The 134,538-nt window shown below is 42.8% G+C and overlaps 2 protein-coding genes and 1 long non-coding RNA gene across 9 annotated transcripts; 1 reads left to right on the forward strand and 2 right to left on the reverse strand.

The window, feature by feature from the left end:
• Positions 1 to 252: 252 nt before the first annotated feature.
• On the reverse strand, positions 253 to 32,998 carry CHAF1B (chromatin assembly factor 1 subunit B). Of its 3 annotated transcripts, none has more exons than XM_077818674.1 (15): positions 32,889 to 32,998; positions 32,303 to 32,391; positions 30,164 to 30,294; positions 29,653 to 29,785; positions 28,781 to 28,898; positions 26,965 to 27,068; positions 22,130 to 22,226; positions 19,878 to 19,956; positions 16,833 to 16,926; positions 15,848 to 15,917; positions 15,642 to 15,733; positions 13,927 to 14,089; positions 12,339 to 12,767; positions 2,102 to 2,196; positions 253 to 1,566 (listed from the first exon to the last, which is right to left on the reverse strand). In XM_077818674.1, the coding sequence occupies exons 3-15, from the start codon at positions 30,287 to 30,289 to the stop codon at positions 1,445 to 1,447; spliced, it is 1,722 nt and encodes a 573-aa protein (XP_077674800.1). In that variant the 5' UTR covers positions 30,290 to 30,294; positions 32,303 to 32,391; positions 32,889 to 32,998; the 3' UTR covers positions 253 to 1,444. The 3 variants fall into 3 exon arrangements, with proteins under 3 accessions (XP_077674800.1, XP_077674809.1, XP_077674819.1); XM_077818683.1 differs by having other exon boundaries at positions 32,303 to 32,353; positions 32,889 to 32,938; XM_077818693.1 differs by lacking the exons at positions 22,130 to 22,226; positions 26,965 to 27,068; positions 32,889 to 32,998 and having other exon boundaries at positions 32,303 to 32,668.
• A 493-nt stretch (positions 32,999 to 33,491) lies between these two features.
• Positions 33,492 to 37,251, forward strand: LOC144265776 (uncharacterized). Its single transcript, XR_013346357.1, has 4 exons — positions 33,492 to 33,608; positions 36,061 to 36,151; positions 36,640 to 36,744; positions 36,854 to 37,251. It is a non-coding gene; the product is annotated as an uncharacterized LOC144265776 (long non-coding RNA).
• A 48-nt stretch (positions 37,252 to 37,299) lies between these two features.
• On the reverse strand, positions 37,300 to 100,096 carry MORC3 (MORC family CW-type zinc finger 3). Of its 5 annotated transcripts, none has more exons than XM_077818722.1 (18): positions 99,976 to 100,003; positions 96,802 to 96,862; positions 84,302 to 84,374; positions 77,703 to 77,835; positions 76,454 to 76,668; positions 76,031 to 76,178; positions 72,979 to 73,129; positions 70,475 to 70,606; positions 70,128 to 70,247; positions 64,241 to 64,338; positions 59,163 to 59,267; positions 58,887 to 59,009; positions 58,718 to 58,792; positions 57,800 to 57,842; positions 49,799 to 49,986; positions 47,972 to 48,800; positions 42,892 to 43,055; positions 37,300 to 39,491 (listed from the first exon to the last, which is right to left on the reverse strand). In XM_077818722.1, the coding sequence occupies exons 4-18, from the start codon at positions 77,732 to 77,734 to the stop codon at positions 39,338 to 39,340; spliced, it is 2,577 nt and encodes an 858-aa protein (XP_077674848.1). In that variant the 5' UTR covers positions 77,735 to 77,835; positions 84,302 to 84,374; positions 96,802 to 96,862; positions 99,976 to 100,003; the 3' UTR covers positions 37,300 to 39,337. The 5 variants fall into 5 exon arrangements, with proteins under 5 accessions (XP_077674848.1, XP_077674832.1, XP_077674840.1 ...); XM_077818706.1 differs by lacking the exon at positions 96,802 to 96,862 and adding an exon at positions 93,109 to 93,219 and having other exon boundaries at positions 99,976 to 99,999; XM_077818714.1 differs by lacking the exon at positions 96,802 to 96,862 and having other exon boundaries at positions 99,976 to 100,096.
• Between the last annotated feature and the right edge of the window lie 34,442 nt (positions 100,097 to 134,538).

A 134,538-nucleotide genomic window follows, 5' to 3' on the forward strand; every position in this document is an offset into this window, starting at 1 on the left:
AAGTACTTTAGCATCTGCTTAACACTGTCTCACTGACAAGAATTTATTAAGTAACATTTCTTCCATATGAACACTATTTTATTCAACCCATTTCTGAAGAACTTTCACTTTAATTTGCCTCTTTTTGAATTAGTTGTTTCTCATGCAGTCATGAAATAAGCAATAAGTAAATTACATATTTTAAAAACAATTTTATAGTGAAACAACCAAAACCAGGGAACAGTATAGGTAGAAAAAAGCTTTAATATGAATTTGGAACTTTTTTTTTTCCCAACTATGTACATTAACACTTCAAATGTTTGAAGCAGAGGCTTAACCAGAAGAGATTACCTGAAAAAGGGTTTTAAGTGGCAGTTTAAGTCAATTAAACTTAAACTTCACTTATTTAACCATTATCTTACATTTTCTTTTAAACAGGGAAGGCGTGTTACAAAGTACTCCCTTGCTCCTTCTCCAACCTTCACCACCAGGGCTGAACATTCTGAAGTGTAGTAGGTTTCACAATAGTTCCATTTTGATTTCACTGTTTCCAAACCTAAGGTCTCATGTTACGTACACAAAGAGCACTAAGTGCAAAAACAAACAAATTAAAACCTTAACATACATTGGTTTTATGTATTTATTTTTTGCTAAGGGAGCAGGTTTTGGATTATGGAAAAACAGGGAAAACCAGTAATTTCAACATATATATCGCAATCCTTTGCTGTCCCCAGAAAACCTCATGCCTGCAATTTTTTAATACAGAGAATGAACAGACGAATCTGTTTCTATTGTTGAATGCCCATAACATTTAAACAAAAATATTTTCACTTCCTTGCAGTTATGAGTTTGACTTTTATTTCAATTATACCACTGATATTGCACTGCATTTTCAAGTGTGGAGCACATAAACATTAAACATCCAAATGGAATGAAAGTCAGAGTGCATAATTATCTTGTGAACTGATAAACTTAACTGTGCAATGTAGAAGTCAATTGCCTCAGTTAAACAGTTGTTAGCCACATTAAAACACTATGAAGACAGACAAATCCTTAAAAATCCCACTCTTTTGCAAGACATAGACTTGCTGGAAGACTTAATACTTTAAAAATATCAATGAGATGATTATGAAGGAGACTCTTAGGTTGTCAAGACATTTCTATACCAATATTGCCTACAAACACTATGCCTTATCATGGAGTTGACACTACTTGGTTTAGAAAGCAGTGTTCAAGGGCCGATACAAGCAGAGTTAAGTTCCAACTATTTTCACTTCCCCAGAACAGGATTTTTGCAGAAAATCAGTCTTTTCTGCTGCAGATACCCTCCTTCACAACACCTTATGTTAAACCCCCTTAATACTCTATTTAGCTGTTGAGGCTCTCTATCACTTGCAGAAAGGGAATTTACTTTCTGGTCTAGTTGCATTGCCCCCAGACAGTGAGTTTATTGAAATTTTGGTCTTCAGTTGTTTGAATTACAGCTGGTTTGGTCTTCAGGAGATACAGAGACAGGAGTTTCATCAATTCTGGGACGTTTAGATGCTGGGGGATTGTGCACAGGATCGTCAGAGGGAGAAGGTATCTCTGAAATATTAGGAAATAATGAAATTCACTTAGTTTGATTTCTTGTTCATTATTTTTCATTTAAAAAAAATTAAAAGTTAATTTAGCATGCATGAAAGATACTGAGTTGACAGCCCTGTATACCAAAGTCCTTTATCCACTGTACAGGCATCGTGCAGGAGCAGAATGAAAACTGGCTCGTAAAACCCACCAGTCTGAAGTGGAGGTGAATAACTCAATGCCTGAGTGTTGAGACTGACAGCCAAGATTCTAACTAACATCAACTGTGTTGCTGATGACTAATGTGGACATCTGTCCACTAGCAACTGGACTGAGAACAATAACTCACTTTATATCGTCCAAAATACTGTTAAGCCGCAGCTTCCAAAACCAAGTTGGAGACACAAGTTTCTGAATTTGTCATTAATCCCTCTGTATTCATGTTTGAACTAAAATTTTCATATTTACCAAACTAGTCAAAGATCCATAATAATGTAATTTGGAATGAAATGGCTGAGCAGCGAATCTTATATATTATGATCAGAAAGTGGCTTACCATGTTGAATTGCTTCTGAGGAGGAAGGTGTGGACACTAGATTTGTGTGTGTTGAGTTTGACGTGTCTGTCTTCAGAGGAATCAAGTTTATTCTCCTTAAAAATAAAACAGAGATACAATTCAACTGCTTTTAATACCTCACTTCCACAAATTCTTCTTTGAAAGGTACTTTATAGTATAATTATTTATAAATATATTCCACATGAGGATGGACTACAAGCTGTCAAGATCAGTATCCCTGATCAAGCCACGGTACACCTGGTGGATGAGCTTCGTGGTTTTGTCCTCACCCACAACCATTTCAGATTTGGGGACAACTTTTACCTTCAAGTCAGCGGCACTGCTATGGGTACCCGCATGGCCCCACAGTATGCCAACATTTTTATGGCTGACTTAGAACAATTCTTCCTCAGCTCTCGTCCCCTAGCGCCCCTCCTCTACTTGAGCTACACTGATGACATCTTCATTATATGGACCCATGGGAAGGAGACTCTTGAGGCATTCCACCTGGATTTCAACAATTTCCACCCCACCATCAACCTCAGCCTGGACTAGTCCACACAAGAGACTTCCTGGACACTACCGTTCAAATAAGTGGTGGTCACATAAACACCACCCTATACTGGAAACCTACTGACCGCTACACTTACCTACATGCCTCCAGCTTCCATCCAGGACACATCACATGATCCATGGTCTACAGCCAATCCCTAAGACACAACTGAATTTGCTCCAATCCCTCAGAGACAAACACCTTCAAGATCTTTATAAGCATTCTTAAAACTACAATACCCACCTGGGAAAGTGAGGAAACAGATTGACAGAGCGAGATGGGTACCCAGGACAGGCCCAATAAGGAAAATAACTGAACACACTGGCCATCACATACAGCCCCCAGCTATAACCTCTCTATCACATCATCAACAATCTACAACCTATCCTGGAAAATGATCCCCCAATCTCACAGACTTTGGGAGGCAGGCCAGTCTTCACTTACAGACAGCCCCTCAACCTGAAACAAATACTCACCAGCCACTATACACCACACCACAGAAACACTAACCCAGGAACCAATCCCTGTAACAAACCTCGTTGCCTACTCTCTCCCCATATCTACTCTAGCGACACCATCAGAGGACCCACCCACATCAGCCACACCATCAGGGACTCATTCACCTGCACATCTACTAATGTGATATATGCCATCATGTGCCAGCCATGCCCTCTGCCATGTACATTGGCCAAACCAGACAGTCTCTTCGTAAAAGAATAAATGGACACAAATCGGACATCAGGAAAGGTAACATACAAAAGCCAGTAGGAGAACACTTCAATCTTCCTGGACATTCTATAACAGATTTAAAAGTAGCCATACTTCAACAAAAAAACCTCAGAAACAGACTTCAAAGAGAAACTGCAGAACTAAAATTCATTTGGGCTTGAATAGGGACTGACTGGCTCACTACAAAAGCAACTTTCCCTCTCCTGGAATTGACACCTCCTCATCAATTATTGGGAGTGGACTACATCCACCCTGATGAATTGGCCCTGTCAACACTGGTTCTCCACTTGTGAGGTAACTCCCTTTTCTTCATGTGTCAGTATAATAATGCCTGCATCTGTAATTTTCACTCCATGCATCTGAAGAAGTGGGTTTTTTACCCACAAAAGTTTATGCCCAAATAAATCTGTTAGTCTTTAAGGTGCCACTGGACTTCTTGTTATACTTATTTAATTACTGCTTCAATTAACTACAGTGGTATAGATGTGTTTTACACACACACACACTTTCCCTGGCTACCTTTGGTATGGGATATTCTGAACAGAAAATTTAACTCTTAAAGACAGAAATGTTTTAATTTTTAGATACACTTTCCTTGAATGAATATGTGGATATAGAGCAACACAGTACTTGATTCTTGACTTCAAAACATGTTATATATATGAAAGACATTTTTAAAATTAAAATTGGCTGCTAAGACCAGGTTTCTACTCTGCCTCTTAAGAAAGTCCTTCCACTGTACGGGCAAGTCCTTTAACTGTAGTTGAATCTCTTATCTATACCTCCACTGGACAGTTCTGACTTTGCATCTTCTGGGGGAAATGCCAATTTTCTGCAGGATTACCCTTTCTTCTGCAGATGTTTGTTGACAAGCACTGTTTAAAAAAATCACACTTTCCCAGCAACTTATTGCTTGTGCTTTTCTTCTGTTAAATCTACCAGACATGCCATTTAAAAATTAAGTATAAAAAATGGGGCAGAGTGTGACAAACAAGGTAACTAAACACTTCAATGTTTTCTTTTTATTTTTGCAGATAGTTGTTTCTATGTTATGGCACAAAGTCACAGAAATGTAAGGTTGGAAAGGATCTCGAGAGGTCATCAAGTCCAGCCCCCTGCACTGAGGCAGCACATATACCTAGACCATCCTTAACAGGTGTTTGTCCATGCTGTTCTTAAAAACCTTCTGTGATGGGGATTCCACAACCTCCCTTGGAAACCTGTTCCAGAACTCAACTATCCTAATAGCTAACCTAAATCTCCCTTGCTGCAAATTAAGCCCCTTACAACTTGTCCAACCTTCAGTGGATATGAAGAACAATTAATCACGAGCCAGTTTAACAGCCCTTCCATACTTGAAGACTTACCAGGTTCTCTCCTAGTCTTTTCTCAAGACTAAACATGACCAGTTTTTTTAAACATTTTCTCATAGGTCATGTTTTGTGAACCTCTTATTTGTGTTGCGTCTCCTCTGGATTCTTTCTTATTTGTCCACGTCTTTCCTAAAGTGTGGCATCCAGTATTGCACACAGTACATCAGCTGAGCCCTCACCAGTACAAGCAGAGTGGGACAATTACCTCCTGTGTCTTACACATGACACTCCTAAAAAGAAAAGGAGTACTTGTGGCACCCTAGAGACTAACCAATTTATTTGAGCATGAGCTTTCGTGAGCTACAGCTCACTTCATCAGATGCATACCGTGGAAACTGCAGCAGACTTTATATATACACAGAGAATATGAAACAATACCTCCTCCCACCCTACTGTCCTGCTGGTAATAGCTTATCTAAAGTAATCACCAGGTTAAGCCATTTCCAGCACAAATCCAGGTTTTCTCACCCTCCACCCCCCCACACAAATTCACTCTCCTGCTGGTGATAGCCCATCCAAAGTGACAACTCTTTACACATTGTGCATGATAATCAAGTTAGGCTATTTCCTGCACAAATCCAGGTTCTCTCACTCCCTCACCCCCCTCCAAAAACCCACCCCCATACACACACAGACTCACTCTCCTGCTGGTAATAGCTCATCCAAACTGACCACTCTCCAAGTTTAAATCCAAGTTAAACCAGAACATCTGGGGGGGGGGAGAGGGGGGAAAAACAAGAGGAAATAGGCTACCTTGCATAATGACTTAGCCACTCCCAGTCTCTATTTAAGCCTAAATTAATAGTATCCAATTTGCAAATGAATTCCAATTCAGCAGTTTCTCGCTGGAGTCTGGATTTGAAGTTTTTTTGTTTTAAGATAGCGACCTTCATGTCTGTGATTGCGTGACCAGAGAGATTGAAGTGTTCTCCGACTGGTTTATGAATGTTATAATTTTTGACGTCCGATTTGTGTCCATTTATTCTTTTACGTAGAGACTGTATGGTTTGACCAATGTACATGGCAGAAGGCATTGCTGGCACATGATGGCATAAATCACATTGGTGGATGTGCAGGTGAACGAGCCTCTGATAGTGTGGCTGATGTTATTAGGCCCTGTGATGGTGTCCCCTGAATAGATATGTGGGCACAGTTGGCAACGGGCTTTGTTGCAAGGATAAGTTCCTGGGTTAGTGGTTCTGTTGTGTGGTATGTGGTTGTTGGTGAGTATTTGCTTCAGGTTGCGGGGCTGTCTGTAGGCAAGGACTGGCCTGTCTCCCAAGATTTGTGAGAGTGTTGGGTCATCCTTTAGGATAGGTTGTAGATCCTTAATAATGCGTTGGAGGGGTTTTAGTTGGGGGCTGAAGGTGATGGCTAGTGGCGTTCTGTTATTTTCTTTGTTAGGCCTGTCCTGTAGTAGGTAACTTCTGGGAACTCTTCTGGCTCTATCAATCTGTTTCTTTACTTCCACAGGTGGGTATTGTAGTTGTAAGAAAGCTTGACAGAGATCTTGTAGGTGTTTGTCTCTGTCTGAGGGGTTGGAGCAAATGCGGTTGTATCGCAGAGCTTGGCTGTAGACAAGCCATTACCCTATGATCCCACTGAGAGTTACCAAAAGCAACTACAGCATTTGCTCAAGAAACTTCCTGAAAAAGCACAAGATCAAATCCGCACAGACACACCCCTGGAACCCCGACCTGGGATATTCTATCTACTACCCAAGATCCATAAACCTGGAACTCCTGGGTGCCCCATCATTTCAGGCATTGGCACCCTGACATCTGATGCATCTGATGAAGTGAGCTGTAGCTCACGAAAGTTCATGCTCAAATAAATTGGTTAGTCTCTAAGGTGCCACAAGTACTCCTTTTCTTTTTGCGAATACAGACTAACACGGCTGTTACTCTGAAATATGACACTCCTGTTAGTATACCCAAGAATACTATTAGCCACTTTCTCAATTGCATCACATTGTTGACTCTCATGCAATTTATGATCCACTGTAACCCCCCCAGATCCTTTTCAGCAGTACTGTTGCCTAGCAAGTCATTTCCCATTTTTAGTTATGCATTTGATTTTTCCTTCCTAAGTGCAGTACTTTGAACTTATCTTTACTGAATTTTATCTTGTTGAATTCAGACCAATTCTCCAGTTTGTCAAGGTCGTTTTGAGTTCTAATTCCATCCTCCAAAGTGCTTGCAACCCCTCTCAGCTTGGTGTCATCTGCAAATTTTTAAAGCATACTCTCCACTCCATTATCCAAGTCATTAATGAAAATATTGAATGTACTGGACCAAGGACTGACTCCTGAAGGATCCCTCCCAGTTTTAAATGGTATTTATGGGATAATTATTTGAAATTACTTGAGCTCCGTTTATCGATTAACCCAGTATATAAAGTTTTATGGGGAGATTTTTAAAGACAGAAGTTGGAGGAAAGTGCCCAACTGGAGCTGGGGGTTTGTGCCTTTGAAAATCTCCCTTTTATGGCAAATATGCTTTTAGTTTTTGTATATCTTCAATTTGGAGAATAATCCCAAGTAAAGCCTAAAATGTTAAGCCATCAAATTCTTTAAACTACGATTCATACAATTTCTCCTTAAGCTTGACTGAGCATGTTTACATTCTTGTGTGTACATGCAGGAAGAGCAGAACATAAAACAAGCTTGCCTGGTCTTGGACACAGTTATCAGAGTAATTTATTGGACTAACTACACCTCAAAGCCCACCTGGTTTTTTTGGAATGCATTCCTTCTCAGGTCTCAGGCCTCTCACCATCACCTCTTTAGGGGTGGAATCACACAATTCTCCCACTCTCAGACAGGGCCTTACGCTGTAGTCCCCAGGTGCCAAGTGTGATTACCTCAGCAGGCCTGATTTACGTTCAGTTTCGTTAGTTCTGTTACCTTCAGGAACAGTGGCCAGTGGTTAAAACAGTGACCACACAACTTTCTTAAACCAAAGTATTTATTTAAAACAAAAGTATTTCAGAATAAAAGTCTTAAAACTATAAACTGAGTAACTATATTCATATCTAACTTACCAGGAGTCTATCCATCTTCCCCATGGTGATCCTGGTAAGTCTAAGATTCCTGTAGACACCTCCAAGACCACTAAACCCTGGGTGGCATATCTGTTTCCTTAATAACACAGTTCACACCCCTCTTCTTCAGGGATTGTCCTTTAAAAGCTGCTCAGTCTTTTTGATCACCCCCTTTCCAGAGACTAAGTCACTTGTTAACTATGTACAACCCTTTGACCTGTTAGCTCACAGGACTAGCAAAACAGCTGTGTATCTTTGAGCTGGAGCCTGGAAGTAGGCTATTGTCCTCTAATTACCCCCCATGTGTTTGCTGGGAGGCTGCTTATCTAGAGCCACTGTATTGCTTTCCTGATTGTTTTTCCAGCAGCCCTCTATTAAGTTAGATCAATATATTCACAACTGTAAGTCCAAAAATCCTACATAATATACATTAACTTTGCCCACTGCCTCACTGAGATCACATGCAGCATTCATAAAGCTATTACATATCTGTATTCTTAGGTTATTACATAAAAGCTCAACATCCACCACAGTCTACATTACTGTCACTACATTCTACATTATTGTCACAAAAAAGGACAGTGGATATTTTCATTTTAATGTTCTAATAACATTTCCAACATAATTTTAGAAAATCTCACCAACAACAGCACATCAAAGTGGCGCATGTAAATAAACCAAAAGAATGTGAAGCCCCTGACTGCAAACTCATGCAGTTATTCTGTGACTACATTTCCGCTTGCCTGCTATTTGATAACTTGAAATAAGACACTCACTGAAGTACCTGTGTATACCACTGAAGATTCTGTCTTTGATTGTGGGAATTGGGTCAGAGATAGAACCAGCTGCATCCATAAGCACCAAGAACAACACGCAAGTTCAGTGTTTGGATAAAAATATATTAAATGGCAAAAAAAATAAATTAACGCAGAGTTAAGGTTGCCCAGTAATAGCTTGTGTCCTTCCAAAATGTTGAGTTCAGCAAAACTCAAACTTCAGAAAACCAAGAAATACAGAGTTAACATAAACGCCCATGTAACTTTGACTCAGCCCCGCTGGAGCTAGAATAGCCACTGGAAATAATCAACATGCACTGCAGCTGCATTCAGCGTGCGAGATGTAGCTGTATTGAATGGTGGAGGCAGTAGGTGGTGCAGGTTGGTAGAGGTGTTTGTGTGCTGAGGAGATGGGGATTAGTTTGAAGAGTGTCACAGAGAGCTGTGCTTGTGATATGAAGAAATCAAGGTTTGCACCCACCACATATGTACAAGTAAAAGAAAGGGGAGCATGTGTACCCTGCGGAGCTAGTCTGCATCATTTTATTGCAAAACTGCATAGGTTTTCTCAGTAGCAAGGCACTGGGGGGTGGGAGGGCAGCGAGCAGGTCTTGCCATTAGACTTGTCAGTAGTGAAGTGAGATATGAGAGCAGACCATGGGTTTGCTGCTGGGTAAGGGAAAACATAAGTGCAGATGCTGTCCTTTGAGTAAGTGTGCAGTGGTTGTTAAATTTCACAAATGTGGTGGTGTTAGGAGAGTAGGCTAAAGTGTTTGAGTGCAGGGCAGGTAGCTTCTTTCCTGTGCAGTGAAAAGTCAGAGTGCTACTATGTGTGTTATGGATGTCTGAGGGCAACAGTGTACCGTAATTCTGTATTTCCTGGTTTTCTGCAGTTTGAGTTTTTCTGAACTCGAAGCTCTGGAAGGACATGAGCTGGCACTGAGAAACCTTAACTCTTCATTAACCAAGGTTTTTTTGCTATTTAATTTCCTAGGTTATTTTTTTAAACAGAAAGTTGCAGTTGTAGATAGCATGCAGGCCAAGTGGACTACCAATCCTGGCCCTATACCCTTCTCCCCCCACCACTCAGCCTCACTAACCAGCCCTGTCCCTTCCTGTCTGGCTGCCCTCCCAGCTGGCCCCCCCACCCCATTTTGTCCAGGCAAGGTGAGTGGGGGATGTTTCTGATATGTTCATGTGCCAGTGTACCCAGGTTTGAAACTGGACCTGGTCTTGGAATCCAATCTTCCCCCTATGGATGACCAGAGGACCACCAGGTTCTTTTGAGAGCCACCATAACTTTCTGAAAAGAAGCTGTATTCTGTGTACTGTCTGGTCAGTCTGGGTTTTCCCTCATGGCTCCCACCCCACGTATTCTCAGTAGGTGTAGCATCTACACATCGACCTGTAGCATAGGAGGTTCAGAGAGGTATAAAGTGGCCCATTTATCCCACTGTCATGGTCTCACCTGAATTAGAACACCTCAAGGAGATGAATATAACCTGAATCAATAGCTCTGAGACACATGAACTGGTCCATTCATGTCAGTGGGTGTTTCCATGCCCCCATTCCCAATGCTGGAGAGTTTCTGATGTGTGTCATGCATGCCCATCTTCAGCTCCTCAACCCAGTGTCAGAGGTGTGTTCAGTGTTCTTGTTGCTTTGAGTATGCCTGTTCTGAGCTCCCCACATCCTGGTTCACAGAAGGGGGTAGGGAAAGTGGCTCAGACTGCCTCAGTAAGGCAAGCCTGCCCCAGAACATGGTTCCCATTAGGACCCCCAGATCACAACTCACCTGAGGCGGGGACAAGGAGAATGGTTTAGACCCCTCCCCAGAATCTGGTTCACATGAAGGGGGTCAGCCCCTAAAACATGGGCAGGGATTCCCTAGATTCTGGGCACACGCACAGGGGGTAGGAAGCAAATCTCAGACACCCCCAAGGAGGCAAGACCCTCCCTACCCCAGCTCACATGAGGGGGAGCAGAGAGAGGGGCCTACATACCTTTAAAGAGGCAGGAGGCCCTCAGATCTTGATGCACACACGAGTGGGCAGGGAGTGGGGCTCAGACACCCTGGGACTAGGCCCCCCCGCCAGAACCCAGTCTCACGGGGGGATAGGGACGCCCCCAAGATCCTAGACTCATATAGAAGTGGAGAATGTGGACTCACAGGTACCCCGTCCCTATTCTCTCACTAGACCCTATGCCATTCACCCCATGTATCCCTCACCTGCTACCCCCAACCTTTCACCTCCCCTACCTCCCATCCCCACTTATCCCCCTCCCCACAATGCAACCCTAACCTGTCTCACCACTGCCCCACACATACTGCCCCAGCAAGCATTTTTCACTCCCCAAAATAAATAAAACCTCTAAGATGGATTTTAGCAATATGCCACCAATCTCTTCTAAATTTCTGTCCAACGGAGGGGGGTGAGGGACTCAAACTGACATTGTCTGGGTGGATCAAGTTCATACAACTACTGCTTATCCCCTGGAGCTATCCAGCTAGTGTGAAACTTTGAAGGCTAATAACTAAGACTGTGAATTTTGCAGCACTAGTGCGGCTGACCCCAGGACCACCCCAGCAGCTGGGGAAGCCCCAGGGCCAGCTGCACTGGCTGCTGCTCTGGCAGCCGGTCCTCAGCACTGCCCTGGAGCAGCAGTCTGGGACCAGCAGCAAGAGGGCTGTGGGCCGCCCACTGCCTGGACCATTAGTGGGAACCTGTACCACACCCCCTCCAGCAGAAGCATCGCCTGCTCTGCTCCCCCAGCCCCCTTTCCCCCAGCAGCAGTCTTCAGGATGCGCCCCCATCCGTGCAGGTAAGATTTAGTCACAGGTATTTTTAGTAAAAGTCACGGGGCTGTGACTTTTTGGTTATTGCCCGTGACCTGTCCATGACTTTTACTAAAAATACCAGTGACCAAAACGTAGCCTTACTATTAATCTGTTAAATCCTCTGTCCATGCATGTGTGGCACAATCTATTAGTCGTGCAGATAGATTGGTGAGTTGTCACATGTCTAACTGCAGAAGTAAAATCTTTTTCAAGTAAAGTTTTCATCTGATTTTCCCCAAAGGCCTGGTAGGTGCCCTGCGCTCTGCTTGGGTAACCCTCAGTGTCTGGGATTCTGGGCGATGAGCTGAGCCTCTATTTGATCTGTATTTGATGTTTACAGAATTATAGGTTGCCAGAATCTGTAAATTTTAAGAAAAGCTGGAGGGAGGGTTTGGGAGAAGGGACTGTATGTCAGAAACCCCTTAGTTAAATGGCCCCAAATTTGGATTGCTAACAGAATCCCACATCCCCAAGAGGTACACCAAATTTCAAGCCAATCTGAGTAACTGTAGATTTTAGGTTTCAGAGTAGCAGCCGTGTTAGTCTGTATTTGCAAAAAGGAGTACTTGTGGCACCTTAGAGACTAACCAGTGAGCTGTAGCTCACGAAAGCTTATGCTCAAATAAATTGGCTAGTCTCTAAGGTGCCACAAGTACTCCTTTTCTTTTTGTAGATTTTTAGAACACTTTAGAGTTGAGCTTTAAACAAAAACGTGTCTTAACCGTAACCATAACAGAGTTGTCACTCTGCTATAATTAAGGTGCAAATTTAGGAACTAGAAGTCATTTTGACTTTTCACTTGGAGTATAAATGGAACATAAGGGTAATGAAAAATAGCTACAGAATTACTTTTAAACCTTGATACTTCTAAACAGCTTGTTTTGGCCTTCACATTTATTACAGGAAACTGCAATATAAATCTTACCTTGGCGTCTTACTCCAACCGTGTAAAGCATTTAGAGTAATCCTCCTGGGTTGGTTTATTTTAGCACTTTGGCTGGATGGCTGCATGGTTTTCCTCTCGTCTGAGGATGAAGCCGGAATATTTTTGATGCCAACGGGTGTTGAGGGAGAATCCTTGTTGGTTATTATTGCTGCTGGTGTTTTAGGCTGGAGTGTGAGATTACTTGGATCCATGGTCCTGTTCAGAGGGGTTCCATCAACTGGCCTGGGGACTGGGGAGACAACCTTCTGTGACTGACTCTTCTTCATTTTCTTCTCTGTTGCACTAGCGGTCGTGACACACAACACCGGTTTCTCTTTCAACGGTACTCCAAGCTCATCCTCCTCAAATGTCACAAAAGAGCAGTATCCATCCGTGGAAGAAATAGCAAGAAAGGATCCATCGCTGGACCTGTTTATTTTTTTTCAGAGGGAAGAAATCTGAGAAACTGAGCTAGTCCTGACCACTCTCCCCAGAAACATATCCCACGTCAATCATACAAGTTGCCCCATCCCCAGCTAAATGTGTAAATGTAAATAAACCTGAAATGCCCTGAAAGACACCATCTAACTCAAACAATCAACAGTTCAAGAAGAGCAGCCTTGACAATTAACTTAGTTCCTCTGGCTTTGTCTGTGGTATGGAATAACCCATTACTAACAGCAGGTGGGTACAGCCAAAGTGATATTGAATACAATTTAACTGCAGGTATACAGTTCAGCACCTTTTAACCATGATTTCTGACATGGTGCTGAATGTGGTTTGCCCTAATTTACATTATAGTTAAACTGTGTTCAGCACTGGTTTGGCTGCATTTCTTGCCCTTTGTGCTGGCAGTGGGCAAAGCACTGCAGCAACAACATGAACAGGCCCTTGCCATTCACTTCACCAAACAGTGACCACTGGTGAATTAAGAAATCTTAATTTTCTGTTCACGTTCTCATGCAGCCCCTCTTCATCATCATACATGAGCATCATTGACAGGTTTTGAAAGAAGCCCCGTATCCAGTCCTCAGCTGTAAGGATACTGACTACAGTATGGACCAGTGGTTCTCAACCTGCGGCCCGCTTGCACTGCAATCAGCACACAGCTGCGGCCCATGTGACATCCTCAGGGTCATACAAGCAGTATATATACTGTGTGGATGTGGCCAACATAACGCAGGCATATGCAGTCCACAATGGTAAATAGGTTGAGAACCTCTGGTACAGACCCTAGAGAGGAAGGATGGTCCAGTGATTAGGGCTGCAGTCTGGGCCATGAGAAAGCTAGGTTCAATTCCCAGCTCAGCCACAGACTGTGAGAGGACGTGGGTAAGTCACTTGGTTTTTTGGTGCCACAGTTCCCCATCTGTAAAATGGGGATTATAGCACTGCCTTATCTCACAGGGGTGTCATGAGGAAAACCATTACAAGATTGCAAGACGCTCAGGTACTATGGTAACCATATAAGTACAACTGATTGATAGATGTGTAAAGCAAGAAATAGGAGGATCCTCAGGGTTCAGAGAAGATAAGAGTGACAACTCACTCTACCATGACAAATCTAAAGGATCTGTCAATTACCTACCATGAAATGTCACTCAGAGTATGATAATGTATGTTGGATACATAACCAAAGGGAAAGGACTGCTGTGTATCATAGAAAAGCACAGAATCTTCTGAAGCAACAGCAAACACCAACCGATAGGGCAGATTTATTAGAGCAGGGATTGACGTCCGTGAAGCTTCATCTAGGAGTACAAAGAACACAACACTGAGAAAAATCACACACCATTATAATCATATTGCTTGTACTAACTTAATTAAGTGCTTGAACAGAGTTTTTATCATTGCAGTGTATCAGTACCAATATTCTGGCTGAGAAGTTGGCACTTGTAGTATATAACACTATTTTCAAGTATATACAATTTTCTGGAAAAGCTACTCTTTGGACTTAAGTTTCTCCTATTTAGTCTTAGCCTAAAAGGTTAATGGTTGGGGCAAAGTTTGGTCTTTTTGGCTTTATTTAAATTATTCAAGTGGGAATGACAATCCTCCTGTTAAACTATTCAGAAGCTTTTTTGCACTTTAACTCAAGGTCTGAATAATCAAATCTCAAAATTTACTTTAACTCACAATCTTACCAAATTTATATAAAACACAACTTGCTATGTAATCCATTTTCTGCCTGAATTTCATTTCCTTTTGTAATTTTAAATTCAACTGTTGGCTAATCTTCTGGACTAGGATTAGTTCTTTGCATGGCTAGAGGACAAAGATACCGAAGCAACATTTTTTCCAGCTGGTGCTAAAAGGTAAGCACTAACTGGCCTTTATTTGCAGTGGTGCTGAACACACAGGCCCCACTGACTTCCATGACGATGCCTTTGAAAATCAGGCCATTTATTTAATTTTAGGCATCTAAATTTGTACATTTCAGCCCTAGTCTGGATCTTTCGCTTTCATGAGAGTGTTGTGGAAGCAGCAGCGACACCTCTGCTTAATAAAGGACTGACAGATTGACAAAATCCCATCTAGTTCTCTTCCAACAGCATCTCTGAAGGTTATGGTGGAAAAAAAATGGCACTAAGTAATAGGATCCTGTAAGGGATACTATAATTTGTGAGTTATACACATCAAAGGAGAGGGCCTTATTGTGCTCCAGTTAGAATTGAGGAAATCTGTGCCTTTTAGGAAGAATGGGAATAGTCTGGTTTAAAAACCCTAGGGTGAAATCCCGGCCCCACTGACTTCAATAGGCTCAGGTTTTCACTTCCTGACAGCCAGTTATTGTGCAGTTTGTGTACAAATTTCCCCTCACCACATCTCGGCCAATGAATCCCAGTCTTCACCAGCAACACTAGTGCTATTTTAGCCTTAGCTCTCCTGAACAAATATCTCCAACTGTTGCAAACTGTGACAAATTTTGTAGTGGTTCTGTGATGTGGGCAATCAGGACTAAAAAAATATTTTACTAGGTGATTCCTTAATGCTGGGCCAAGTTATTTATGTTTATTCACACCAGTGAGTTAAAAAGTTGTAGGAAAACACCAAGCCGTGTTTCTGCAGCATAAGAGGCCAAGTGAGAACATTTATCCACTAAACCAAAAACCACTCAAAAAGGCACTTAGTGAATTTAAGGCCTTAGAATCAGCAAATAGCTTCTCAGATGTGGTACAACAGTTATCCTGAAGGAATGTTAAAAGGCTAGGACATAAAATAGTATGACCTGCAGCAACATAGTCAGGTTTGCCTTCCAGCAGATTTCCTGTAAAAGAAGCTCCCCAAAAGGATTTATGGTACCTTTCTTATGTGCTGGTCTCAACTCAAAGTAGACCGGACAGCAGCGAACAGCTAGAGTTGCCTTTCCAGGACAGGGCAGGTGAGCTATGGGCCTATTAGAAAGAAGAAACGTTTCAGAAAATGGCATGTGAAATGGATATATACACAAACACACACACACCCATATATATATTTTATAAAGAAAATTTAGGTATATTAAACCCTACCTTTTAAGATTTTTTCTCGAAAAAACATATGTAGTGTTGGTTACATTCTCTCCTGATTCAACACAGCCAGCTGAGAAAATAAAAAAAAGTTTCAAAGCATTACTCATCAATTCAAAGGTACTAAACACACAAACTTACATTTATAAACATTTTATTTCCCAAGCATTAGCCTTAGGGCAAAGGGCCAGGTTTTTGTGATCTGACCGCAACTTGAAAATGTATCCCAAATACTACTTTAAATCTATTTTAGTTTTCCTTATATACTGCTCCAAAACAAGCTTCTCTTTACTTTTGCAAATGGCTGCAACATCAATGCCTATGCAGGTAACAGACCCCACTTTGTAGTGTTGGTCTTATTAATAGATCAGAATGCTTTTAAGAAGAAGGACACAAAGGAGTAGAGTCAGAATAAGTCAAAAAAGAAAATACTCCTTTTTCGGGGGGGAGGGATAACTCAGTGGTTTGAGCATTGGTCTGCTAAACCCACGGTTGAGAGTTCAATCCTTGAGGGGGGCATTTAGGGATCTGGGGCAAAAATTGGGGGTTGGTCCTGCTCTGAGCAGGGGGTTGGACTAGATGACCTCCTGAGATCCCCTCCAACCCTGAGATTCTATGATTCTGACAGTGCGACATTATTGATATACCAGGAATTTCATAAAGAATGCCTTATGCAAGTGTTAACACTACACTGAAGGTCTGAGTTTCCTGCTGTTGGTTAATAAAATGTCAAATTGATTGCAAATTTGTACAGAGATACACACTGAATTTAGCCTACTCTGTAAAATAGAGTGCCACAGGCGGCTACCAGCAGCAGTATGTAACAAAAACAAGATACTGTTAACCCCTCTTGCTGCTGTAGCAGGTGGCTATATTCTGCAACATGTCCATGTTTCTCTGACATTTCAAAAAGTGATGTTCCTGACACAAGGGCAAAGTGCCCACCCAGGGCTGCCACATGCACCTGGTATATCTTCCTTTCACGTACCTGGAGTGAGAAGCAAAGAGCCGTCAGGAGTAAAACTAAGCCTGCGGAAGAATGATTTCATGCTGTCATCATGAAACATCCGATAGCTTCTCACCTGTAACATTTCAAAAGAATAAAATTTTTTTTTTAAAATATCATCTCTGAAAAACACCATTAATTCTAGTCAATACCTTTATCTTAAAGTGTGACAATCAGCTGGTTATGCGATCCAGTTTAATGGGTCTTTAGTGGGTCTTAAAATAATTTAAGATTTTACTACCTCCAAATGGTTTTTGTAAATTATTATTTTGGGTGGTTTCAAATCTCTATGGCTAATGGTAGTCTCCCTAGATCCCTCTTCATATACTGATTAGCATACTTCAAAGGCATATTAGACTTGACTATTCCTCTCCGTTCCCTTTATTATGTTATTATAGCTATTTAAATTAAATTAGTCACCAGTAAGGGAAACAGATGAAGATACATTTTATTTACAGAGTAGCACTATTGCTTGGATATAATAATATTAAGAAAGAAAAAAATGCAATGTGATGGATCCAAGAAATTCAAATATGAAGAGAATCAAAAATTAAATAAAGACATGGGAAGACTATTTACTATTTTAAGTAAATATTCAAGTTACACATTAACTGAAACTAAGAGCCTGTCCCTTAGGTAATCTTATTTTAACTCTAATCCTAGAGATTTAAAAATGCCCCCTCAGATCCATTTTAGAGCTGTTTTTCAGTATAACCAAACCTGCTTAAGCTACTTCCTAAAGAAAAGAGATATGCATTCTTTTACAGACAACTCCAAAAGTTATTTTACTATCATTCAGAATTAATTTGGGAAAAAAACCTCTTCTGCTTCTCTCCTGGGATTTTGAACTTTTTACCAATATATTTTCACTCAAAAATTATATTACACCCACCAGATGACTGCAAGCTACTGCATTAGTAATAAAAATGTTAATGCAATATAACTAGGGCTGTCAAACGATTAAAAAAATTAATCACGATTAATCGCGCTGTTAAACAATGGAATACCATTTTAAAATATTTTTGGATGTTCTCTACATTTTCAAATATATTGATTTCAATTACAATACAGAACACAGTGTATAGTGCTCAGTTTATATTTATTTTTTATTAAAAATATTTGCACTGTAAAAAAAACAAAAAATAGTATTTTTCACTTGCAAGTACTGTAGTGCAATCTATTTATCATGAAAGTTGAATTTACAAATGTAGAAGTAAATAAAAAAACCCTGCATTCAAAAAATAAAACAATGTAAAACTTCTAGAGCCCACAAGTTCACTCAGTCCTACTTCCTGTTCAGCCAATCGCTCAGACAAACAAGTTTGTTTACATTTGCAGAAGATAATGCTGCCTGCTTCTTTTTTATGATGTCACCTAAAAGTGAGAACAGGCATTCCCATGGCAGTGTTGTAGCCAGCGTCACAAGATATTTAGGGCATTTGGCACATAAATATTCATACGTCCCTTTATGCTTCAACCACCATTCCACATGCGCCCGTGCTGATGACTGGTTCTGCTTAATGACAATCCAAAGCAGTGCAGACCAATGCATGTTCATTTTCATCATCTGAGTCAGATGCCACCAGCAGAACATTGATTTTCTTTTTTGGTGGTTCAGGTTCTGTAGTTTCTGATCAGAGTGTTGCTCTTTTAAGACTTCTGAAAGCATGCCCCACAGCTCGTCCCTCTCAGATTTTGGAAGGCACTTATTTGGAAGGCATAGATTTTTAAACCTTGAGTCAAGTGCCATAGCTATCTTTAGAAATGTCACATAGATACCTCCTTTCAGTTTTGTCAAATCTGAAGTGAAAGTGCAGTCAGTGGGTCATCATTCTAGACTGTTGTAACATTAAATATATGACAGAATGCAGGTAAAAGAGAGCAGGGGACATACAATTCTCCTCCAAAGAGTTCAGTCACAAATTTAATGAACGCTTATTTTTTTTTTTTTAAATGAGCATCAATCAGCATGGAATCATATCCTCTGGAATGGTGGCCGAAGCATGAAGGGGCATACGAACGTTTAGCATCTCTGGCACATAAATACCTCGTAATCCCGGCTACAAAAGTGCCATGTGAATGCCTGTTCTCACTTTCAGGTGACATTGTAAATAATGAGCAGGCAGCATTATGCCCAGTAAATGTAAACAAACTTCTTTGTCTTTACAATTGGCTGAACACGAAGTAGGACTGAGTGGACTTGTAGGCTTGAAGTTTTACATTGTTTTGTTTTTGAGTGCAGTTATGAAAAAATACCTACATTTGTAAACTTAAACTCTTTCACGATAAACAGATTACACTACAGTACGTATATGAGGTGAACTGAAAAATATTATTTATTTTGTTTATAATTTTTACAGTGCAAATACTAATCAAAAACAATAATATAAAGCGAGCACTGTACACTGTGTTCTGTGTTGTAACTGAAATCAATATATTTGAAAACATAGAAAAACATCCAAAATATTTAATAAATTTCACTTGGTATTCTATTGCTTAACCGTGCGATTAAAACAGTGATTAATTTTTTTAATCGCAATTAATTTGAGTTAATTGCGTGAGCTAACTGCAATCAGTCGACAGCCCTAATTATAACTATTAATAAGCTTAAGAGCTGCTGCCTGACAGATATCTTTGAAATTATTCCATTTAAAAGAAATTCTCTGTGTACAGACTATTTTTTGCTTCTCACCCCTTGAACTTTACTCAAAGGCATTAGCATTGTCAATTTGCTAAATTGTAGGAGCAGATGAACTTGCAAGAGGCAATCACTAGATGACAATGTTATCCGTGATAGTCACTTCCACAGTAAACTAAAGTCAGAGAAAACAATAGGAGGAAACATCTTCTATTCCACACATTCATATAGCAATAAATGAAAAGACAAATGCAAAAATATCTGATGTACAAGTGAGTTATTTCTAAAACTGAATATTTTTTTCCAAATTTCACTTTCAAAGAGAGCAGCCCTTGTAAAAAACATAACAAGGGTTATCTCACAACATTGTTAGTATTAGAACAGTTTACCTCGCCTTCAGCTCCTGATGGCATCTTGGTAACATTGAACGCTACACGCTTAGTCTGTGTACTGTACACCCGCAGCACCCTACATAATGGAGAATATCGTTACCCACAAACAGGTACCTTCCACATTGAGCAATATCCTTGTCTATTTCATACAGAGTTACAGCACCTTCCTTTTCAATCAGAATGTTCTGGATCCGTTTGACAGTTATGTGACAAAAGGACTTCCTACTAAAGGATAGGAGATTACTACTACTAAATATTATAGGACAGGACATTAACAAATAACCACTAAGGGCATCTTTACCCTACAACTTTTTGCTGCCCCAAGTTATGTCAGCATAAAGCCACCACAGTTAGCATATTGCCTGCGTATGGGCATGCGGAGCTCCCTGCATCGGCGCTGCGCACATTCACCAGGAGTGCTTGTTTCAGTGCGGTGAGGAGCATCATGATGTGCAACTTGCCACTGACTAGCACACTAAGTTTTGGGAAGTTTTGGCAGTGCATGATGGGGCAGAAACGAGTTGTGCGGGGGTGATTAGGACTGTAGGGTCAAGTTCCCATCATGCAACTTTCTCCACTCCCATGCCATCTCTATTCCATAATTTTCATGTCTTTTAAAAAAATTCCATGCACCTGCGTGACTCTCTCTGCTGTCCACCATCTCTGACAGCAGCATGGAGCCTACACACCTCTGCACTATTTTGTGAGCATTGCAAGCAAAGGACACACGATCCTCTGGTATTTGCAGAGCCACAAGAAGAGCTGCAGGGAACACGGACCTTTGTTGATTTATTCACAGAAGCATATCTGTGACATGTGTGTATGTGCCCTTGAGGAAAAATCAGGGCTCAGACTGAAGTGGAAAAGACCTCAACAACTTCCTGGGACTTCCCTGGTGACTCCCATCAGTTCCTACAAAACATGAACTTTCACTGACAAAATAAATCATTTCTAGACATTATTGTTGCAGTTTCCTTACAATGTGAATTGAATGCAGGCCTGTGCGAGATTATCTTCCTAAATCTGCACGGGAGAAGTGTGAACAGAATTCATGTTTTTCAGGGTGTGAACTCTGAAGTCTAAAGATAATTTAAATTGTCACTTTACTATTTCACAGCCGATAGTTTTTTTTTAGAGAAACATCCAAAGATCATGTTTATCCCATGTTGATTCAGAAGGACTATCAGGTCTTTCTACTTGTCCTTTCTCTGAGCCACTTGCAGGATCTGCTCCAAGTGAGATCAGTATCCTCTATAATAGAACCCTCATCATTATGAAGTCTTTCCAGACGTACCCAGACTGTTTTCTGTTTCTTAATTTCATCCTGCTATTACTTGTTACACCTCTGGAATCGAGGCTAGTAATCTAGAGGAGAGGAAGAGGGTGAGGAAAGATAAAAGGAAAGAGGAAGATGAAGGGGGAGGGGATTTATTAAAAGGGCATCACTTTATACCTCCAGCCCATAGAGAGAATAAAACCAATAAAAGATGTAGGTTAACATGTATCCATCTTTTTGTCTTCAACACACAATAGAGACAAAGGGATAAATATAATTAAAGGGGTAATTGGTGATAAAAAGGTACTGAAGATCAACTAAACTAAGGCACTAGCTAAACAACGCTCATGTAATTTCTATGTTCTATGAAGACAGCCCATTGATATGCTATTTTTCTGCATTACAGAGATTCAGAACACTTTGGTACTAATGAAATCTCAAATCAGGGATCACTCTCCCAGAGGTTTATTAGCCAGTTGTGAAGTCTATCAAAATAGGATGCGTATCCCCAAACAATTTAAGGTGAACTGCAAAGTTAAAATGAAAAAAAAATTGTGTTAAACACAGACTTGTTTGCCAAATGACCTTACTAACCAGGCTGCTGAGGGTTGGGATATGGGGCGGGATGAAAAGAGGGACATTCAGCCCAGAAAAATGAAACTTCTGGTATCTTCAGTGATTCAAAAATGCCCAGTGGAGGATAATTTGTTTAAAAATTTAATTAAAATTATTTCTTTGTTGAATGTTCCCTTTACGGCCTTGGATGGCATTCAACACAGAAATAAATTTGGAATTAACTCCAATTCTCACTTCACCTTTTGCAGTTCCCTTTGAAGGACCAATGTGAACAGCAATTAAAACTCACATTTCCAGATATTGGTAGTTGTGAAGTGAAAAGCATTCAGTTCTTTTCTTGACTTAATTAACATGCAACAAAGAATAGTAATAGGAAACACTTAAAACAATAACTCACCTATCACAGCTAAGGGTTGCAATGTACTGGCCTACAGGATCCCATGTTATTCCTTGTACATAACTCTTGTGCTCATTAAAAATTGAAACTTTTTGCCCTGAAAATGCAAATAATTTCTAAATTCCAAAACTCAATTTCTATTTTATAAAACACTTTTCATTTCAGAAATAAAACAAGGCCAAGTATTTCAGAATGTAAAGTCATATATATTTTTACACTTAAATAGATAACTTTCTTGTAAAGTGTCTTACAATGATGGTAGTGGGAGAAAAGGCTTTCTAATGATGTAAACTCAACCCACAAAACTTTCCACCAACCAGGATACCTGGTGCTGGGAGGCATGAGGGGCTGCGAGCCCCCCCCAAGTTACACTGCAGACGGTGGCACCATTGACACTCATGCTTAACATATATGCAGAGGAATCAATTAAAAATATTGCAAGAAAAGATTCCAGAGTCTTACACCTGTCCGACACACTGACTCCATGAACATCGCCAGTGTCACAATGAAGAAGCTACTGTCTCACACTTGCATGGAGGACAACTGTGCAGGAAAAACACTCCAGCATGAGAAGAGGTGCTCGAAGAATTTTGTCATCACGTGGCATAACGAAGCTGCTTCCTCTCACTGTTCAGTGAAGTTTCTTAATCATTCTCACAAGGAGGCTGACACTAAAATTATCTCACATGCCTTACATATCCCCTGGAAACTCCATATGCCCTGAAGACCGCAAGCCAGTGGGGTAGTGGAGCGGACCAATCACACCCTTAAACGGCATCTCTCAAAACTGTGCCAAGAAGCCTCACTGCGATGGCCTGATGCTTTGCCCCTCGTCCTACTCCCTATCCGCATTCTCCCAAAGGGTACATTAGGGCTTAGTCCCTTTAAAATTATGTTTAAAAAGGCATGGCCTATGAATGGCACCCTGGTTCTATCAGGGGAATAAAAGTTGGGTAATGGTTTTTGTCTCAGTATATGTGTTCCCTGTCTGCTGTTCTCTTGTCTCTTCACAGGTGTACCAAGGATTCCCAGACTCTCCCCTTGGACTCTCCCGTCCACTCCTTACAGCCTGGTGACTCTGTGCTTGTTCATACCTGGAAAAACAAGCCTCTCCAGAAAAAGTACAAAGGACCCTATACCATCCTGCTGATCTCCCATACAGCGACAATATCAAGGGACACAAAAACTGGATCCATCGCTCTCGTCTGAAGGCAGCACCCGCCCCCTCGTCTTCAGAACAGTGGACCGTCCAACCTGCTGACTCTTCATCTAGTGACAATCTCGGGCTAAAGCTACTGTTTAAAACACACAAATAGCGGGCACCTTAACGCTAAAATGGGCCCACCCAGGTACTGAAGACCCTGGGTTAAAAATACTCTAATAATAATTAATTGGGTAACATTGTTATTCTCTGTATTATTATTTCCAAACTGTGCATATCGGGAGCATAACTCCTTTGTTTCGCTTGTGCACCATGTTGCTACTTTAACAAACCAGACTGATTGCTGTGTATGTGCTCCAACTCCACTGCCCCCCAAAACGGGAATGCCCCTTGACATGCTGCCCTTGACCCTAGCAAAATTAGCCACCACCAAAAAACAAAAAAGAACGGACTCGATGTTCTGAAACAAGACCTCTTTACAGCAAGCCACCTATCAAAACCAGGAGTATTCAGTTGCAGTACTCACTAAGGGAGTATTATGTTTTACCCGAAACCAATCTAATCACTATGGGCATCCTGTAAAAAAAAGCTCCTGTGTTATTACACAATAAGCTAATAAATATTAAATAAAAACCAAAAGAGGAAGTCAGCAGTGTGGGTGTAATGGTTCCTCCTCTTTTAAAAAAACTCTTACAAATAATCTTACCAAAAAAAAAAAATTTAAAAATATAACTTGCTGTCCAGTTAATATCTCCAATGTAGCAAGCCAATGGTGGGTTTGTAGTGGTCCCTATGGCAAATGTAATTTAAACAGTACAATTAAAAACACCCCCATTTATACCCAATCAAAAAAAATAGAATGCCCCCTTAGGGGCATATAAACTGTTTAAAAAAGCAGCCAAAGCAGCCTTAAATATCCCAAAAATCTCCTTAAAAACAGTCCTTACTGGGCCCTACAGGGTCACTATTTTGTATGTGGCCAAAAGGCTTATAAGATGCTGCCAGCCAACTGGACAGGTAGCTGTTATATAGCTCATGAAGTTCCTCATCTGTCAATAACTGCCACACTGCCAAAAAAAAAATTAAAAATGCCCAAAATACCTCTGTTAAGTCACAAAAAAAAGAAACCCTGCGGCAACTGACTACAGCATTAAAAGGCAATATAAAAAATCCCCTCACAACCAAGAAGCTTGTAGGGTGCTCTGTACTGGGAATAGCGCCACTGTTTACCGGGCCAGCCATGGCATGCATAAGCCGCTATACTGTAAAGCTGCAAATGGTACTTAAAAAAGTTGCCTTAAAGTTAAAAAACTCAATTAATAATTTAAAATTAGCAATAAAAACATTAAATAAAAAGGTACAGCAGCTCAAAACCTTTTCCCTCCAAAACAGGCTGGCTTTGGACTATGTCTTGGCATCCCAAGGAGGGGTTTGTGCCCTCGTCGGGCCCCAATGTTTGCTATTATATATATATATATAATAGCAATCTATAAAAAAATGGTACAGGCTAAGGCCCATGCCCGAGCCAAAGCACAGGTTGCCTATACTGCCCCCGAAAGCGATTGCTTGCAAACCTTGTTTTCAGGCTGGGGTTTGTCGTTTTGGCTTGGTAGTTTATTTAGCCTGTTATGAAAACTTCTCTTTCCTGTATTGCTTATATTAATGGTATTATGCTGTGCAGTATTATATGTCAAAACCCTTTTGCAAAAGTTAATATGTCATTCTCTTCAAGACTATCACAAAGTGCTTATGCAAAATCCTATTGTAAAAAAATAAATAGCCCAAATAAAAAAACTCAAAGCCATGTTAAATGTTCTCAAAAAAAAAAAAAAAAAAAAGTTGTTAAAAACACTGGGGATGGCCACTAGGTAACTCAAAAAAATAAACGACCACAAATGTCAATAAAGCCCCCTCGCACTAGGCCCAAGTGTCGTTGGCCCCCCCTCCTGGAGACACTCACAGCAGTTATGCTAAAAATCTGCAACAATATGTTGCAAAGTCAAACCCCCTAAAACTAAACAAGGCCAAACAAGGCAAATATAAAAAAAAATGCTAAATAAAGCAGCTTTATGCATAGTTTAACAAATAATACAAAAAACAAAAAAACTAGCTGATAACTAAATTGGCCAGCTATATAAATACTTAGGGCAGCTTGCTATTAAATAAATATGCTAAAAAAATGTACAAAAGCCTGTGTAACTTCCTGCTCTATATACAAAATTTAAAATTCTATTCTCCCTATACCTTCTTTGCAGCTGCAAATAAACTTTTCTGTTTCTCCACCCCATTGTAATTATTGGTTGACGCACACTGGGCAACGAACCTTGCTGTTGTTTGCCTCTGGCACTGGGTGCCGGCAACAATGTCACAGTGAAAGGTGTGCACAAGACACACATGAGCTAGTGTTGTGAGATGCTAACCAAAACTTCCGCAACATTCTGTTTTTGTGCCCACTGCTAGGGAACAGAATTGCTGTATATTCCTCAGAGATGTGTTCCTACCACTCAGACCATTAAATGCCACCACACTGCCAGGATGGGACACTACTGGAAGACCAAATTATCTTACTAGAAGGCATTTGATTCACCTTCCTAAGACTCTATCCACCCTTTGAAGGTGCTTGGAATGGCTGAGACAATCACTGATGAGGTCATAAATACACTGGAGGCATTCATATGCCAAGTTTACTATTTGTAGACCAATATTAAAGACACTTACAGAGCTATGTTGATGGATGTTTTCCAAGAAGTAGAAAAACAGAAAAATTGCCACTGACGAGAGGTGCATTTATACCTGCTATCAAGAGGGGCAAATTATCAAGCAATGGAATGGTTCTGGGACGATCAAGCACATCCAAAACTATCCTCCCTTTTGGGCATGGATGGGTCTTGGATGATGGACTGATCACACCAGTGTGTGTGAAATGCCACGCACTCCAGAATCAATCCTTCTGCTAAATCAAATGCTCACAAGTGCAAAGACCAGATGCTCACCACCCAGCAAACATTTGTCTGCTTTTTAGAGATGTATGAGTGCAGTGCAGACGAGAATCAGTGCGACATGTCTAGCAGTGGTGCCCTAGATGGAGACAACATTGACGATGACTGATGATTAAATGTTTTCAGGCCTATATGTCAAGGCTAGCTTCCCTAAAATTACCAAAGATTAATGTCTTTTTTATGTAAGCAATGAATCTCTGGGTTAATGTATATTTTTGAACATTCTCAAATATACATCTATATAATTGGTCAAGATTTGTCATGTTTGGTACCGTTGTGGTTGTGGGAGAAAGGGCTTTCAAAAGATACCCAACTCTTCCTATCCCTGACAACACTGTATTATCAAAATTTCCAGCCACTGGTGGACCGGGAGCTGGGAGGGCGCTGAGTCCCCGGGGCATGTCACAGAGTGAGACACCATGGAAACTATGATTCTGTAGATTGTGTGAATCAAATGACCCCTCCCTAACCCTTTTGTCTCTAACCTGTCCACAAAATAAGATTTCACTACATCACGCTCCCAGACTAAGAGATATTCCTCACAAAGTCAGGAAATAATTTGACCATATTGTCTTAAAAAAAAAAAAAAAGATGCTTTCAGTTATTAAGCATTAAGCAATTCTACTTATCTCAGGATGGATGCGACAAAGATAAATTAGAAATTTAGCAATTACCTTTATTGACATCCCACATTATAGCTGTGTTATCTACTGATGCAGATGCCATGCAGTTTCCATCAGGGGTCCAGCAAATATCATACACATCTTCTAAGTGGCCTCTGGAATCCAGGGGAGTAAATTGTGATCGTTATAGCAAGAACAAGAGTTATGAAGAAACACAGTCAGATTTTTTTTAAATGTTAAAAGCCTATGACCAAAGGCTACCAAGTATTGCAATAATGAGATGGCCAGCCACTGCTTATTATTTTTAAACAATATATATTCCTGCTAGTAGGAGTGATACACCCCCTGCTAACCTATGTATAACACTGCATCTTTCAAAGAAATAAAAACGCTGAATTCACAAATGACTTCCAATGATGTATAATTAAAGATGTGAAAAAATGAACATCCCCAGGATTGTGTGCAATATAAACAACACACAATTGTTCATGTACTAATAAATTATATAAATACAAGAAAGGTCACTTTTTCAGAAAACTTTCCTTTACAGATAAATTTTTTCACAAGAAATGTTCAATAAAACGTTTGCATATCAAATCTCCGAATCTAAGTTTAGTTCATATTGCATTTGAACAAATGTCTTCTGATATCAAGTCCAAGTTAGGAGAATCTCCACAAAAAATAAGTTTAAAAAATGGTAAGAATCACTAGCATTATTTTGTAGATTTACACCACAGTGTGACTATCCGAATGATAAAATACATGTTACATTCCCATTTTTAAAAATTCCAATTTTTTTTAGAGAAATTAATTCTAATTAACTTATCTTGGAAGCTGTTTCAGTCTTGAATGGAAATTATACAAGCATTTTTAAAGGCATATTTTATACTATACACACTTTGTACCTATTCAGGTTTATCAGGTATTGAGACTAGATTTTTTTTTTTTTGGTAAAACAGTGTAAATTACTAATGAATTTAACTGAGAGAACCTGGAGACCAAAGTGCTCTTTATCTACAGATGCTGCTCAAACAGGGGATAGCATTCCACATATTGTCCCACAAAGGGACAAAAGGTGATTTCAGTTTCCACACCCTTTCATTCCTTTGCTTCTCCACGGAGAGTGACAACAGGCTTGCCATTCAGTTCCCACTGTGGTAGTGGTGCTCTGATGTCTTGCCCAGTAGGAACGGGACTGAACCCATGACTCATTTCACTTAGATAAATGAACTATTTTAACTGTGAATACACGTACATTCTAATAAGCATCATATATAATGTGAAATAAAGACTATTTTTTATTGTATGAATACATAATACAATTGTCACCTTTACTTTTTTTTTTTTTAATTATTGTAATTTGCAAATAATATTTCCAGACAGCTGGAATAAACTTTTCAACAACTCTAAAAACTAGTTTAAAAAATTTGGCTGGGACTGACATTTAGCAAACAGGCATGAATCATTTTAGCTTTTGGCACTTTTTTGTTTAATATTCATTATTAAATTATGTTCACTATAAATTCAGTGCTAAAAATGTCTGTTTTCTTAAACTGTCCCTGTGCAAAAGGGGACAAAGACAGAGCTTTTGAAGTAAATGACCATATAAGTAGGTGCAGAGAGCTATGCCACAGGTGTCAGATCTTCTGCCTTAAAAATCTTGGAAGACTGGGGAAACAGACTGGTACAGAACACCAGCACGGACTGATACTAAATGGGGGCAGAAGCATAACAGGAATACACTATGGAGCAGGTGAGTTTTGCAAAAACTGTGAAGAGGATTTGCTTATGTTGAGTGGAAGGCTGTTCCAGACATAAGGAGCATCATGGAATGAAGAAAACTCTCCAAAAGCCCAAATTAAATTACCTTAAAGTTTTAATTACTGTCCAATTCTCTTTGTTCAGCTGAGCTTCATCTTCATCTTGAAATGCTATTGGTTCTGGTTCTTTGTTATCATTCAATTTCCACAATAAAATCACAGCATCTGTGGAATAATTTGATTTGTTGATAAATGTTTTTGTTTTTTTGATAATGAATTATTATATTGGCCTTATCCTGCTATTATGTTACATGTAATGTGAAAGTCAACCAGCAAAAATACTTAGACTAGCCTTGGATATTTTTTTAGGTGATTGACCTAGAAACGCTTTTTTCCCCACCATTACCTTTATTACGTAGGAACAGGAAACAAATGTATATGTTAGTTTTGATTTATGTTGATCTAGCCTTTTTCATTAAACAATCTGATTAAGAAGGAAATTTCCAAAGGTCCAAGTCGGTGTCAGCTTCCCAACTTTCGACTGACTTTCAAAGGGTACCTAACTGCCCTTTGTGCCTTTGGAAATCTTCTCTTAAAATATTACATATGTGTGTCGAACCCAATAGAGAGCTATCCAATCCCTTTGGTCCTGAGGATAAAGCACTGGTCCGGGACTCGGCAGATGGATTTAATTTCCAACTCTGCCACGGAGTCCCTTTTTGATATTGGGCAAGCTGCTCAAAGCCACATCCATAAAATAGGAATAATTCTTTCACATCTGTAAAACACAGAAAATACTTCCCTATCTCACAAGGAGGCTGGAGGAATACATTCATTAGGGTTTGTGGGGCACTCATGAATTATGGTGATAGGGAGGGCAGCGGTTAATACAAACCCAAAGATAGACACTTTCTGTGCTCATTTTTATATGAGATGTATGTATCTTCTTTATATCGGTCTTTATTATAATGTTACTCACCATCTCCTCCTGATGCTAAAATCTCACCACTGGGAGAGAAACGCACAACATTCACTGCTTTGGTATGGCGAGCTAGATTGGACAAGAATTCCACAATTGCTTTCCCATCTGGTCCTTTTTCCACTTTCCATATCTAGTTTTAAAAGTATTACAGGTAGTAAATTGGCTTCTACACCTGAAAATTGATCTATTTTCAGTTATGTAATTAGTTTGCACCATTTTCTTCAGTTCAGTTACTTAAATATTTTACAAGGAGGCAGGAAGAGTACAGTCACTCAAAAATTTCAAAATTCTACCCAAACTAGATGAAGTTAGGAAGAAGCAGATTAGCCAGAATTTGAAGACTAAACTCAAACTGACAGAGCTCATGCCCCACTTTCACATAACTGTTCATCTGAGACACTCACTGGTAGCCCATGGAAAACCAGAAGAAGGTGAAATTTTAAAGTAAAATTAAATTCCTTGGTAGTTATTCTGCACACACTAAAATCAGGGAAAGTTTGGAACTCACACGAACAGCTGTGTCTACTCCTGCGGAGGCCAGTCGATTGATTTTCCCATCTGTTCCGTGTTGGAAGTCTAAGCTATACACCGGCTCTTTGTTGTGCCATGCTATTTCACAAGTGATGACCTTCATTCTTTCTAAAGAAAAACATGGCAAGTATTAGATATTTTGCATTTATTATGACAAAAATTATAATCAGAGTTAACAATACGGTGTCCACAAGCACCACAGAAATAATATGTAAAACATTATAGTAAAGCATAAAAGATTACTACGTCTAAGGAAAGTTGTTTTAAGTAACTATGGTTTATAATAACTAAAGTTTTCTGTAAGAACATTCTCTGAAAAGGTTACTAAGCCATGGCTCTCTACTCTGTTACTGGAAATCTTATTACGATGACAGAGGTAATTGTGCTGGAATAGCGTCTAGGTACATTTTCTGTGGGCATGTCATTTTTCCCATCCCCAGACCTCAATATGGTTGAATTCTTCATGCTGCTCTGATACCTCTACTCCCTGCTCTGACTGCAGCACAAATCATTGCATAGATTGGTGTTTGAGTCACAAGCGCTGTCAAAGCAGCAAGAGTAATTACTCCTGAGGGCATTCTGCACCAAAAAATTAATTCCGCGCTAAAAAAATAAAAATTCTGCACAATATTTTAAAATTCTGCAAATCTTATTTGTCAAATAAATGTTGCATCTCCAGCATGGCACTGGGGAACACAAGCCACTAGCTGAACAAGGTGAGAGATCACTATGTCACTTTCCCCCAGGACACAGACTCAGCACCCAAGCCTGCACCCAACCCTAACACAGCACAAAGACTGGGTCTGCACCAGAAACACCCCAGGACCCTGTCCCTCTGTGACAGGTGCACCAGGTGTGAGCAGGCAAGCTCAGCAAGGCAGGATCCAAGTGTGGAGGATCTTAGTATGGGGGGAGCCAGGTGTGGGTTGAGAGGGTTCTGTGTGGGGCAATCTGGGTGTGGTTGGCTCAGAGGGGGATCTGGGTGCGGGGCGGGGGAATCTGGATGCATAAGCTTGTTGGGGGGTTCTGGGTGCAACGGTAATGGGACTCTGCAGAGGGGGTCAAGGTGAAGATAGTTGGAGCTCAGCAGGAGGGGAGTCGGGGGGGGGAGAGCTTGGCAGGATGGCGTGGGGGGGCTCAGTGGTGATGTCCAGATGCTGGAGGAATGGGGCTCAGTGGGGTGGGGATCTAGGTGCAGCTGGTTGGGACTTGGTATGGTGGGGATCTGGGTGCGGGTGGCTCATTGGGGTGGTCCAGGTGCAGGGGAAGTGGGGCTTGTTGGAGGGGTTCTGGGTGTGTGGGGGGGAGTGACGCTTGGTGGGAGGGTCTGGGTATGAGGGGGTCTGGATGCAACAAGGTTTGGAGGATTGGGGAGCAGCTCCCTGTACAGTGATCCCTCCCCCTGCAACTGAGGTGCGATGGGTGCAGGAAGCACGGGGGTTAGGAGGAGAGAGTTTGCAGAGCTTCCTACAGCCAAGGGAGAAATCTGGGGGTGGGTCTGAAACAACCCTGGATGCTGTTCAAGGGAAGAGGAAATCCCATCCTCCCCAGCCCAGCCAGAACCAGCATCTGAGCCCAGCCAGAACCAGCATCTGAGCCCAGCGCAGAGTAGGAGCCACCAGCTGGGTCTTCCCCAGTCCCAACCCACAGTGATTTTACCTCTCTGCCGGTTGCCCTGGACACCCGAAACATAATGCTTGGGAGGGTCGCATGATTGTTAGTGGCTTCCTTTTGCTTTCCCATCAGAAAGTCACTTTTTCTGCGGGGAAGCTAAGAAATCTGCGGGGGACATAAATTCTGTGCATGTGCTGTGGTGCAGAATTCCCCTCAGAGTAAGTAATGCTAGGAAAACAGAAAGCAAGGAGGGAAGAGTAAAAGAAGAATTCACTATTTAGTGCAGACCTCATGGACCATAAAAGTTATCTGCATTTGAAGGGAAAATTACCAAGAAGAGAAAAAATTAGCATGTTGGAGTGGGAAGGGAGATGAAAGGATAGAAGAAAAAGGGGAAACAGAGACAGAACAGAAGAAAAATCATTCCTCCCAGGAACAGAGGGGCTTGTTAGTCACAGAAAAGATGCTGTGCCTCAGCAATAACAAAACAATGCTCACTTACCTAGCAGCTGTCTTCCAGAGGTCTCAACGATCTTTGCATATCACCGCTATTCTACAGAGAGGAAGACTGAGGCACTCAGCAGAGGAGAACTGTCACACGCATAGTTAAAGGTTTGAATCAAACTCAAGTAAAATATGCACTCGTCTGCCAAACTGAGCATGAAGTTTAAAAGGAAGGGGAAGCAAGTCAAGCTGACAAATCCCTGCAAATGAAGAGGCCCCCTTCAAAATACTCCATGTCTGAACAACACCCTCCCCCCGCGAAAATATTAGCCTGACACGAGAACCCTGGAGCGACACAAACCCACCACTGGGATACGGAAAACACTAGGAAGTCACAGGAAGGCTGAATTCAGCCTATTAGCTGCCCCTCACCAAATCCCGTCTCCAGAGAGCTGGGGCTCTGTACACCCCGCATGCCACATACACACCGCACCCTGCACCCCCCCGGGGGGCCGCACCGCACCCTGCAGTTCGCCGGTGGCACCTCCTCTTACGCCCCGCCCCAGCACCCCGTGCCCCAGCTCCCGCCCGTAGCGCCGCTGGCGGGGAGCGGGGGGACGCCCCGAGCCCGCGGCCGCCCCTACCTGAGGCCGGCGCGCGCGGAGCAGGGGAGGCGGGTCCGGCCGCGGCAGGCGGGGCTCGCCTTTCCCGCGCGCGCCGCAGCTCCCCAACAGCGACCGCGCATGCGTCCGAGGTAGGCCGGGTCGAAGGAAAGAGACACGCCCACCGCGGACCCGTTCCCGCGGGACATTACGGGGCAACAGCGCCACCTGCTGGGCAGCGCCGCTGAGTTCCGCCTCGCGCCCAGCCCGCGCCCCGCTGAGCTCAGAACCTCGGCCCAAGCTCCGATGCAGAGCTACAAGTGGGGGCTGTATTACGTGTGTGTGCGTAGAGGTGGGTGGGAGCCGGGTGGGCGTGTATAAGGAAGGGAGGGAGCAGAGTGTGTGCATGTTTAGGGGAGGAAGGGAAGGAGCAGGGTGTGTGCGTGCATAAAGGAGGGAGGGGGTGGGTAGGGTGTCTGTGTAGGGAGGATGGGGGGAGCAGGGTGTATGTGTAGGGGTGGTGTCGATGTAGGAGGGGGCGGAGGGAGCAGGGTGTATGCATTTAGGGGCAGAGCGTGCGTGTGTTGCTTTACATAATGATGGAGATTCAGGTATCTTTTCCTCCGTTCATTCAGTCGTGGCAAAGTGAAACTTTCTCGAGTTCAATCGTTCCACTAGAGTGGGTCAGATAAGAAAAGGCCCTTCCCCATGCCTGCTCCAGCTGTCTGCTCCGTTCTTTCAGTCTCCTGTAAGTTACTCCAGGTAGGTGGGCGGAGCCGTGGGGTTAGTGCAGCTATAGGGATCCTACCCTCTATAGAGCAGCAGGGGTCTTTTTTGTTAGAGACAATTGCTTAAAGCACATTTTCCTATATAGGTATTAAAGGGGTGGGGGGTGCTAGAGAATACAGAAATGGTAACAGAATTAAGATGGTTGCACTACTCTTATGATTATTTAAATTAATTGTACCTAACTCAACATGGACTTCTCATCCCTAGATCACAAAGCACTTTATAAAGCTGAGTGTTGTCCCCATTTTACAGGGAGGCAGAGGGGTTACAGCACTAGATCTCAACTTTGTTTTTGGAATTTACACAGTTTCTTATAGCTGTCAAATTGTGATAGGCTCCCCTTAGTGACACAATCTAATTTGCATTCTTGCAAGTTTACATAGGACCATAAGCTTCATCTGATGGCCAACACACTTGGCCCAGAGCAGTAGCAGGATGTCAGGTGACATGAAATTGCACAAAACTTGGTAATTAGCCCCAGGCTAGAGTACATGAGTGGAAGAGGGTGCCTGGGGTGTGTAAATGGTGGGTGCTAGGCTGTCAGGGTGGGTGACTGCTAAAAGCTGTGGGGAGAGGGGTGCTGGAGTGAGTCAAATTGCTAACAGGTGTTTTGGGGGGGCAGCAGCTGGCTGTTTAGGAAGGAAGTTGTGGGAAGTAGGGGTACAATCCTGTGGCTTAGAACTGGCTGAGGGAATGGTTGGAGACAGCCTGGCACCTGTTCCTCACTTCTTCCCCTGGGTCTGCTGTTGGTGCCATCTGCATTTGTAGTGCAACAGGGAATATGGTGTGAGGAGAGAGAGAGGCTGGGTGCACACCCCTCGGCAACGTCTGCCGTACTCAGTTAACGGTTACAGCCCTTTCTGTAGCCCAGAGGTGGGCAAACTTTTTGGCCTGAGGGCCACATTGGGGTTGTGAAACTGTATGGAGGGCCACGTAGGGAAGGCTGTGCCTCCCCAAACAGCCTGGCCCCTACCCCCTCCCACTTCCTGCCCCTGACTGGCCCCCTCAGAACCCTGACCCATCCAACCCCCACCCCCTGCTTCTTGGTCCCTGACTCCAACCCCTATCTAACCCCCGCCCCCCCCGCTCCCTGTCCTGACCCCTATCCACACCCCTGCCCCAACAGGCCCCCTGGAACCCCCACACCTATTCAGCCCCCCATCCCTTGATGACCACCCCCTGACTGCTCCCCAGGACCCCCTGCCCCCCCTTACCATGCCATTCAGAACAACAGGAGCTGGCCAGAGCCAGCCATGGCACTGCACTACCCAGCAGGAGTGGCAGGCCAGAGCACTGGGGGCACAGTGAGCTGAGGCTGTGGGGGAGGGGGGGACAGCTGGGAGCTCAAGGGCCAGGCAGGACAGGCCATAGTTTGCCCACCTCTGCTATAGCCCATCTGAATGCATGATATAGTTCAGTATTCACAACCCCAAAAGTTCAAAAATAACTATTCAAACCTTAAAATTGTGAGTTTTTTACAAAACCTCATGATTATGTGCTAAAGATTAAATGGTGTTTTGGTCTGTCTTCTGCATTCCTTCTGCCCACCCCTGAATGTGTGTATCAATTACAAAATGGCCAACCCTTGCAAATTTAGGTCTTGCTATACTTAACCAGGCTCATGCCAAACACGTGTTATAGGGGAACAATTTTTAACTCTTGTGGAGCTGGGCACAATTCAAACTAGTGACCTAGTGCTGAAATACTCTGTAGCAGTGGTTCTCAACCAGGGGTAGGAGTACCTGTAGAGGTATGCAGAGGTCTTCCTAGGGGTACATCAACTCATCTAGATATTTGCCTAGTTTTATAACAGGCTACATAAAAAGCACTAGCAGCGTTAGTACAAACTAAAATTTCATAAAACATGTTTATACTGCTCTATATTCTATACACTGAAATGCAAGTACAGTATTTATAGTCCACTTATAATACAGTAAAAATGAGTAAGCAATTTTTCAGTAATAGTGTGCTTGTATTTGTCTGATTTTGTAAGGAAGTAGTTTAAGATAGGTGAAACTTGGGAGTACATAAGACAAATCAGACTCCTCAAAAGGGTACAGTAGTCTGGAAAGGTTGAGTGGCAGTACTTGAGCTCTAGAGCAGTAATGCCCTGAGACACTCAATCTCCAACAAGTGCCAATGTTACCCCTTTCAGAATGAGGATTGCTTTCTGGAAAGGTAAGTTCTGGCCTTTTTAGAGCTTACACAGCAAGAATCTACTCTTTGGTTACACAGGGAGTCTTCTGTGCATTACTCTAAACCAAACATCAATAAAAACACAGCAGTAAAGTATATAGTACAACATCCAAATTCACTTCTAAATACAATTTTGCAATATAAAAGCATTTCAACAAGTGCTTAAGGGCTCTTAAACTGAGTTTTATATATAATGTATTTTTTCCATTCCATCTGGGTCATCTGCAAGGTTAGAACCCCACCACCTTCCAGTCCACAGCACAGACCTCTTCCATGTCAGCAGTAGGTATAGCTGGTGTGTTCATGCAAGGATTATGGAGGTGAGTGAAGCATGCTGATATTATTTACATGGACTAGCCCTTACAGGGAGGGGATGGCACATTGCCAGTGGGTTACACAAGCTTTTGTGGAACAGCAGTGGAATGCTGGACATCCGGAATCTTGGTTTCCATTGCTGGCTTTGGAAGCAGTGTGTGGTCTAGTGGTTAGATTGGATAACCAAATGTACCTGTGACAGATTTGTCCAGGGTATTGCAGGAAACTGCCCAACCTTCTTGAAGTAAGTATGTATCGTAGGCTAGGGATTGTATGCAATTCCATGTGGGGAGGGAGACCCAAGTCTTCCAGGAACTAAGATGAGTGGAGGGGTGGGGTTAGGCAAATTCACTCCAGTTGTAACACTTCCAGAGAGCTAGCACTGACTGGAGAGTCTTGCATATACTTGTTCAAACTGAACTCTCCAGGGACCAAAAAGAAGGACTTTTGTTTGAATATAGTTAACTAATGGAGGGCTTTCCTTCTGATCCAGCAAACGGATAGAACCTTCTATCCAAGCGAAGGGCTCCAATCCTCAGGAAAGCGTTGAAAGGACTGACAGACTAGAAGCCTTGTGGAAGATGGGGTGTGATCTCTAGTAAGTTTAGTGTATGTTTTTGTTTCTGTAATTTTCACCTTAAGAATAAATGTGCTTGCTTAGACAGAGCTATGTGGTAACTTAATTGTGGTACTTACTCTGTTTACAGTCTGACTGCTGGGGAATTCACAGTATAATGTGCAGCCTGGAAATAACCTGATTAGGAGGGAGACAGGTGTGACAGCTGAGGAGCTGGGAGCTTAGAATGGGTGTCCTTGCTGGACCAGAGAGCAGGAGCAGAGATGCAATTACTCTGAACTGTGACAGTACCAACACCCTTTGTTTAAGAAATCTGGCATTGAACCTGGGACTTCAGAACATGAAAACACTAGCCTCCAGAACTTGAGTTAAAGAATCAGGTCTCTTAGCATGGAAGTAGAGTCAAACATCTATATGTGATCTAACCGCTAAAGAGAGTGACAGAACTACACTGTTAGTATGGATTACAGAAGCAAGCAAATTGACATTCTTCTAAAAGGCTGCATGGTAAAGTGGATGCCAGATTTCTCGTAAGGATGAATGTTAAAATAAAGCCAGAGATAGCTATTATGCATATTCTTATTTAAAACAAAATTAATTTTTTATTGACCAGTTAAAAGTTTTGATCTGACAGAAAACCAGAACGTGCTTTTTACAAAAAAATACATCTATGTACTTTAACAAGTAAACCTACTTCCATTTACCCGCTGTTCCTCAAAATTTAAATGTACAGTATAAATTTTTAATTTTCAATATAGACATTGTATTTTACCAGTCATCTATAATAAATTCAACTACAGAAGCATCTGGACAAAAACACTGAGAAAATAAATAAACAATGACAAAGACGAAATGAAAAATTGCACACCAGTTTATCAAAAAACAACTTAGGTATAGGAACATTGTTATTTCAGCTACCTGTTCAAAATTAAACATTAAATTTAACCATTATAAGTATTATAATAGTATTTCTTTATCCCTACTAGCATAATACTAGATCAGGTATTCAAGATACTTTTAGGCTACACAGACTAGCAAAGTACAACTAAGGGAATGCAACCTAATTTAAACAAGACAGTAAGGTTGCTTAAGCCAAAAAATGTAGGTTTTGTAGAAAGATGTTTCAAATATGTTTAATATTAAAGGGATGTTTTCATGATTGTTTTAAAGGTTTTAATTGAACCATTTTGTTTAGATCACTAGTCAAATGAGAGGACGACACCTTTGTTGGCTGGGAAAAAAAGATGGTTTGAAGAAGCATACCATCACTATCCCTATATGTCCTCAGCTCTTGAATTTAAACATTCACCTGTTTTGCAGATATTGCAGCACTGTGCTAATACATGAGAACCAGCAAAAGAGACTAGAAACAAAAGGACTAGCCTTTTTTATGTCCATAAAAAATGTGCAAAATTTAAAACAGCATAAACAGTGAAAGAAAATTAGATTTAAGTTTTCAGCTTTAATAAACTCATTGGTCATTAACACCAGAAGTAAGGTAATTTGTTTGCTTTTAAAAGTATCTAACTTAAATGCCCTTTTAATTACATAATTCTTCTAAAACTGAGTAGCCCATTGTAATCATACAGCATGCTGCATTATTGGTATTTTCATGGGAAGCTAAATTAGGATTGATTATAGTAATGTCATTTCAAAAAAAGCTAACAAATGGGTTTCTATGGCAGAGTCAGTAATCAATATTGTAACAATTCAATGTTCTGAGGGGTTTTTTTAAGGACATATCTTGTCCCTATTATGTATTTGCCAACATCACAAAACCACTATACAATTTAACATGATTAGCAGTCGTCACTCAAGGGGTAGTATTAAAATGGTAGTATTTCTGGTCAGCATTGAGATGCATTGGCAGAGCTATGAATAAGCTCACAGCACATACCAAAACTATGCCTACTTGTAGTTAGAACCACAGCAATATGCTTTGAGTGGTATGAGCATCTGCAATTCTTACTGGCTTTGGTGGGAACTGCAGGTATTAGCACATGTCATGATCAGACCCTTGTTGTACCAAAAAAAAACCCCAACAATCCATATTGCTACCAGGGACCACAGCCCAAAAATTTCATGTACCAACTATATTTTATCATAAGTAAAGGCAAACTCACAAAACTTGCCTGTTTCATTATTGTTTACAAGCAGAATACTGATATTTACAACCATGCTATCGTGGTTTGTTTTCAGAGGGGGATCAGAGGGTAAGTTTAGTTTTGGGGGAACAAATACATTTAAGGGTCACTGAGAATACAAAAGTTAAAAGCCAAATGAAAAGCTCTGTAAAAACTGTTTAAGATTCCAAAGTAATAGAAAATATTTGCAAGTTTAATTACAAACATTTATTTTTAAAACAAAATTCTTAATAAGTTAGGTACATCCACAGCCTGTCAATGTTGACTGTTCCTTTTAAGGAGAAACTTAAAAGGTACGTGAAAAGTACCCACAGTATTCATGACATCTGAGTGTACACAGTATATATATTTTACACTGAGTTTGTATCTAAATCACTCAAACATAAAAACAAAACCAGTCTTTACAATTTGGAAACCATACAATATAGTGGAAGATTCAGCAAGTTTCTTAATGTCTTCAGTAAAGGATATTAAGTAGTGGTGATTTCATGCATTTGTTCCACAACTTGTCCTAAAATTTCATCAACTATATCAACATCATAATTTACTTGCTGCAAATCTAGATCAGGCATAATTATAGCCAGTAGCTGTCCAACGTTAACTCGGAGGGATCGCAGTTTCAGGCTGTAAGGAAATAATGATCATATTAAGGAAGATTTTTTTTTATCTAGAGTGCAGATAAATTGAGATTACAGTCCATAACATTTTATATTGAACTTTATAAACAATGTGACTACCTTACTGAAAATAGAAGGTTCTACAAATCTGAGTTTTACAAAGAAACGTATCAGCCAATATAAGACATGATATTTAATTTAAAGTTACCTATGAAGTAACTCAAGGCAAGGAACTAGCTGGACTAGTTTTTCCAAGGTTTGAGCACCACAGTTCCTGAGCTGGAAAATTACATGTTCATTCCATTTTAAACAAACATTAAGAGCAGAACTTGGTTCCATCCTCATTGCCACAAAATAGAGGCTCTTTTGAAGCAAGATGAGAGAGATTGGGTTTGTTTGGGTAGCACAAACCCAAATACTGACCCAGATACCTCACTTCAATCTCAATTTTGCTTTCTCAAAACAATTCCAAAGTATTAAAAATTGGAAGTACATGCAGAAACATGACAGAGCATGGCACATTTGGCCCAAGTGTTAGGCACACACTGAAAGCCAACTCTAGAGACAGACAAAAGGGGAGGGAGGGGAAGAGAGGGAAATACCAGCTGGAAAGAGAAATTTGTCCAAGAACTACCTTACAAATAAAGCTACAATAGGTGTGTAAAGCTATGTTTTAGCTATATTTTTCTGGTTTCAGAGTAACAGCCGTGTTAGTCTGTATTTGCAAAAAGAAAAGGAGTACTTGTGGCACCTTAGAGACTAACCAATTTATTTGAGCATGAGCTTTCGTGAGCTACAGCTCACTTCATCGGATGCATACCGTGGAAACTGCAGCAGACATTATATACACACAGAGATCATGAAACAAATACCTCCTCCCACCCCACTGTCCTGCTGGTAATAGCTTATCTAAAGTGATCATCAAGTTGGGCCATTTCCAGCACAAATCCAGGTTTTCTCACCCTCCACCCCCCCACACACTCAAACTCACTCTGCTGCTGGTAATAGCCCATCCAAAGTGACAACTCTCTTCACAATGTGCATGATAATCAAGGTGGGCCATTTCCAGCACAAATCCAGGTTCTCTCACCCCCCTCCAAAAACCACACACACAAACTCACTATCCTGCTGGTAATAGCTCATCCAAAGTAATAGCTCATCCAAAGTGACACTTTGGATGAGCTATTACCAGCAGGATAGTGAGTTTGTGTGTGTGGTTTTTGGAGGGGGGTGAGAGAACCTGGATTTGTGCTGGAAATGGCCCACCTTGATTATCATGCACATTGTGAAGAGAGTTGTCACTTTGGATGGGCTATTACCAGCAGCAGAGTGAGTTTGAGTGTGTGGGGGGGTGGAGGGTGAGAAAACCTGGATTTGTGCTGGAAATGGCCCAACTTGATGATCACTTTAGATAAGCTATTACCAGCAGGACAGTGGGGTGGGAGGAGGTATTGGTTCATGATCTCTGTGTGTATATAATGTCTGCTGCAGTTTCCACGGTATGCATCCGATGAAGTGAGCTGTAGCTCACGAAAGCTCATGCTCAAATAAATTGGTTAGTCTTTAAGGTGCCACAAGTACTCCTTTTCTTTGTTATATTTTTCTGTTACTCTACAGGTTTTTTTTCTGCTTCAGTCTCTCTCCTACTTTCCTTTCCTCCTCCTGTTTATTTTCTGTGTTCCTTCTTATTCTTGCTTTCCTGTGTTCATTTCCCCCCCCCCATGCCTCTTTGCTGCTCAAAGTTACTTCCAACTCAGCCATCCTTTTTATCTCTCTTCCTTCAGTCTGCTTTTCCTTCCAGGTTAGCATCCATTCTGCTGATAAGTCCCAGCACGATTTGTGGGTGGTCACTAGTGCAACAAATTCAAATATCTGCAAATCCTTCCAGGGAGTACAAGTCATTAAAGTCAGATGCCAACAGCAAAGGAAATGCTGGCAGACAGAGGAATGATCACAAGTGATGATGCAGCTACAGCTCAAACCTAACACTAGAGATCTAGCTAGCAGGGACAACTCTGAACAGACTTGTATGGAATGGTAACTCAATCTAGTGCTACAGTTTGCAGTAGCATTTGAGGAAGGGTGTCAGTAATCTATAACAAAGAACATTTAAGGCCTAGTCTACTCTACAGAGTTTGGTCAACATAGAAAAGCTTAAGTGGACCTAATTTTTTTAAGCATCTACACTACAGTAAGTCATCCACTACGCTGACGTAATAATTTCACCTCTGTGCACGAAAGAGTGCGCTTAGGTTGATGTAGTTAAGTAGATGCAGTGTCTGTGTAGACACGTTGTTGCTTAGATCACCTGTTACTTTCTTTGACAGCCCGAGCCCCATTGCCCCAGCATGGAGCCAGCCAGTGCCATCAGCCCCAGCTTCGCTGCCCCCACATGGGGCCAGCCGCATCAGCCCTATGTGGGGGCAGCAGGGCTGGGGCTAGCCACTAGCCACCAGCTGGTGCCAGCAGCCCCAGCCCTGCTGCTCCGGGCACACCACCCAGGGCCAGCGGCCCCAGCCCTGCCACTCCCGCGCGGGGCAGACCACCCAGGGCCAGCGGCCCCAGCCTGGCCAGCCTCCCCAGCCCTACCCTGTCACCTCTACATGGGGCAGGCCCACCGCCATCAGCACCAGTCCCCCCCGCATGGCGCCAGCCCCACCACCTCCATACGGGGCAGGTCAGTGCCATCAGCACCAGCCCCACCACCACCCAGCTGGTTGCCAGCCCTAGGGCAGCAGCATTCCCACAGTCAGCCCCGCACCAACTGTCAACCTTGCAGTGGTGGGGCTCTGGCTGTCAGCCCCGCACCAACTGTCAACCTTGCAGTGGTGGGGCTCTGGCTGTCAGCCCCCTCCAATGCCCCCATTTAAGTTGATGCAGGCACTCCTGGTGAGGATATACACCACTGGCACAAGGAGGGTAGTGTGGACATGAACAGCCTATTTAATTACTGCACTGGCTGTAGGTCAACATAACTTACGTTGACTTAATGTTGTAGTATAGACATGTGCTAATATACATTTGGAGTAAAAACGCCTCAGAAAATGTCTTCTGTGCATTGTATAGCGGTAAGCAAGCTAGCTGTTAACTCCAATAAAAAGCCATTGTTCTACCTGAATAAAGAAACTTTCTTCTATTTTTATTTTATTATTTTAGGATTTTCAGACAAACTACATATTTAGATTCTTTAACACTTGCAATCTGGACACATTATACGTACATTAATCTGAAATATTTTTTGGAAGATGATAAAGTGTGAACATTAGTGGGGAAAGGAAAGGGCAGTGAAGATTCAGAAAGTCACAAAAGGTCACAGAATCAATCATGAACTTTGACAATGTTTTAAGGTACAAGCCTGATAGGCTATTCCAGGCAAATTTCTGGTTTAAAAGTAAGAAAAGCGATACCTTTCTTCAACAGAGTAACTGACAGGATCTTCAGTGTTACTGGTTGTAGAATCATTTGCACATGCTACCACTTGAGGAATTGTAGCTTTTAACTGTGCAACTTCTCTTTTAAGCTCTTCACACTGAAAACCAATTTGAGTTTTTTCCATTTCCAGCAGTTCAATCTGAGACAGGTAAATCAAAGTAAGTTAATTTTATACTTCTGAAGTCACGGTGGAGTAGTTTAAAAATAAGGCGATTTAAATCAGTGTTTAACTAATGATCAAATCACTTGATTTTTAAAAGAAGTTTACTGATGCTTTAAAAAACTAATCTGAAAATGTTTTACTTCAATAAATTAAAAATAATAAACTAAAGTATGCTTTTAAAAAATGTCACTAATGGTTGGGTATCATATCTACTTTACAAAATTGCTACAGGAAAACAAAATATTGAAAATTAAAACCGTGATCCTGCAAACACTTAAGCAGGTATATAATTCTGCTCACATTAATATCAGATTTTCTTCAATGCGACTACTCATCTGCTTGAAACCAACATGAGCGTACAAAAGTGTTTGCGGTATCAGAGGTTAAAATTGTAGTTATTAAAAAGTCTTAGTGCCACAAAATCTTTCCATTCAAAACAAATTGCTTCAATATTAACAATGAGAAGTTAAATTAGTGAACATATATTAGTGTATATATTCAATATATTAGTGAACATACTTTACATATGCCAAAATTTTCAAAAATAGAAGCCTAAAGTTAGGCACTTAAAGCTAATTTAGGCACCTAATAGTTGTTTTTTCAAAAGCACTTAACTTATTTAGGAGCACAAGTTCCATTGATTTCACGCTGCATACCCTGATGGTTGAGTACAGACTGGACAAAGCATTTCAGCTTTCTTGACTTGTGAAATTCAGTATATCAAGAAGTGGAGTTTAGTGCAAACACAGCATGGGCAATTTACTTATCAATTCTGTATCTGTGTGCATGTCGTTTTCAGATTAAGGCTATTAATGAGGCTCTTGACTTTTTCAGTATAGATGAGCATTTTATGTATAAAAACTGAAATTCTATGAACAATTAGAAAGCTAAAGAAACATACAAAACATCCACATTAGCAATTTAATACTATAAGATAGGGAAATAACTAGTAACATTTAAAGAACTGATCTTTTAAAAACTAATTTTTTATCCATCCTGTGTGAATTCCAAAAGAACTGTTACAGTTTCTAAAGTTAGCTGTCACTTCCCATGGTTTTAACTAATTCTTGGTGACCAAAAAATGATGGCAGAGTATAGATACTCTCCTCTACAAATATTTTGAAAAAGATGGAGACAAATTACCCAAACTGATCAATTTCCATAACACTTAGATACATTAAACTACAGCAATTTTGTTTAGAACTACATGGTGTGGAGGCAGAAGTATAATCTTGGAAGATGGATTTAAAGTTTTTTGGTTGTGAGAAAAAAGAAAATGAATGGGGAAGCTATCATCATAAGCTCAGATCACTGATGTCATGATGGTAGAAAGAAGAGGAAAATGATTGATAGTAGTATGGTTGTTGATAGAGAATAGGGTTGTTTGATGTCAAAGTTTGCCCCACAATCAGGCAGACCTATGGAAGAGAAGAACTTTAGAAATGAGCTGGCAGAGTCGGTGGTTATGGTTGAGAGTAACGCCTTGTTACCAGCAATCATGTTGGAGAAAGGAGCCCAACAGAAGGAGCGTTGGGTAAATTTGGCTTTGGTAAAAGAAATGCAGAATGAGAAAACTGGGTTAAGTGGTGTTTAATGGGATTTCAGCAGTGAATACTGTTTAAAAAAAGAAGAATCCCATATGATATAGTGGAAAAAGCAAAGGCCATGTAGACTACTGGTATATTTTGGTAAGAGAACACATGAAAATGGTGAAAGACAACGGTTGTTCTGCCACACGTTCACTCAGTATAGCAAGTATTAATAGCTAAAATGTATAACCTGAGAAGACAGGAAAGAATGAAATTGAGGAAGAAATTGCTCTGGTAGTTAGTTATGTAAGGGGGCAGAAAGGAAGTTTGCCAAACAGTAAAGGAAGGTTTTCATGCTTTGCCAAAGACAGTGAAGAGTGGAGGGAGAATTAAAGAAGTTAAGAACATAAGAACGGCCATACTGGGTCAGACCAAACGTCCATTTAGCCCAGTATCCTGTCTTCCGACAGTGGCCAAAGCCAGGTGCCCCAGAGGGAATGAACAGAACAGGTCATCATCAAGTGATCCATCCCCTGTTGCCCATTTCCAGCTTCTAGCAAACAGAAGCTAGGGACACCATCCCTACCCATTTCATTAAGGCAGTGAAGGTAATGTGGCAGAACGAGTGGTACTTTTGGATAACACGCAGGTGATGGAAGTCTGATGTACAAGAGTAATTAAAAACAAAGTTATTTAAAGAGTTTGAGAAAGCACATTGTGATGAGAATAAAAAAAGCACACAAAACATGCAGTTGCTAACGTGAAAATGGAGGCCGAAGAGGAATTATACAGAAAGTTGGAGGAAGATGTCAAGAAATTGGCTTTTAGGTTAGCAAAAAAAGAGGAACAAATGAAACGTGATATAGAGCTTTCTGCATGAAGGATGGGAACTGTGTGATGATTAACCCTAAAGGTATGGTACAGGTATAGAAAAAAATATTTCCAAAGGCTGTGAAACAAGAAGAGAACTGCAACTGCAAGCACCTTCAACAATTATGGAGAAGCCTCAAAGAGGTATTGATCTCTGTAGAGGAGTTAAAAGCACTGAATAAGATGAAGAATGGTAAGGCAGCAAGTGAAGATGAGGTAACTGTTGATATGATCAAGGCAACTGCAGATACTCACTTCATACGTTACTATGTGTTTGCTGGGATCCCACTTAACTGGAGAATGGGATAGATCAGGGACTGGCAACATTTGGCCTCCGCCCACTAGTGGGCCGGGCCAGTTTGTTTACCTGCCACGTCCATAGGTTCGGCCGATCGCAGCTCCCACTGGCCGCAGTTTGCCGCTCCAGGTCAATGGGGGCTGTGGGAAGTAGCGGCCAGCACATCCCTTGCCCCGCACTGCTTCCTGCGGCCCCCATTGGCCTGGAGCAGCGAACTGCGGCCAGTGGGAGCCACAACTGGCCGAACCTGCGGACGTGGCAGGTAAACAAACCAGCCCGACCTGCCAGGAGGTTTACCCTGGTGGACTGCGGGCCAAACATTGCCGATCCCTGCAATATTGTGCCTCTCTGGGAGGGTATGGGTGATGCAAATGATCCAAACACTTATTGGGCATCAGTCCGTTAAATCAGACTCTTAAAATCCTTTAAAGAGTTTTGGAGGTAAGGTTTTGGTGCAAGGTGGAAGAAAATATAGGAGAGGAGATTTAAGAAGGGAAGGAATACTACAGACATATTTGCAATGAGACAGAAGTTTGAAAGAATTATAAATGGAGGGCATAACTGCTGCTGCTACTCAATAACTGCTATTGATCTTGACAAAGCATATGACTTGATTCTGCATTGTCTGCAGTATTGAAATCAATGGGACGGTGACTACAGAAATGGATATGATAGAGGAGCTTCATTGAGATCAAGAACTAAAGTGGTAACAATACACGGAATTTCAGAGAGTTCTGAGGCGACAGTGGGAGTCCACTTTTCTTCATCCTAGTTATGGAGTTAAATAATAGAAGAACCAAACCTGTGGAGACAGAGAAAGGTAATCTACGCTGACCATCTGGCCCTTTTGACTGACAACAAAGAGGAACTGGTAAATATGGTATCAGAGTAGGCATCTGTGTTTGAAGATCATGGTTTGAAGGTAAACACAGAAGACTGCAATTATGCAAGTACGGAAGAGTGGTAGAAGAGCTGTTGACTGAAGTTTCTGGAGAGAAGAAAGAATCTGTGTTTTTTGGAAGTATATTTCATGCAATTGGATCGAGATCTGGAGAACTGAAAAGAGCCCCACAATGTCCATGGATGGCAGTGAAAGGCAGGAGTACTGTGGAACTTGCAATTAATTCACAAACTGAAAGGAAATGTGTTCACTGAATTTGTCTGTCCCTGCCTGTTCTGATTTGGCAACAGTGGGTAGTATAAAATAATATACTGAAGAGAATGGCAGGCAAGCAGAGAGTAAACAGAGTGCACATGGAATGAGTTAGGGGGAAGATGAATTTGGGACTCTCAGTGATAGCAAAGAAAGCATGGGAGAAAGAGAACAGCAAGAAAGGAAATGAGACAGAGGACACGATGGAAAGACTGTCAAGAGAAATTTGATGAGAAAAGGACTGGAACTCCAAGACCTACAAACCTGTGCCATGAACTGGAAGGAGTAGTGAAGAATCATAGGCACCTCCAACCCCATGTAAATGGGAAAAGGCATTGAGAAGTGAAGTTAAAAGATGGCTGATGTAATCCCCTGCGGTGTCTATCCTGTTTATTCACAAAAACAAATAATGAACTACCCAAAAGCAATGAGAACTCCTGTATATTTGTCTATCAGGGTGTCTCAAGCTTAGTCTGGAGGGATCACTTCTAAAGAGAAGTGAGTGACTCTATCCCAGTTCAATGCTTGGTATCTTTTCTGGCACTTTATTAGTTGTGTTACTTGAACATAGTATACGATAAATGTATTTACCAGAATTGTTAATTTAAAAAAATTAATTATTTGAAAAAATATTCGTACCTGAATTTTTGAAATAGAGGTAACAGGATACTAAAAACAACCAAAAGGTATTCACTCCTCTAGCAATTTACAGCCATCAAGATTAGCATATACACAGGAGATGTCAGCTAATGAGTTAATCCTAATTTATTTCCAATTAACTGATTTGCAGCTGGATAATTATGATAATTTGTATGTGCAATTGCATCCACAAATTTTGACCCTGATCCTACAGTGTACTCGATGTGGCTGTTCTCTTTGCTCATAAGGAGCCCCACTGACACCACAGGGAGCTGTGCGGATAGAGCTCATTACAGGATCAGGGCCTTGTGTGAATAATTTTGTAGCTATCTTTTAAAAAAAAAAAAAAGACAGGTCCTGTATATTCACTTTACCTTGCCATAAACCATATTAACAAACATACCTCACTTTTATATTGATCTCTCTCAGTATTGCATTTGTCCAGTTGTCTGAAGACATCATCAAGTTGCACAGCAATTTCATCCACCTCATTTTTATTTTCATTGTTAGCACATTTGCTGCATTCCGTTTTTAAGTTTAGCAAAGTACTACACTGTTCCTTTAGCTTTTCCATCTCTTTTAAGGCCTGCTCATATAAAATACCCACTTCTTCTGGACTTTTCTCTTTAAAATTTTCTAGTTTGTCATCTGGGAATATAATAGTCTCAGTTGACTGATGACACATTTCCTTTTTCACATAGTTATCACTCATTTCTAGTATCTTCTGCTCTAGTATTTTCATCTGGTTGGTTAACATTTCACACTGTTTCCGGTAATTTTCTTTTTCTTGGTTTGCTACTTGCAGCTGATTTCTTAGTTCATTTAATTTGATGCTAAAATCCACAGAAGATGCCTCAGAAGCATTAATGATTTCTTGTTGGCTTGTTTCCAAAGTTGATCTGGGTAGCTGCATATCTATATTTTCTTCTACTTCTTCTTTTTTAACCACTAAGCTTGGTATCTCAGTTTGGGTTGATGCAGTCCACTGCTCATATTTATCTTCTGAACTACCTGCACCACAAGGCTCCTCTTGCATGCTGCTTTGTTCCACGTTAATATGCTCAGTTTTTACTATTGTAACATCACAGTCTGCTGCAGGCTTTGGAGTACTGCTCTCCTCTAAGATGATGACGTCCTCATCATCATCTTCAGTGTGATTGTCAAATGTGTGGTTATTTAATCGTGGTGTCTTTAAAGTAATAGGCGAACAACCAGAAATCTTCCGTTTAAGGCTGGGGGGGGGGGTGAGAAATGAAATATTCAGCTAGTGCAAACTACTACATTATTCAAAATAATTTGTTTTCTCAACTGTGTAATTTCAAAGTTTGTGTGAACAGTCTTATGAAAATAAAGTACATATTTGTTGGACTGCACTGGTGATTCTAGACAAATCATGTGCACTTTTTAAGTTCTCAATTTTGAGGTCAACTTTAGGAGTCGTAAATCCTACATTTTGGAGAACTCCTGAAAACCGGATATTGAGTGAATGGACGCTATACACCATGAATAAGAGAGGATGTCTTTCTGCTCATCTATTGTAGTGACTGTTGGTTGTGCTTGGTACAGTTAAGAACATTAGGAGAGATCAGGTTTCATGGCTCAACTGAATCAAAAAGATTCATCCAAGGCTATTTGAGACAATGGAAGCAACAACATCTTTATTTAACTAATTCAGAATTACAGGTAATTAGCTGAAAGACAGGCCAAGTCAAGAGAAAGGTGTTCTCTCTGCTGACATCTGTTCCATTCAAGAGGCTCTGACTAGAAAGACTGTTACATTAAGAAAAAACTACATATCACTAGTCAGGGTACATATCAACCACTATTTTTATAGTAACCTAGCAATTGACTTGTTTTCACACAATATCCTGAAACAGACTAAAACTTTGGGCCAAGAAGTGACAATATAATAAAAGGTTACCTGAAATGGAAGCTTCTTGAGAAAAATATACTGGAAAGATAGCTAACACAAAGCAGTCTTTCCTGACTAAGAGAAATAGGTAATCAATCTTCCTCCTTGTTAGCAAAATGCTTCCTACATTTGCTTTCACTCTTCAGAAAGCTTCTGATCTAATGGCTGACAGCTATCATAATAGCTCAAATACATCAATCATTATTATGGCTGTCACAGCCTAGCAACTGACCTATTACAAACATCATAATTATTTTCATTTGCAAACTTATTTATTCTTGAGATGAATGGAAAGCTACTTTGTATTTATTCACTAACCTGTTTTCAGGATCCAAATGAGGTGAAGATACTAATCTATTATTTGAAGTGTTTATAGATCTTGTAACAGAACTGTTTAAGGCTTCTGTTAAGTGTGATCTTAGAGCACCCTCCTTTCTACTCATAGATGACAATGCATTTTTGATTGAAGAGACAGAAGGTGTTTTAAAATACATTTCATTATTAACCTGTAGAAAAAGCAATATTTAATTAGACTAAGCACAGAAGTTAGACACCTTGAAGGTAGGAAGGGGTATCTAAAATCTGAATTTGACAGAACTATGTACCCTATTACAGAAGTTCAAAATGTGTCCCATACCTGGGCTACCCTCACATATAGCTGGAAACCTGCCTCGCATTTAGCAATATGACAAGGGCAGGATGGTCATGAGCCCCTGGTTGAAAACCCCTGTTCCCATTAGAACAAAACCCCAAGCTCACTGTTGTACCCCAACCACCAAAACCTTATTCAAAAATGCCATCCATATTCTGTTTTTTTTTAATAGGTTATGTTTATGGATGATGGAGCTACTTTGAATGGTGCATTGCCCATTCAAAAACACTAAAACATCCAACCATTAAAATCCTAGCCAGAAGTTCTGTTTAACCATGAAGTAAAAATACATGTTACTTAGGGAATAAACAAAAACCATATGGTGGAGTTTTGGAAATAAAGATTAAAATGTCCTAGCCTGGAAACAGGTCCAAATGGTTTATGGTTAAGACCTGTTAAGGAAATATTATAAATAAACTGAACATCTTTGTACGCATGTGTGTTATTAAATTTTACCAAACTGCAGTTACCGTAAAGAACTGTGCTCACTAAAAATAGGTAAAATATGCTTAAACACCGTTAAAAAGACTCTCATACGTTAACGTGTAAGACTGCTACACATTAAGGGGGGGCAACTTCACTGAAAGAAACTTAACAGGACTGGCACAGGAACTAGACTGTTTGAAGTCACTATTTTGCTAACACATGCTTTGGAAACCATCAAGCACTTTGACAGTAGATAGCAGCAGAAGTACTATATCCATTAAATAAGCAAAACCAATAACTCATTAATGAAGCTTTGTTAACTGTATATAACATGTGAGATCTTGTAATTGCTTTTAAGGAAGTATGGAATTAAGTCAATGTATGCTAATAACATGTACGTGGGGGATATACATGCTATACAAAGTAAAAGTGGCCCTAAGTTATATGGAGCAAGAAAACTTACCCTCTTACCACAGACAAGTTAAAATTTGGTACAAGAAAGATTCCAGTTAGTGCAGTGCAAAAAAACTAACAAGGGTCCAATTCCATGAACTTAAATGCAAAACCACTGAAACCCATACATTGTGAAAAAAATGGTTTTCCCTCTGTTGCAAGACAATGCAAGATCTGGAAAGCCCCAGGCTTGTACTGCTGTTTGCACCTGGGAGACACAGTGTGCAGCTTTAAAGTCTTACAGACAGAGTTGCTAGCATGTGGATTCACTTTGAGGAAAAACCAGTCTCCAAATTGCACAGTATGGCTGAAACGCTGTGACGCTGGTAAAGTAAAAACTGTCTGTGCGAATAATAACTATTGTGTAGTGGCTAAAAAACCCCACTTCTGGTATAAATGCAGAAAATGTTACTTTAATTGGTCTGTGTTCTGTTTCACACCTAAATTACCTGTAGTAATAAATATTTTGAACCAGTTTATGATATAATTATAGGAAAAGAAAAGTTAAAATGACAAAAATGCTTTAAAGACAAATCAAGCTTATAATGTAATATTATACCCTAGGAGGCTATTCCATAAAAATAATCTTGCAACCCCTGATTTGTGCTTTAAGCTAGTATTAATAGTAATTTAAATAATTATAACTGCTATAATCTTAAAAATGAGTTGCTAAATAATAAACTTTAAAAAGGTACACAAAACAAAAATATAATGCAAATAAAACAAATACCAATATAAAAAAACAGAAGTAGTGGAATGTAGACAAGGCATTTATTGGGAGGCACGGTTAGGAGTCAATCCTTCAAACCCTACATAAGGGTTTTTCTTTGGTTACAAGGACTGATAACTATTAACCCAGAACAAGCAAGTCCACAAACAGGTCAAGTCCTTCCAGATCCAACCAACCATTCTCAGGAAGGACTGTGTCTCCCCCTGGACAGGAGGTCCTGTCCATTTGTTGGATCAGAAAAGTGGCCCTGCATCGGTTTAAACTGAAGAAGTACAGAAGACCTTTCTTTGTTTGCAGGTCTCCAGAGAATCCAGTTTGAACCAATATATTCAAGCTTGTGCAGGTGGTGGTACCTTTCGAAAGGTGTGTTGAAACCTGAGTGAGCTAATTTACCTAATCACCCCCTCTTAGCTCCTGGAGGGCTGTAGTCCCCCTATCCCCATGGAATTACATACAATCCCTGGCCCACAATGATATATAAGCTTAATACAGTAAGGCTAAACTTAATCCAATAATGTTTTTCCAGGGTACTGCAGGAAATTGCCATATATGTCACAGTGGACATCACTTCTCCTATAGCACCACTCACTTTTGGGGCTGCATTGGCCCCCTTTCTTCTTACTTCAATCATGAATAGCAGGCTGATGCTTTCTACCACTGCAATTTTCTCCCAGCATATAAGCTTTTTGTCACTGGGGCACATGGTGTTTTTTTCGAATGGCAGGCTGCACCTAGTTTTATAGCTAGTAAATCCTCAAAAAAAAAAAAAATTGTAAATTAGCTTAGTTGAGATGTAAGTGACAATAATAACGACAAGAAAAATATAAGCCTCAAGACTGGACACCTCATTTCTAAACAGAGCTACTCAGGTGTGTCTACACTACAAGCACTACACCAGCAGCACTGCCACTGTAGTGTAGACATTTTACAGCAACAAGAGTTTTTCTATCACTGTAGTAAATCTACCACTTTGACAGGCGGTAGCTAGGTTGACGAAAGAATAGTTTTGTAGACCCAGTGGTATCTACACTGGGGCTTAGGGTTATCTTAACTATATGTCTCAGGGGTGTGAAAATTTCATTCCCCTGAACAGCATAGCTAGGATGACCTAAATTTTAGGTCAAGGCCAGGCCTATGTCTGACTACAATAAGAGTTTTTTACTGAATGCAAAAGGGAACTGACGGTGCACCCCATAAGGCTTTATGGAAATGTGCTTATGAATGTATATATGACATAACTGGAATATGCTTTATGCTACATATGCCATGTAACATCTCTCTAAAGGTTATGATCTACTGAATCTATTCATCCTATTTGTATGCATGTATCATTTTTGTATTCAAAGTTATGAATATTGGATGTGTACTTGCTTGATTTTTAGTAGCCTTAGTAAAGCATTTGGTCAGCTTCTTTAGAAAGGAATTTGCAATTTAAGTGCCCAATCAAGAAGCACTTAACTGTCAATGGATCTTGGAAGGCTCCAATTCACATCAGAAGTCTACATGAGGACATTCAAGGTAGCATGTGAATCGTGGCTGCTACCTGTAAGTTCTGAGTCATGCATGGACATGTGACTTGCCCATGTGACTCCAAAACTCCATCTTGTAGCTGGGATTCTACACAGGGGGAGGGAGGGGTATCCACCCACAAGAGAAAGTCTATTTAAACCCCTGGGAGATCCCTCCATTTTGTCTTCAGCTGGCTCAAAAGATATCCTTTGGGGGTGGAGAGGCTACCGGAAAGAAACTGGAACGAAGGACAGTAACCACAGGGGGTGAGAGTGATTGCTGGACTCAGACTAGGAGACTAGTTTGTAAAAAGAAGCTTACTGGAACTCCTCTGAGGGTGAGGTTTTCTCTGTATTCAGTTTTCTTACTGTATTAAGCATAGACTTGCAGGTTTATTTTATTTGGTAATTCACTTTGTTCTGTCTGTTACTACTTGGAACCACTTAAATCCTACTTTCTGAATTTAATAAAATCATTTAAATATTAAATTAACCCAGAGAGTGTGTATTAATACGGGGGGGAGCGGGGGAGGGAGGGCAAACAGCTGTGCATCTCACTATCAGTGTTATAGAGGGCGAACAATTTATGAGTTTATCCTGTATAAGCTTTATACAGGGTAAAAGGCTTTATTTGGGGTTTGACCCCATTGGGAGTTGGGCATCTGAGTATTAAAGACAGAGACTTCTTAAGCTGCTTTCAATTAAGCCTGCAGCTGTTAGGGGATGTGGCTCAGACCTGGATCTGGGTTTGCAGCAGGCTAGCGGGTCTGGCTCAAACCAGGCAGGGCACTGAAGTCCCAAGCTGTCAGGGCAGGAAAGCAGGGGCAGAAGTAGTCTTGGGACTGCCAACTGATGTGCCAAGGGGGTTTCTGTGATCCAACCCATCACAGGAACCAGAATACTAGAAAGGTGCATAATTGGATGGAAAACCATTCCCAGGGAGTAGTTCTTACCGGCTCACAATCAAGCTGGAAAGGAAAGGCATATCTAGTGGGGTTCTGCAGGGATCAGTTCAGGGTTTGGCTCTGTTCAATATCTTCTCCAATGATTTAGATAATGGCAGAGAGAATACACTTATAAAGTTTGCGGATGATAAGCTGGGAGGCACTGCAAGTGCCTTGGAGGATAGGATTAAAATTCAAAATGATCTGTACATACTGGAGAAATGGCCTGAAATAAACAGAATGAAATTGGACAAATGCAAAGTACTCCACTTAGGAAGGAACAATCAATTACACACATACACACAATGGGAAATGACTGAGTAGGAAGGGAGTACTGCAGAAAGGGATCTGGGGGTTATAGTGGATCACAAGCTAAATGAGAGTCCGAAGTATTGCAAAAAAAACTCATCACCATTCTTGGATGTATTGGCAGGAGTGTTGTAAGCAAGACACAAAAAGAAATTCTTCCACTCTACTCCGTGCCGATAAGGCTTCAACTAGAGCATTTTGTCCAGTTCTGGGCACCGTATTTCAGCAAAGATGTGGACAAACTGGAGAAAGCCCAGAGGAGAGAAGAGGATATAAACTGGCCATCAGCAATTTCAAGCTTGAAATTAGGCGAAGGTTTCTAATCATCAGGGAACTGAAGTTCTGGAATAGCCTTCCTAGGGGAGCAGTGGGGGCAAAAAAAAAATATAACTGGTTTCAAGATTGAGCTTGATAAGTTTATAGAGGGGATGGTATGACGAGACTGCCTACAATAGCATGTAACTTATCTACGACTGCTAGCAGTAAATCTCTCCAACAGCCAGCGATGGGGAGGGCTCTGAGTTACTACAGATAATTCTTTCCCAGGTGGGTGGGGCAGGTTCTGTGGCTGGCAGAGTAGATCAGGGGTCTCAAACACGCGACCCGCGGAGTTATTTGCTGCGGCCCGCCAAGCTCCCTGCAGCCCCCCTCCCCTGAGTTATTTCCTGCGGCCACCAAGCTCCTCTCCCCCGCAGCGCACCACATCCCTGCTCCTCTGCCTACCTCCAGGTGCTTCCCGCCACCAAACAGCTGTTTGGCAGCGATTAGCACTTTCCAGGAGGGAGGGGAGAGGAGCGGGGACCCGTACGCCTGGGGAGGAGGCGGAGAAGAGGCGGGGATTTGGGGAAAGGGTTGGAATAGGGGCAGGGAGGGGGTGGGAAGAAGCGGGGTAGGGCCTCATGGAAGTGGTGGAGTGGGGGCGGGCTGGGGCAGCAGGGGGAGGGGTGTCAGTGATGCAGCCCTCGTGCCAAATGTACTAGTTCTCATGTGGCCCTTGTGGTGATTTGAGTTTGGAGATCCCTGGACTAGATGATCATGATGGTCCTTTCTGACAAAGTCTATGAGAGCAACAAAAACGATTAAAGGTTTAGAAAACATGACCTGTAGACTGAACATTGAAAATTGGGTTTGTTTAGTCTAAAGAGAAGAGAAGACCGGGGGGGAGGGGAGAGAAAAGCGATATGATAACAGTTTTCAAGTACAAAAGAGATTGTCACAAGGAGGAGGGAGAAAAATTGCTCTCTTTAACCTCTGAGGATAGGAGAAGCAGCTTAGATTGCAGCAAGGGCAGATTAGATTGGACATTAGGAAAAACTTCCTGTCAGGATAATTAAGCACGGGAATAAATTGCCTAGGGAGGTTGTGGAATCTCTGTCATTGGAAATTTTTAAGAGCAGATTACACAAACACCTGTCAGGGATGGTCTAGATCAGTGGTTCTCAACCTATTTACCATTGTGGGCCACATATGTGGCTCGCTGTGTGTTATGTAAGCCACATCCACACTAGATATATTATACACACACACACACCCCCGTATGGCCCTGAGGATGTAACATAGGCTGCAGCTGTGTGCTGATTGTGGGCCACTTGTGGCCCACAGGTTGAGAACCACTGGTCTAGATAATACTTAATCCTACCTTGAGTGCAGAGGACTAGACTAAAAGACCTCTCAAGGTACATTTCAGTTCTACAATACTATGATCTACCTATTAGAGCATATTTTTAATTTTACCTGCACATTTTTATAAACCTTTTTCTTCAAGAAAGCTATGCTTTTATATATTCTCTAGTAATTTCAGTATTTAAATAGTTCTATTTACGTTGGTTTAATTACTTTGGAAAGTACATTTTAATACTTTGATAATTAATCACCGAACTTTGAATTCTGCTCCCAAAACATAACTATGAAAACAGTATCTTCTTACTAAATGTATTTGAAAATTTGGTACATGGGGAGCAAAGGGAAACATGCACACTATTTTATGCACATCATAAAATATGCATACTAACAGTGTTCTTGCACACTAAATTTGGTCATTAAAGTAAAAAGATGATCTGGAATATATATATGGGACCAGGTTTTCAAATGTTTACACTTTTTATTTGTTAGCACTACAGTGTTAATATAGTTATGCCAGAGAGCCTGTATTTTTTTTCCAACCTAATGAATCAACTGAAACATTAACTAAGTTTGAAATAAAAGGACAAATTCTGCAAATAGCTTTTATAGGTAAAACTCCCACTAAAGATAAGTATCAGGGGGTAGCTGTGTTAGTCTGTATCCACAAAAACAAGTGGCTGGCTCATTACAAAAGCAGCTTTGCCTCTCCTGGAATTGACACCTCCTCATCTATTATTGAGAGTGGACTACATCCACCCTGATCAAATTGGCCCTGTCAACACTGGTTCTCCACTTGTGAGGTAACTCCCTTCTCTTCATGAGTCAGTATATTTACGCCTGCATCTGTAATTTTCACTCCATACATCTGAAGTAATGGGGTTTTTACCCACGAAAGCTTATGCTCAAATAAATCTGTTAGTCTTTAAGGTGCCACCGGACTCCTTGTTGTTTTCACTAAAGATAAGGCTGTCTGTGCAGAATGGAAGGCAGACTTTGGCCAGCGGAACCTTTATTGCGAGCAATAATACAGATCTGAGGTTGAATTTGCAGGACTGACAATTTTAAAACAATTCTTACTTGTAAATTAAGTAAGTTGAACCTAGAAGACACACAACATTGAGAGGCTCTCAATGCTGTTTTAAATACCTTAATTTGACCAAATAGTCAAAAAGTATACGGCTTCTTAAACAAGTATAATGTGATCAGATACAGTATGTGTGCACTTGCGTATATAAAAACATTAAACATGAGAAGTGTGTATATTTGTTTACACATCTTCTAAATAAGAGCAGTGGGCTCACTGCCTTTAAAAAAAGTACTAGTAAAACAAAATGAGTATTTAAAAATATAGTGTTGTGTAAATTATGTTTGAAGCCCCTTTCAGAATGTTCATGTAAAAATATTTAAATGTATTACAAAGTAGTTTGAGTAATCTCCCTTATTTCCTCTCAAACAAAATCTGACACTCCGATGGAAAAAAAAATATCCCCTGACCTTCTGAAGTGTGCAGAGTTTTGAATTTACAGCTTTCGCTAAATGCACATTAGCAGCTACAGTGCAATATACTGTATGTATATTCTTGAATGAATTACATCTGGGAAATCATCATTCAGGTGCATTTACAGCCAAAACTACCAAATTCAAGAGCAAATCAAGATTAAGAGAGACAGTTACCTGTTGGCTGTACTCCAGTCGCCTCCTTAGTTTTTCCCTGTCTCTTTATACGTTAGGGGAAGAAAAAGTTTAAATCAAAATATAATTCACTGTAAAAATCAATTTCTAGCTTAAAACAAATACAATACTCTTCACCTTTCAAAGATGAAAAGAATGGACAATGGTTTTCACTAACATTCTGAATTACTGAATATAATTTAAGCATGAAGGCTGTTAGGAGTTAAAATTAGCATAACCTCAATTACTTGTCAGATTTGACCACTGTAAATAATCCCTTTTAAGCTAACCCTTTTCATCTGTACTCAAAGCAGTAGCCTTCCTGAACTGTCAATTAAGGTCCTGTTCATGCTCAAAATTACTACTGTGTTGGGGCAGTTGGTTACACCCAACTGTATGTGTAGGGTAGAACAGGGATCCTCAGTTTATGTAGCCTGCATTACACCTTAGAGTGTCATCTTCCCATGCATTGTGTGGACCACCTTTCCCACCCCCCCCAATTAAGAATTATGCAACATCCCTGAGCCAATGCCAGCAATTGCTCTAATAATATTAACTTACGAGAGTATTTACATTAATACATATTTAGCTGTCAATTTAGCAGCTGGAAAGGAGGAGGAAGAGCATCATGTGATCAGCAGTCAAACACAAAAATCACACTAGTGGTCCACAGAACAATTTGAGAATTTCTGCATCAGTCCATGCTAAAAGGAGATATATATATATATAAAAATATAACATGACATTTGTAACACTGTTCCCTTACAATGGTTTGGTCTGCTCTTTTAGGGCACAAACCATGCTGTAACTTAGTAATATCCCCAAAACAGTGGGTAAATTAAAAACTTAAAGGTGTTTTACTTCTCATATTTCTATTCTATAATAGGTACACATCTTTTTACACAAGTCTTTGGTACTCACTTTTTCTTACAAGTTTTCTCATATGTCGGATGTATTAGGTCATCATCTTCAGGTTCTTCTGGTACGCTGCAATTCCTGATTAAGAGTAGTGAGACAAATGGTGCTCTAATCAACTGAGAAAAGTAAAACATGCAATAGCATCTAGATATTCCTCCAGATCCCACTTTACCTGAATTGTGGATCAGGATTCAACGAACAGTACCACTTCTCTGGCAAGCGATCTATTCCATCTGGAAGCTTCCGCCACTTCAGACATGAATCACATTGAACCCATGTCTGATCAGGTCGTTTTCTGTACAGAAACATTAAAACATTCATATGAAAATGTTCCCCCCTTCCCCCACTCCTGCGCAATATCATGTAGGAGTAGAGAAGAGAGAAACTAACATGTATGTATTTTAGTATTGAGGCCTTTACATTATAGCTTTAGAGGCATCATACTTACTGTAGATCCTCTACTGGCAAATCTAGAGGATATTCTTCATTTTTCTTTGCTTTCATTTCATTCCAGTAATCATTAAGTTTTTCTCCCAGTGCTGCTATTGTAAGTCTAGCAAAGAAATAGTGCCTCATGAGAAACATTTTGTAAAATATTTATTAGCCAGGCAAACATTTACAGATTGCATAGAAAAGTTAGTGTGATTATAGCAGAAAGTTATTCAAATGAAAAAACCCGTAATTTTAAACTAAAGCGCTGGACTTGTGTGAAGTCTTACATGTCAATAACTTAGGGCTTGTCTACACTACCTGCCGGATCGGGAGGCTGCAATCGTTCCAGCGGAGGTCAATTTATCACGTCTAGCATAGATGCAATAATCGACTGCTGAGTGCTCTCCCGTCAACTCCGGTACTCCATCACAATGAGGAGCGCAAGCAGAGCTGATGGGAGAGCATCAGCTGTCGACTTACGCACTGAAGACACCGCGGTAAGTAAATCTAAGAAGGTAGACTTCAGCTACACTATTCACATAGCTGAAGTTGCGTATCTTAGATTGACCCCACACAGTAGCGTGGACAAGCCCTTAGTGATACTTTTCTGGCTTTGATTTGGGCAAACTGTGCGTTCAAATAGTGGACAAGTCTTTGCACTAGTAGTGAAAATAAAGGTTTCAAACCCAATTTACAAATGACCTTCAGAGAAGAAATAAAATTAGAATTGAGTAACCTGATGGTCTGTGGGAATGAGTCTCTGGTTTAGGTATGAGGGATTCTGGGCAAACAGTGGTGGTGAAAATTTAGCCCAAAGTATAATTATAGTCTGTAGAAATAGCAGCAGTTGAACAAAATAGCCTTTGATTCGAAAGAATGGTGAAAGATTAGGCAATACAGCTATTAAAAAATAATTGAAGTAGTCCATTTGGTAGTCCTATTAATACTTGTTCATGAATATTAGCCCTTTTAGTCCTTTTCTTTTTTGTATATTGATTCATTTACATATTAACTATGATATTAACAAAGATTCTAAAGAATAAAGAGTATGTGGAATCCTAAGGCCCTGAATACTGGTCCTTGACCTATAAGTAACCCTATTCATTAATTCTATGCATTAGGATGTATCTAATAATCTGTGGTGCTTCCATGTCTATAAAACTCCAAATATTCATGGAAACCATTCCTTTAAAAAAATGTTATAATATAATGCTTACATAAGCATTACATATAAAATGGATTGATGAGGGATGATTGTTACAGCAGATGTTTCCTATTGGGGAATCAACAGGGAAGAATGCTTATGGGGGAAGAACTCCCTGAGAGATATTATCTTGAAAAATGTTGGTCCTCAGCTGTAAAAAATTATGCCTTCACATAAATCAGGAAAACTTAAGAATGTACAGATATTAAAGGAAATCCCAACAGATCATAAGATGACATCAGAACATAGTTCTGGGAGGGTATTTTTGGCAAAGAGGGGTCATGGGCTAAAATCCCTATATAATAACAGAAGTTTTGGAACTTTGGTGGGATGCATAGTTTCATTCCCCACCTGTAACAGTGAAGAAGAGACACAGCATTAGATCTTTACCTAACACCTAGGGTAGTTATTATCTATTCTTTCTGTAGAGTGCTGTATTAATCTCTGATTGAACATCAATTCCAATTGAGCCTGTTATTCGATAGTCTTGGATAGTCATTAAGTCAGACATGCAAAAGTCCTCAGCAAGATCACAACAAACTTAGAAGAGGAAGAGAAGTTTTGAGATTGGATTTAAAGATTTTAAGTCAGAAAAACAAAGAGCAAATGAATGTTCCAAAGAGAGGTCTAGAAAGAACACAAATGTAGACAGCCACAAAAAAGCAAATCATAACATGAAGGAAGGAAGCAAACGGGAAGGCAGGAGTAAGTAGCATAGCAAAATGTATAAGAAGCCAGTGAATTGAAGAGGCAAAGACATGGAAATAAGCAAGGCGGAGCAAAAGTTATAGTACATGAATTAAGTAGGATGGTTTTGGACCAAATGAACAAAGGATTCTACAAGACCAAACATGATCTGTAAAAATGAAAATACTTGTCTAATGGGAAATACAGACGAGACTAGTGGGAACAATTATGGGTATACAAGAAAGAGGCAATAAAGGAGGAGCAGAGTTGACATCATAACCGAAGTCAACAGAGCTCCTACAAGCAGACAGGTTTTCAGGAGCATATTCAGTTGCAGGGTTGAAGCCTAAGGGAGAACAAGGAAAGCAGACTTCATAGGGTGATGGGAGCAGATGTACAAAAGCTAGGTGTCTTTGGAAAGGTGGTGGGGGGAAGGGCGGGTAAGATATCACTAATGTTCATATAAAATTGTACTTGTGTATTACATTTATTTCAATATTTTTCACTAAATATTTACCATTCACCTCAGTTAACTGAATTATTTCTGAAGTCTCCCAAACTCTCTTCAAATGAGAGAAAATATATACACCTCCACTGTTTAATGAATACAATAAGCACAATTTTAGATAAAAGTTGAGAACGCTACTGCCATTGTACATAAGGGTTACCCGAATCTCTGTTCCCAGTCTGGTCTCTCTGAATGCAACCCCCTCATGTGTTAGGCCTTGTCCCTTTACTTATCTTATGGTGTGTTCCTCTATATTATATATAGTTTGTCTATATTATATATTAGAGATTGCATACATCCTATTAACAGGTATTATCAGCACAGTTTGTTAACATAACTTCCCAACACTTTTTGTATATGTAAACTGAATACATCATGCTCTCCCCACAATTCTGTTCACAAGAGCACAACGTTTTGCAAAGCTGTAGTCAGCCTTGCCATTAGAAAATAGGAAGCCTGTTAAGCTAAAATACAAAGAGTGGTGGGTCCTAGCACAGATTGGGATGTACCTCTACACTCAACTGGGGTTGGAAAGTACTAGCCAAATCAGAAATAAGAAAATAATAGAACAAAACAAATTAAAGAACTGTTACAAACCAATGGATTGGATTTTAGTGATGTGTAAAAAGCTTTGTAACTTGTAAAATCATACTACAAGTATTATTATCTGATAAGCCAGAGGTAGGCAAACTATGGGCCGCGGGACACATCCGGCCCGCTGGACCCTCCTGCCCAGACCCTAAGCCCCTGGCCTGGGAGACTCGCCTCTGGCCCCTCTCTCGCTGTTCCCCCTCCCCCACAGCCTCAGCTTACTACACTGCTGGCACAGCGAGCTCTTAGGGCAGAATGGCTGCAGAGCCCAGCCTGACCTGGTGCTCTGTGCTGCGTGGTAAGGGGGCAGGGAGCAGGGCGGGTTGGACAGAGGGCAGGGGAGTTCAGGAGGGTGGCCAGGGGGGTAGATAGGGGTCGGGGTGGTTAGAGGGCAGGGAACAGGGTGGTTGAATGGCGGCACGGGTTCCGTGGGTGGTCAGAAGACAGAGAGGAGGGGTGGTTGGATGGGGCAGGAGTCGGGGGGGAGGGGAGTGTGCCATCGGGGAACAGGGAGGTGCGCTGTCAGGGGATGAGAAACAGGGGGTGGGGGGGAGAAGGACACGGATAGGGAGTGGGGACTGGGCCACGCCCCCCTCCCCTAACCAGCCCTCCATACAATTTTCGAAACCCGATGCAGCCCTCAGGCCAAAAAGTTTGCCTGCTCCTGTGATAAGCTATCTTAGCAGCACATTTTCTGTGCAAGAACTGCTTCCCAGAAAGAAGGCACGTATGTCTGCTTCCCATACGGCTTTGTGTTTAAACAATAAATTTGGGTAAGTTTGGTTATTTGGTACCTTGAACATTTAAGAACAAATCATGAGTATAATCAAATGATTGTCTACTTTTTGTCAACAGGTGGGATTCTGCAATTCTCCCATTCTTGAGACCAGGCCCTGGGCTACAGTATACTGTGGATCAATTGTACTTAACAGGTCCAAGTGAGTTCAGGTACCTGTACTTCCCTTAAAGTAACCTAAGCAGGCCTAACTTCTTCAGATACCCTCAGAAGGATCCGGGGGTTTAGTCTGGTTCCCCTAAACAGCTATCCTCCCTCTTGAAAGAGTGTTCTTTTTGAGTTTAGATCCCATTGATCAAAAGCCTTTTTCTGTCCTGGAATTGTCAAACACTTGACTAGTTACGAGACAAGTGGCTTATTTTGAGTCATTCTTTCCCTTCCTGCTTGTTCTCCATCCACCCACACATTATACTAAACCACTGTATTCATACAAAACATCCCAATCAGGTCAACATGCACTATTCATAAACTATTACAGAGCAGCTCCAAATCCCAGATTGTTACCACAACCCTATCCGACTGAGAAATCTGAGCTGCTTACTTTATGGTTCATCTGCCAAATCTAAGATTTAACAGAATTTCCAGTCTCGTGACCTATCCAGTTCCTTCGGTTACAGGTGATTGATATTGCTCAGCCTACCAGAGAAACAGGAAAGCTGTATCTCCGAATTTTAAAAAGGATGAGTCAACCTTTATTATTAAAAAATGGACAAATTACTAATTTACAGCTTTAACTAGAGCATTAATTTTGAGACTCCTTAAATACACTCTCCAGTAAGCCAATTACTTAATTATCTTTGCATGTAAAAAACAAGGAAAAATAGCAACTCCAAAGTATCTTCAGATGTAGATGACAATATATAAAACTTTTCTTGCAGATATTAGTATTAAAGAACACACAATTAACTTGGCAATTTGTTGTTGTTTCTATTTCCCACCTCACTTTTCCCTCAAATACACATTCAGCATTTTAAATACTCCACTGGTTAGCATATAATTCATCTTTTAAGCCAGTTAACTCTATCCATAGAAAGATGCATTTAAAGAGAGAAGCATGTAGGTGTTTGAAAGATAAAGTAACTTTTTAAAACAGAATTAACTATCTTTGTTTTCAATTTGGTAGCTATTATGTCCAAAGTGGTGGTAGTATTTCATGACCATTTCAGATTACAAAGTACTTATGCAATACTTAGGGGAAAAACACCTGACATTTTATAGCTAAGAAAATAGCATGCTATGAAAAGTATTTAATGCACCTACTGTAAACCCATTTTATAATATGTCTAGATAAAATACATATATATTCACCTGTATTCATTGGTATAATCAAAATCTTGTTTATTATGAGTTGGTTTTAGGAAGTTACATTCTATAACCCCAACTACACCAACACCCATGTTGTTTGCCTGTAAAAGATTAATATAGAAATTAGAAAAAGATGCCAACTTTTATACTGAAACATTCCTATCTACAAAGAGAAAACAATTGATAGTTTGGATTTTACAAAATATATTCAATTTAGCAACAAGTTTGTTGGAAAAGTTTACAAGCCTCTTGAGCTGAAATTACAAAATTAAATTTTGACATGTAGTTCCTCTTGGGGAAAAAAATGGAATTGTCTTGTATTTTGTACCTATCATGGGTGAAAACATATCCAATGTGGATAAAGGAAGGCTTTAAAATAGGTCCAAAGTGGGCAGGTGACAAAAGCTCATAGGTGAGCATAAAAAACCCATGTTAACAGAGGGCTAGAAATTCGGAGGAAGGGAGGAAGACATGGAAAATGACAATAGGGTCACAGGAGCAACAAGAGGGAAATCAGTGGGGGAATCTGCTCAACATCTCAGATGTCTATACACAAATGCAAGGAGTATGGGGAATAATTAGTACATAAGCTAAACTATCACAAAGACTTGGGATAAATCTTATGACTGGACTATTGGTATAGAGGGGTATAATCTGTTCAAGGACAGGCAGGTGATGTAGCATTATACATCAAGAATATATACGCTTGTTCTGAGGTCCAGAAGGTGGTGAGAGGCAGACAGGTTTAAAGTTTCTCAGTAAAGATAACCCAAGGAAAAATAAGGGTAGCATCATGGTATGGGTATATTATAGCCCATCAAATCAGGAGGAAGAAGTGGATGAGGCACTTCTAAAACAAAACAAATATCAAAAACACATCTGGTACTAATGGGGAGACGTGAACAACCCAGACATCTGTTGGAAAAGTAATACAGGCAAAGCAAAAAATGTCCAATAAGTTCTTGGAAATGTATCAGGGACAAATTTTGTTTCAGAAAGTGGAGGAAGTAACTATGGGGACAATCATTTTCGACTTGATTCTGACCAATAGGGAGAAAATTGATTGTGAATCTGAAGGCAGAAAGCAATTTGGGTGAAAGTGACCATAAAATGCTGATTTCATCATTCTAAAGAAAGGAAGGAGCAAAGGCAGCAGAATAAGGACATAAAAAGGTAAGGGAAAATTCCAACTTCAAAGGATCTTTGATGTAGACAACAATATATAAAACTTTTCTTTCAGATATTACTATTATAGAATACTCAGTAGCTAATAACTTAACTTGGCAATTATTTGTTGTTTCTATTTCTCACCTCACACCTCCCTCAAATACATGTTCAGCATTTTAAAATACTCCACTGGTTAGCAAAAAAGCAAACACACACACTCCAAGAACTCATAGGTAAAGTCCAATGGGAAGAAAATCTAAGGGAAAAATTAGTTCAGGACAGCAGGCAGTTCCCTCAAGGTGACAATATTAAAGGCATAACTGCAAACTATTCTATCTTTCCTTCGGAAGAGGCCAAAAAGGCTCCATCAGGAGCTCTTTAAAGACCTGAAAATCAAAAAGGAATTCTACAAAACGCGGAAACATGGTCAAATAGATAAGGAGGAGTACTAAAGAACAGCATAAGTACGTAGAAACAAAAATCAGAAAGGGCAAGGCACAAAATGAGTTACACCTGACAAGGCACATAAAAGGGAATAAGAGGAGGTTCTTTAAATACCTTAGGACCAAGAGAAAGACTATGAAAAGTGCGGGTCCTCTACTTAGTGGAGAAGGAGAGCTAATAACTGATGACATCAACAGAGCTAAGGTGCTTAATGCCTATTGTGTTGCAGTCTTCATTAAAAAGGTTAATGACCACCAGATACTCAACACAATTAATACCGACACCCAGTGGGAAGGAATGCAAACGAAAATAGGAAGAGAACAGGTTAACAAATATTTAGATAAGTTAGATGTATTTCAAGTCAGCAGGGCCTGCTGAAATTCATGCTAGAGTACTTAAGCTACCAGCTGAAGCCATCTCAGAGCTCTTAGCAATTATCTCTGAGAACTCCTGGAGGACAGGAGAGGTCCCAGAAGCCTGGAGAAGGACAAATGTAGTACCTATTTTTAAAAAAGGGAAACCAAAGAGGACCTGGAGAATTATAGACCCGTCAGCATAACTTCAATACCTGCAGAGATACTGGAGCAATTATTAAACAGTCAATTTGTAAGCACTTGAAAGAGAACAGGGTTATATGGAAGAGTCAGCATGGATTTGCCAGAACAAATCATGCTAAACTGACTTAAATTTCCTTCTTTGATAGGACTACTGACCTAGTGGATGGAGGAACACAGTAGACATGATATACCTTGATTTCAGTAAAGCCTTTGACACAGTTCCACATGACATTCTCATAAGCAAAGCAAGGAAATGTGGTCTAGATGAAATTACTGTAAGGTGGGCGCACAACTGGTTGAAAGACTGTACCCAAATGTTATCAGTTTGCTGTCAAATTAGGAGGGCATAATTACTGGGATCCCAAAGGGGTCAGTCCTAGGTCTGGTACTATTCAATATTTTCATTAATGACTTGGATAATAGAGTAGAGGGTATGCTTATAAAATCAGCAGACACCACCAAGCTGGAGTGGGTTGTAAGTACGTTGGAGGACAGGTTTAAAATTCAAAATGAGCTTGACAAATTGAAGAAGTGATCTGAATTCAACAAGATGAAATTCAATAAAGACAAGTACAAAGTACTGCATTTAGGAAGAAAAAAATCAAACCACAACTACAAAACGGGGACTATCTAGGTAGTAGTACTGCTGAAAAGGATCTTAGGGTTACAGTGGATCACAAACTGAGTTGTCAATGTGATGCAGCTGCAAAAAAGGTAAATATGATTCTGGGGTGTATTAACAGGACTGTTGCATGCAAGACACAGGAGGTAATTATCCCACTCTACTTGACACTGGTGAGGCCCCAACTGGAGTAATGTGTCAAATTCTGAGCACCATACTTTGGAAAAGATGTGGACAAATTGGGAAGAGTCCACAAGAGAGCAACAAAAAATGATAAAAAGGTTTAGAAAACCTGACCTATAAGGAAAGGCTAAAAAACTGGGCATGTTTAGTCATGAGAAAAGGGGGGGGGGGAGGGGGAAGAGAAGAGAAAGGAAGGGGCCAGACCTGAGAGAGTCTTCAATTTTGTTAAGTGCTGTTATAAAGAGGACAGTGATCAATTGTTCTCCATGTCCACTGAAGGTAGGACAAATAGTAATGGGCTTAATCTGCAGCAAGAGAGATAGGAAAAGCTTTCTAACTACAAAAGGAAGTTACACAGTGGAATAGCCTTTCAAGGGAGGTCATGGAGTCCCCATCATTGGAAGCTTTTAAAAACAAGTTGGACAAACACCTGTCAGGGATGGTCTAGGTTTACTTGGTCCTGGCACAGCATAGGGGGCTGGAATTGATGACTCTGAGGTCCCTTCCAGCACTAAATTTCTATGATTCTATAAGGACAATGGACTTTAAAAAAAAAAAAAGGGGGGGGGGATATTTTAAACACACTATGAGAACTGGTAGGTAACGTCCCCCGGGGAAGAAAATCTAAGGGCTAAAAGAGAACTGGCAGTTTCTCAAGAAGATAATATTAAAGGCACAACTTCAAGCTATCCTGGTATGCAGGAAAGAGGACTATAGTAAGGGGTCAACATGGCTCCATCAGGAACTCTTGAATCATCTGAAAAAATCAAAAAAGAATCCTACAAAAAAGTGGGAACTTTGTGGTATTCTTTTGTACTTAGCAATTCATCAAGCATATAGGGAGAAAATCAGAAACGCTAAGAGACAAAATGAATTACACCTAGCGAGAGGTATAGAAGGCTAAGAGGTTCTTTAAATACATTAAGAGACAGATCAAGGAAAGTGTAGGTCCTCTACTTGGCAGAGAAGGCTGTGATGCCTATTTTGCTTCAGTCTTCACTAAAAAGGTTAACAGATACAACACAACTAATATTAACAAGGGGTAGGAATACAAGCCAACACAGGGAAAGAACAAGTTAATGAATATTTAGATATGTTAGATGTATTCAAGTCAGAGGGCTTTATGAAATTCATCCTAAGGGTACTTAAGTTACTAGCTGAAGCAATCTCTGAATCATTAACAATTATCTTCAAGATCACATGGAGGGTGGGTAAGGTCCCCGACAGCTGAAGAAGGGCAAACATATTACCTATTTTTAAAAAGGGGGAACAGGGAGGTCCTGGGGAATTATAAACCAGTCAGCCTAACCTTGATACCTAGAAAGATACTGGGACAAATTGTTAAACAATCAACCTGTAAGCACCTAAAGTACAACAGAGTTATAAGTAATCGCCAACATGGATTTATCAAGAACTAATCATGTCAAACCAACTTAATTTCCTTCTTTGACAGGGTTGTTAGCCTCATGGATTGGGGGGGGGGGGAGTAGCAGATGTGATATCACTTGATTTTATTAAGGCTTTTGACACAGTCCCATATGACCATTCTTGCAAGCTAACTAGGAAAATGGGATCTACATGAAATTACTGTAAAGTGGGCGCAGAAGTGGTTGAAAGACCATACTCAATGAATAGTTATCAGTGGTCCTCTGTCAGATGGGAAGGAGATATCTAGTAGTGTCCTACAAGTGTCAGTCTTGGGTCTGGTCCAATTCAATTTTTCATTAATGACTTGGATAATGAGTGGACAGTATGCTTATAAAACAATCATGACAGCAAGCTAGGAGGGTTTGTAAGCACTCTGGAGGACAGGATTAGAATTCAAAATTACCGTAACAAATTGGAGAATTGGTCTGAAATCACACAAGACGACATTCAATAAAGACAAGTGCAAAGTACCTTACACTTAGAAAGGAGAAATCAAACGCACAACTACAAAAGTGGGGAATAAATAGCAAGGCAGTAGTACTGCAGAAAAAGATCTGGGAGTTGTAGTGGATCACAAACTGAGTATCAGTCAACAATGTGATACAATTGTGAAAAACGCTAATAACTTGGGGTGTATAAACAGCAGCGTTGTACGTAAGAGACAGGAGGTAACTGTCTCACTCTACTTGGCACTGGGGAGGCTTCAGCTGGAGTACTGCGTCCAATTCTAGGTGCTACACTTTAGAAAAGATGTGGACAAATTGGAGAGAGTGTCCAGAGGAGAACAACAAAAAATAGGTTCTAAAACCTTTTATCATAAGGAAAGGTTAAAAGAACTAGACATGTCTTCTTGAGGAAAGAAGATTATGGGGGGACTTGAGAAGTCTTCAGGTACGTTAAAGGCTGTTATAAAGAGGATAAATCAATTGTTCATGTCCACTGAAAGCAGGGTAAGACGCAATGGGCTTGAACTAAAAGCAAGGGAGTTTAGGTTAAATATTATGAAAAACTTTTTGTCTACAAGGATAGTTAAACCTCTGGTATAGGGAAGGTTGTGAATCCTTATTACTGGATGTTTAAGAACAGATTGACTAACTTGTCATGGATGGGCTAGGTTTACTTGGACCTGACTCAGCACCAGAAGCTGGACTGATTACTTCGAGGTCCCTTCCAGCCCTACATTTCTATGATTCTCGAGTCCCTCCTTTCTCCTAAAAGTGACATATTCTTGCCTACACTTTGTACACCATGTTTAGTACTAAAGCAAGCATTTATCATGAAGTTCTTAGTACAACTTTCAGTATTAAACTGATGCACTGACACTACAGAAACCAAAGATATTACAAAAGCTACATCAAAATATAACATTTCTTAAAAATCAGTATTTTATTACTATTATAGTTCTCAATACAACAAATTAGGTAAACTGTTTTGAATTAAACTAGTTTCTAATCCACAAATATTAACTTTTTCAAGGTTAAATTCTTACCTTTAATTGACAGCCAACCCTTTCATAAGCTTTGATGAGTCTGTTTTTGTGATACATCATTATTCCATAATGGTCTTTGTTTCTGCAGTTAAATCCAAAGGTGATTCTTACAGTTTTAGCCTTGTTTTTGGATGTTAAGGATAATTTGATCACCAAGAGTTTCTTCATACTGAAAGTTCATTCAAAAATGAGCCAATACTTTCAAACTGGAACAATTCCATCAGCCCCCAGGTTTGGTATAGCATCTTAATGGATATCTGCACCACATTTTGTCACAGAATTGACAGCGTACTTACATCATGTCTTCCCATTCAGCATGCAATGATGTACGTATCAGTAAAGGATACAGCCAAAAATTTTGGTCTATAAATATCGCGTTCAATGTATGCAAGACTTTTGGAAATCAGCTGCGTTTTCACTTTTTGTCCTCTGATAATGATTTGCATTCTTGGCTTCAAATACAAAATACTGCTGTAAGCCTGCAAAACACATGGTAATTTCTATTACGCAAGCCAAACCAAACCAACATGAATGGTTTATAATACATCCTCTCTCTATATAGAGTAAATGCTGCTTAATAACAACCCTGATAACTACTTCCTGTTAAACATTTTGCCTGGAACTGAAACCATCCAATTGACTAGAATTGGAATTGGTCTGGATATTGGCAACACACTTGCTGCTTATTGACTTTTGCTGCCTGCAGCTCCACAGGCTCCCAGCACCGTCATTCCACATGGAAAGACCCAGGCGCAGGCAGGTTTGCAGGGCTACAGTTAGGGACAGAAGTGCTAGGATGTGTGGAGCCCAGGCCTCAGGGTTGCTGCTGCTTAGATGCTGGGGGCTGCACGATACCTCTCCCTGTCCTCTCTGGGCTGAATCCTGCTCTTGCAACAGGGGCATGGCTCTTGCAACAGGGGCAGGCCACAGGCAGGTTATCAAGTGGCGGAAAGAAGACAGACAATTCCTTCACTGAGGAGACAAGCTGATAGTATGGCTTGCCTCATGCAAAAAGGATCACCCCAGGCTTGGTTGAAAAATAGTGAAAGGTCTTTGGGGTGAACTTTGCTTTACAAGGCATTAAATTAGTCTAGATTCTAGCCTAAATAGTTAAAGTCTAGATTCTAAAAGCATTATTTTATTTTATATGTAACCATTTGTTTCCAATACTTCTACTTATCACTTGAATCTCTTTCCTTTGTTAAATACACTTTTTCTTGCTTTCACTATAAACATATCTAAGTGCTGTCTGTTAAAGAGAGCAGCGATCTGAGGGAAAACTAGAAACTGCAGTATACTGCAATCTGTGAATATTGAGTATTTCCAGTGGAACAGGGGCTGGGTACTAGGAAGACATTCAAGGGCTTGGAGGTTGGACCATATCTATCACTGACCTGCAGAGAGACAGTGGAGCAAGCATAGGCTGAGAAGGGAGTGCTTGTGTTGCCCATGACTGGCAGAGTCAGGGAGCTGACACACAGCAACAAGGCTTCCTCACACTAAGGGCAGGTTATAGTTAGGTGCCTCACAATCCTGGAGAAGCTGAGATGCACTCTGGGGAAGCATCACAGACACATACTGCAAAAGCAAATGGACAGTATTCGTGTCAGCAAGTTAAAGAAGTAGGGGCTGGATGAATGCACTATAAGGTGGGTAGAAAGTTGGCTAGATTGTCGGGCTTAACGGGTAGTGATCAATGGCTCCATGTCTAGTTGGCAGCCGGTGTCAAGTGGAGTGCCCCAGGGGTCGGTCCTGGGGCCGCTTTTGTTCAATATCTTCATAAATGATCTGGAGGATGGTGTGGATTGCACTCTCAACAAATTTGCGGATGATACTAAACTAGGAGGAGTGGTAGATACGCTGGAGGGCAGGGATAGGATACAGAGGGACCTAGACAAATTGGAGGATTGGGCCAAAAGAATCTGATGAGGTTCAATAAGGATTAGTGCAGGGTCCTGCACTTAGGACGGAAGAACCCAATGCATAGCTACAGACTAGGGACCGAATGGCTAGGCAGCAGTTCTGCGGAAAAGGACCTAGGGGTGACAGTGGACGAGAAGCTGGATATGAGTCAACAGTGTGCCCTTGTTGCCAAGAAGGCCAATGGCATTTTGGGATGTATAAGCAGGGGCATAGCAAGCAGATCGAGGGACGTGATCGTCCCCCTCTATTCGACATTGGTGAGGCCTCATCTGGAGTACTGTGTCCAGTTTTGGGCCCCAGACTACAAGAAGGATGTGGATAAATTGGAGAGAGTCCAGCGAAGGGCAACAAAAATGATTAGGGGTCTGGAACACATGACTTATGAGGAGAGGCTGAGGGAACTGGGATTGTTTAGTCTGCAGAAGAGAAGAATGAGGGGGGATTTGATAGCTGCTTTCAACTACCTGAGAGGTGGTTCCAGAGAGGATGGTTCTAGACTATTCTCAGTGATAGAAGAGGACAGGACAAGGAGTAACGGTCTCAAGTTGCAGTGGGGGAGGTTTAGGTTGGATATTAGGAAAAACTTTTTCACTAGGAGGGTGGTGAAACATTGGAATGCGTTACCTAGGGAGGTGGTAGAATCTCCTTCCTTAGAAGTTTTTAAGGTCAGGCTTGACAAAGCCCTGGCTGGGATGATTTAATTGGGGATTGGTCCTGCTTTTGAGCAGGGGGTTGGACTAGATGACCTCCTGAGGTCCCTTCCAACCCTGATATTCTATGATTCTATGTCTTTAAAATATTTTATGGCCAATGCTGCTGTAGTATCATTCTCATTGAAAACAAATATTTTAACCTACTTTCCAGATTTGTCACTGATTACTTTATTTAAAACAAACAAACAAAAACAAACAAAAAACAGTATACTTACCCTTAGTGAATAGTCACTTTCAGGCACAATCTGGTCCTGTCTCTCTTGTTTTTTATACCCTCTTTTCCCTGTTGCTTCATCTAAATCTTCTGGAATTCTGATGTCATATTTATCCTTATCAAAATCGAGTTCTGTTTCTCCATCTTTATCTCTGTGGAAGGCAATCCAAAATATAAATAAAATAAAGTTATATTAAAATTATTTAAAAAATTAAAAATAAACGAATAACCCAAAATAATTACTGAAGGCAGGGTACCACGGAAGGGTGGAATAGGAAGATTTTAGCAGGCAAACTTATTTCAGCTGGAGATTCTAAAGTATGGTTGATTAAAAAGGAACATATCTTTGAAGAAGAGTTCTCTAATATTTACCAGGTAACACTGCAATGACATTCATTTGTTCTAAATGAATCCTAACAAAACTACTACAGAAATACATCCTAAAATATTCAAGGAGCTGTCTTAGGACATATCTGAGTCATTAGCTATTATCTTCAAAAACTCATGGAAGATGGGAGAGATTCCAGACTGGAAGAAGGCAAATACAGTGCCAATCTATAAAAAAGGGAATAGGGACAACCCGGGGAATTACAGACCCAGACCATAGTTATCAGTCAAGCTGAAAGGGCATATCAAGTGAGGTCCCACAGGGATCCCTCCTGGGTCCAGTTCTGTTCAATCTGTTCATAAATGATTTAGATAATGGCAGAGAGTACACTTAAAGTTTTCAGACAATACCAAGCTGGGAAGGGTTGCAAGTGCTTTGGAGGATAGGATTAAAATTCAAACTGATCTGGACAAACTGGAGAAATCATCTGAAATAAACAGAGTGAAATTCAGTAAGGACAAATGCAAAGTACTCCACTTATGAAGGATCAACTGCACACATACCAAATGGAAATTACTGCCTAGGAAAGAGTACTGTGCAAAAGGGATCTGGGGGTTATAGTGGACCACGAGCTAAATGAGAGTCCACAGTACAACACTTGCAGCCAAAAAAAAAAAAAAAAAAAAAAAAAAAACACCGCAAACATCATTCCGGGATGTATTAGTACAGGGGGTTCCCAAACTTGGCTTGTGGCCTGGAGGGCCGCGAGACACTGTTTACTTAAGCATCTGCAGGTATGGCCACTCGCAGCCTGGCCCGCACCACTTCCCACAGCTCCCATTGCCCAGGAACAGCGAACCACGGTCACTGGGGCTGAGTGGCCGTACCTGCAGATACTCAGGTAAACAAAGCACCTCAGGGCCTGCCAGGGGCTTACCCTGAACAAGCCGTGAACCAAGTTTGGGAACCCCTGTATTAGCAGGAGCATTGTAAGAATAACACGAGAAATAATTCTTCTGCTCTACTCTGCGCAGATTAGGCCTCAACTGGAGCATTTTGTCCAGTTCTGGACACCACATTTCAGGAAAGATGTGGATAAACTGGAGAAAGCCCAGAGGAGAGAAGAGGATATAAACTAGCCATCAACAAGTTTAGGCTTGAAATTAGGTGAAAGTTTCTAATCAGAGAACTGAAGTTCTGGAACAGCCTTCCAAGGAGAGGAGTAGGGGCAAAAAACCTAACTGGCTTGAAGACTGAGCTTGATAAGTTTATAGAGGGGATGGTATGATGAGACTGCCTACAATGGCATGTAGCCTATCTACGACTGCCAGCAGCAAATCTCCAACAGCCAGCGATAGGGAGGGCTCTGAGCTACTATAGAGAATTCTTTCCCAGGTGGGTGGGGCAGGTTCTGTGGCCTGCAATGTACAGGAGGTCAGACTAGATGATCATGATGGTCCTTTCTGACCTTCAAGTCTATGAGAGCAACAAAAACAATTAAAGATCTAGAAAACATGACCTATGAGGGAACATTGAAAAAACTGGGTTTGTTTAGTCTGGAGAAGAGAAGACTGAGGGGGTGCTGATATGATAACAGTTTTCAAGTACAAAAGAGGTTGTCACAAGGAAGAGGGAGAAAAATTGTTCTCCCTAACCTCTGAGGATAGAAGAAGCAGAAATGGGCTTAAATTGCAGCAAGGGCGGTTTAGGTTGGACATTAGGAAAAACTTGTCAGAGTAGTTAAGCATTGGAACAAATCTCCTAAGGAGACTGTAGAACCTCTCACATTGGAGGTTTTTAAGGACAGGTTAGACTAACACCTGTCAGGAATGGTCTAGTTATTACTTAGTCCTGCCTTGAGTGCAGGGGACTGGACTAGATAACCTATTGAGGTTCTTTCCAGTCCTACATTTCTATGATTCTATAGGGCACAATCCTGAAGAGGCACATGGATGAAGTTGACCAAACTAATTTGTTCTCTAATTTCTACTGACTTTGAGAATGTGACTAATTAAGCCTTTTATTCTGCTATGGTAAATATGTGGGGAAATTCTGGATTAGATACCGTAAGAGTCAACAAACTAGAATTAAACTTGAAAAGTTCCAGACATTTTAAGTATACTACTACTAGGCCACAAGAAAGTTTAGTTAAGGAGCTGCCTGGTTTCTCTCAAACCGCCATTAATATTAAAACAGATAAGATTTAGCAAGATATCACATTTTAGGGCTAGTTTTCAACTGCAAAAATTTTGCTGGTATAGCAATGCCAACAAACCTCTCTAGCAGCGCTCCAACTTATTCTAGCAAAAGTAATTCTTTTGCTGGCACAGTTAAACTACCTCCTCAAAGGGCATAAGCTATACCAACAAAAGTATTTTGCCTATATTAACTGTGAACACAGGGTCTTTTGCTGCCATAACTAACAGACATAGCTATGCCAGCAGAACATTGTAGCGTAGACCTGGTTTTAGTCCCTTTGCCTCTGGCTATTTTACTTGCTCTGTCGTGATAGTTTAGTGGTAGTGGATGAATGACCTTGTAACTCTCAAGTTTATCAGTCTGATTCCGCATGTTCCCACTAAGTTACTACCAACTCATGCTCATTAGCTTTGTAGCTTTAGAGAGTTGTTCCACCAAGGCTTCTAAAGTCTAGCTGCTTACCACCAAACTCATGCACACTGAACACTCAAGTTCACAATTTAGCAGACACTGGACTTCATCTTACCTTCTAAGGTTCCAAATGATGATTCTTGTTCCTTTTTTCCCCATGATAGCATCAAGCTCTGCCAGTAACTTCTCCTCAGTAGAGAACAAAGAATATGCCTGGATGGCCTTTAGGCTGGCTTTGTATTCTACTGGATTAATTATTTGCCGTAAAAACTAAGTTAAAGACTTAAACATTTCACAAATTAAAATAAATTTCTAGGTGAGCTTCTTTGGCATAGCCACAGTACTCTGGGCTTTCTTCCTAACATGTCTTAGACAAGTGTTTTGTTGCTATTATCCAACCCCGCATAGCCCTCATCCCTCCTTATATATGAGGAAGGCAAAGCACAACTGCAATTTCCATTCTGAGAGGCTCTTCATATCCTACTTTTACACATGCAAGTGCACCACTTTTTGTGTCTGAAAATACTCAAAAGGATATGTTGCCTGTTAAATGATACTATAGGAACAATGACATGTTCTGCCTTTGTAGCTTCTAGGAAGGTCTGAGATAACAGGCCAACACTCATGGTCTCTCCATTTTTGGTGAAAACAATTGCATCTTTTCCCAGGCGCATAGATCCCGATTTAAATCCATTTCCATACAGTCCCACTGGAATGCGGCCATTTATTGTAACTTTGTCACTGAAACCAAAGCTGAAACACGTTGTTAGAACATTTTGTAAAAAGTGTAAACCCACAAAAGATTGATATCAAAATAGGTTTAAACAGATGTTAATCTCTACTTTTGATACCAGTGACTACAGCACAGCTAAAAGATGTATTTGCTCAACAACTAGACAAAGGCTGAGGATCAGATTGATGTTACAATGCTAAACTGCTCCCTAGTGTCATCTATTGCCATCTTTAAATATGTCTAAAGGGTATATTCTGTAAGGGATTACACAAAAAGTGCTCCCAAATCAGTCTAACAGTCAATTATAAAGACTGAACTAGACCTTGGTGAACAGTTTTTCCACTTCTCTCAATTGCTTTTGCAATAATTTGTAAACAAAAGTCAATTTTGCATTGGTAAAGGAGACAAAGGAGACATTTCATTAGAAGTGATGATCTGTAGTTGTGCAGTGAATTTAGCATTAAGCCCTTAACTCACAAGAAACAATAAGTTAGAAAAAAAACACGTAAGAAGAAAATATATAACTGTTCATTACAGCAATTCCTCAGCCCCTTAATTGTTCTATAATACCTGCAATTTTGAACAATGTGCAAAATCTTAATTCTAATACATTTCACCTACAACCCACTAAATCAAAGGAGCAACTGAATGGTTATGCTGGCAGTTAATGGCACTGAGCTAACTACCTTTCACCTTTGGCTACCTGGGTTTATATTTACACAAACCTGAGTTTAGCAAGCATATCCTCCTCTTCTTCCCCTATCCTATTCCACTTACGGACATTACAAAACCACATATTTCTGTATTGCCGCTGACTCTAAATAGGCTCAGGAACAGACAAATGGAGGTGGGTGATTCAGGAACAAAATGTACTGCAGATCTTGATGAATGCTTGACCAGCATCTGCCTATCTTTGTCTCACTTTCACAGGCACTAAATTAATTTGCACATTTGATATAAAAATATGCAGGAACGAGCAGAACATTACAATCTGAAACTGGAAATTGGAATGATTATAGGAGACCATAAAAATATCCACAAAACAGTTACCCACCTGAGCATTTTGTGCAATTTTTCTGAAGTCATGCCATTTCCATTATCAGTAAATGTCAGACATATGTTGCCCTTTATTACTGTTTTGTCTATCCATATCTGTTTCGCATTCACATCTGGATCATAAGCATTGTCTGAAAATCAGGGAAGTGTGAAATTAACAAGAGCACAAATTAAAATGCTATAGCATCCATACATTCAAATATTCAAAAATACATCATTCTGGTGAAGGGCTTATATACCAAAACGTTCTATGAAAATATTTCTCAGGTAAGTGGATTCAGGATGTCCCATCTTTTACCCATAAAACATTAAATTCCATACACTTCTTTCCTTCACCCTCCTTTTTAAACCAGCTAAAGCCATTTTTAAAAGTTAAAATATTGTACAAGGTCTACAAAATGAGTGGCTTATAGTTGCTGTTTTAGGATCAGACTTGAAGGCCAGTCCCCACTCAGTGTACACCAATTTTTATAATCACTCATGTGGACAGATACCATATTATCTGGGCTGTTTGCTGATGACTTTCCACCACTAATCACTCAGAAAGATGTAGGGTTAAGCTATGAGTGCTGGTTGCCAAGTGGCTTTCAAACAAAAGGCCTTTCCAAAGACTAATGAGGATCTGCCATTTAGGAACCACTTAAACTATTGCTGAAAGAAAAGGAGTACTTGTGGCACCTTAGAGACTAACAAATTTATTTGAGCATAAGGTTTCATGAGCATTCGTGAGCATTGGATGCATTCAGTGGCAAATACAGTGGGGAGATTTATATACATAGAGAACATCAAACAATGGGTGTTACCATACACACTGTAACCAGAGTGATCACTTAAGGTGAGCTATAACCAGCAGGAGGGCGGAGGGGCGGGGACATGGGGGCCTTTTGCAATGATAATCAAGGTGGGCCATTTCCAGCACTTGACAAGAACGTCTGAGGAACCGGGGGTGGGGGGGTGGGGGGTGGGGAATAAACATGGGGAAATAGTTTTACTTTGTGTAATGACCCATCCACTCCCGGTCTCTAGTCAAGCCTAAGTTAATTGTATCCAGTTTGCAAATTAATTCCAATTCAGCAGTCTCTTGTTGGAGTCTGTTTTTGAAGTATTGCCACTTTTAGGTCTGTAACTGAGTGACCAGAGAGATTGAAGTGTTCTCCGACTGGTTTTTGAATGTTATAATTCTTGACGTCTGATTTGTGTCCATTTATTCTTTTACGTAGAGACTGTCCTGTTTGACCAATGTACATGGCAGAGGGGCATTCCTGGCACATATCACACTGGTAGATGTGCAGGTGAATGAGCCTCTGATATTGTGGTTGATGTGATTAGGCCCTATGATGGTGTCCCCTGAATAGATATGTGGACACAGTTGGCAACGAGCTTTGTTGCAAGGATAGGTTCCTGGGTTAGTGTTTTTGTTGTGTGGTTGCTGGTGAGTATTTGCTTCAGGTTCTGAGGCTGTCTGTAAGCAAGGACTGGCCTGTCTCCCAAGATCTGTGAGAGTGATGGGTCGTCCTTCAGGATAGGTTGTAGATCCTTGATGATGCGTTGGAGAGGTTTCAGTTGGGGGCTGAAGGTGACGGCTAGTGGTGTTCTGTTATTTTCTTTGTTGGGCCTGTCCTGTAGTAGGTGACTTCTGGGTACAATCTCTCTGGTCACTTGATTACAGACCTAAAAGTGGCAATACTTCAACAAAAAAACTTCAAAAACAGACTCCAACCAGAGACTGCTGAACTGGAATTAATTTGCAAACTGGATACAATTAATTTAGGCTTGACTAGAGACTGGGAGTGGATGGGTCATTACACAAAGTAAAACTATTTCCCCATGTTTATTCCCCCGCCCCCCTCCGTTCTTCAGACGTTCTTGTCAATTGCTGGAAATGGCCCACCTTGATTATCACTACAAAAGGTCCCCATTCCCCCCCCCGCTGGTAATAGCTCAGCTTAAGTGATCACTCTGGTTACAGTGTGTATGGTAACACCCATTGTTTCATGTTTCTATGTATATAAATCTCCCCACTGTATTTTCCACTGAATGCATCCGATGAAGTGAGCTGTAGCTCACAAAAGCTTATGCTCAAATAAATTTGTTAGTCTAAGGTGCCACAAGTACTCCTTTTCTTTTTGCAAATACAGACTAACACGGCTGCTACTCTGAAACCTGTCATTAAACTATTGCTGGCAATCCTGATGAGCAGCCACTGGAATTAAATGTAAACCCTGCAGAATTTTAGTAATTTGCATTAAGGCCCATTCTGAATTTGTGAGTGAACACACACATAAAAGCAAAGGTGCATAACAAAGATGTCCTTTATCAATTTATATTGTCAATTTTAATTATGTGTTTCTTCACAGTGTAAATATAGAGTGGTACTTTGCAAAATTAAACTGTAGTAATACAATACCTCATTACAGCATCTGCCACAAACTAACTTGGGGAGAAGGGATAAAATTTTTTCCTTGACTAGCGCATACAGTTTTGCAAAGCACTGAACAGCGAGATTTTGCTACTTTAAAAATTACCACAGACCCTAAACAAAAACCATAAATTGAAGATGTAATTGATGATTAATGTCAATTCTAGAGTTAGAAATGCATTTTAGTTTTATTTTCATCTTTTTGATGAAGTTATCAGCTTATATGTAAAACATGTAAAAGTTGATTAATACCCCCCAAATTGACTCAATTTTAAATAAAAGGATTAACACCACCCCATCCCCTAGCACAGGGGTCAGCAACCTTTCAGATGTGGCGTGCTGAGTCTTCATTTATTCACTCTAATTTAAGGTTTCGTGTGCCAGTAATACATTTTAACATTTTTAGAAGGTCTCTCTCGAAAAGTCTATATAACTAAACTATTGTTGTATGTAAACAAAGTTTTAAAAATGTTTAAGAAGCTTCATTTAAAATTAAATTAAAATACAGATCTTATCAGTTTTGTGCAGTGGTTCTTAACCTGGGGGGTGCGAGACATGCAAGTTTTTTTTAGAAGGTAAATCATTGAAAACACAAATTAAGCACAGGCACATAAGTACAACTACTTTGTTTCACTAAACCTATGTATTTATTAACATACTTTTTTAATGATTATTGTAATATACGAAGTTTTTAAGTTTTCAAGCTAATCGTAGTGTAATTTTTTATAAGGGCTGCAGAGCGCTGGGCCCAGGCCAGGAGCAGAGCCCTGGGATAGCTGCCAGTACCGCAGTACCCTCCAGCCGACAGGAGGGCTGAGCAGGCCCGGACGGCTGGAACCCCAGATCAGCAGCAAGGTGAGCGGGGCCAGTGGCTGGTATCCCAGGCCAGCAGCAGGCTAAGCAGGGCTGATAGCTGGGACCCTGGCCGGCAAGGGGCCGGTGGCCAGAACCCCAGACTATCAGCAGGCTGAGCGGGGCCAGCGGCCGCCTCCGGTCTGGGGTTCTGTCCACCGACTCCTGACAGCCGGGATCCCAGCCGCCGGGGGCCCCGCTCAACCTGCTGCCGGCCTGGGGTTCCAGTCACCCAGGCAGGCAGCGGACTGAGCAGGGCCGGCCGGTCAGGACCCCGGCTGGCAAGAGCGTGCCAGTAAAAAATCGGCTCGCGAGCCACCTTTGGCACGTATGCCGCAGGTTACCGACCCCTGCCCTAGCAGGAATATCAGCTCACATTAGACTTGGGTGAACTATGGTTTTAAACATGTGCAATATGCCCAATGCATGTGGTCAAAATGAATGAGATCATAAGAAGAGTTGTGTTAAACTTTCAGTGACACTTCAAAGTACCTGTATTATTTAAGGTTTGTGCTGAAATAATAGAAATAAAACCTGGTTCATTGGGTACTGGGTACAGTAAGTAATTGCCTATATCAGTTTGTTTAATATATTATAAAAAACAGCTTCATCTGGCCTTAGCTAAGGTCCAATACTTGGCAATGACATCACTTGTTTGTTAAAGTGTATTAAAAAGAGTAAACTCTAAGGCAGGGGTGGGCAAACTTTTTAGACCGAGGGCCACATCAGGGTTGCGGAACTGTATGGAGGGCTGGGTAGGGAAGTCTGTGCCTCCCCAAACAGCCTGGCCCACTCCCACTTCCCACCGCCTAACTGCCTCCTGAAGAACCCCTGACCCATCCACCCCCCCTGCTCCCTGTCCCAACTCCCTGACCCCTATTCACACACACCAGGACTCCCATGCCTGTCCAACCTATCCCACGCCTATCCAACCCCCCCGTTTCCCATCCTCTGACAGCCCCCAAACCTCTGCCCTGTCCAACTGCCCCTGCCCCCTGGGACCCTCTGCCCCTTATCCAGCCCTCCCCTCTTGCCCCGGCCTCCCTGCCCCCTTACCATGCTGCTCAGAGTAGCCAGAGCTAACCATGGAACCACACTGCCCAGCAGGAGTGGCGGGCCAGAGCGCGGGCGGCACAACGAGCTGAGGCTGCGCGGGGGACGGAGTGGGGGGGGACACGGACAGCAGGGGAGGGCTAGGGGCCTGCAGGCCGTAGTTTGCCCACCTCTGCTCTAAGGGTTCATTGCTAATACCTGCCTGTACAAGTTGGAGCCAACCAATATGGATATAAGCATCCCTGTAAACCCTTTGGTAAATATTTGTAATCAAATGCTCATAAAAGTGTTGTTACTGTTTATTATTTAGGCTTTTAGACCTATTTAGAGCAATTACAGAAAAGCCATTCGGCCTTTAGATTTAATAAAGGAATTTATGATTGAACTGGTGTCATGGTAGTTTCCTATATTAATAATTTCAAACACACAGCCCCAAAACAATTCCATCTACCATACTGCCCCTATTTATAGTTCAAGATATAGCAAAGGTAAAATTCCACTGAAGACGTCATCATAAGCAAAAAGGAAAAGAAATAAAAATCTTGTTTTCTAGTACCTTGTACAAACAAAATGTTACTAGTTTGCTGCCTACTAGGGAAACGGCTAACCTATTTTTAAAAATCCAGATTGTAATGACTGATCTTCACACAAAACCAGATGCTAAAAATTAAGATTGACCTCAGTTTCCGTCAAACCACCACTGAATGGCAACAGAAATGGGTAGTTTCTCCCACTCACCCTACTCCTTTTGTCCTTCTCAACCAGCTATACTCCTGTCAAAAATATAAAGGAAAGGGTAACCACCTTTCTGTATACAGTGCTATAAAACCCCTCCTGACCAGAGGCAAAACCCTTTCATTTGTAAAGGGTTAAGAAGCTAAGATAACCTCGTTGGCACCTGACCAAAATGACCAATGACGAGACAAGATACTTTCAAATCTGGAGGGGAGGGAACAAAGGGCTCATCTGTCTGTGTGATGCTTTTGCCGGGAACAGATCAGGAATGCAGTCTCAGAACTTCTGTTAAGTTAGTAAGTAATCTAGCTAGAAATGTGTTAGATTTCCTTTTGTTTAAATGGCTGGTAAAATAAGTTGTGCTGGATGGAATGTATATTCCTGTTTGTGTCTTTTTGTAACTTAAGGTTTTGCCTAGAGAGATTCTCTAGGTTTTGAATCTGATTACCCTGTAAGGTATTTACCATACTGATTTTACAGAGGTGATTCTTTTACCTTTTCTTTAATTAAAATTCTTCTTTTAAGAACCTGATTGATTTTTCATTGTTCTTAAGATCCAAGGGTTTGGGTCTGTGTTCACCTGTACAAACTGGTGAGGATTTTTATCAAGTCTTCCCCAGGAAAGGGGGTGTAGGGCTTGGGGGGATATTTGGGGTGAAGACATCTCCAAGTGGGCTCTTTCCCTGTTCTTTATTAACACGCTTGGTGGTGGCAGATTAGGGTTCAAAGACAAAACAAAATTTGTACCTTGAGGAAGTTTTTAACCTAAGCTGGTAAGACTAAGCTTAGGGGGTCTTTCATGCAGGTCCCCACATCTGTAACTTAGAGTTCAGAGTGGGGAAGGAACCTTGACAGCTCCTAACTAAGCTGAACTGCAGTTCAGGAAAAGGAAGCACATGGCTAACAAATAAGGCTATAAAACATTTTCTTCTTGGACAACCAAATATGAGATACAAACTGTCCTGAGAAAGCGTAGCCTAAAGAAAGGTAACACAATCAAACTTCTAGCTTTTATAAAACTAGAAACTGTGAACAAAGATAAAAGCAAAGTGCACTTTGGCTTATTGGCAACTATCTGTTATTACAAGTAGACAAGTCCAACATTTAGGTTTTGCTATTGAAAATTGAACAAAAGCCTAAGAAATGGTTTTATGGATTTTAAATGAGAAAAAATGTCTCAGGTTTTGAACATTGCTAGGGAAATGTTCAAATTTATTATACCACTGTGCTATTGCAAGTGAACCTGACAGATCTACTTCCAAACAAAATAAACCACAAATAGCATACATGGCAAAAACAGGTTTTTTTTTAAATTATAATACACTGTATTAACACATGTAAGGAAGTCTTAAATATAATAAAATTGAAACTTCTGATTGCTCTCAATGTACCACAGAATCAAAAATTAGAACCTTATTTCCCCTCCACTTTCTATTACTATAATTATTTTAGCTGAATTTAAGTTTTAATGTCAAAGTCACTGCACAATTTAAACAAAAACAAAAGGGTCAAGTATTCAATAAATGAAGTGCTGATACCTATAAGTTCTGCAACTGCACTGAACGGCCAAGTGTGACTGGTAGAATTTGTGTGCAAGAACTTTGGACAAAGCTGAAACAACAAAAACAAAAAAGGTTAGTGTTAGCTCAGTTTGTTTCCCTCCACACTATAAAGTGAAAGACAATATCTATTAAATATTGTGACATTTACAGTAGCCATTTTATACAACAAATGAGTGTTAAGTTACCATACTTAAAAAAATCTGAAGAATATTTCCAACATTTATCATCAATATTCTTCAAGAAAGTGACATGATCGGCAAGATTTAGCCCTTGTTGTTATGCTGTGTTCTAGACAAGAGTCCTCAAGGTCACCTATGAAGTTGATTACTCCAGAGGGAGGTGCAGAGCTACATAGGGAGGCTGAGTGGAGGCACAGAGACTAGTGCAGACAGGGGAGGGGTACTGGGATACATAGGGACAGGGGAGTGGCTGGGTGAGGGCACAGAGACACATGGGGGAAGGGGTGCAGAGCTACATAGGGCCAGGGGAGTGGCTGGGTGAGGGCACCAACACGAGGGGGAGGGGTACAGGGACACATAGGGACAGGGAAGTGGCTGGCTGAGGGCACAGAGACACATGGGGGCGAGGGCAGATGTGCCTGACTGAATGGGAGAGGCTAGGGGTCAGCCAGGGTCTGCATGGGGGAAACTCCCTAACAATCCCTCCCTGTCCCCGCAAAAAACCTGTTCCATACTTTTCCCATCCATACCCAACAGCCCTCCAAGTTCACTCCCAGGCTCCTTCCCAGCAATTTACTTCCCTCTCCCTCAGCTCCTCTGTTACCCCTAACTCCCCCAAGCCTTTGCACTGCTTCTGAAGGGTGCGGGAAATATGGTTCTGTATTGCGGTTTAAATGAATTACTCAGAGTTCTGTATTAATATGCCTAGTAAGGAATCTATTTGTCAAAAAACATTTCCTAATCTTTTTTGTTGTCTGTATTGTTAGACATACTTGCTGACAGGTATTTTGAAATAAATGACCAAAAATAATTGAAAGTGGTGTGATTATATTGTGTTATTTTGACAAAATATGCAGAATGTTTAAATATTCTGTGCAAAAGTTTTAATTTTTTGTTGTAGATTTTTAAACTTTTTGGCACAGAATTCCACCAAGAGTACTACATGTCACTACAATTACATGCCCACTGACACTAGACGTCATTAGAGGAACCAAATCTCAGCTCTCCAGCACAAGCCTCAACCACTTGATCTAAAAGAGTAATCTTTTCTTTAGGTATGTAACAAGCACTTATTCTTACTAGGGGCAACCACCAAGAGGAGCAATACACTGGCTTAGGCTTTGTCTATATTATAAATGCTTTGTCAGTATAGCTAAACAGGGGAGCCCCCTAGTGCAGACATAGCATATACTGACAGATGGAGTTTTTCCACCAGCATTGTAATATCACCTTTCTGAACATTAGCTATGCCGAAGAAGCAATCTTCTGTCAGCATAGTTGCATCTAAACTGGAGTTTTTGGTGGCATTGTTGTGTTGACAGGGAGTACTGTTTTTTCCACACACCTGAAAGACACCTGTCTCAACTAAACTTTGCAGTATAGACCTGCTCTAGGTGTGTACAAACATGTCTCCCTGTAGTAATTGGGTCAGTTTGATGAAGGCTTATTTACCCCTAACCAAATAGCTCCTTTAGGTCAAGCAGTGGTGATTCATGGTTTGGATAGTCAAGCTCCTAAATCCTATCCCTCCAATGACCAGAACAGCTATACCAGGAAACCCTTTCTAGTGTAGACAAGGCCTAAATAAACATGAGCTAGTCACCCTGTCCATTATCTCCACAGATATAATGCTGTTGACCTTTTGCCAAGCACAGCAGAAATCAGGACCTTGTAGGTCAGTTTTCTGTTTGGAGCAGACATTAGTGATGCAGAGTCAGATATTTTCTTCAGGTAACTTGTTTATTTACAAAAGGCACACACCAATCCTATTTCCTTGAACAGGGGTGGTAAATGGCACATAAGCAACTCACTCTTGCAGAAACCTCAAGTAAAGCATTTCCGCCTCTTTCCAGGACACACTCACCAATCTCTCTCTCACTGAACACCTCTGCACTTCACTTCTACAAGTGAGGGCAGGTCTACACTACAAACCTGTAGTGACACAGCTGCACCAACGCAACTACTCCGCGGTATTGCTTCTGGCGCAGACATTCTAAGCCAATGGGAGCGAGCTCTCCTGTCGACTTAACTCCACCTCCATGAGAGGCAGTAGCCATGTTGGTGAGAGCTCTCCTGTCGACATAGCGCTGTCTACACTAGTGCTTAGCTCAGTATACCTACATCATTCAGTGGTGTGGATTATTCACACCCCCTGAGTGACCGTTATATCAAAAAGAAAAGGAGTACTTGTGGCACCTTAGAGACTAAAATTTATTTGGGCATAAGCTTTTGTGAGCTACGGCTCACTTCATCGGATGCATTCAGTGGAAAATACAGTAGGGAGATTTATATACATTGTGGAAGTATAACATTGTATAAGTATAGCGTTGTATAAGGGGACATGCTGGATACATTGTATATGAGAGGGCATGCCAAAACATGTTACAAAGTATCTGAGGGAGCACATGTAGGGACAGTTAGCTTTTGAATGGAGAAGCAATTAAGATAGAGCCAGCACGTCTAAGAAGCAGGCATCAGAATGGAAGGTGTGAAGGGCAATTAGTTAAGTTAACTGGAAGCTGTTAACAGTTCAATTGGATGCAGTCTCTCCCACCACTAGTCCGAGCGCTCCCCTTTGCCCCGTCCGGTGCAATGATCCGGATCAAACCCGACCCCCACCATACTCCTGCGCAAATAAGAAATCAGAAAAGGAAAAATCTTCAGTGACTACAGATAATGAAAGTGAAGAAGATACCCTCATTGGCCTCGCAGCTCTGCAAAATATTATGAAGAAGAAATCCAAAGCAGACTGCAAAGATTCTCTTGACATCTCTTCTTGGAAAAGAGAACCTGATGGGAGGTTAATGAGAGACTCTGATCAAACTGTTGTGGCACCCTTACGAGTCCTTAAAATGGAGAAAGTAAGTCCATATGGGATTATAAGCCCTGGACTCGTACGGAACTTTTATCTATAGTTAAAAGTTTTCCCAAACCACAGGAAAACTCTGTCAAATTTGTTGAGGAGTTTCTGTTAATCTGTGAAACCTATGAACCCTCTGAGACAGATCTCCTCCAACTGTGTAAATTGTTAGCTCCTGCCAGTTATTATGAAAAATGGTTGGCTGCCGCAGACTGGCCAGCTGAGGCACGCCACTCAACCATAAAAAGTACTGGCCCAGATTCGGCATACAGAGACCGGTGTATGCGCCTGCATCAAGCCATTCCCAAAGTGTGGGCTCCTAAAACAAACTGGACAGCAATACGTTGCTGTAAGCAAGGGCAAGGAGAAAGCCCAGGCGACTATAGGTCCCGGCTAACCGATATTTTCCTACAACATTCAGGAATACAAGAGCCCGATGTAAATGGGCAGGGGGCCTTCGCACATGCATTTGTTGATGGTCTTCTCCTTGCCACAGGCAGCATGTTAAAACGAATAAGTGTGGGATGGGAGACTGAAACCATGGACAAATTGCTGGCAGTAGCAGAGCATTGCCACCGCACTTTAAAAGGAAAGGAGGAACAGTCCTCCCAAAAATTAATGGCTCTGCAAATACAGCATTATTCAGGACTAAGCAGACCACACCGGGGACAGGGACGAGGTTGCGTAAGGGGGCGGGGGGCTGGATTAACTGGGGTTTGTAACTACTGTAAACAGCCTGGACACTGGAAAAAAGAGTGTCCAAGACGACCTAATAATTGTATGGGAAATCAAGTGAACCCCCCGCTGGTTCCTCCAGCTGATCCCCAACCCTATTTTTCACCCCAACAATGACGGGATGCTGGGGAACCTCACAAAGTTTTAGCTCCCTTATTACCTCTGTCCCCTACTGGAGAATGTGTCCTGACTGTAAATGATCTCTCTCTCCCTTTCCTTGTTGATACTGGAGCTTCTCTTTCTACAATCCGCACCACTGACTTGCCTGAGGTTCCCCGATCTGGAAAATCTGTGTCTGCTGTTGGCATTACAGGGATCCCTACCTCTTTTCCCCTCTCAAAACCTTTGTCTGTTCAGGTCGGTCCCCTCTCTGAGGAGCATGCATTCCTCCTCTCTGATTCCACCCCTGCAAACCTTCTGGGACGGGACTTGCTATGCAAACTTGGCTGTTCTATTTACTGCTCCCCAGATGGTGTCTATCTGCAAATCCCTCAGTCTTCCTTATGTGATTCTGTAGCCTCCCTGCTGTCTGAAACTTCCCTCTCCACTCCGGTCCCTTGCTGTCCCTTAACTCCGTCCCTAGAGCACCTAATCTCTCAGGTTCCCTCCTCCCTATGGCCATCTCACCCATCTGAAGTGGGCCGATTAAATACTGACCCAGTTCAGATTACTGTAGACAATTCCAAACTTCTGCCTCGCCTGTCTCAGTATCCTTTGAATCCTGAGGCAGAGGCTGGGATTGCTCCAGTTATATCTGCATTAAAAGAACAAGGAATTATTGTCCCTTGTTTCAGCCCCTGTAACACCCCTATCCTCCCAGTTCAAAAGGCTGATGGCAAATTGTGGCGATTTGTTCAAGACCTTCGAGCTATTAACCGTATTGTCATACCTTCTTTTCCAGTGGTTCCTAACCCTGCTACAATACTAGCGTCTATTCCTCCAAATGCAACACACTTTACTGTTGTAGATTTGTGCTCCGCTTTCTTCTCTGTCCCAGTTCACTCTGAATCCCAGTATCTCTTTGCCTTCTCCTACAAGGGTCAGCAATATACATGGACTACCCTTCCCCAGGGGTATACAGAGAGTCCATCTTATTTTTCTCAAGCCCTAGCCAGGGATCTCGCTGATCTGGTTTTCCCATCAGGATCCACACTGATCCAATATGTGGACGACTTACTCCTGTGCTCCCCCTCTCTGTCTGCCTCAGAAACTGATTCACTAACACTTCTCACAGCTTTAGCAAACAAGGGTCATAAGGCTTCTTGCACAAAACTGCAGCTCTGCCAAACCTCTGTCACATACCTAGGCTTCCTTCTCTCCCAGGGTTCCCGTACACTCTATCCAGCCCGGGTACAAGCCATCCTTAGCTTTCCCCAGCCTTGCTCTCCACGCCAGGTCAGAAAATTCTTCGGCATGACAGGGTTCTGTAGGCAATGGATTCCCCAATATGCTTCTCTGGCTAAACCACTCCAAGAACTCACTCGATCCTCTGTACCTAACCCCATGCCATGGCCACTTGAAGCAAATGCTGCTTTCATCTCCCTTAAGCAGAATTTAGCCTCTGCCCCTGCCTTAGGGTTACCTAACTATGACAAGCCTTTTACCCTTTTCTGTCACGAACAATCTGCTTGTGCCCTCGGGGTTCCTACTCAGGAGCACGGTGACAGAAATCGCCCGGTGGCTTATTTTTCTGCAACCTTGGACCCTGTAGCCCAGGGTTTACCCCCTTGCCTATGCGCTGTAGCTGCTGCAGCGCGCCTGGTTGAGATGTCTGAGTCCCTTGTCCTCCGCTCTCCTCTCACGGTTCCCCATTCTGTGGAAACTCTCCTTCTGCAACGCAACACTGCTCACCTCTCCTCTGCTCGCCTCACTAGGTATGAACTTTTGCTGCTTTCAGCCTCACATATCACTATTAAGCGCTGCTCCCAGTTAAACCCTGCTACCCTCCTTCCTTTACCTAGTGATGGTGAACCCCATGACTGCCTTGCAACGGTCTCCGCTATCACTGTCCCGCGCCCCGACCTTTCAGATGTACCTCTCCCTAACTCTGACCTGGTATTATTCACTGATGGGTCCTGTTATAGAAATGACCAAGGCCACCTTCTTGCAGGGTACGCTGTGGTCTCTCTCTCTGAGACCATAGAAGCTGTGCCCTTACCCTCTGTGACCTCTGCCCAGGTGGCTGAACTGACTGCTCTAACTTGTGCCTGCTTTCTAGCCGAGGGGCTCTCTGCCACTATTTTTACTGATTCTCAGTATGCCTTTGGGGTTGTGCATGACTTTGGCACCCTCTGGCAGGCTCGAGGTTTTCTTACCTCTACTGGTACCCCTATCAACAATGGCCCCTACATTGCCTCCCTCCTGTATGCAGTTTTACGTCTGCCTTGGCAATTGTTAAGTGTACTGGCCACTTAGCGGCAGACACCAAGGTGGCAAAAGGTAATGCACTTGCTGATGCTACTGCAAAACATGCCGCCACTATAAAACCTTCACCAGAAGCGTTTCTTGGTCCCCTCTCTGTCTCTGTAACGCCACCATCCCTGTCTCATCTCGCTCAGCTCCAGGATTCTGCCCCAGAAACAGAGAAAGACTCCTGGAGTGCTTTGGGTTGCTCTTTGCATTCTGATTCCCTTTGGCGATCGCCCACCGGTACCTTTGTAGCCCCCCTCTCACTCTACCCGTCTCTAGCCGCCCTGCTACATGGTGTTTCGCATGTCGGCAAGGAGGGGATGGTCTCTGCTATGAGTAAGGCGGGGTGGTGGGCTCCCCATTTCAGCTCCTTTGCAAACCGCCACTGTGCTGCTTGTGTTACTTGTCAAAGCCACAATGTAGGCAAATCTGTAAAAGTAACACAAGGGTTCCGGGGTTTGCCTCAAGCACCTTTCATACACTGGCAACTTGATTTTGTACAAATGCCAAAGTGTCAGAAATATGAATTCATTTTAGTTATAATATGTCTGTTTTCGGGTTGGATTGAAGCCTTTCCCTGTCGCAAAGCTGATTCATTGTCCGTTGCAAAATGTCTGTTAAATCACATTATCCCTACCAAGGGAATTCCTCCCACTTTGTCTAGTGACCAGGGAACACATTTTACTGGAAAAATTGTTCAACATCTAAACCAGGTATTACATGTCACCCACCCGTTGCACTGCCCTTACCATCCACAGAGTGCAGGGGCAGTTGAAAGGCGAAATGGTGTGCTTAAAAATAAGCTAGCAAAAATCTGTAGTTCCACAGGGTTAAACTGGCCAGCTGCTTTACCACTGGCCCTTATGGAAATTCGGTCATCCCCATTCCAGAGACACAAATTGAGTCCATTTGAAATCATCATGGGATGCCCTATGCGAACAATGGCTACTATTGCCCCAGCCCCAGACCTAAACCTAACTCACAGCATGCTCCTCCAGTACTGCAAAGGGTTAATGCAAGCTGTGAGCTCCTTCCATTCGCAGGTGCGAGCAGCTTGGCCCACGGAACCCACCTCTGCTGCCCGTCACACTCTTGAGCCTGGTGATTGGGTCTACCTGTGGCACCACCTTCGGAAGCACGCCTCGGAACCCCGGTGGAAGGGTCCATACCAGGTACTGCTCACCACCCAGACAGCAGTGAAATTATCCAGCATCGCTGCATGGATCCACGCCTCACAGTGTAAGCACCTCTGCTTGACCACGTAGAACCAGCTTCAACCCCAGAAGACAAAGAGGAACAGCCTGCAATACCTTACAATCTGCGCTCTCGTAAGGGTTGCCAGAAGCAGAGGGTAAGCAGACAGCAGGACCCAACAAACAAGAAGCAGTAGTGAGCCTAGCGCCTGCTGCCTAGTGGATGTAAAACCGTGACTGCGGTTCCCTCGAAAGGGGTTGTCGGAACCAGAAAGGGTCCTGCTTCCAACATGTGTCCTTTGAGAAGCTTAATCCTCAGCTACTGTGTCCTGAGGGTCTGGGGAATCCAGAGTGCTAATCTAATGTTGTTAAATGTCACCAGTGAAAGTAATGAAAAAGAACGATTGATGTATGGAATCCAGTAAGTCATTGGTCATGAGCGTAGCCTTGACCAAAAGGGGGGATTGTGTAAGTATAACATTGTATAAGTATAGTGTTGTATAAGGGGACATGCTGGATACATTGTATATGAGAGGGCATGCCAAAACATGTTACAAAGTATCTGAGGGAGCACATGTAGGGACAGTTAGCTTTTGAATGGAGAAGCAATTAAGATAGAGTCAGCACGTCTAAGAAGCAGGCATCAGAATGGAAGGTGTGAAGGGCAATTAGTTAAGTTAACTGGAAGCTGTTAAAGGAGATTGTTAAGGGTGGCAGGTAATTGAAGATACGTGACTGGTCTCAGGGATCTCGAAGGGTGGTGACTAAAATCTTTTTTCTTCTTTTGTCTGTAACTTCTCTGTAACTTGTTCTCCAAAAACTGTATAAATTAAGAGACACAAGCCCCACTCGGGGGGCTCACTTCTAAATGCGTTAGCAGAGCAGCTTTGCTAATAAAACAGAGTGGTCTGATAAATTGTGAGTGAGTCAAACTTTGACAACATAGAGAACATGAAACAATGGGTGTTACCATACACACTGTAACCAGAGTGATCACTTAAGCTAAGCTTCAGAGTAACAGCTGTGTTAGTCGGTATTCACAAAAAGAAAGGGAGTACTTGTGGCACTTTAGACACTAACCAATTTATTTGAGCACAAACTTTCGTGAGCTGTAGCTCACGAAAGCTTATGCTCAAATAAATTGGTTAGTGTCTAAGGTGCCACAAGTACTCCCTTTCTTTAAGCTAAGCTATTACTGGGGGGGGGGGGGGGGTCGGATGACCTTTTGTAGTGATAATCAAGGTGGGCCATTTCCAGCAGTTGACAAGAACATCTGAGGAACAGTGGGGGAGAAGAACATGGTGAAATAGTGTTACTTTGTGTAATGACCCATCCACTCCCAGTCTCTATTCAAGCCTAAGTTAATTGTATCCAGTTTGCAAATTAATTCCAATTCAACAGTTATACCAAAGTAATTCTGTAGTGTAGCCCAGGGCTGGAGAAACTCCTAGTCCCACACTGCTCATGTAGACCATATGGTGCAGAAAGCTGGGCCATCAACACTTTTATACAGCAGCTCTGCAAAACAAAGGCAGCTTAGAAAGTTCTAACCACCTGTACAAAGGAGAGTGATTTAGCTCACACAATATCCTTAATGACTTTCACGGAGTGGTTATTGCATGAAATCTCTAACTTCCTTTGGAGAGCTTAATCCTGGGTGATTTTATATTTTTGTATATGTATATGTACATGCACGATCCTCTCATGGGCAAGCCACCAGTGTTGTTAAAATACTAAAAGTTGGTCCAATAAAAGATATTACCTCACCCTCCTTTGTCTCTAATAACATTGCTCATCCCACATGAATGTTGTAAAGCTTGTTTGAAAAGCAATTTTTACATACATGGAAGAGTTTAATGGAATCCAATGCACATAACAGGAGCATATCCTCATGATGCATATTCTCAAACCCTTTTCTATTGATTAAATTAAAACTAATCCACTGTCCAGCAGGACTCAAAGGTCTAACGTGTCTTTGGCCTGGTCTTCACTGCAAAGTTAACTCGAGTTATACTTGAGCCATCATCACACATAAAACCCCTTAATTTGAATGCAGTGGTGCTTTTAACTCAAAATGGCAGGCCCAAGAGGAGGTATGGGCTAACACAGAAGTGAGCACAGCTCAGCAACTGTAAAACTATTGCAGTGTGGACGCAGGCTAGCTTCACTGTGCTGCCACCATTAGTCCAATACCTTCCAACAATTTTTCCATATTCCCAGAAAGGACAGACAAGTTCTCCCACAATGCACTAAGAAATAATTCAAAAAGCAGCTTAAATTTTACATTGCTAAGAATCACAGAATGTGCCCCCAGAAGCTGTAGCACTATTCAATGAGTGGGTACAGTCACTCCTCACTTAACGTTGTTTCATCGTTGATCTATTAGAGAACATAGTAATTAAAAATTGCGCAATGTTTGCATATAACGTTGTTTGGCCGCCTCCTGTTAGCGGGTGGTGGCTTGGAATAAGGGTGGGCCACGAGGACGCAGCACACTCTGGGGAGTGGGTGGGGGCAGGCCTGGGGCAGAGCCGGGGGTTGAGCACCCCCTGGCACTTTGGAAAGTGGGCGCCTGTGCAGCCGTACATGCGCCATCCAGAGGAGGGAGTCGTGCACTCCAGTGGGATAGCATGGATTCGTCATCACGTTCAGTTTCCACAGGGAAGTGTTTGCAGCCGCTGCCCTGCGCCCATTGTGTCTCCTCCCTCATGGCTCCCTTGTAGAGTGAGAGGCTACACTAACAACAACTTGTTAATCCACGATGGCTTAGCCAAGTGCTAGTTCATCATTTAGTAGCAAGACATTCCCTAGGAAATATCCTACCTATATCAACAACAGTTGCCTTTTGCCTCAATATACCAAACAGATGCAAGCCTCCCCTACCCCAACTACCCACTTCTGTCAAGAAACTACATCTTATTTTTAATCTATAGTCCAGATCTATCACTACACCAACTTACCCCACGCAAGGATCCTAAACAAATTGCAAATCTTATACCTTCCCTATTCAGAGGTTATGAACAATGCACTCACCTGGCCAAATGCAGGTTACATATCAATGTTTCTACATAGCCAGATACTCAGAGTACATATTCAAGCCAGGCCAGTGATAGATTACAGATGACAAAAATCTTTATTGTAAAAACAATTAAGGTTGTCACACATGTAACTTACTGGATACAAAACAAATAGTTAAGCCACTTAACAGTACATACCACCTACTCCTCTACCCATAGGCCCACACCTTAGTATTACTATTATTACTATTATATATCAGAATCTTAACTTTGCCCCTTTAAGCTGCTCTCTGCGAATACTACTTTACTAGATTCTCCACATCCCCAATACTATCAGTAGTAAATGTCTGACATAGTTTAGTATGCTGGGAGAGAATAATTTGGTAGAGGATGCTGGAAGGCTGGCATCCTTAGAGGAGCAGAGTTAAGGTTTTGTTGTGCGTCGTCTATCATTCGCAGTAGCTATGGTAATGGTAAGGCAGGCCTGTGGACTAGAGGGTATGTACTGTTAGACAGCTAACTTTTCCTTGATCATGTAAGAGAGCCAAGGCAGATAAGAATCTCTTTTACTGAACCAACTTCAATAAAAGACATTACCTCACCACCTTGTGTCTCTAATATACTGGGAGGGACTAACACAGCTACAACAATGGGCATGCATGTTGATTGTATGTCAGTATATTACAAGAGTGGCAACCATAACTGCTTCATAACTTGTGTGTTAATTTCCTAGGTTTTTTAAAAATATGTTTAAGCAGGAAGAAGACGTTCAGTAGGGGAGGTGGGACCTGAAGAAAAGTGAGTCCCCTAGTTCTGTGACAGCTGCACTTCATTGACATAAGATTTTACCTGCTAGAGAACTACAGTTGTTGACAGAGAAGATTGTATCCATTAGCAAAAAGAAAAGGAGTACTTGTGGCACCTTAGAGACTAACTGTAGCTCACGAAAGCTTATGCTCAAATAAATTGGTTAGTCTCTAAGGTGCCACAAGTACTCCTTTTCTTTTTGCGAATACAGACTAACATGGCTGCTACTCTGAAACCTATCCATTAGCAGTTGCACTTCTCTGAAAGATAAAAATCTTTTATACTGTAGGATATAATCTGTCAGAGAAATGGAGCTGCTGACAGAAAATAAATCTGTCAGCAGCTACACATAAAACTTTCTTTGTTACAGGATAAATCTGACGGAAAAGCACTAACCCATAGTGGCTCTTTTTTGATCAGTTGATTCCTTCTCTCTTCCCTACCCCCAGCGTGCGTGCGCACACAAAGTCAGGCTACTATGGATAAGTTTCAGCCAGAGCCCAATTTAAAGTTTATGAAAAGAAATCAAACTACTCAGAATACTCAAAAGACAAATATTAATGCTGAAGTAAAATTTCACTCTGAAAGCTCACCTACATGTAGAGAGAAATACATACACATTTCAGAATGTAGCCTTATCTACGGAGTGCCACCAGTGTTTCTATAATATCATACATGGGAGAGATTGTAGGAGTTAAAAGGTTTGTAAAATTTATTATAACTTTCATTTGTAGTCAATTCTTGACATTTCTGAAGTTGTTATAAATCTTTCCCTGTTGAATGGTGGGTAGTTACACAAGATATCTTTAAGATGAGGTTTGGAATACACAGAATGTTCCACTGAATGCATCCGATGAAGTGAGCTGTAGCATACGAAAGCTTATGTTTAAATAAATTTGTTAGTCTCTAAAGGTGCCACAAGCACTCTTTTTCTTTTCACAGAATACTGTACATGTCAGCTATGAGCATTTGATAGTGAGTCAAGACACCAGATAACCAGGATCAATCAACTTACTGATCGGAAGTAAAGACAGCATAATACAGAAAGGTCACTATGCTACCAATCTGGAGAACACACTTACAATAGTTACATTTTCCCGTTTGTTCCAACTTTATAAGCTTAATTCTGCTCATCTTTTTTTTCCACTTGTTTATGACAGATGGAATCTGTGGAATTTTCAATTCTATTACCACACCTTACAAACTTTTTCTAGCTTTGTACATAACATTCCAGATGAAAATAAACTGCGGAAACATCTGCACTAACGGTACGTACCTAGCACAAAGTGCATATTTAGCAAACTTCAACAGAACATACATCTTGCTTTTGACAGATTCTGCATATACAAAGAACAGAGATTACAACAATTTAAATACTAGTGAATTTCCACAATAAAGCTCAACATGAGTACGAAAGATTGTGGGAGATTTTAACTAGTTCAATGCACTAAATATGTATATTTGAGACTATAAATGTTTACCTTCCCTCATCTATTCAGTTCCATACTTCTAAATAAATAGGTTTCTGAATCTTCGTCTTCCTAATTATAATTTTACTTCATAGATATAGTAACGTTAGCAAAATTTCCATTCTAAAAAAATTCAGAGCCACTATAGATTTTATTAAGTTCCTTCTGAAAACAACTAATAGAACTGCTTTCTGAAAATAAGATTTGTTTGTTTTGATTATCTTGTACATTGCACTTGAATGACATTTAATTGTGCATGAAGTTTTAGAATCACTTTTCTTTTGGAAGGACCCAAATATTAGAAAACAAGAATAATACCAGGGTTGCCAACTGTCTAATCACAAAAACCCAAACACTCTTGTCCTGCCCAACTCACTCCATCCATCTTCCCTCCGTTGCTCGCTCTCCCCACCACCCTCACCGGGCTGGGGCAGATACAAGATACCTGGGGAGCAGGGGGGATGCATGCTCTGGGCTAGGGCCAAGGAGTTTGGAATGTGGAAGGGGCTCCAGGCTGAGCCTGGGGTAGGGGTGCAGAAGGGGATGTGGGGTGCAAGCTCTGGGAGGGAGTTTGGAGGGGGGCTCAAGGATGGGGCAAGGAGTTGGGGTGCAGGAGGGGGCTCCAGGCTTAGGAGGCAGGAGAGGGTGTGGGCTCCAGACAGGAGGCACTTACCTCGGGCAGCTCCCAGGCAGCGCCACAGCAGGGCTAAGGCAGTCTCCCTGCATGCCCTGGCACCACCCCACTCCCGGAAGCAGCCAGCACATCCTTGCAGCACCTGGGTGAGGGGTAGGAGGCTCCATGCTCTGCCCACACTCACAAGCACCGCCCCGTAGCTCCCTTTGGCCGCAGTTGCCGGCCAATGGGAGCTGCGGAGTCGGCGTTTGGGCAGCACACGGAGCCCCCACATCCCCATGGGCCGCAGGGATATGCCGGCCGCTTTCAAGAGCGTTACGGGGCAAGGGCAGGTAGGGAGTCTGCCTTAGCCCTGCTGCACCCCTTGACTTTTACCAGCCTAAAATCTCCTGGTTTGGTTTCAGTAGCCTCTGGGAGATACGGCCTGATTCCAAGAGACTCCAGGCAAAACCGGGAGAACTGGCAACCCTAAATATTACTAGTCATTTTTAAACATCCAGAACTTTGAAGTGATTTGTTCAACTGGTTTTAGCCCTTGGTTATAGCCACCGCCATGGACAATGCTAGTTGCCACTACCATGGTTAGCTGTGCCTTTGACCCCTTACAGATCTCTCTAAGTCCACTTCTCCAGTCTTATGCCTTCTCCCTTGGACAATCCTGCTATTCTCCCACTCACAGAATGGGTTCTAGGCTCCAGTAGCCTGCATATCAACTGTGCTTACCCAACAGATCTGACTAAGTTTTGTGCCTCCTGTCCTTCCTTTGGGAATCGGTGACCAATGGATTACAGTGACCCAAAAAGAGGTTTCTTAAAACAAAGTATTCTTTAGTCTTAACAGTAGGAACACAAAGAATAGTGTAAGAGAAAAAAAGTTTTTTTTAAAAAAAACAGAAGATCTACATGCCTGTCTATTTTATCTAAGCCGGAGTTCTGTTGGTGAGAGAGACAATCTTTAAAGCTACACAGAGCTCTTTTTCAGGTCTGGGAAAGGTAGTGAGCCCTAGACTACACTAGGAACTTATATGGTTATAACTATGTCACTCAGCAACACAGTACAGACCAAACTTCCTGTGTACACAACGCTATGTCATTGGGAGGGCTTCTCACCTCGACTTGGTAACTGCCTTCCAGTACAGTACCTGAAATGCAGACAACCCCTCAGAGTGTCACAGCTAAATATAAAATAGTTCAGCGTAAATTGATAACACATATTCTAAGGGACCAGTCAAGGTGAAGTGGTCCATTAACACCATTGCAGTCATTGACAAAAAGTGGGGTTGGTGGGTAATAAGCCATGAAGCCAGTGCCTTTATTATAACCATGATTTTTAGTGTCTAACAAAATTATGAATTTAAGCTCTCACTCATCTTTTGGAAGTGCTGTGCAGGTTTCCTTTAAGGATATAACGACTGATAAATCAGATACAGAGTGATTGCTTCATGAAAAGCGTTCACCACTGGTGATATGGCATTTTTGTCTTTTTTCCTTGTTCAACAGAAGCTGGTCCAATAGAAGATATTACCTTGCCCACCTCGTCTCTCCAATACCATAGAAACCACACAGCTACAACAATATTGCATATTATTTAAGCTCTTCCATCACGTGAGAAGGGCACAGGAAAGCCTAGCTGTTTAAAAACCCTGTAGGTACCTGTGGGTGCCAACAGGTTTCCCCTGAAAAGATCCCTGACAACTGCTACCCCAAAGAATGATTATGTCCTTTTAAATCTAGCCAGTGTTTTTGTTCTTCTCCGCCTCCCAAACTCGGGCTTCCTGCCCAAACCTGTCCCGCGACCTCCATAGGCAGGGCCAGAGCATCAAACCGAAAGGCGTTTGCATCGTCTCTCAAGTCCCCCTCCCGGAAACACTTGAGTTGAGCTGAGGCGTCCTTCATTGCCTCGCCCACCTGACTGTTCCCAAACAGCCCCGATGGCACCGCCCCCAACAGCCATGCGGCGACCACCCCCGCGGCCAGACCGGCACAGAGCGCCGAGCCCCGCCCGGGCTCCCCCCGCGCAGAGTGGAAAAGCTCCTCCCAGCCAGCCCGGACTCCCCCATGGCGGCGCGCGCCCAGCCCCCGGCCCCGGCCCCGGCCCGTCTCTCGGGAGCCGCCTGTAAGCTTCGCGGTGTTTTGGTTTTCGGAAGCGCAGGTTTCCCTGCCCGGGGCCAGGCCTCAGCCCGCCCCTTCGTGCCTGGGCGCAGGGAGCTGCCGCCTGCTGGGGGGACCCTTTCGCCGCCCCCACCCGGTCCCCAGGGAACGGACTCGAGACGTGGGGGGAAGATAGCGGGAGAAACCAACTCACGCCCCCCCACCCCGGGGAGGGGGGCGCCCGGCCGCCCGCTCACCGCGCTGAGGCGAATCCCGCTCTGCGTCTGCACCGCCATCTTAACTCCGGTGCAAAACCAACGCAGCCGCGCAGCCTTACGTCCCAACCCCCGCCCGTCTCCGCCCCAAGCACTTCCGGGGCGGGGCTGACCACTTCCGGCCCCGAGTTGGGGGCGGTGCCGGACGCTGAGGAAGAGCCGCGAGCGTCAGCCCCGCCCCCTTGTGCGTGCGCGGCACCCGCCTGCGGGGGCGGGGCGAGGCGCCGAGGCGGCGGCGGTTTGTGCCCCCAGCTCGCGGGCTCGTGCGCAGCAGTTGGGGCGGAAAGGCTGGAGAGGAGCCGCGCTCTGACTGGCCGCCCCGCCCCACGTGACAGCGGCTCGCGGACCCCTCCCCCCCCGCCCGGCTGCATGAAAAGGGAGAGGCCCCGCCGGCCGCCCAGTGCGTACGCACCCACTAACCGTTCCCCCCTGCGCATGCACCTCTCGTCCGCATCCTCTTGGGTATATCCTCCCCGTGCGGTCTCTGCTCCTGCATACACACACCTTGCGTACAATCATCCTTACACCCGCTTTGCACACACACACAGTCCCCCTGCAGACATCTACCCCACATGCCCTGCCTGCCCGCACGCTGTACACACAGACACCCACTTCCCCCCCACACCCTGTATGCAGCCACCCCCATATCCTCTGCACACGCACACCCTGTGCACCCCCACATACCCTGTAGACACACACCTTGTACACACCCACCCCACATCCCCTGCACGCACACCCTCGTGCACATCCACCTCCACATCCCCTGCACATACACATACCCTGTGCGCACACCCACCAACATTTCCTGCATGCACACACCCTGTACTCATCCATCCACACATTCCCTGCACACACATACACTGTATACAGACTCAGATGCATTATTTGAATGTTGCCACATTCAAGGTTTTCCTGTGGAATTGGGCTATTTATGCATGCCAGTTGTGGTATTTTTTGAGCAGTCAGGGGTTGCAGTATTTTGGCCAAGTTTGCTTATAGTCTGCTACATTTGGGGCTAATTAAATTTAATTAGATGAAATATATATATATACACTGTGTCAGGGGCTCTCCTTACAGTACCTCACTGGCCTTTCCTGGCTAAGGCGAGATTTCCAGGCACAGGGTGAGCCTAGAGCTACAGCCATGGTGAGTGCAGGCGGCACTTACCGGCTCTGTTGCTGTCTGGTGGGACATGAGCTGGATGTGCAGGGCCTGTGTCATGGCCTCTCCCTGACGGGGGGCTTCAAACTGCCTGGCTCTGGGCCCCTGACGGGTGAGTGCTGAGGAGAGTGGGTGGGGACCAATGTTCCCTCTAATTTTTGACAGGCTGTGTAAGCAAAAAATTTCTTCTGTGCAAATTGTGCTTCTGTGCAAATTTTTGTGCATGCAGTGTTTTGCCATGTGCATGGGGTTTAGGATCTGTGTGCGCGTGCAGACGTGCACAGCTTAGAGGGAACAGTGGTGGGGGCTGGGTTCTGCGGGTACATGTTCGTGTGGCCAGACCCCTCACTGTTCTGCTCCCCTCTCTGCTTTTGGTGGCCTTTGCTATGAGCAGAAGACATTTGGGCTCCTCTTATAGCTCATTTTATCTCAATATTTCAGAGTGCTTTACACACACCACATTTGTCATCACTCATATAACTGTGAATCCCATTTTACAGATGGGGTTATTGAAGCTGTGAGAAATTAATGTGATTCTGTAAGCTTAGACTTTTAAAATAAAATCATTCATGTTTTTGACAGCAAATTTAGAAGAGTATTTCTGTTTTGTTTAATGTCCATACTGTCTCTACAGCAAGATAGAGACTGATTGTACAGGTACTGTATACACTGGTACTACCTATACACAAAGTACAGTCTAATGCACAAAACAAACTGAAAAGGAAAAAGAGAAACTTTTTGGTTAACTTCTTTCAGTTATAAAAATCTTAGGTTTTATAAACAACTGTATAATGCTGTCTCTGAGTAGACTTGCCAGGGTTACATGATGAATCACTGAATTGAAACTAAAAGAGCAAGTCAGGAATTGAAACTGAGAGCTGACTCCCAGTCCTTTGTTATGATAGGTAGATGTACTGCTTTGTAGTGTATACTTGGGGCAGCAGCAAAACATATCTCCTACTGTGTGTACAGTTTAAAATTATGAACCATATCCCTAGTTTAGTGGGTATGCACTTTCCATTGACAAGCTTGTCTGAATATTTTGCCTGATGGCTGTCATATGAAACTGTGATTCGGAAGAGGGAAACTATAGAGAGCCTGTTAAACACATTTGTCATCGGAGGGAGGGAATCTTAAAATTTCCTAACAAATTTATCACAAAGGATGGAGTTGTCCTCTTCCCCAAAATGAATGCAACAGCTCTTTCTAGGTCTCCTCCACTATGTTAGTGATCACAGTGTGGGTAATAGAAACATGTCCACTTTAGGGAATTATAGGGGTACAGCAGAGAGAGACCAACAGGTTAGCTATCATACAAATTTTTGACTGAGTATGGGGTTGCTACTGTTGGGGTATGTAAGGGTTAAGTAAAGACCTGGGTAACCATTATCATGGTAATAGGGAGTAAGGCACAGGCAAGCGCTATTTCTTCGCTTGATAGATAAAGTTGCCATCCTTTTCCCTTCCCTTCTGCTTGTTAAGGTTAGATAAGCGTTGCAGCTGCATAAGGAATATGGTTGTCTGAAGGATACCCTTTGTGTGAAAAAGTGTTATCTCCCCCCTTCCTTCCTCTCCCAGCTACATAAACAAGCTCAGGGTCATGTCCCCTTCCTCCCTTCCCTGTGAACTGCTGATTAAGGGAACTTGTGGCTACAATTACTGCAAAGAAATGTATCTTCAAGGTAAAAATGTCTGTATAATATGCTTAATGCTGTAAACAGGAGCTGGTATCATTTTATTCAGTATATAGCTATTAATTATATGGATGTTCATATGATTAAATAAGGGGTTTGGGGGTGTTGTAGTAAATGTAGGTATTTACATATTAACTTAAATAAAAGAATGTGATGTAATTAATTTGGGGCTTACTCAACAATTGGGTCGAGGGAAACAAGTACCTCAACAGAGAAGTCCATTTACTCAATCTGCCTCTGGGTCCTCCTGCTCCTTCTTTCCATCTCTAACAGCTACAAACCTTCATTCTACTTCTTTTTGGTAGAGGAGAGGTTTTAGCTGAATATTAAATATGTTGTGACCTCTGTATACATGCAGTATTTGAGAGGTTGGAGGAAGGGGAGGGGAAAGGATCATGATTTTTATAAGAAAGCCTTTGCAGTGTGGGGTTAAATAACACTTGTCACTGTGCTGCTGAGACATTCAGAGCCAGGAGGGAAGGAAGTAGAGACACAGCTGCATACAGTATCTGGGAAGTGAGCTTAAAGTTGTTTTACGTTCAGTACCTAAAAACTTCATTCATTATTGTAGTAGAAAGAGAGAGCCTGAGTCATGAGGCTTGGTATAAGGAGCCTGTTGAGATAAAGCAGAGTTAACAAGAGTCAGGCCAAGTCAGGCCCTGCTGTGTTACAAAGCAGATGCTGCTTGCTTGCAGGTTCACTGTCCAATACATGAAATTGGCAAGAACTGGGGAGTTGGCACTGCAAAAACACAAGCACTCCTACGCGTTAAGTATTTGTGTAAATACATTCCAGAAGCGTAGTACCAGAACACCCCGATACAAGGTTATGATTTAAACACACTCCCTGAAGATGATACAAAGACAAACTGACACCCTCTTAAAGATAAGGTTAGGATGACACCTTGATGAATAGAGATGTTTTGATCGAACCAACTTATACCAACTGGGGGGGAGCTTTTCTTGACCTGTTGCTTACAAACCGGGAAGAATTAGTGGGGGAAGCAAAAGTGGATGGGAATCTGGGAGGCAGTGACCATGAGTTGGTTGAGTTCAGGATCCTGACACAGGGAAGAAAGGTAAGCAGCAGGATACGGACCCTGGACTTCAGGAAAGCAGACTTCGACTCCCTCAGGGAACGGATGGGTAGGATCCCCTGGGGGACTAACATGAAGGGGAAAGGAGTCCAGGAGAGCTGGCTGTATTTCAAGGAATCCCTGTGGAGGTTACAGGGACAAATCATCCCAATGAGTCGAAAGAATAGTAAATATGGCAGGCGACCAGCTTGGCTTAGCAGTGAAATCCTAGCGGATCTTAAACATAAAAAAGAAGCTTACAAGAAGTGGAAGGTTGGACATATGACCAGGGAAGAGTATAAAAATATTGCTCGGGCATGTAGGAATGAAATCAGGAGGGCCAAATCGCACCTGGAGCTGCAGCTAGCGAGAGATGTCAAGAGTAACAGGGAGGGTTTCTTCAGGTATGTTGGCAACAAGAAGAAAGCCAAGGAAAGTGTGGGCCCCTTAATGAATGAGGGAGGCAACCTAGTGACAGAGGATGTGGAAAAAGCTAATGTACTCAATGCTTTTTTTGCCTCTGTCTTCACTAACAAGGTCAGCTCCCAGACTGCTGCGCTGGGCATCACAACATGGGGAATAGATTGCCAGCCCTCTGTGGAGAAAGAGGTGGTTAGGGACTATTTAGAAAAGCTGGACGTGCACAAGTCCATGGGGCCGGACGAGTTGCATCCAAGAGCGCTAAAGGAACTGGCGGCTGTGATTGCAGAGCCATTGGCCATTATCTTTGAAAACTCGTGGCAAACGGGGGAAGTCCCGGATGACTGGAAAAAGGCCAATGTAGTGCCAATCTTTAAAAAAGGGAAGAAGGAGGATCCTGGGAACTACAGGCCAGTCAGCCTCACTTCAGTCCCCGGAAAAATCATGGAGCAGGTCCTCAAAGAATCAATTCTGAAGCACTTACATGAGAGGAAAGTGATCAGGAACAGACAGCATGGATTCACCAAGGGAAGGTCATGCCTGACTAATCTAATCGCCTTCTATGATGAGATTAATGGTTCTGTGGATGAAGGGAAAGCAGTGGATGTATTGTTTCTTGACTTTAGCAAAGCTTTTGACATGGTCTCCCACAGTATTCTTGTCAGCAAGTTAAAGAAGTAGGGGCTGGATGAATGCACTATAAGGTGGGTAGAAAGTTGGCTAGATTGTCGGGCTCAACGGGTAGTGATCAATGGCTCCATGTCTAGTTGGCAGCCGGTGTCAAGTGGAGTGCCCCAGGGGTCGGTCCTGGGGCCGGTTTTGTTCAATATCTTCATAAATGATCTGGAGGATGGTGTGGTTTGCACTCTCAACAAATTTGCGGATGATACTAAACTAGGAGGAGTGGTAGATACGCTGGAGGGCAGGGATAGGATACAGAGGGACCTAGACAAATTGGAGGATTGGGCCAAAAGAAATCTGATGAGGTTCAATAAGGATAAGTGCAGGGTCCTGCACTTAGGACGGAAGAACCCAATGCACAACTACAGACTAGGGACCGAATGGCTAGGCAGCAGTTCTGCGGAAAAGGACCTAGGGGTGACAGTGGACGAGAAGCTGGGTATGAGTCAGCAGTGTGCCCTTGTTGCCAAGAAGGCCAATGGCATTTTGGGATGTATAAGTAGGGGCATAGCGAGCAGATCGAGGGACGTGATCGTCCCCCTCTATTCGACATTGGTGAGGCCTCATCTGGAGTACTGTGTCCAGTTTTGGGCCCCACACTACAAGAAGGATGTGGATAAATTGGAGAGAGTCCAGTGGAGGGCAACAAAAATGATTAGGGGTCTGGAACACATGACTTATGAGGAGAGGCTGAGGGAACTGGGATTGTTTAGTCTGCAGAAGAGAAGAAAGAGGGGGGATTTGATAGCTGCTTTCAACTACCTGAGAGGTGGTTCCAGAGAGGATGGTTCTAGACTATTCTCAGTGGTAGAAGAGGACAGGACAAGGAGTAATGGTCTCAAGTTGCAGTGGGGGAGGTTTAGGTTGGATATTAGGAAAAACTTTTTCACTAGGAGGGTGGTGAAACACTGGAATGCGTTACCTAGGGAGGTGGTGGAATCTCCTTCCTTAGATATTTTTAAGGTCAGGCTTGACAAAGCCCTGGTGGGATGATTTAATTGGGGATTGGTCCTGCTTTGAGCAGGAGGTTGGACTAGATGACCTCCTGAGGTCCCTTCCAACCCTGATATTCTATGATTCTATACAAGGTAAAGGGTGGTAACTAACCATGGCAGAGGGGCAATACGTAACTTGTTTGTATCAGTGTATAAAAGAAGGCTCACAGAGAGGATGTCTTTGTCCAGTCGAGGGGCGAATGGAAAATCCCACCATTCACTGAGCTGAGTCCATTGTAACAGGCATACATGTCTTAGTACCCTCGTAGAGTCTGCCAGGTGCTATTACCGTGCTTTGTTGACAATAAACCTGGCCGAGTGCCTTCACTACAGAAACCAAGTCTGTGGTCTTTTGGGCAGTTTGATTGGAGCCTGCTGTATCAGGTACCTGGCCAGAGCCAGTGCAGCATGCAGAGAGAACACACATGCAGCCAATGACTGACTACAGCCTTTTTTTGTTTGAGACATCTGCCAGCCCTCAGTTGGGACACAAGTTCCAATATTGGGGTTATGATTCTGCATTTGATTGTCCTCTCATAGCTTTGTTGCTAATATGGATGAACTCCTGCTGGGGCTTGTAGGGTTTTTTTGTTTGTTTGTTTGTTTTTAAATCATAGCTATACTTGGTATCTAACGAAAGCTGTTATTTTGTGTAGAGACCAATGTGTTAATAAAAAAAACTTTGTTTCAGTAAATGGATTGGGCTAGTTTTCAACAAGTGACTTTGGTCTATTAATGCAGTAGAAATCTGGCAACCCTTTTATTGCGTAACATGTTAGAGTGAGTGGGTCCTTACTTTGCGTGTTCGTTTCAGTGTTACTAAGTGGTAAAAGGTTGGGTGGGTGATTGGGTCTTGAAAAGCATCAAAAATGTGTTACGTAATTTATGGACAGCCCACACACGCCCTGTACATGCCCACACACATCTTCTGTATACACTGTATCCAAAAACCCTTTGATGCCAAATGGCAAAGGGGTTACAGCAATGTCCTGATTCTGGTATGTACATTCTGGTTCATCAAAGAGTGTTATGTGAGATCTCAGATGAAAGCCAGGGTCACATTGATGATTAAAATCATTGTGAAATGTATGTACAAAGAAGTTATGCATATACCTGAAAATATTTTCTTAAGTCAGTATCAAGGTATGAATCACCAGCATTGATGAAAAACTGGTTTTCTGTCAGACGAGATATTTATACAATATATTCACATGCACACTGAGTATTGTCTCATTTACAATGGGCTTTTTATAACCAGTTTGAACTGGATGCAGATGAAGGATTGTGAGGACTTCAGAGTTAAAAATGTAGCAGGAAAAGCAGGAGAAGGAAGGTTTCAGAGTGGTAGTCATGTTAGTCTGTATCAGCAAAAACAACGAGGAGTCCTTGTGGCACCTTACAGACTAACAAATTTATCTGGGCATAAGCTTTCGTGGGCTAAAACCCACTTCATCAGGTGCATGGAGTGGAAAATACAGGAAAATCATCATTTCCACCCCTTCTTGTCAACTGTTGAGAATAGCCCACTTCAACCTTAATTGAATTGGCTCCTTAGCACTGACCTCCCACTTGGTAAGGCAACTCCCATCTTTTCATATGCTGTGTATTTATACTGCCCTACTGTATTTTCCATTCCATTCATCAGATGAAGTGGGTTTTAGCCCACGAAAGATTATGCCCAGATAAATTTGCTAGTCTCTAAGGTGCCACAAGGACTCCTTGTTGTTTTAGAAGAATCAAGGTGTCACACTGTATGGAGTGGCTCACGACTGTGAGTGCCTACGTCAGGTTAGACTGTCAAAAACAGGGCAGATGCACCAAACTGCTGGTGTGTTCTATACTTAGGTTTCACCAAGCCAGTAACAAATATGAACTTCTAGATCACTATGACTTCTTTTGCTATGGGGTCACAGACAGTCCCCTTAGACTCTCCAATCTATCTTGCCACCCAGTGATAAATGGCCACTTACACCAAAAATTACACCACATTAAGGTTGTTTCCAGTCCCAAGAGACCAGTCACTTACCCCAGATCAAATGGAATCCTAGATCTGAAACCAAAGACAATGCCTATAGCCAATCCTGTAATAAACTATAAAAAGGTTTATTAATTAAGAGCAAGAAATGGGAGTTATTTACAGATTAATGCAAGCAAGCATATACACACACAAATGAGTTAACATTGAAATCCTAAGAATGACAGAGTTGTGATCTCTCAATTCAAAGTGTCTTTCAGGGCAGACCCAGGAGGCAGGCCCTTGAGCTCACTAGCTTCAGTTTAGAGTCTCTGGTACTTCAAAGTTCAAAGAGCCAAAAAGATGCAGTTTTGTTTTGTTAGGGGTTTTTATTCCCTTCCCACAGAGTTCAAGATGATGGGACAAGTTCATGTGCAGGTCTCCTCTCCATGGGGGTTGTGGGATGGGTGGGAAGCAGTCAACAAAGTCTTTTGTCCTCTGATGTTCCACAATGGTTTGTCTGGTGTCTATAAGCATTCTTCAGTGGACAAGAGATCACACCTCCTGTGGCAAACTAGTATTTCACACTTGGTAATGTTTCTCTCCTGATGGTGGGGGTTTACAGTTACAGAGAAAACACTTAACTATCACCCTATAACATGGGATATAGATATTATAAATGAGATTAGTGCATACAGCAACATACAAATATTTCATAGAGTCTAAACACTAAATACATTCTTATAAGATTAATACCTATTTTGAGCAAAACTAACACACAGGTGACCTTGTCTGGTCAGCTACAAAGTTGTCTGTTCTTAGCTAATGCCTGCAGCCTGGGAAAGAGCTGGTATCTGGCCTGCCAGTGTCACAGGGGGGACCCTATCTGGTGGGTGCACTTGACTATATTTGGGATGCAGAGAAGGTGCCCAGGCACCATTCCCTGAGGTAGGAAAAGGACAGTACTTTTGCTTCATGAAAGAGGGGTCTCAGCCAGCCTTGACTGAAAATGCTGGAGAGAACTTTGGGTGAGATAAGCTTCTTTAGACAAAAGAGTAACTTGTATGCAGTGTTGTAGCCATGTCAGTCCCAGGATATTAGAGAGATAAGATGGGTGAGGTAATATCTTTTCTTGGACCAACTTCTGTTGGCGAGAAAGAAAGGCTGGTCTCTCTCATCAACAGAAGTTGGGCTAATAAAAGATATTACCTCACCCATGTTCTCTCTCTAAGAGAGTAACTTATTGAGTGTCTAGAAATCATGCTATGATTTTGTTTATTATGTAACCATGTTTCCAGCATTCTAACTATTACTAGACTCTGGTTTTTTTATGATAAACATTCTTGTTTTCACTATAAATATATCTAAGTGCCATGGGGTTAAGCTAAGTGCTGGCTCTGAGTTGAATATTGCAAGTTGATGTGTAAAATGTTCCCTTGGAACACTGCAGGAAAAGCTCTGAGAGCTTGGGGGTTGGTATGTGCCTATCACCGCTTGTACAGAGAGAGCAAGGCCTGCGGGGGCTTGGAAGGTAGTGCTTGTGCTGCCCGAGGCTGTTGGTTCTCAGAAGCTGATCCACAGCTGGCAGAGACAAAACTCCCCCATGCTACGGACAACTGGTGGGGAGGTGCCTCATAAACGGAGGTACCCTTGGAGAGCAACACACACACACCAAACGCAGAGCCCTGGAGGGAACAGAGTCATGCTCTGGGGAGAGTCAAGAAACACGTGAAAGTGTAGCCCAAAGGGCTAGCTTGCCTTTATTATATTCAGCAGTAGTGCAAGGAATCTACAGGCCTGTATCCTGTAAGACATTGGCTTCAGCAGTTTTAGCATAAGGCTTGAGGCCTATGAACTTTGACACAGATAAATGGCCTAATGGAAAACATCAAGTATTGGGGAGCTGAAAATAGAGTGTTTAAGGGGAACTTCTGACCACAGGAACATGAGTCCAAAGCAGAGAGTGTCATAGTAACAAATTAATGTACATAACAATAACAGGTACATGAACTACATCCTCAAATACCTAACCTCAAAGAGCCATGGCAACAAATTGATGTATATGATAAGTTAAGATCATTGATCTACTAACCTATAGCAGAAGGACACTCCAACATTTATAAGGTGAGGAAATACAAATAAGGAAAAGGGAAGAAACCTCTACGGATTATGCATCAGACATAGTGGCGTCAGCCTAACATAATATAAAAGCTGCATCCCAGCCTCGGGGCAGTAGGACAGAGAAATCTAGAGCTCTTGGGAGGTTCCAGAATGATGAGCATCAGTGATGAGGGGGGAACGTGATTGTGATGAAAAAAATAATGGCTAACATTTCAGGTTCTTCTGCAAGGGATGGTGTAAGTATATGGATGTGCCGATGTACATTCTGTAGGAGCTCCTACCTTAGTGGGTTGGAGTGTTTGTGACTGTGCTAAATGTATTAATAAACTATTTGTAAATATAGAAGAGTTCCTATCGTGTGAGTGTTGCAACAGGGCACATCGGGGTTCCCAACTATATAATAATTTGATTAATCCTGGGCCTAAACTTGGAACAAGAACCTGTCAACCCTCAAAGTGTTAACTGGAATCCTTAAGTAATCAATATAATTAATACACAACCTATAAATCAGGCTACAAAAGGGAAGCTCAGCCTATGGTCCAGACAGTAGGAGTAGAGGGGAACTGAACAAATGAGAAGTGGAAATGAAATGCTTAACGTTAACTTTTTCAGAGGACAACAAAATAATATTTGGAATTTTTAGTACTTCCTGTTCTTACGGCTGGAGAATTGAGAAAGGAGAAGTGACCCAGGGTTTAACAAGAACTTCTGAGGAACAGTTTGCAAATTGGATACAATTAACTTAGGCTTGAATAGAGACTGGGAGTGGCTAAGTCATTATGCAAGGTAACCTATTTCCCCTTGTTTTTTCCTACCCCCCGCCCCCCTGTTCCTCAGGTGTTCTTGTTAAACCCTGGATTTGTGCTGGAAATGGCCCACCTTGATTATCATACACATTGTGAGGAGAGTGATCACTTTAGATAAGCTATTACCAGCAGGAGAGTGGGGTGGGGGGAGAGAAAACCTTTTGTAGTGATAAACACTCATTTTTTCATGGTCTGTGTGTATAAAAACATCCTCACTGTATTTTCCACTTTATGCATCCGATGAAGTGAGCTGTAGCTCACGAAAGCTTATGCTCAAATAAATTGGTTAGTCTCTAAGGTGCCACAAGTACTCCTTTTCTTTTTGTGATTCCCTGGTAAGAGTATTACCGTGATGTGGGAGTTCATATTTGTTACTGACTTGGTGAAATTTAATTATAGAACATACCACCAGTTAGTGTGTCTGCCCTGAGGTAGGCACTCAACTGTAGTGAGCCACTCCAGACAGTGCAACACCCATGCTGGCCAAACAGCGTGTGCTGCTGTAGGGGCAAGGTTGCGGAAGACTGGCGAGGAGCTAAGTGGTGGACCGAGTATGTGACTGGAGGTAAGCGGAGGATGTAGACAGTTTCAATGAACTTTGTCCTACAGACCCTGCCAAAAGATATTGTAGCATAGCTCAGCATATTTTTGCCTGTAAACGAGTCAGTTTATGTAATAAGCATAAATTATACATGTAAGAATGTAACCGGCTGCTGATCCCATGTAACCCCGAGATGAGCGCGGAGAATATAGCGCCGTAGAGGACTCCCCCCCGCCGCAGTCCTGCCTGGTCAGCTGTCCCGAATGGCCAGAGTCCCCTGCAGCTCCTCCGCGCATCCTAGGGGCTCCCCGCGCAGATTGGAGCGTAAGTTCTTCCTTCCTTCAATAAAGCATAGTTTACTATTCTTAGGCCTGAGTGTCCTCCTTTCGCTAGTGTCTGCCCCCCAGCCCTTGCAGACACAGCTGCTTTGCTAATTACATAATAGTTCCTCAGTTCTGATAGGGTAATCAAATTTTGTAGGAACAATCTCCCACTGAGGGAGCTGCGTGAACAATGTTCCCAATAAAGCAGAAAAATGAAGTACTTTTTTTTTTGGAGTGTTAGTGTAGCTGTGTTTGGGCCCAGTCTATTAGTGAGACAAGATTGATGAGGCAATAGCATTTATTGGAACACCTTCTGTTGGTGAAAGACAAGTTTTCAAACTTACATAGACCTGAAGAACCTGTGTTAGCTGAAAAGCCTGTCTCTTTCACCAACTGAAGTTGGTCCATGTGGAGAGATTAGCTGGGGCTCGTCCCTCTCTCTGGAGCAGCAGGGAACCACACCACCTCACTATGTTTGGGAGGAGGCCTAGCAGGGAGTTAGTCCGGCCGCAGGAGTCTTCCTCCGCGGCCTTTGTGAGGGCAGAAATAAACACAGTTAGTCGTAAGCCCAGGCCCTAGGTCAGGGCAGGGCAATGGTGAGTCAGGGGCTCAGGCCCTCAGGCAATAACAGTATATAAACAGGTTCAAAGAGTGAGCCCAGGCCCTAGGTCTGAAGGCCTGGGAGAGGGGGAGACTGCCACCTACGAGTTGGGTAGTAGCGGGGGACACAGGCCCTCCCACTCCACTGCATCCCAGCCCTGACTAAGGGCCTGGATGCACTGTTTATATATTGTTGTTGCCTGAGGGCCTGAGCACCTGACTCACCATTGCCAGACTAATTCCCTGCTAGGCCTCCTCCCAAACCTAGTGAGGCGGTGTGGTTCCCCGCCGCCCCAGAGAGAGATGAGCTCCGGCTAACTGCTGTACACGTGGTGGAGTATGTGGGCACGATCCCTCAACCCCTGTGAGAAAGTGTCTGGGGGGAACGTACCCCAGAAAAAGCCATGGATATGGACAAACTTATCAAGCTCCTGACCGAGAGCCAGGAGCGGCAGCGTGCGGCCCAGCTCCAGCAGCAGCTCATCCAGCTGCCAGGAGCGCAGCAGCAGCTGGTTCGGGACCTGGGGTTTCAGAACCAGGAACACCAGCAGCAATGCATGCAGCAGGTGGCAACGATACTGCCGCGCCCTGCAGAGCCCCAGCCAGGAGACGCGGCCGGGTCACCCCACACCACCATGCCAGTGCGGCTAACCAAGATGGGACACGACGACGACACAAAACCTTTTTGGTAACTTTTGAAAGGGTGGCGCTGGTTGCGGGATGGGCCCCTGACCAATGGGCTACCCTCCTGGCCCTGTACTTCACCCGGACAGCCCAAATGGCATACAGAGGGCTGGTCTTACAGAGGATGCAAAGGGCTATAGCCAGGTAAAGACAGCGATCCTGGACGCCTTGGACATCAGCCCGGAAAACTTTCACCAGCAGTTCCAGAGCCAGACCTACCCCACAGGTGCCAGACCTGGTTGGTGGCCCAAGAACTGAGGAAAGCATGCAAGCGGTGGCTACAGCCGGAGAGGCGGATCACGGACGAGGACATGGAGTAAATTATTTTAGAACTGTTCGTTCACATCCTCCCGTCGTAGGGAAGGGCCTGGGTGCTTTGCCATCGGCCAGCGACGCTAACCGCCGCCGTCGCACTGATGGAAGACTTCCTTGCAGCCGAAGTGCCGGTGGGACCAGCTACCCGAGCCCATCCCCACAGGGCCAGAGCGCCCTAACCCCGAAAAGTAACAGGGTGCCCAGACTCAAGTGTGGAGCCTCCCACGTGGGCAAGAGGCTCACTCAGGGCTTCAGGCCAGATGTCCCGAACTCCCATGTCGACAAGGATCCATGCCCCTCATGCAGAGCATTCTGAGGCCCAATCAGAGTCCCCCCAGGGCCCAGATGGGAGGCCCCACCCAGGGTGGTCCCCTGGAACTTGAGCCCTGTTTTTTATGCTGGAAATATGGACACTTGCAGTGTGATTGCACGGAGATGGACTGCAGCTTCAGCCATGTCTATGTGGGAGCCAGGCCTGGCTGCCACAGGTCCCCAAGATCACAGTTCCAGTAGTTGTCGGGGACCACCAAACCCAGGCACTGATCAATTCGGGCTGCGGCCATACGCTAATCCGTCAGACTCTGGGGCCTCAGGCCAACCCCCACCTGGGGACGATCTGGCTGCACTGCATCCACAGCGACGTGCGGCCATACCCTGGTGCCCGGGTCCCGCTCACTGTGGCCGGGGTCACACAACGGATGGTGGTCTGCCTGGCTCCTCGACTAGCCTACACAGAGATGCTGGGGTGTGAGTGGCCGGCGTTCAAGGAGGTTCTCTGCTCGACCCCTGCGCTGGAAGGGGATTGCCCCGAGGCCCAGCCAGAGGAGGAGGAGGAGGCCCCGGACCCCGAGTGAGGGACCGAGGAACCAGAGGACCCCCTTCCTGGACCAGCTGTCGAACCCCTACTTAACACCAACTTTTAACACAATCAAAGAGCACAGGTCCCACCCTTAGTTGGGCCTAAGGACAACTAGCTGCCGTCGATGGGGCTGTGATTGATTCGTGTCATGCAAATCAGCGGCCCTGTTTTGAGCTACACCATGGCTGTCTTTACAGGGTAGAACAGGATCCCCACACGAAGGAACCACAGACCCAGCTGCTGGTGCCTTGGTGCCACTGATGAGCAGTGATGAAGCTCTCATAAGACATCTCTGCCACAGGGAACTTGGGCCATGAAAAGACCCTCGTCCGGATTTTGACACGGGTCTTCTGGCATTCACCAAGAGGTGAGGAACTATTGTAGCTCCTGCGCAGAGTGCCAATTCGCAGCTCTCCCACGGGTGCCCAAGGCCTCTTTGGTTCCCATGCCCATAGTGGAGATGCTATTTGAGCAGGTGGCTATGGACCTGGTGGGCCCGCTCCTGAGAAGTGCCGCGGGATTCCAGTATGTGTTGGTCATCATTGATTATGCCATCCGTTTTCCTGAGGCCGTGCCATTGTGGAGCATCACCACCCGAACCATCACTGGTGAACTAGTGAAGGTTTTCGCTTGAGTGGGGCTGGCCCGGGAGATCCTAATGGACCAAGGCACCAATTTTACCTCCTGGCTGTTGCAACAGGTATGCGAGCTTCTGGGAGTTAAACAGTTGCGCACCTCCGTCTACCACCCACAGACTGTTGGGTTGTTCAATTGGATCCTGAAGGAGATGCTGCGCAAGTTCCACACAGAGGAGCTTCGCCAGTGAGACCAGCTACTCCTGCCTTTACTGCTGGCTATCCGCGAGGTACCCCAGTCATCAACAAAATTTTCCCCGTTTGAGCTACTATATGGCTGCCACGCACGGGGCCTATTAGACTTAATGCGAGAGACATGGGAGCAGTCTCCATCTCCAACCCAGGGCCTTCTGAAGTACGTTCACCAGCTCCAGGAGCACCTTGATCAGGCCGGAGCTCTAGCCCGCGAAAATTTAAAAGCCGCCCAGGAAGCCCAGGCGCGAACCTATAACCAGGAAGCGTGGTTTGAGCCAGGTGATCGGGTCCTGCTTCTCCTGCCGTCAAGCAAATCAAAGCTGCTAGCCTGGTGGCAGGGACCCCATGAGGTGGCCCGGAAGGTCAGGCCCGTCACCTATGAGGTCCACCAGCCCGACCAGCATAAGAAGATCCAGCGATATCACATGAATCTCTTGAAACCATGGCGGGAGCAGGAGGGCCTGTTAATTAACCCTTACCCACCAGAACCATAGCTGGGTCCCCGCATGCCCCAACAGAGGACACTGCAGGATCCCAGCTCAGGGACAAGCTCACGGAGGAGCAGTGAAAGCAGGCCCAATGTCTCCTGCAGCTTTCAGGGGAACCTTTACAGTCCTACCTGGTTACACGACCCTGGTCCATCATGCCATCCGACCAAGCCAGGAAGGGTTAATCCAGGAGATGACCAGGCCCCTGCCGCACCAAATGTGGCAGGAGGTCAAGGAGGAAATACAGGCCATGCTAGCCCTAGGAGTGATTGAACCATCAAAGAGTGTGTGGTGCAGTCCGGTGGTATTGGTACACGGTGCTCCTGTATAGACTTCCAGTGGGTCAATGCCATCTCGAGGTTCCATGCATATCCTATGCCCCGCATGGATGAACTGCTCGGTTGCCTAGGGGAGGCCTGTTTCATCACAACCCGTTACATAAGTAAGGGGTACTGGCAGATCCCAAACCCCACCCCCATCTCTAAGGAGAAGACAGTGTTCACCAGCCCAACGGGACTTTACCAATTTACCCAGATGCCCTTCAGCCTCCATGGGGCTCTGGAGACGTTCCAATGACTTATGGACTGTCTCCTATGGCCCCATTGAGACTATGCAGCAGCGTACTTGGATGACATTGTAGTCTACAGCCGCCAGTGAGAGGACCACCTGGAGCGGGTAGCTGTGGTCCTGAGATCCCTGCAAAAGGCGGGACTAACGGCCAATGAAAAAAAAAGTCGCATTGGATGGCAAGAGACAACGTACCTCGGATACGCTATAGAGGGAGGACGGGTGAAGCCCCTCATTGGGAAGGTTCAAGCACTGGCGGCATGCCCGCCACCCACCACGAAACGTCAAGTGCGACAACTTCTGGGGCTCACGGGATACTATTGGTGATTCATTCCCCAGTTCGCTTCCATTTCCACCCCCTTGACGGAACTTTTGACTAAGGACAGCCCCGGCCTGAATCATGGACTCAAGAATGCAAAGATGCCTTCTGGACACTCAAAGAGCTCCTCTGCTGGGAACACGTCCTGTATAGCCCGGACTTCGATTGTGAATTCATCCTCCACACGGACGCCTCGGAGGTGGGGGTCGGGGCCGTCCTGTCCCAGGAAATCGACGGAGAAGACCACCTGGTTTTATATCTCAGCCGGAAATTATTTCTCCGCAAGAACTACACGGTAGTAGAGAAAGAAGCACTCATGGTGAAATGGGCTTGTGATGCCCTGCGGTACTACCTCCTTGAGGCCCCATTTATGCTAGTCACAGACCATGCCCCACTTCAGTGGTTAACCAAAATGAAAAACAACAACGCTAGGCTAATGCACTGGCACCTGGCGTTACAGCCCTATGCTTTCATCATCCAGCATAGGGCCAGCAAAGACCACGCCAATGTGGACTTCCTGTCCTGCCTAGGAGGTATGGAAGAGCCTGGCCCTGACTAGCAGGAGGGGTGTGTGGGTGGGTGGGTGTGTAGGTGTAGTGATGTGGTTTCCCACCGCCCCAGAGAGAGATGAGCCCCTCTGGACACCAGAGTGGGCAGAGCCAGGGAGCTCTGAGCCCACCCCCCAGAGTTCACTGGCAGAGCAGCTGCCAGGGAGGCCAGATGTCTCTGGCCTATCTCCCGGTTGGGAGACCTCAGTGACCTGTGGCAGACCCAAGGGCTGGCTGGGCCTGCCCCAGGACAGCTACCTGGAGGAGTGGCCGAGCCTGCCCTGTGCCAGCTATCCCAAGGAACCCAAGGTGCTGGATAGAGGGGGAGTCCGGAAGTAGCCCAGGGGCAGCCAACCCTAGTCTGGCTGCGACATGGCCAGAACCCATGCCAGTGTGTTGCATCCAGGATCCCCACTGACCGTCACAGCTGGGTCACAGAATATAAACCTGATGTGCTGAGACTACCTCTGAGCCCATTTTTCCTGGCAGCTTGGGACTTCAGTACCCTGTCTTGTTGAGCCAGACATGCTAGCCTGCTGCAAACAGACCCAGGTCTGAACCATGTCCCGCAAAAGCTGCAGGCTTAACTGAAAACAGCTTAAGAAGTGCTCCTGTTTCTAGCACCCAAAAACTAATTTCTCCATACTGATTTCCCCCTACTGTTACTCACATGTTCTTGTCAACTGTTTGACATGTGCTACCCTGATTACATTAACCTCATTACTACAAAAGTGATTTTTCCTCCCTTGGTATTATACTGTTGAGAATAGCCCACTTCCACTTTAATTGAATTGTCGTTAGCACTGACCCCCCACTTGGTAAGACAACTCCCATCTTTTCATGTACTGTGTATATTTACCTGCCTTGTGTATTTTCCACTCCATGCATCTGATGAAGTGGGTTTTAGCCCACGAAAGCTTATGGCCAAATAAACTTGTTAGTCTCTAAGGTGCCAAAAGGACTCCTTGTTGTTTCTGTTAGATCTATGTGGCAAGGACTTCAGCATGCAACTAAGTTGACAGGGATCAGTGGGACCACCACTTTTCCGGCTCTCCCTGATAAGACATGTAGATCTTCTGAAGGGCCCAGGTGCTGCTGCTCTGCACATATGGCAGCACTTCAAAGGGTATGTCTGGGGGATGGGGCTAAGGAATTTTTTGGGGAGTTTCGGGGGTTCTAAGGAGTCATATCCGCTTTCAGGTACTTCTCACTGCAGTACCCCAGAAAACAATCTCTATTTGGAAATGTTTGTATTAAAAGGCCAGAATTTAGTATTTAATCTGTCTAACCTGGTTAAAAATGTGTCTCCATCCAGGGGCCCCTATGCAGATCTAGTTGCAGGACTCAGGCCTTAGGACCTGAATTTCAGATTTGCTAAGCATCTGCAACTGCCAGTGACTTCAAATGGACTTTTGGATGCTCAGCACTTCAGGAGAAAAAAATGTCAGGCATTAATTGTTGGGATGGTGCCAAATTGGTGTGGCCATACTGAATGAATGGTGTGAGCATAACTTGACATGACTTAAACATGGCTGAATGGCTGCAGAGGATCCTGGGAGCAGGTTCCCTTTAAGCAGAAGCAAATTTGATAAAGGACTGGCAAAGTGTGCATGTGTGATCTATATTGAACCTATTGGTCAGCAAATATGGGCCCATGCAAAAGTAAATATCACATGTATAAAATTCCAACATGGAGCACAGGTCGACCTGGTTATAGTGACCTTACAGCAAGGACACCACGCAGAGAGCCAGAGTGAATGATTGATGAGTGAGTAAACGTGGGGTGATCTGCATTCGGGACCACCACCACCCAGCCCCTTCTCAAATACTAATCTGGTAAAAATTAGTAACCACATGTCCACAGGGCATGCTTTTAAGATATGTGACTCCTTTGAGGAAAGAGTACAAGAATCTAGCAAAGTAAATTACCGTGCTTGGGATTCCTTAATGGATGCTTGAAGAAGCAACTCTGCAAGACAAAGTAGCCAAAACTCTGCTCCATGGGCTCGAGTAGGACTGTGAACCAGAGGGGTCTCAAGGCAACCAAGGCCTTGCCTGAAGGGAATCCAAGACAGACCAGAGGGCTGAGAAGAACAGAGCAGGAGGGAAGAAGCCATCTACAAAATTGGTAACCACCTTCTCTGTTTGCCAAGCAGGAAGGAACTGTGTGAGGCTAGCGCAGGACCTGTTTGTGTATGTTTGTGAGAGACTCGCTAAGAGGAATGCATAGCTCTTAATATCTAACATTAGAGTTATATGCTTAATATAACCCTTTACCGCTTGTGTCATTCCTTCTCAATAAGATGCTGTGTATTGAAGATAATTACTGTGGACCTTTTTCACCGGTATGACAGTGATCTGCTCTCCTAGGAGCCAGTAAAGATCCATTTCAAGGGTAGTAGCACCCCCTGTGGTCAACATTTGGTAGCAGAAGATGGTTTACTGTCGTGTCTATGTGAAAAGGTCTTTAAACTGAATCGAATGGAGTCTGAACTGGTTACCTGTTAAGAGCTTGGTATCTTGAATCATTGTTGTTAACCGACTAATTTGAATATTGTTCTGAATCAGTTCTGCTATATTAATTATAGCTTGGGGGCCAGATTTAGTTACAGTACGAAGAAAGGGAAATATACCGGTGAGCGGGGTTATATTGGTCGTTCCTGTAGTCAGTGTTTCACAAATGCAGACAGGGAAGGGTCATCATACTGGGGGACAAGGGGAACGCCCTGAAGACTCCAGGTATGGTTGAGAGGTGTTATGCTTATAAGAAGCACACAGGATCTTTTTCAGGGGGTAAGCCACATTTATTGAAGATACAACAATTAGCATATGCATTCAATCATACCCCACACACACACACACACACACTGTCCCACCAGTCGATGTTATAATTACCAGTCCAGAGTCCGGATCAACCTAGTGGCCAGCTAGGTTGATCACTGGTAGGGAGGAGCCAGGTTCCGTCAGCCACAACATGATGTTCCGGGGAAGTCTTGGCAGGACGAACCCAAAGTTTCGTGGTAAGGGCCCCCGTTTATCTAGTGATTTTCCTTCATTGGGACCAATGAGTTTTGCACCATCATGCTGTAATCAATTGTTTGAGTGCTCATTTTGTTAAATTGTCCTTCTCATTCTTTACATCAAGTTCCTCAGGGGGTTATCCCATGCTGGTTTTGATCACTGCTATCTTGTCCCCATTGTTAGGTGTGTGACACACTCTGTATGATTTTATAAAAATATGCTAATGTGTGAATATAATGTAACTTGGCTATGCTTCATGCAAAAGGTCTCTTGTAAGGTATCATTACAAAGCTTATAATCTTTTGAGTGTGTTCATCCTATTTGTATAAATGTATCACTCTTGTATCTGAAACTAGAAATATGAAATATAACTCTGAGGGCCTATTGTAATTCTGCAAAGTGTGGGCCATTAATGGTGGTTGGGAATCTTGATGGCTCCCATCAGATAGGACAATTGACTGTGGATGGCTCTGTTTGCAGACAGGCCTTCCTGTGAGTCAGGCTGGGAGGAATGAAGGCTTGGGGTCTCACAGAACATGTGATCATGTCACCTGAACTGGAATCCATCTTTAACCTGAAAAGGAGTACTTGTAGCACCTTAGAGACTAACCAATTTATTTGAGCATGAGCTTTCGTGAGCTACAGCTCACTTCATCGGATGCATACCGTGGAAACTGCAGAAGACATTATATACACACAGAGACCATGAAACAATACCTCCTCCCACCCCACTGTCCTGCTGGTAATAGCTTATCTAAAGTGATCATCAACTTGATCATGAGGAATCCCCTAGCTACCACTGGAGCTGGAACAAGGGCTATACCAGGGAAAGGATTGTGCCCAGACTAGGAAGGTGTCCAGTCCGTGAAAGAAACTTATTGAAACATCTCTAAGGGTGAGATTAAATCTGTATTCAGTTTTTATTACTGTGCTAGACTTGAGTGTTTTATTTTATTTTTCTTGGTAATTCACTTTGTTCTGTCTGTTACTACTTGGAACCACTTAAATCCTACTTTCTGTAGTTAATCACTTTTTACTTATTAATGAACCCAGAGTATGTATTAATAATCGGGGGGGGGGGGGGGAAAGAGCTGTGCATCTCTCTCTATCAGTATTATAGAGGGCAAACAATTTATGAGTTTACCCTGTATAAGCTTTATACAGGGTAAAACGGATGTATTTAGGGTTTGGACCTGTCAGGGTTCCCTCCCCACTCTGAAGTCTAGGGTACAGATGTGGGAACCCACATGAAAGACCCCCCCCCCACCAAGCTTATTTCTAGCAGCTTAGGTTAAAACTTCCCCAAGGCACAAATTCTTTGCTCTTGGAGGGTACGCTGCCACCACCGAGTGATTTAACAAAGAATCAGAAAAAGGACTACTTGGAGTTCCTATTCCCCCAAAATATCCCCCCAACCCCTTACACCCCCTTTCCTGGGGAGGCTTGAGAATAATATCCTAACCAATTGGTTACAAAGTGATCACAGACCCAAACCCCTGGGTCTTAGGACAATAGAGAAATCATTCAGGTTCTTAAAAGGACCTTATTTTAAAAAAAGGTAAAAATCACCTCTGTAAAATCAGGATGGAAAATAACTTTACAGAGTAACAAAAGATTCAAAAACACAGCAGAACTTCCTCTAGGCTTAGTTTCAAAGTTACAAAAAACAGGAATAAACCTCCCTCCAGCAAAGGAAAAATTCACAAGCAGAACAAAAGACAATTTAACATGCCTTGCATGGCTTTTACTTACAACTTTTGTAATATGAGAGACTTTTAGAATTGTTTATAGGAGAAGGAGTTTTCTGACCTGATGCTTCTCTGCTTCCCAAAAGAAAACACACTTTCAAATCTGCGGGGAAGGTTTGTGTGTATCTTCTTTCCCCATCGGTCCTGTTGGTCAGGTGCCAACCAGGTTATTTGAGCTTCTTAACCCCTTACAGGTAAGGAGGAATTCTAGGCTACCCTTAGCTGTATGGTTATGACAGGACCCCACTGGGAGTTGGGCATCTGAGTATCAAAGACAGGAACACTTCTGTAAGCTGCTTTCAGTTAAGTCTACAGCTGTTAGGGGATGTAGTTGAGACCTGGGTCTGGGTTTGCAGCAGGCTAGCGGGTCTGGCTCAAACCAGACAGGGCACTGAAGTCCTAACCTGACAGGGCAGGAAAGCAGGAGCAGAAGTAATCTTGGCACATCAGGTGGCAGCCTCCCAGGGGGTTTCTGTGATCCAACCCATCACAAGGTGCCTGTCTCATCTTTAGAGTTATCAATCGACCTTCCTCTGATGCTTCAATAGGGGCATGTTGCAGCCTCCTGGCGCCCTTGAGTCCTGTCTCAGGTTCCTCCCTCATACATCTGGTTCAGCAATGGCCTTCACACTTATCTCTTAACACATACATTCCTCATTCACACACAAAACAGAATTAATTTACACAGAACACTTTGAACAGGAACATCAAATTGCAATGCAAAAGAAAACAATCATGGCACTCTTTTACTTATTTCAAAATGCTAAACCTACAACAAATTGGTGACCCTCAAAGGTCTGTTACTGCTTTGAAATCAGTCCAGACACAGATTCTGGCTGATGTATCTCTACCCATTGGCCCATTATGCCATTCCTTTCTGTTATTCAAAAAAGGTGGTTGGCAGGATATGATCAGATCATACACTAATACATGCTACATTATTATTCTTTATCCTTCATTCTAAATTATATAAAATACAAACATAATCCTGCTACTACAGAGGTGCTTACTGAGAAAGGCATATGAAGATCTTGGCTCTGATCTGTGGTTGCCAAATGCTGTTCCTGTCCTGTACAAGGAAGGGTGTTTGAATGACATGCTGTTAAAATATCAGACGTGGCACTTCTTTTCCTAAAAAGTAATAAATGACAAACGATTCTCTTTGGATTATGTATCAGGCTGTGAATACATTTTCAGAGGAGCGTGAGATTTGGAAACAGGAGAAGGAAAAAAGAAAAGGAGTACTTGTGGCACCTTAGAGACTAACCAATTTATTTGAGCATGAGCTTTCGTGAGCTACAGCTCACTTCATCAGATGCATACCGTGGAAACTGCAGCAGACTGCAAGTTTGCAAGAGGAGCTGGAGAAACTGAGATTACAAAATGAGGGGATAAAAAGAGATTTGCAAAGTGCTCTGATGCAAAATGTAACTAATGTCCAGTAGATTGCTGCTTTAACTCAAACTTGTCAGGAATTGGAATGTGATATGGATGCACAAATGCAGGAAAAACAAAAGTATAAATTGGAGGCAAAACGATATAAAGGGGCTGTGTCAGTTTTAACTGAACAAGCTACAAAGCCACCTGGAAAAGAGAATCATATGAAATGCATCGAAGTGATTAATAAGCTGGAGTCTGCTTTGGTGGCTAGGACATCTATTTGTAGCATGGCTTTTGATCATAATCCCTGGAATGACAAGGATTGGGAAAATGTTGTGAAGGTATGGCGGGGGGAAAAGCGCAAGAGAAGGAGGAAGAATATGTAACGCCAAGTGCCCCTCCACCTCCATATGAATGTATGAAAGAGGAAAAGAATGGCAAAAGGGTGTGCGTGTCATTACAGTCTGGCAAAAAGTATGGGAGTGAAGCAGCAAGTCAGCCTACGTACCATAACATTGATATACCCATAAGGCATCCACAAGTGATTAGAAAACAGAGATATAGAGCTAAATACAATACTGATGGTACAATGGTGAAGGATCAAGAAGGGAGCTTGGTATTTGAACTTCTGGATGAGGAGGATGAGCCTGTTGAATCAGGGGAAGAAATGGAAAGACAGCCAGCGGTGGTGGTTCAAATACCTAAATTCCCCGGCTATGTATTAGAAGAAACAACTCGCCCGTTAACTCAAATTGAAAAGCAGGCATTAGCTAAGCAATTAGGTCCCTTGACTCAAAAAACATGTCCGACTTGGTTAATGGGATACACTGTTAGAAAACATCTGGATTTGGGAGACTTAAGGGAGCTGGCAATAACTTGTGTTGGCCCTACAGAAGGGATGGTGGTGTTAGCAGAGCTTGAAATGGAGTCAAATTGAGAGGACAGAGAGGCTGCAGTACAGAGGATAGCTCGATATTTCTTAACCTCTTCTGAGTTAAGAACAGGAGGACTTGTGGCACCTTAGAGACTAACAAATTTATTTGAGCATAAGCTTTCGTGGGCTACAGCCCACTTCATCGGATGCATAAAATGGAACATATAGTAAGTATATATATATACACACATATACACACACACAGAGAAGTTGCCATACAAACTGTAAGAGGCTGATTAGTTAAGATGAGCTATTATCAGCAGGAGAAAAAAAAACTTTTGTGGTGATAATCAAGATGGCCCATTTAGACAGTTGACAAGAAGGTGTGAGGATACTTAACTTAGGGAAATAGATTCAATATGTGTAATGACCCAGCCACTCCCAGTCTCTATTCAAACCCAAGTTAATGGTATCTAGTTTGCATATTAATTCAAGCTCAGCAGTTTCTCGTTGGAGTCTGTTTTTGAAGCTTTTCTGTTGCAAAATTGCCACCCTTAAATCTTTTACTGAGTGGCCAGAGAGGTTGAAGTGTTCTCCTACTGGTTTTTGAATGTTATGATTCCTGATGTCAGATGTGTGTCCATTTATTCTTTTGCTAGAGACTGTCCGGTTTGGCCAATGTGCAAATGTACATTTATCTTCTTACTATATGTTCCATTCTATGCATCCGATGAAGTGAGCTGTAGCCCACGAAAGCTTATGCTCAAATAAATTTGTTAGTCTCTAAGGTGCCACAAGTACTCCTGTTCTTTTTGCAGATACAGACTAACACTCGGCTGCTACTCTGAAACCTGAGTTAAGAAAGGCAGTTTTACTGGTGCATCAGGAGGAGAGAGGGTCAGTTATTGTTGTAGGCAGGTTCTCTAGCTGATATGGAGGAACAGCCGGTAACAGATTTGTTATATCATGGTTTAAGGGAACCTATTAAAGTGTTTATAGGATCTCGAGAGAGTTGGATCAGGCTAGATTGCTTAAATAGCCCGAGAGGCAGAGAAGGTGGTAAGCAGAATAAGTGGCTCCTCCCGGAAGGTGGTCAGCAAGGTTTCTTACAGCAACCGAGAAGGCTACAATGGTCCTAATCATGCTGGCGTGGGACAACCCAACAAAGTACATGGAGGGTCCGGTGGAGGATCGGTGCAAGCACAAATATGGGCTCTACTCCATGAAAAAGGAGCGGATATGGTTCGTTTAGATGGACAACCTTTAGAGGTTTTGTTAAATGCTGTGAATGATTTGGCAGGGAACAAGTCACAGCCTGCGCCACAATCTGGGGCTAGGGCTGTTGAGATTGTGGGAACAGCTACCGGAGATCTGGTAGGCCCTTACAGCTTGTTGTCCCAGGAATTGGCTAAGATGCATGTGGCAGCTTCCCGTCAGGGTAGCTCCATATCTTAGTAGGGTTGTCTGGCCCTTAGCAACCTCTGCCCCCAAGATTGGACATCAGTGGCTAAATTACAGCCCCACATAACTGGTAGACCTTACGTGGAAGCGAGGCAGGTGGGGGCGGGAGGAAACATACAATGGTTGCTAGCATTAATTGATACAGGAGTGGAGACAACTCTGATTAAATCGGTGCAGGAGGGTGTGCAGAAAGGACAACTATTCCTTTATTTGGATTTCAAGGCAAAGGAGTGAAAGGGATTTTATTGAAAAACCTGCCATGGGTAACAGTAAGTTTTGGACAGATACAGTGGTCTGTAACAGCATGACTGAAAATGCCATCTAAGGTGCAGATGTGGAATGGCAGGAGAAATGGATAATTGATCTGGCAGGAGGTTTGCTGTGGAAGAGACAGGGATTGTGAGTGAGCAGGTGATTTCAGGAGGATTAAGGAAAGGAGCTTGCAAAGCCGTAGCAGAGGTGATGCTACCAGATAATGAAAGGACTGGGAGTTCCCTATGGTATGGGCCAAGAAGAAATCCGAATGTGGGGGCATACAAGCAGCAGTGGAAATAGTAGGAAAATTTGTAAAACCAGTTCTTCAATATTTCTATCTTACAGAAGCTGTTCCACATATAGACGAATTGCTACAGGATTTAAAAAGAACAAGAAGTGGGGGTGGAGTATAAAGTCCATACAGTTCTCTGATCTGGCCTGAGCGGAAAATCGGATGGACGGTAGTGCCTCATGATTGATTATAGAAAAATCTGTGGCCACAGCCCCGCTGGCACCAGCTATACTGGCTGGAATAGCTGCAGCTGCTAAATGGTTCTCTGTCTTGGATATTGCTGTCTGTTTCATTGCCATTCCATTAACCCCTGAGAGTCTGTCTTGATTTGCTTTTACATTCCAGAACAAACAGTTAACATTTCAATGTGTCCCCATGGGTTGCCACGATGCTCCAGGTATAGCACATGTGACAAGGGTGTGGGATCAACTCCCGGATTTGGATAAGCCATGGGTTACTTCTTATGTGGATGACATACTGATAACAGCCATTTCCCAGGAGGAGTGCAAACATTGAACTAAACTGATCCTGGGAACAGTGGAGAAAACAGGCTTTAAATTATCATGGGACAAGGCACAGCTGGTACAGCAAGAAGTTGAGTACCTAGGTACTATCTTGGAACAGGAGGGTTGTACTATCAGTAAACAAAGAGTGGAAATCTTAAGCACCCTCCCTAAGCCAGTGGATGTGCATTCAGTTAGGGTATTGTTAGGAGCTGTTGGATTTGTTCAGGATTTTATATCAAATTTTGCTAAAATATGTAGACCCCTGTGGTCCCTAACAAAAAGAAACCAACAATGGGGCTGGGGCCCAGAACATGATGAGGCATTCAGGAAGTTAAAAGAAGCAGTTATGGCTGCACCAGTATTAGCATATCCAGATCCAGCTGAAGCTTTTTACTTCATGGCATCACACAGCTTGGGAGCTACAGCTGCAGTACTACTGCAGGAAACCTGTGGAAAGCAAGGCCCCGTTGCTTAGGGAAGGCGCAGATTAACACCCCATGAGTCCACATTTTCTCCATGTGAAGGGGAATGCTTGGCTGTTCTATGGGCCTTACATAAATGGGAATACATAACAGGACAAGCTCCTGTTATTGTAACCACAGCTCACACCCCTGTGAAACTGATTCTGCAAGGAAAGACTTCTGATATGAGAGTAAGTGATCATCATTTGGCTAAGTGGGCCCTGATTCCACAGAACTGCAGAGAGTAAATAGAATTGTGGTGAAGAGAGTAAAGGAACCCCCACTACTTCCATATGATCTAATAATAGAAGGGGAACAACATGAAGGTCCTGTGCCCATTGTGACAGGGCAAGGCCAGATGGCTATAGAAAAGTAGTGGGAGACAGGCCACTGTCTATTAGCCCCAGGCTAAACAAATTCCTGTTACTAGGATAAGTAAATGGCAGCTGCTCCAGGTCAATTAAGTCACCTGGAGCCAATTAAGATATTTCCAGAAGGCAGGGAAGATAGCTAGGTTGATTGGGACACCTGAAGCCAATCAGAGACTGGCTGAAACTAGTTAAAAGCCTCCCAGTCAGTCAGGTGGGTGCGGATGTCAGGAGCTGTGGGAGGAAGTTGTGTTGTTGGAGAGACTGAGCAGTACATGCCATATCAGGCACAAGGAAGGAGGCCCTGAGGTAAGGGTGAAATGGAGCTTGAGGAAGCGAGGGCTGCTGTGGTGAAGTAGCCCAGGGAATTGTATGTGTCATGTTTCTAAAAGGTCAGCTACCATAGCTGATACTATTAGGGTCCCTGGGCTGGAGCCTGGAGTAGAGTGGGCCCAGGCTCTCTCCTTAGCCCCCCGATTAATCACTGAGACTGGGAGACAACAGAGACTGTGCAAGGGAGGATAGCTTCTCCTCACCTCCCTCACTGGCTTATGATGAAAATGGCTCAGTAGGCTGTGACCCTTGCCTCTAGAGAGAGAAGGACTATGTGGAGGGTCACAGTGAGCCTCTGAGGCTAGCGAAATCCGCCAGGAAACGCGGGACCCACTGAGACAAGGACAGAGCTTTGTCATACCATACAGACACAGTATAGATTCAAAGAATCATAGAATATCAGGGTTGGAAGGGACCTCAGGAGGTCATCTAGTCCAACCCCCTGCTCAAAAGCAGGACCAATCCCCAATTAAATCATCCCGCCAGGGCTTTGTCAAGCCTGACCTTAAAAACTTCTAAGGAAGGAGATTCCACCACCTCCCTAGGCAACGCATTCCAGTGTTTCACCACCCTCCTAGTGAAAAAGTTTTTCCTAATATCCAACCTAAACCTCCCCCACTGCAACTTGAGACCATTACTCCTTGTCCTGTCCTCTTCTACCACTGAGAATAGTCTAGAACCATCCTCTCTGGAACCACCTCTCAGGTAGTTGAAAGCAGCTATCAAATCCCCCCTCATTCTTCTCTTCTGCAGACTAAACAATCCCAGTTCCCTCAGCCTCTCCTCATAAGTCATGTGTTCCAGACCCCTAATCATTTTTGTTGCCCTTCGCTGGACTCTCTCCAATTTATCCACATCCTTCTTGTAGTGTGGGGCCCAAAACTGGGTACAGTACTCCAGATGAGGCCTCACCAATGTTGAATAGAGGGGGACGATCATGTCCCTCGATCTGCTCGCTATGCCCCTACTTATACATCCCAAAATGCCATTGGCCTTCTTGGCAACAAGGGCACACTGTTGACTCATATCCAGCTTCTCGTCCACTGTCACCCCTAGGTCTTTTTCCGCAGAACTGCTGCCTAGCCATTCGGTCCCTAGTCTGTAGCTGTGCATTGGGTTCTTCCGTCCTAAGTGCAGGACCCTGCACTTATCCTTATTGAACCTCATCAGATTTCTTTTGGCCCAATCCTCCAATTTGTCTAGGTCCCTCGGTATCCTATCCCTGACCTCCAACGTATCTACCACTCCTCCCAGTTTAGTATCATCCGCAAATTTGCTGAGAGTGCAATCCACACCATCCTCCAGATCATTTATGAAGATATTGAACAAAAGCGGCCCCAGGACCAACTCCTGGGGCACTCCACTTGACACCGGCTGCCAACTAGACATGGAGCCATTGATCACTACCCGTTGAGCCCGACAATCTAGCCAACTTTCTACCCACCTTATAGTGCATTCATCCAGCCCGTACTTCTTTAACTTGCTGACAAGAATGCTTTGGGAGACCGTGTCAAAAGCTTTGCTGAAGTCAAGAAACAATACATCCACTGCTTTCCCTTCATCCACAGAACCAGTAATCTCATCACAGAAGGCGATTAGATTAGTCAGGCATGACCTTCCCGTGGTGAATCCATGCTGACTGTTCCTGATCACTTTCCTCTCATGTAAGTGCTTCAGGATTGATTCTTTGAGGACCTGCTCCATGATTTTTCCGGGGACTGAAGTGAGGCTGACTGGCCTGTAGTTCCCAGGATCCTCCTTCTTCCCTTTTTTAAAGATTGGCACTACATTAGCCTTTTTCCAGTCATCCGGGACTTCCCCCGTTCGCCACGAGTTTTCAAAGATAATGGCCAATGGCTCTGCAATCACAGCCGCCAGTTGCTTTAGCACTCTCGGATGCAGCTCGTCCGGCCCCATGGACTTGTGCACGTCCAGCTTTTCTAAATAGTCCCTAACCACCTCTTTCTCCACAGAGGGCTGGCAATCTATTCCCCATGTTGTGATGCCCAGCGCAGCAGTCTGGGAGCTGACCTTGTTAGTGAAGACAGAGGCAAAAAAAGCATTGAGTACATTAGCTTTTTCCACATCCTCTGTCACTAGGTTGCCTCCCTCATTCATTAAGGGGCCCACGCTTTCCTTGGCTTTCTTCTTGTTGCCTGTTAGGATATAGATATTCAGGCCTGTCTGTAAAGGCCCATACTCTAAGAATTTAGGTGTATTCTTATCACTTGGCTAATTATAGAGATATAAAAGAAGGAATCAAAATCACTATCTGCTGGTGTAAGGGTCTTCTCTTACTGTGACAGTTTGTGGCCCTGTGCTTAGGCTCAGGCCTTTGGCTAAGCAGCAGAGGCAGCCATAAGCTGGGAAGCGACCGGTCACATCCTCACATTCCAAACTAGTCATATTGAAATAAGGTTCTATTGGGCTGTTAGGCACTATCAGGACAGAATTGTATTCCTATCACCTCCAGAGAAAGGGAAGTGCCTAGAAAATGTAAAAGGAAACTTAGTTTGATAGCATCCTGTCTGGCAAGAACTCACTTATCAATAGCTGGGATGTGAAATCCTCACTTCTGTATTGTTTTGTCATTATAGTTCCCACTTTGCTATTGTTTGTCTGTATAATCTCTCTGGTTCTGTGATTGTTCCTGTCTGCTGTATAATTAATTTTGCTGGGTGTAAACTAATTAAGGTGGTGGGATATAATTGGTTACATAATCATGTTACAATATGTTAGGATTGGTTAGTTAAATTTCAGGAAAATGATTGGTTAAGGTATAGCTAAGCAGAACTCAAGTTTTACTATATAATCTGTAGTCAATGAGGAAGGGGGATGGGAGGGGGTGGGTGTGTGGGTGGGTGGGGGAGATGGGAACAGGGTATGGGGGTAAGAAAATTGGAATCATGTTTTGCTAAAGGGGGAAATGGGAACAGGGAATGGGAGTAAGGAAGTTGGAATCATGTTTGGCTAAGGGTAGGAATGGGAACAAGGACACAGGTGTAAGGCTCTGTGGTGTCAGAGCTGGGAAGGAGGATACTAAGGAAGGAAACTGGAATCATGCTTGCTGGAAGTTCACTCCAATAAACATTGAATTGTTTGCACCTTTGGACTTCGGGTATTGTTGCTCTCTGTTCATGCGAGAAGGACCAGGGAAGTAAGTGGGTGAAGGAATAAGCCCCCTAACATTGCCAACATACCTGAAGAAACCCTTCTTGTTACTCTTGACATCTCTCGCTAGCTGCAGCTCCAGGTGCGATTTGGCCCTCCTGATTTCATTCCTACATGCCCGAGCAATATTTTTATACTCTTCCCTGGTCATATGTCCAACCTTCCACTTCTTGTAAGCTTCTTTTTTATGTTTAAGATCTGCTAGGATTTCACCGTTAAGCCAAGCTGGTCGCCTGCCATATTTACTATGCTTTCGACACATCGGGATGGTTTGTCCCTGTAACCTCCACAGGGATTCCTTGAAATACAGCCAGCTCTCCTGGACTCCTTTCCCCTTCGTGTTAGTCTCCCAGGGGATCCTACCCATCCGTTCCCTGAGGGAGTCGAAGTCTGCTTTCCTGAAGTCCAGGGTCTGTATCCTGCTGCTTACCTTTCTTCCCTGTGTCAGGATCCTGAACTCAACCAACTCATGGTCACTGCCTCCCAGATTCCCTTCCACTTTTGCATCCCCTACTAATTCTTCCCGGTTTGTGAGCAGCAGGTCAAGAAAAGCTCCCCCCAGTTGACTCCTCTAGCACTTGCACCAGGAAATTGTCCCCTACGCTTTCCAAAAACTTCCTGGATTGTCTATGCGCCACTGTATTGCTCTCCCAGCAGATATCAGGAAAATTAAAGTCACCCATGAGGACCAGGGCGTGCAATCTAGTAGTTTCTGCGAGCTGCCGGAAGAAAGCCTCATCCCCCGAGTACAAGTGGCCTGTGCAAGAAGCTGGGGATCTACTACAGGCTATATTGGATCACAAGTGGGTATGGTTCACCGATGGATCTAGTTCTTACAGGGAGAGTCAACTTGTTTGTGTAGTAGCAACTATTTGTTTGTTTCCAGAACACGAACTGGAAATCCCATGTGAAAGGATGTCAGTCCAGGGATGTGAAGTGGCAGCAGTCAAGCTAGCATTTGAAGCAACTCCCTTGGACTGTGATATGGTCATATGCTCTGATTCTCAATGGAATGTGCAAGAAGTAAGCATATGGGTACCCATCTGGAACAGCGGGAAGGCAAAGAAGTTGCATACTGGGATTACTGGAAAACTATTATTGATATTATTCGGAAAAGGATTGGTTCCACAGAAATCAAGCATGTTAAGGCTCATGCTAAACAACATACTCTGGAAGGATATTACAGTGCTAAAGTGGATAAAATGGCTAAAGCAGCAGCTGCAACATCTGTGGTTCACAGTGACATCAAAGTGGTAATTCAATCTCAAATGAAAAACGAAGCAAATCCAGGAAAACTGCAAACAAACACTGATACAGCTGATCAAAAACTTCTAGAACACCACAAAGCATTCATACGGTATGAAGAACAGGAATGGAAACTAGTGGGACAAAGGATAACAGGAGTAGAAGGAGAATGGGAAATAACAAAAGAATAGGTGATGATAGCAAAACAAGGAGATCAAGAAAGATGGGTACCTCCAGAACAATATAAAGAAGAAATAATCCGATTTGTCCATGAACGAGGACATAAACAAGGGCTAAAAGAACATTAGCGCAAGTAAAAAAAGGTAATGTGGTGACCAGGAATGGACAAGCATATGACCACATTTTGTCAACAATGCTTGGTGTGTGCCCAAGTTAACCCTAAAAGCAGGAAAGCGAAAATACTGAGACACCAACCTGACACTAGGGGCTTGTGGCAAAGATTACAAATGGATTACATTGGACCTTTGCAAAGAACTCCTACAAGGAAAACCTTTTGCTTGGTGGTCATAGATGATTTTTCAGGATGGGTGGAAGTAACCCCCACAACAGATAACACAACTCAAACTACACCTCAGGCTTTATGGACCCAAATACTAAGCAGATGGGGTATACCCTTGGTCATGAATAGTGACCAAGAACCTTAATTCGTGGGAGCAGTGGTAAAAGCATTATGATTAATGATGGGCATCAAACAGAAATGGCATATAGTCTACCACCCACAGAGTGCAGGAAAAATGGAAAGGAATAGAGAAATAAAAGCCACCTTGACCAAGCAAATTCAAACACAAGGTTGAGATTGGGAAACTGCTTTAACCTGCACTCCTGATAACCATGAGAGCTTTGGGACAAGCTGGAAGTACGTACTCACCTTTTGAGTTAATGACAGGTCAAACTATGAGGACTCCTGAATTCCTACTCCCACCTAGAAAACAGATAACTGAACGGTACAGAAGGAAGTTTGGATAGCAGATTTGGTACAAACAATTGAAGAAATTTGGGCACAAGAAAATCAGCGAAGACAAAGGGAAGAACAAAGGACCATCTGGGTATCAATGGAAGATAGGGGACAAAGTGATTCTCAAGGAATTGGTAAGTAAAGGTAAGCTAAAACCCACATGGAAGGGACCTTTCCCTGTGAAATATGTGACCAGTCCTGTAGAGGTTCTGGTGGCCACTCCAAATGGGGATGTATGGAGACATTTTGATCAAGTCAAACTGTATCCATCAAGTATAATAGTTCATAAACCTATAAGGTAGACAAAATAGTATATAATCATATAAGATGTACTAACCTATAAGGCATGGTTAGAGGCCTGTGTTCTGTTTTTGTTTTTGCACAGACTGATCCATGGAAGCAAGGAATATCCTGTGGAACCTGTTTTGCTTTGTCATCTGTGGGCTCATCTGTCATGTGGTTACTGGATCACCATCCATCTGTCCCACGGGAGAGGCGACCAAAGATTGTGATCAAACAATTCCAACAGCAATGAGGGCTTATACCAAGGATATGCACTGATTTCCTCTTTTGAATGGGGGGTACTAATTTTGAATGGGTAAAGGAATGAGAAATAGAGGTGATTTAAAGCAAAGGAAAGATGTATGGCTTGGGACTGGAATGTCACAAAACTATGGAGTAGAGGTCCTGTATGATGGACCTACCCCCGACCAGGAAGAAGTTCTTGTGAAGATGGTCTCCAACTTATTTAGAGATGCATGGAAAAATTTGAAGCAGTATTTGTAGAACCAGTGGAGTACCTGTACAGGAGGATAGAACGGGGATTTCGATATGAGAGTCCATTCACCTTATTTGCACTTTTTATAGGATGCAGACCTATAACAGCATCTCCGCCAATTGAAAAAGCAGGAGGGGAAATTTGGAAACAGTCCCTAACTGCTGAGGATAATATAGATTTAGGCCCAGTTCCAACTGGCATGAACCTTACGATGAATAACAGTTCAGAGCCATCCTCTGTAGTACTGTCCAAAGATTATGTTTCAACAACTCTTATCTCCCCAGAATTAAAGGAAAAGGAGCTGGGAAAAATGAGGACACAGAACTTTTTATCCAAGCAGCTGATTCCTTAGTTCAGAGATTGGAAAGAGTGGTCAGACCTGGTAAAGATTAGGATGAGGAAGACCGGGACGTGGGAGATGGAGAAGTTTGGCACTGTGTGGTAACAGAATCTGTTCATCCTTTCGGGGCCAAAAAAGACACCCAAGGAATATGGACCTTTCATGAAAGAAAAAGAGCATGTGTTTCTGTGTGGACACAGGGGTTAAACTCTAAAATATTGACAAAAGGCTGGCAAGGAAACTTTGGAAAAAAAACACACTTTGGTAGTTGCATGAGCATATGATCCGGATAGTAAAGGATGTGTATGGACCTAGAGTGTAACTAATTGTATACATAAATCCGGAATTCACTAAT

This window comes from Eretmochelys imbricata, chromosome 1 (assembly GCF_965152235.1).
Source record: "Eretmochelys imbricata isolate rEreImb1 chromosome 1, rEreImb1.hap1, whole genome shotgun sequence".
NCBI lineage: Eukaryota > Metazoa > Chordata > Testudines > Cheloniidae > Eretmochelys > Eretmochelys imbricata.

Bases quoted from the DNA above. Each gene is read 5' to 3' on its own strand.
- CHAF1B (XM_077818674.1), bottom strand. From the start codon at position 30,289: ATGAAGGTCATCACTTGTGAAATAGCATGGCACAACAAAGAGCCGGTG. The intron at 28,899-29,652 runs GTGAGTAACATT...ATTATTCCACAG, and splicing joins TTTAGCATCAGGAGGAGATG to ATGCTGTGATTTTATTGTGG. The intron at 19,957-22,129 runs GTGAGTTATTGT...TCCATTATGTAG, and splicing joins GCAACCCTTAGCTGTGATAG to GGTGCTGCGGGTGTACAGTA.
- MORC3 (XM_077818706.1), bottom strand. From the start codon at position 93,198: ATGGCCCAGCTTTCTGCACCATATGGTCTACATGAGCAGTGTGGGACT. The intron at 64,339-70,127 runs GTAAGAATTTAA...AATCTTTTACAG, and splicing joins GGGTTGGCTGTCAATTAAAG to GCAAACAACATGGGTGTTGG. The intron at 39,492-42,891 runs GTATCGCTTTTC...ATTTCCTTACAG, and splicing joins AGTTACTCTGTTGAAGAAAG to CCTGAAACTGCGATCCCTCC.